We start from the raw sequence: 144,179 nt of genomic DNA, 5'->3' as shown, positions 1-144,179 counted from the left end.
GTAATGAACTGAACCAGCTATGCCCAGAAAAAGAACTCTGGGAGATGACTAAAAACCATTACATTGAATTCCCAATCCCTATATTTATGCCCACCTGCATTTTTGATTTCCTTCACAAGCTAATTGTACAATATTTCAGAGTCTGATTCTTTTTGTACAGCAAAATAACGTTTTGGTCATGTATACTTATTGTGTATCTAATTTATATTTTAATATATTTAACATCTACTGGTCATCCTGCCATCTAGGGGAGGGGGTGGGGGGGTAAGAGGTGAAAAATTGGAACAAGAGGTTTGGCAATTGTTAATGCTGTAAAGTTACCCATGCATATATCCTGTAAATAAAAGGCTATTAAATTAAAAAAAAAATAGAATTGTTGGATCAGTTCACAACTCCACCAACAATGTGTTAGTCTTCCAGTTTTCCCACATCCTCTCCAATATTCATCATTATTTTTTCCTGTCATCTTATCCTATCTGAGATGCATATGGTAGTACCTGAGAGATGTCTTCATTTGTATTTCTCTAATCAATAATGAATTAGAGCCTTTCTATATGATTAGAAATGCTTTTAATTTCTTCATCTGCAAATTGTCTGTTCATATCCTTTGACCATTTGCCAATTGAAGAATGCCTCGTATCCTTATAAATTTGAGTTAATTCTCCATATATTTTAGAAATAAGAACTTTATCTGAAGCTTTGAATGTAAAAAAAAAAAAAAAAAACATTTCCCCAGTTTTCTGCTTCCCTTATAATCTTGGCTGCATTGGTGCTGTTTGTACAAACCCTTTTTAATTTAATATAATCAAAATTATCCATTTTGAATTTCATAATGTTCTCTAGTTCATCTTTAGTCATAAATGTTTTCCTTATCCACAGATCTGAGACGTATATTATCTAACAGGAGATTAGTTAAGAAGGGAAAGGGATTTACATTTTATATTTATCTATACATATAAACATGCATATATATACATGCATATAATATATATATATATATATATATATATATATATATATATATATATATATACATGCATATATATATATATATATATATATATATATATCTTTTTTACTCAGCCTTTTCATGGTATTATTACTCTGGAGCATAGAGTACAGATAGAATGTTAACATCTTTGTATAATTCAAGTTATACATTGTTTCTGGATAACTTAGATATAGAACTTTAGCAAATTGGATTTTTTTCAAATAATATGATTTTGATAGTCACATTTTTAAAAAGCATGAATAAAACATACATACACCTAAATAATCTTTAAAATTTACTCTACAAGGCAAGGATTTAAAGTGTGAGGTAGCATTTCTTAGGGGGGTTTCTTACCTTTGGACTACCTGCCTTTTATTAATGTTCACAGAAATTTAAGTATTCTTCTTACCAATTTTCTTTCTTTTTTCCCTACATTCTCTCTATAATTTCTAATATGGCAGACAAAATCCATTTAAATGAAAATGAATTTTTGTTGATTTAAAATCCCAAGCCAATAGTAAAAATTGTATTGTGGGTAAAGTAAGCAATGTATGCTTAATAAAGGGAGAAATCCTTTGATGTGATTCATTGGCAGAAGAAATAATTATTGTAGGACTTTTAGAACTATCACTTCAAGCCTGATCCTTTGAGAAACCTACTTACTATAGTGATAAGGCTAAGACAGTAAGTTTAGCAAGACATTCCTGAAGGAAGAATGGACAAAAGGAGTGTGTATCCACTGGTTTTTATATTTTTATTCCAAATGACCATTTTCAAGAATTTGAACAAGCCCAACATTCTTAAAATTATAAAATCGGAAGCACTAATGAGACTATCAAGACTAATTCCTTAACTTTATGGATGAAGAAACTGAGACTCAGAGAAATTAAATGATTTGTCTAAGGTAACGCAGTTAGAATTAGGATTCTCTAACTCAGAATTCAATGTTCTTTTCCAATACACTGTTGATCCTATCTGGAGGTCCTCAGTGACACATATGCAAGAGAAAAAGCAAGAATCTCTATCTGAGTAAGAATATAGCTGAGCCTTCTAAATTTGCAGGCAAAAAATGTCAATTGTTTTCCTATAACCCTGGTTGGTCAAAAACATGAACTATAAACACTTTAGTTATTCTTCAGAAAATTGAGGCACAAATTGATTATAATTCAGTTATTGCAGAAAAATTAGTAGCGTTAAAATTTGATTAGAAAATAAATTAGTTGTCATGTTAATCATTGCAAGCAAATATTAAATTCAGTAATCAGCATACAACATAATTAGCTTAATATTCCTAAAAATTAATATCTTCACTGAATTAAAATACAACATAATTCACTTAACTTCATCTATATATATATATATATATATATATATATATATATATACATATATATGTAAAACACATATGTATTCATAAATAGATATAAATATTTTTTTAAATCCAGCTGAAGAATTTTCTGGTTTGGGAAATATAACAAGAGGAGAAATTGGCCAGAAGAAAAAAGAACCAGAAGAATAATGAACAAATGAATGTTGAATTTATTTGGGAATGACTTTTTGAAGAAGGTAGGATTTGAACTAAGACATGAAGGAAACCAGAGGAGCTAAGAAGAAAAGATCAGGAGAGAGAACTATTAAATGATAATATAAAATTCTAGAGTTGTGTTTGGAGGGCAAGGATGGCCAGTGTGGCTGAGTCACAGAGAATGAATAGAAAATTAAAGAAATATAAGAGCACTGGAAAGGAAGGACGAGCTTCCATTCACTAACTGTTAAGAGTTTTAAAGGTAAGAAGACTTTCTATGGGATACTGGAGGTAATCTGGTTACTGGAACTCATTGAGTAGGAGGTGACATAGTCACTTAAAATTTAGGAAGATCATGTCATGGAAAAATTGGAGCAGGAGATTTGAGGTTAATTGACTAGTATAAGGCTTTTTCAAAGGTTTTTGTGAGAAGTAATGAGAACTTGAGCTCTGGTAGTAGCTATGTGAATGGAAAGACAAGGATATAATCAACAGATGCTTTAAAGATAGAAGAAATAAAACTTAAGAAAAGATTACAAGTATTGAATGAGTGTCAAAGATGACACCAAGCTTTAGGCTTGAGTGAGTGAGAAGCTAGCAGTGTTTTGATAGTAATGAGGAAATTTAGAAGAGGGATTTAGGTAAAGTAGGAAAAGATAATTTGTTTTCTTTTGGACTTGTGAGTTTGAAATAGTTATAAAATATTCAATTTGAAATCAAACATTTGAAGTCAAACATTTGGAAATGCTTTTGAACTCAAGAAAACTGGTGGATCATCAAAGGAGATACTATAGAGAAAAATGAGTTATTCTAAAGATTTTGGAGATTATCATAATTCACAAATAATGACCTAGTAATGAATACTGAAGAGTCATAAGACAGATTCAGAGGGGAAAATGTAAAGAAAATCCAGAAATAAAGAGATCAACAGTGTTAAAGGATGCAAGTAGGTCAAACATGTCTCCCTAGGTCTTTAAAATGTTGATTTAATCTATTTCTATTAGGTACCATCCTATATCTTTTTTTTTCCAATTTGGGTAAATTTAACAGTTTACTAGTTAATTTAGCAATTTACTAATTGCCCCCACTTTGTCTCATCTCAATCACTTCCAAACCCTCTAAACCCTCTGAAGCTACCAAATTCATTATCCAACTGAAATTGTCCACCCCAAAATTATCAGCAGTAATTAACAAATGACTTTTACTTAATTCTTATCTTCTTGATCTATCTGTAAAGAAGGTAATGCCTCTGAGGTAAAGGAATTTGTTAAGTACTCCATGATTATTTTTATATCCTCAACCTGACTTCTTGACTATCTAACTCCAAATCCATGCTCCTGTCCCATGCTATTTCTACTGTGTGCTGCCTTCCATTGTGATTATAGCACTTATCTGTATCTTAGCTGATCCACAGTATTTCTTTCTCCAGGCTTTCTAGGGTTTGTAACTGAGGATAGTGAATCAGGGTCAGAAGCAAGGTGAGCTTCCTAGCAAGGAATCTGCCATATTATTGTCTTCCCTGGCAAATAAGAAACCAAAAATTAATAGGTTACAATCATCTTTGATCATCCAATTTTACTGCTTAGTAAACTAGGAACATTCCTACTATTATATTTATTTGAATCAACCTAATTCTCCAAGTCCCATTGGAACTATTCTACTGCATTCAAGTTTTTACTCCTAAGCCTTTTTTCCCCTAGTGCTTTCTAATCCTGTGGTTTACTTGTGCTAAGCAATTTTGCCTGCTCCTTTATTGCTGTTGAACCTGCTCTGTTTGCTCAGTTATTTGGCTGCGTCCCTGCTGAGGCCACAGAAGGATGTGCCACAGCTGAATTAGACAGTGACACTGCACAGGGTCTATAGGATTTCAAGCTCAAACTGTGCAACTCCAATCTATTATTGTCCTTTGCAGTAGTTGACATCAATCTAAAGTAGCAGCAGATGATTCCTTACTGAGCAGAATTTTTTTTTGTCCTACCCTGGTATTGTCAAGATAACACTTGGATATTCCTTTCAAGTTTTATTTTAGAGAATTGATTTTGAAAATTCCTGTTCTAACAACTGAATATGAAGATTTTTGTCAAATTCTATATAGACAAATGAATCAAGATGACATCGTTTAAATGTGTTCTATTCAATATAGCTGGCACCCTTTTTTGGTCATTCTTTAGTAAATTGGTACCTGTTACCATTGATATAACTAAGATTTTTCCATTTTATACAATGAATCTTTGCTATTTAATGTCAGGACCTTACTATTAAACTAAATAAATGGAAGGTCACTTTTTATATCAAGGGCACTGTAATTTTTATCTTTTATATTCACATTTAACAATATTGTAAAATATATTGATATTTTTCCTCACCTGTATTGCCAATGTTGTATTTTCATTCCATGTTTTATTAAAATAATTATCTTTCAAAACATTCAGGTATTCTCAATTGAATATTCACACCTATTCTGAAATCTAAATATTTCTTGAGTTCCCCACTCTATTTTGTAATTTCTCAGAAACTTAATCGCCATAAGAAATTTTTTTAAACAGAAGATATTCACCATAGAAAGCCTGCATGCATATATGTTTTAAGTAAAAAGTATTTTAAAAACTGCTATTTTAATGAACTTCTGATGGATGACTAGCATTTCCTTAGTTATCCAACTACAAATAATTTATAAAGAACTGAAGCAAGAAAATCAGGATTAATACTTTAATCTACAAATTAATGATTGGACTAAGATCTAAATTAATTCCTTAGTAGACATTTAAGCAGACTCTTTTTTTGTTGGCAAAATGACCTAAGAATTATGACCATTTAGGAATTCCAGCGGGACAAATTAGTTTCAACTTAAGGTTCTAGAGGAACTCAATCTTAATTAGATGAGAAAAAATGTACTGATTTTCAGGAATGCAAAAGATTCTCACATAAGTAAAATTTCATTTATTTCAGTCAGCAATAAGTAACAAATCAGCAACACTAGATAAAGTCTTTTGCCTCTGACACTTAACAGCTATAACACTATGGGCAAGTAATTTAACCTTTAAGTGTCCTTAGACACTTACAGAAGAATTAGTCAATACAGAAATTACAGAAGAATGAGTCAATAGAATGAGATTTTTTATTAGCATACCTTTATATTATGGTGATTAAAAGATTTTTCAGTCTCTGTTGACTAAACAATAAGAATGGACAAGCAATTAGTTGGGGAAAATATAACTGCTATTCTGTGTTTTTATTAATTGGTATATCCTTTCCTTTCATACTCAACTATGTGGGAGAATTAAAGTTCAGCATTAGAACCTCAAACACCACAACTGTTAAGTAGCAATGGTGATGGACTTTACATGGATAAATTTTTTTATAGCTTTTTATTTAGAAGTTATATGCATGGGTAATTTTATAGCATTGACAATTGCCAAATCTTTTGTTCCAATTTTTCCCCTCTTTACCCCCACCCTGCCCCAGATGGCAGGTTGACCAATACATGTTAAAAATGTTAAAGAATAAATTAAATACAAAATAAGTATACATGTCCAAACAGTTATTTTGTTATACAAAAAGAATTGGACTCTGAAATAGTGTACAATTAGCCTGTGAAGGAAATCAAAAATGCAGGTGGACATAAATAGAGGGATTGGGAATTCTATGTAATGGTTCTTAGTCATCTCTCAGAGTTTTTTCGCTGAGTGTAGCTGGTTCAATTCATTCCTGCTCCATTGGAACTGATTTAGTTCATGAAGATGGCCAGGTCCATCAGAATTGATCATCATATAGTATGGTTGTTGAAGTATATAATGATCTCCTGGTCCTACTCATTTCACTCAGCATCAGTTCATGTAAGTCTCTCCAGTCCTTTCTGAAATCATCCTATTGGTCATTTCTTACTGAACAATAATATTCCATAATATTCATATACCACAATTTATTCAGTCATTCTCCAATTGATGGGCCTCTACTCAGTTTCCAGTTTCTGGCCACTACAAAGAGACCTGCCACAAACATTCTTGCACATACAGGTCCCTTTCCCTTCTTTAAGATCTCTTTGGGTTATAAGCACAGTAGTAAAGTAGTCCAATTATTTTTAAATTATCTCTACTAGATCTAATTTTCAGATTGGTTGTTTTTACCATGAAGTAATTTTCATTTTCTTCTATTTTTTTCTTCTTTTCTTCTTAGTTTTATTTTGTTTTGTGTGACTGATTCTTGATGTCTCATAAGTCATTAGCTTAGAATTGTGCAATTCTAATTTACAAGGAATTATTTATTAAATTAATTGTTTTATCTTCTTTTTAATTTGGCCAATTCTACTTTTTAAAGAAGATTTTATCTTTAGTGTATTTCCTCCCATTTTGCCATATCTATTTTTAAAGTTTTCTTCAGTTAATTTTTGTTCTCCTTTTTCCAAGCTCTTTTTGTAAAAATCATTTTCCTGAATAGCTGTCATTTATTTTTTTTCCCTGTGAAAGAAATATTTTTATTCTTTTTATAGCAAACTTCTTTCTTTTTTATTTGTTTGTTTATGTGTTTATTTTAACACACATTGCTTTATGAATAATTTGGGAGAGAACAATTAGAGCAAAAGGGAAAAGCCATGGGAGAGATGGGAAAAAAAAAAAAACAGAAAATAGAAGTGAACATAGAATGTGTTGGTTTATATTTAGTCTCCTTAGTTCTTTTTCTGGATGTAGATACCATTTTCTGTCTAAAGTGTATAGGGATTGCTTTGAAGCACTGGCCCACTGAAAAGAAACAAGTCTTTCATAATTGATCATCACACATTGTTGCTGTTATTGTGTACGATGTATTCCTAGTTCTTCTTGTTTTGTTCATCATCAGTCCATGTAAATCTTTCCAGTCTTTCTAAAATCAAATTGTTCATCATTTTTATACAATATAAATATTTCATTACCTTCATATAATACAACTTATTGAGCCATTCCTCAATTGATGGGCGTTGACTCATTTTCCAACTCTTTGCTACACAGAGCTGCTACAAACATTTTTTCATATGTCTTTTTGCTCCTTTATGATTTCCTTGGATACACACCCAGTAATGGCACTGCTGAGTCAAAGGGTATGCACAGTTTTATAGCCATTTGAGCATAATTCCAGATTGCTATCCAGAATGGCTGGATCATTTCTCAGCTCCACTACCAATGCATTAGTGTGCCAGTTTTCCCACAGCCCCTCCAATATTTATCATCTTTTCCTGTCATCTTAGCCAATCTGAGAGGTGTGAGATGGTATCTCAGAGTTGTTTTAATTTGCATTTCTCTCCTAAAAAGTGATTTAGAGCATTTTTCATATGACTATAGATAGTTTTAATTTCTTCATCTGAAAATTGTTTGTTTATATTCTTTAACCATTTATAATTTGTGGAATGACATAGATTTCACACAGTTCTTTATATATTTCAGAAATGAAATTTTTATCAGAAACACAGACTGTAATTATTTTTTCCAAGCTTTGTACTTTCCTTTTAATCTTCCTTCTGTTAGTTTTGTTTGTGCAAAACTTTTTAATTTAATGTACTCAAAGTTGTACATTTTACTTTTCATAATGTTCTCTAGTTATTTAGTCATAAATCCCTCCCTTCTCCAAAGTTCTGATAGGTAAATATACATAGGCTACTATGTTCTCCTAATTTGGTTATGGTATCATCCTTTATATCTAAATCATGTATCCATTTTGATCTTATTTTGGTATGAGGTGTGAGCTGTAGGTCTAGGCTGAGTTTCTGACAGTATTTTCCAGTTTTTCCAACAATTTTTGTCACATAGTGAGTTCTTATACCGGAAGCTGAAGTTTAGGAATTTATCAAATACTAGATTGCTATAGACCTTGATTATTGTGTCATGTATATTTTATTGATTTCAATGATCCACCAATCTATTTCTTAGTATCATATGGTTTTGATGACTTCTACTTTATAATAGAGTTTAGGTTTGCCACCGCTAATCCACCATTCATTGTATTTTTTTTTTTCATTAATTCCCTTGATATTCTTGATCTTTTATTCTTCCAGATGAATTTTGTTATTTTTTTCTAATCCTATAAAATAAGGTTTTGGCAGTTTGAATACTAAAACAGTAAGGCACTGTTTTAGGCAGAATTGTGATTTTTATTATATTAGCTTGGCCTAGCCATAAACAACTGATATTTTTCCAGTTGTTTAGATCTGACTTTATTTATGTAAAAAAGTGTTTTGTAATTGTGTTCATGTAATTCTTGAATTTGTCTTGGCAGGTAGACCCCCAAGTATTTTATTATGTGTACTATAATTTTAAATGGTAATTTTTTCTACCTCTTACTGATGGGCTTTGTCAATATATCCTGCAACTTTGCAAAAGTTAATTTTTCTAGTATATTTTGGATGATTTTCTGTATATCATCATAATATCTGCAAAAACATTTATTTTTTTCCTTTTATTTCCTCATTGCCTATTCTAATTTCTTTCATTTCTTTTTCTTTTCTTATGGCTAAATCCAGCATTTCTAGTACAATGTTGAATAAAATAGTAGTAATAATGAGCATCCTTGGTTCACCCCTGATCTTATTGATAATGCATCCAGCTTCTCTCCATTATAAATAATCCTTGCTTTTGATTTTGAATAGATACTGCTTATTATTTTAAGGAAATCTCCCTTTATCTCTATGCTTTCTAATGTTTTTAATAAGAATGGGTACTGTATTTTGTCAATAATTTTTCTGCATCTGCTGAGACTATAATATAATTTCCGTTGGTTTTGTTATTGATATGGTTGATGATGGTAATAAATTTCCTGATATTGAACCAGCCCTTCATTCTTGGTACAATTTCCACTTGGTGATAGTGTATTGTTCTGCTGACAAATCGCTATTATCTCTTTGCTAATAGTTTATTTAAATTTTTTGCATCAATATTCATTAGGGAGATTGCAATTTTCTTTTTCTGTAATTCTGTAATATTCTTTCTCTGTTTTGACTCTTCCTGGTTTAGGTATCTGTACCATATTTGTGTCATAGAGGGAATTTGGAAGTACTACTTCACCTATTTTTCCAAACAGTTGATATAGTATTTGATTTAATTGTTCTTTAAATGTTTCATAGAATTCACTTGTGAATCCATCTGGCCCTGTAGATTTTTTCTTAGGGAGTTCATTAATGGCCTACTCAATTTCTTTTTCTAAAATGGCACAAGTTAAGTAATTTATTTCCTCCTTTATTACCCTGGGACAATGTAATTTTTGTAAATATCCATCCGTTTCAATTAGATCTTCAGACATCCTGCGATACAGTTGGGCAAAATAGCTCCTAATTGATGTTTTATTTCTTTTTCAGTTGTGGTAAGTTCACTCTTTTCATTTTTGATGCTGATGATTTGGATCTTTTCTTTTCCCTTTCTTGATCAAATTAACCAAAGATTTATCTGTTTTTTTTTTCATAAAACGAACTCTTAGTTTTATTAGTTCAATAGTTTTCTTTGTTTCTATGTTCTTAATCTTTCCTTTGAGTTTCAGAATTTCTGATTTGGTTTTAATTAGGGGTTTTAATTTGTTCTTTTTTTAGCCTTTTTAGTTACATGTCTAGTTCATTGATTTCCTCTTTCCTCTATTTTATTTATGAGCTATTTAGAGATATAAAATTTCTCCTAAGAGAAGTGGTTTGGCTGCATCCCATAGGTTTTGGTATGTTGTTTTATTATTGCCCAGGTGGAAAATACCAGAAAAAGGGAAAAGTGGAGGTAAAATGAGGGAAATTCCAGCTCATGAAGAGGCAAAGGAAACCTGTTACATCTGAGGGAAAGAAGGAAGAGGGATGAACATTGTGTGAATCTTACTCTCGTTGGATTTGGCTGAAAGAGAAAATATTAAGGATATTAGAGTCCATTCACAGTAACACCCTCAGTTCATGTGATGCCCCACTCTGACTGCCCCAGTGATAAATACAGTTCTCTTTTCTTTTTTTCTTTTATTAAAGCTTCACATTTCCAAACTAATGCTTTCAACACTGACCTTTGCAAAACCTTGTGTTTTCAAATTTTGTCCCTCCTCTCCCCACTCCCTCCCCTGGGTGACAAGTAAGCCAATATATGTTAAACATGTTAAAATATATGTTAAATCCAATATATGTATACATATTTAAACAATTATCTTGCTGCACAAGAATGTATATCAGAATTGATCATCACATAATCTTTTTGTTGCCATATACAATGATTTCTTGGTTTTGCTCATTTCACTTAGCATCAGTTCATGTATGACTCTCCAGGCCTCTCTGAAATCATCCTACTGATCATTTCTCATAGAACAAAGATATTCCTTATACTATATATACACCATAACTTATTCAACCATTCTCCACCTGATGAGCAGAATCTACTCATTTTCCATTTGTCTTGCCACTACAAAGAGTTGCCACAAACATTTTTGCACATTTGGTCCCATTCCCTCCTTTATGATCTCTTTGATCATGAAGCACTGTTTCTATTGAATCAAAGGATATACACATTTTGATAGCCCACAGATATAGTTCTCAAGAGTTATAGTTATTGCTTTCCTATCTAGGGATGTAAACCGCTTATCCTTTAAATAATATATATTTTCTACTGTTTACCTTTCTATGCTGCTCTTGAGTCCTGTGATTGTAGATTACATTTTTTGTTTAGCTCTTGTTTTTTCAAAAAAAATGATTGAAAGTGTCTTACTTCATTGAACCTCCATCTCCTTATCCTTCTCCTTAGTTCTTGGTATTCCATCTTCCAGAATAGGATATATCAGGCCCTTTGATCCTTTATTGTAGAAACTGCCAGATTATTAGGCAATCCTGACTGTTGCTTTTTGATATTTGAATTGTTTTTATTTAGCAGCTTGTAGTATTTTTTTCCTTGAGGTTATAATTTTAGAGTTTCTCAACAATGTTCCTTGGGATTTTCCTTTTGGCATCTCTGTCCAGAGGTAATCTATGGATGCTTTCAATGAGCATTTCCCCCTGTTTCTAGAATATTGGAGCAATTTTTCTCAATGATCTCTTATAGAATGCTACTCAGGCTCATTTTTTGGACATGACCTTCAAGTAGGCCAATAATTTTTAAATTATCATCTCTTCTGGATGTATTTTGCTGGTTGGCTGTTTTTCCAATGAGATATTGCACATTTTGTTTTATTTTTTCATTTTTTTTCTTTTTTGATTGATTCTTATTGTCTCATAAGGTCATTAGCATCCATTTGTCCTGTTCTAGTTTTTAATGTGTGATTTTCTTCAATTAGCTTTTGTATATTTTTCCATTTGATTAATTCTACTGTTTAAGGATTTGTTTTCTTCAGAAAATTTTTTTCTTTCCTTTTCCAAGCTGTTGACTTCCTTGTGCATACTTCTCATTTCCTTTCTCATTTTTTCTTCTAACTCACTTATTTGCCTTTTGAAGTCTTTTATGAGCATTTCCAAGAAGCTTTTTTGGGCTTGAGACCGATTTATCTTATTCTTTGAGATATGGATGTTCTGTCCTTGTCTGAATTTGTGTTTTGGTCTGTCCTGTCACCATAGTAGCTTTCTATGGTCAAGGTTTTTTTTTTTTCTATTTCTTCATCATTTTCTTTTCTTTTCTTTTGTTATTTCCTCTTTCTTTACTTTTAAGGTGGATCTCTGCCTTTGAGGTAAAGGGGTTAATCCCAAGCCTCCTGTGCAGCTCTGAGATTTTGCTTTGAGCACAGGATTCCCTGTGTTTTCAGGAGGTAGCTTTCCCTGCTCTGTTCATAAAGCAGCCTAGTTTCCCAGAGTTTGCCCTCTGAAACTGAAAGCTTCCCCAATGATTTGCCAGGACTGAGGGTCTTAGTTCCTGGTTTGCTGTGATTAAGATCCTCTCACTAGCTTTCTCACAATCTATCTGAGCTGAGTTGAATACCCTTTTCACCTCAGTGAGACTGACCTTTCCTGAAGTTTTTTCAGTTTATCTTGAGCTGCAGAATGGTTTCCTTCTCTCAGACTTTGTTGAGAGGCTTAATTTCATGTTGTTTTTGAGGTTTACTTGCAGACTTCATGCAACTTTCTAACTTTGCCATCTTATTTTCACCCAAAAGTTCTAACTTTAATTTCTTCCCCTAGTTTTTCTGTGCATCACATCTTAAGAAGAACATCTACAATTTGGAAAGAAGAGTAACTATTTGATGAAGGGAATAACAATTACTTTTTAAATTCAATAGTTTAACAAAGATTGAAAGAGCTATACTATATACTGTGCATAAGAATGGCAGCTCTACAAGAACTATAAAAACAAAACTGAAATATTTTGTGCCCTTAAGGAACTTACTTTCTAGTCCTGTTATACAATTTTTCCACAGACAAAAAATACTAGTTAGGGGAAATAAAGGTCAAGGAAAAATGAAACAAAATCTGAAAACTTCGGAAAGGCAAAAAAAAGACAATAACTGAAGGGATCAGATAAAGTTGAGGCACCTGTGTGTTAGGAAGGAAGAGAAGTTTTCTGAAAGGTGTAAAGAGATGACATGCCAGATGCCCAAACAACATGATATGGAAAGACAAGTTAAAGGAACCAAATATGCTTATCCTAGAAAAGAAAATAACTCAGTGAAATCTAATAGTTGTCCTTGTGTCCTTGGGAAATGATAAGGGAAACATCTTGCTCTGTTAAGTTCAAAACAAGCAAACACTTCCTGGTTTTAGAGTAGTTCAACTGTAGGCTGGTCTATCTTGAAATGGAGCGAGCTTCTTCCTAGGTGATGGAATCAGAACCTCAGAACTGGGCCTCTCTATGTTTGGCAGACTATTATAGGCAACACAGGCAAGAAAGTTTCTCTAATTTGAAACAACTTGGAATGGTCTTCAATAGATATCTTTGCTGAGTGTTCTTTGATTATGACCAAATTAATCTCTTTTAATTAATTTTTTTAAAAATACCTCATAGTTTGGACAGACAGTAGAGGACAGAGTTTCAAAAATGTTGTTGATCAATCACTTTAAGATTTCTAATGAGTAGAAATCCATAAGGGCTATTCAGCTATTGAACTCTTCCAATTGTTAGGAAATGTTTCCTTATTTCTAATCTAAATCTGTCTCCAAGCAACTTCTACCTAATGTTGCTAGTTTTGCTCTGCTGAAGCATTAACAACCTCTCAAATATTTGAAGCTATCTACCAGACCACTTCTAAATTTTCTATTTTTCCAAATTCAACAGGATGATAACTTCAGTATTTTGGAAAGATCTATTCCTTTCAGAACCTGGTTTGGACTTGATAGACCCTTAAGGACCCTCAAAATTTGAGATTCTTTCACCCTAATATTGTTGCCACAATCACAATCACCATCTTTATATTCACTTTGTATTCATTGATTAATACCTAAGTTTTACTCCTTTTCCTAGCCAGCTTTATGAGTTTAGATATATCACAAAATCTTTCTTTACCTTATTGTTTTCCTTATCTACAAAATGAAAGGGTTCAAACAGGATCTTTCAAAGTAGAATCTCTATGAGTCCTTCCAACTCAAACCTCTGTTAGCCTTTTATAGTGCTAAAACAGATCATGCCAAAGAACCTCATATAATCCTTTAGATATTGAATTGGCAGTATCTCATTAAGAGGCCCCAAGACATTTGTTACTTTGGCCCTAAATTGGATACCAATGAGGTTTTGGGAATTAAAAGTTCAAAAAAGAATTAAAATATATGGTAACCTTTATTTCAGAAATGTAGTAATCTCTCACCAATTTTTAAAGTCCAATTTGTCTAAACTCAAAATTATATATTAAAAAGAGGAATGAAATAAAATAACTCAGTGTTGAAGTGGTTAGAACTTTGGACCTCAAGTCAGGAAGATGTGAGTTCATGATCCTACATTAGAACTTAACCACTTGTATGATCTTGACAAAAATACTGGAGTGGTTCTCCATTTCCTTCTCCAGTTCATTTCATAGATGATGAAATTGCTTTTAACATCTATGAAATGAACTGTCAAGAAAATCTCAAATGAAGCTATGAAGTGTGGAACATGACTAATTGACTAAACAACATTTGCAAAGTGCCCAAGATCATGCAAGTGGTTAAGTTCTGGCCAGTGTCATACAACTAGTAAGTAAATGAGAACAAATTTGAACTTATGTTTTAGTGAATCAGGACTGACGTTCAATCCACTATATAAGTATCAATTATTATTAATAATTATTATGCTGTGAAGTATGTGTGTGTGTGCATAGGAATTTTCTTTAAAAAATTATTCGGGATTATTATGTTCTCCTTGCTTCATCTTTGATTCACCTTATAGAACCTAGGTTCCTACAGAAAGGCTACGATTCTCAAAGTATGGGATCCTATATCCCCCTCTCTCCCCCTACATTGGTACTCCCAACTTGTTTCCTTCACTGAGGGATGGTTCAGCTCCCAGATTAAATTTACAACTCTAAATTTACAAAGTCTAATTAAACCTTCTAGTCTGGCCTTCTCTCATCAGGTCCTTAGTGGTTGGGGTTTAAGTTTGCTGACTACAGCTGGGAATTCCAAGGAATCTAGGTGTGAGATAAAGGTTTAAGCTTTACAGCCTTTAATCTCTCTGTTAATGGTACTTAAGCCACATCTATCTAATTAATGACTGTTCAGATAATTAGAGCTGAAAACTGCTCTTTAAACTCAGTTCAAGTACAACTTGAACTGGAGGGGATGAGCATGATGCCTATTTTTGACAGATAACCCTGGTTTTGGAATTGGCCTTTAGCCAATCTGGAAAAGAGAATTTAAGACAGCAGTATAGCTTACCTCCTCTTATCAATTTTCAGCTTTCAGTCTTACTGCATGACTCCTGCTAGCAGTCCTCTCCCATTCCTACAATTTAGTTTTGAAAATGATTGAACTTGAAATACATTGGCAATTAGTTAATGAAGTTTGAGCCTGACCCTAAATCACTTTCACTCAACTTGATTTATAAGCAGCTAGATGTTTTGTTTTAATCTGACAATTTAAAATAGCTAAGATATAGGGGAACTATGTTTATACACATAGAATTGTAAAGCTTATACCAAAAGTTCATATTCAACCCTGGGTATCTGTAGCTTACTAGTTAGCTGGTCGAGGAGACAGCCTTTTGCTCTGCTGCTCTCTTATTTATCCAGTAACATGGTAAATAACAGCAATGTAGTTTGGTAATATTTTTACCTTGAGATAGCAAGCTATAATAAAGTCAGGGACCTTGTCTTATGTAAATATTGTATCTCTATCCTCTACTTAGAGATTTCTGTACTCAGTTTAATAAATATTTGTTGTTATTCTAGTTCTATCTTCTAGTTTCAAGGCCTTGAGCTTCATTCTAGAGTTTATGAATCTGGAAACTTCTATTCAGTGCATGTATGTGTGTATGTTCCATATTGAATTTGATACAATAGCAACAAAACATCCTGCAAATCTTTATCCAATTTTGAAGTTTCTTACTCTCCTGGGTTTGTTTTAATGTTTTTAAATGTTCTTTCCATTCTTTCTCTTTTTCTTTTTATGTTTCTTTTATCCCTCCTTCTACTTCTTGTTGTCCTCTTCTCCCTCCTTCTCCTATTCTTTTTCTTTTTTGAAAATTATGGGATTAAATTGTATTAACTTTAAGGTCTCTTTCTGCAAATCTGTATAAAGTGAACAAAAAGTAATAATATAGATATTAACTTATACAATATTTAGCAAAAACAAAAGAAAAGCCTGCAAAAAGTGTGATGTCAATAGCTAACATTGCTTTTATTGGTTATTTTATTTTTAATAGCACTTTATTTTTTCCAAATATTTTGGCATTCATTTTTACAAGATTTTGAGATCCATTTTTTTTTCTCCTCCTTCCAATCATTTTCTCCTCTCTTCTAAAGATGTTAGGCAATTTGATATAGGTTATATATGGGCTATCCGGTACAACATTTCCATATAACTCACAGTTGGGGGAAAAAAGAGACAATTCAAAAGAAAATTTTAAAATACATTAAAAAAGAATAAAGTAAGTAAAATAAAAGTTTGATCTGCATTCAGAGTCATTGATTCTTTATCTGAATGTAGATAGCATTTCCTTTATGGGTACTTTGTATTTGTCTTGAATCATTGTCTTACTGAGAAGAGCTGAATGATCCAAGGTTAATCATCACACAATGTTGCTGATATCATTTACAATGACTTCCTGGTTCTATTCATTTTACTTTGCATCAGTTTATACAAGTCTTTCCAGGATTTTTTGAAATTACCCTGTTCATCATTTTTTATTGCACAATAGTATTCTATTATATTCACATACCACAGATTGTTCAGCCCTTCTCCAATTGTTGGCCATCCCCTCAATTTCCAATATTTTGCCACATGCAAAGGGCTGCTATAAATATTTTTGCACATGTAAATCCTTTTCCCTTATACTGCTCTGTTTGGGATATAGACCTAGTAGGTATTGCTAGATCAAAGGATGTGCATAGTTTGGTTGCCCTTTGGGCATAATTATAAATTGCTCTTCAGAATGATTGGATGCATTCACAATTCCATCATCAATGCATTAGTGTCCCAATTTTTGCACATCCTCAAAAAATTTATCATTTTCCTTTTTTTCATATTATCCAGTCTTATAGGTATGAAGTGGTAACTAAGAGTTGTTTTAATTTGCATTTTTCTATCAAAAGTGATTAAAAAATATCTCTTTGTATGCCTAGAAGTAATTTTTATTTCTTTACCTAAAAATTGCCTTTCATAACTTTATCTATTTATTAATTGAGGAATTTTTATAAAATTGGCTCTATATATTTGAAAAATCAGGCCTTTATCAGAGACACTTTCTGTAAAGATTGTTCCCTAGTTTTCTCCCTTTTTTCCCTCTAATCCTGATTGTATTGGTTTTGTTTGTACAAAAGCTTTTTAATTTAATTTGATCAAAATTTTCTCTTTTACATTTTGTAATACTCTCTATCTCTTGTTTGACTATTAAGTCTTTCCTTCTCCCTACATCTGATAGGTAGACTATTCTTTGCTCTTCTAATTTTTTTATGGTGTCATCCTTTGTCTAAATCATGTATCCATTTTGAACTTATCTTGGTATGTGGTGTGACATGGTGGCCTAGACCTAAGTTATGTCCTATTTGTGTTCCAGTTTTCCCAGCAGTTGTTGTCAAACAGTGAATTCTTATCACAAGACAGGGACCTTTGGATTTACCTAACACTAGGTTACTTTGATTATTCATAGATTATTATGCTTTGTATCCTAGTCTATTCCAATGATATACCACACTATTTCTTAGTTAAGTTTAGAGAGTTTTGATGATTACAGTTTTATAATATACTATGAGGTCTAGTATTGCTAGACCACCTTCCTATTATTATTATTATTATCAATTCCCTTGTTATTGTTGACTTCATGTACTTTGGATAATTGTCTTGATTTTTTTTTTAGTTTTATCCAACAATTTTTTGGTAGTTTGATTGGCATGGCCAGAAGTAAATTAGTTTAGGCAGAATTTTCCCTTTTTTTACATTGGCCCAGGCTAAGCATGAGAAATTGATATTTTTCCAACTATTTAAATCTAACTTTATATGAAAAGTGCTTTGTACTTGTGTCCATATAGTTCCTGAATTTGTTTTAGTAGGTAGATTCCCAAGTATTTTATAATGTTTACATTTTTTTTATTTTTTTATTTTTTATTTTTTTTTATTTAATAGCCTTTTATTTACAGGTTATATGCATGAGTAACTTTACAGCATTAACAATTGCCAAAGCTCTTCTTCCAATTTTTCACCTCTTACCCCCCCACCTCCTCCCCCAGATGGCAGGATGACCAGTAGATGTTAAATATATTAAAATATAAATTAGATACACAATAAGTATACATGACCAAACCGTTATTTTGTGCACAAAAAGAATCAAGTATTTACAATTACTTGTAAGGGAAATCAAAATGCGGTGGGCATAAATATAGAATTGGGAGTTCAATATAATGGTTTTTATTCATCACCCAGGTTCTTTCTTGGGTGTTATTCAGTTCTTATACCCATTGGAAAGATTTGGTTGATCCGTTGTGGGATGGCCAGGTCCATCAGAACTGGTCATCATCAATGTTTGTGAAGTATAAAGATCTCCTGGTCCTGCCTTTTCCTCAGCATCAGTTCTTGTAAGTCTCTCAGGCCTTTCTGAAATCATCCTGGGTCATTTCATACAGAACAATAATATTCCAAATATTCATATCCAAAATTTATTCACCATTCTCCAACATGGGCATCCATTCGTTTCCAGTTTCTAGGAACTACAAAGAGGTCGAAACATTCTGCACATACAGGTCCCTTTCCTTTTTTAAACTTTTGGGATATAAAGCCCAGTAGTAACACTGTGGACAAAGGGAACACAGTTTGATAACTTTTTACATAGTTCAAACTACCTCCAGAATGGTTGGCTTTTCAACTCCACCAAAATGCATCAAGTCCCAGTTTTCCAGCATCCTCCCAACAAACATCATTATTTTCCTGTCATCTTAGCAATCACAGGTTATAATGGTATCATAGAGTTGTCTTAATTTTTTCTCTGATTAAAATTGACTTGGAACATCTTTTCATATGATTGAAATAGTTTCAATTTCTTCATCTGAGTTGTCTGTTCATTTCCTTTGACCATTTTCAATTGGAGAATGGCTTGATATTTTATAAATTAGGTTAATTTTTATATATTTTGGAAATGAGGCCTTTATCAGAACCCACTGTAAAAAATATTTTCCCAGTTTATTGCTTCCCTTCTAATCTTGTCTCATTAGTTTTGTTTGTACAAAACTTTCAGTTTTTATAATCAAATTTTCTATTTTGGATCAGTAATGATCTCTAGTTCTTCCTTGGTCAAAAGTCCTTCCCCTTCCACAGGTCCAAGGGTAAACTATCCTGTTTCCTCTAATTTATTTTTTCATTTTTATCCTAGGTCATGAACCCATTTTGACCTTATCTTGGTTTCGGTGAAGTGAGATCAATTAGTTTCCCATATTAGTTTCCAATTTTCCCAAATTTTATAAACATAGTTCTTATCCCAAAGCTGGGGCCTTTGGGTTTAAAGTCTAGGTTGCTATATTTGTTGACAGTTTATCCTTGAACCTAATCTATTCCAATGATCAACTAATGTATTCCTTGAATACCAAATCTTTTTAATGCTGCTCTATAATATAGTTTTAGATCTGGTACAGCTAAGCCACCTTCATTTTATTTTTTTTTCATTAATTCCTTGAAATTTTGACCTTTTGTTTTCCATATAACTTTTTTTATTTTTTCTGGTTTGAAATAATTTTTAGAGTCTGATTGGATAGCCCAAATATAGATTAGTTTAGGAATATTTTCTTTATTATATTTCTCACCCTATCCAAGAGCATTTAATATTTTTCCAATTGGTTAGATCAGACTTAATTTTTGTGAAAAGGGTCTGTAACTCATAAAGTTTTGATTTTCCCTTGGCAGATAGATTCCCAAATATTTTATATTATCAGTATTACTTTAAATGGAATTTCTCTTTGTAACTTGACTGTTGGATTTTTTTAGTGAATATAAGAATTTTGATGACTTATGGGTTTTATTTTATAAAGAACTTTTAAAGTTGTGGATTATTTCTAATCTTTTAGTAGAATCTCTGGGATTCTTAAGTATCATCATATCATCGGCAAAGAGTGTTTTGGTTGCCTCATTGCCCATTCTTATTCCTTTAATCTCTTTCTCAGCTCTTATTGCCAAAGCTAGCATTCCTAATATAATATTAAATAGAAACGGTGATAGTGGGCAACCTTGTTTCACTCCAGATCTTATTGGGAATGGTTGCAGTTTGTCTCCATTACATGTGATTCTTACTGATGGTTTTAAATAGATTTGCTGAATATTTTAAAGGAAGAGTCCATTTATTCCTATACCTGTTTTTTTTAATGGAATGGATGTTGGATTTTGTCAAATGCTTTTTTCATCAATTGAGATGATCATATGGTTTTGTTAATTTGTTATTAATATGGCCAATTATATTGATAGTTTTCTAATATTGAACCAGCCCTGCATTTCCGGTATAAATCCCCTCTTGATCATAGTGTTATCCCAGATGATTTTCAGTCTTTTTGCTAATATCTTATTTAAGATTTTAGCATCAATATTCATTAGGGAGATTGGTCATAATTTTCTTTCTCTGTTTTCCAGCCTACCTGGTTTGGGACAGTACCATGTCTGTTCATAAAAGGAATTTGGTAGGACTCCTTCATTCCCTATTTTATCAAATGATTTATATAGCATTGGGGCCAATTGTTCTTTAAATGTTTGGTAAAATTCACATGTAAATCCATCGGTCCGGGGTTTTTCTTAGGGAGTTGTTTAATTGCCTGTTCTTTTCTTTTCTGAAATGGGACTATTCAAGCAATTTACTTCCTCCTCTGTTAGTCTGGGATGTCTTTTTTTGGAGATAGTCATCCATTTATGGTTATCAAATTTATTGGTATAAAGTTCAGCAAAATAATCCTTATTATTTTCTAATTTCCTCTTCATTGGTGGAAAGTTCTCCCTTTTCATTTTTAAGACTAAATTTCATTTTCCTCCTCCTTTTTCTAATCAGATTTACAAACTTATCTATTTTATTGGCTTTTTTCATAGAACCAACTCTTAGTTTTTATTAATTACGTCAATAGTTTTTTACTTTCAACATTTCAATTTCTCATTTTAATTTTAAATTTCAAATTTAGTATTTGATTGGGGGTTTTAATTTGGTCTTTTTTTAGATTTTTTTTTAGTTGGCCCAATTATTAATCTTTTCTTTTCATTTTATTTAAGTAAGTCTGGATATAAAATTTCTTATTACTGCTTTGGCTGCATCCCACAAATTTTGGTATGATCTCATCATTGTCATTATCTTAGGTGAAATTATTAATGGTATCTATAATTTGCTACTTCCTCAATCATTCTTTAAGATGGATTCTTTGTTTCCAATTACTTTTTGGTCTATTTACCCCTAAAAACTTTTTTTTTTTTTGTTTTTTTAATTTTAGTTTTTTTAATTGGCAATTTTTTCCATGAATCTGAAGAAAAATTTCCCTTTATTTCTTCTTTTGCAAATTTGTTTCTAAATTTCTTTATTTTTAATTTTTTTATTTTTTTGGGTTTTGGTTTTCTAATTCTGAGGGAAGGTTATTCCCCTTTAATTTTTTCATTTCCCAATTTTCTTCCCAAAGGGATTAACCATTTCTAATTTTTCAATTTCTTTTTTTTATTCCCTTTAAATTTTCCTTCCCTTATTTTTTTGTTTTTTTTGCTTTCTGGTAAGGTGGTCTCCCACCTGGTAACATTTTTGTTTTCCTTTCCTTTGATCTTGCTTTAAATGGTTTTTTAAAAAATTTAGGTTTTTTTGTGCTGATTTTCCTTTTAGAGGTTTCCCTTCCTTTTTGATTTTAAACATTTATCCCAAACCCCAATTATCTTTCTTTTTCTTGTCCCCATTTTTCCCCTTTTGAAATTACAAATCCTCATTTTAATCCTCCCTTTAACTTTGTTCCTTCCCTTTTTTTTTTTTTTTCCCTTTTCCCTTTTTTCATAAGGGCAAGGAAATTTTTCTTAAACAAATTTTTTTTTCTTTGAGCCCCTGATGGGAGTAAGATTACCTGTTCCCCCCCTCCTAAATTCCCTCAGATATGATAAGTTTCCTTTGCCTCTTTGTGGGATGTTTTCTTTTATCCTCCTTCCCACCTTATTCTGATCATCCCTTTTCCATATCTACTTCCCTTTTTATGTTATAGCAGTACAATCAAATTATACATGTATTCTTTTATATATCCACAACAAAATACAATTCTCAAGAGTTATTATTACCTTTTCTGCATCTCTTGGTTCTTGGTTGGAATCAAATTTTTTGTTTAGTTCTGGTTTTTCTTCAGAAACAAATGGAATTCATTTGTTTCTTAAATTCCATCTTCTTCCGGAAGAAAATGCTACTAGTGGGTAGTTTATTCTTGGCTGATCCCAAGTTCTTGTGCCTTTTGAATATCATTTTAGCCCTTCGTTCCTTTAATGTGGGGCAAGATCTTGGGTGATCCTTATTGGGCACCTCGGTATTTAAATTGTTTTTTTTTTTTTTTTTTTGGTGCTTGTAAAATTTTTTTCCTTAATCTGATAGTTCTGAAATTTGGCCACAAATTCCTTGGGGTTTGGTTTCTTTCAGAAGGTTTGATGAATTCTTTTTCCAATGCCTATTTTATTCGTTCTATTACATCTGGGCAGTTCTCTTTGATGATTTCTTGTAAAATAGTATCTAGGCTCTTTTTTTTCATCAAGTTTTCAGAAAGTCCAATAATCCTCAGATTATCTCTCCTGATCTATTTTCCAAGTCTGTCGTTTTTTGCAAGTAGATAATTCATGGTTTTTTTCCGGTTTGTCATTTTTTTTGTTGACTGATTCTTGCTGTCTCAATTAATCATTAGTTTCTATTTGTTAGTTCTAATTTTAAAATTATTTTCTTCATTAGCTTTTTTCTTCTTTCTGCGTATATCCAATTGGTTTTTTAAATGTATTTTTTGGTCTGTGGAATTTTTTCCATTTCACTAATTTTTTTAGTGAATTATTTTCTTTCAATTCACAGATCCTACTTTCTTAGTGTTCTTTGTCTTTTCAATTCACAGATCCTACTTTCTTGCGGTTCTTTGTCTTTTCCAATTCACAAATCCTTCTTTCTAGTAATTCTTTTTTTTCAATTCACAATTTTACTTTCCTGGAAATTTTTCCAATTCACCCTTTTTTCCCCTGCCTTCCTGGGAATTTTAACTTTTCTTTGTATTTCAGGAAGTTGTTGCCTCTTTTAAGGCTTTCTTTTCCTTTCCATTTTATCTTCTAACTCTTTTTGAGACTTTTAATGGTCTCTTCTGTAAACATCATGTAAAGGAGGACAACGGCATTTTTGTGTTTTGTGTCTCTTCAGATTTGACCTGCTCTTTTTCTGCATAGAAGCTGTCCATCTTTTTTCATCTTTTTATTTTTTTCATGTTTTAAATTTAGTTTATGTCCTAGGCAGGGGTTACCAGCTTCCTCTCAGAAGGGAGGATGTAAACCATTTCCCGGCTCCGAGGTTTGGGGTGCTCTGGTGAGAGTTTTCCCTTCCCCAACAGGGGTGGTTCAGCACTGGCCAGTATTGAAATGCCCATTTGGGCTGTGTGGGAGTGATTGCCTTGGCAGAGACTAAGGGGTGAAATGTCACTGCCCAGGCTGGACCTCTTGTGGGACTGTGAGTTTGCATGACCGACTGCCGATTCTATCAAACTCTGCCCCAGCATCTCGAACAAATCAACCCTAAAGCTCTACCCCAAGCCAGTCCCCACTGCACAGATTGTAGGCTAACCCGGGCTGTGTCCTCCTGCCGTGCAGGATCACAACTTCCCTAAGGAAAAGCCCTGTACTGTGGGTTGGGGCTGCAAGCTTGCGCTGAGATCTGTGCTTTCACTTTAGGTTTGAGACTCTCCTTGGAACCTAATTTCTCTCCCAGTCTGCGCTGATCTCCCCCCTGGCCCCTGAACCAACCTTTTTTGGTGAGATTGCAGATTTTCTTTGGCTGGTGAGTTGTTCTACTTCTTATCTTTATGAATTGTAGCAGTCAAGTCTATTTTTGAGGCTCAATATAATATTGATAGAGAGGGTAAGAGAAGAGCTTAGAAAGTCGCATGTGCCTTCTCCGCCATCTTGGCTCTGCCCCCCTAGAAATGCTTTTCTTACTGAAGAGCAGCAGCAACATACATTTGACACATAGTAGAGCTATTTTTCATTCCCTGTGGCAAAACTGTCCGTACATATCTTTTTTAAGACTTAGCTAAATTAATGCTGAGCTTTTAAAAGGAAAATCTTTTCATATGCTCCTTATCTAGAAGGATAAAATAAAAACAATCTTTAATGTCTATAACCCATAGGACATTCTCCTAGGCAATGTAGGAGATAGAAGTCCAGGCTGAAGAGTTCCCATAGTTGCCATTTGTTCATTTACTTTTCTTACATCAGTCAACATCCTCCATTTTCCAGATTTCTTTTTTTTTTTTTTCCCCACAACAAATACAGGGGAATTCCAAGGACTTAGAGAAGGTTGTAAGTGTCCTTGGTCAAATTGCTCCTGTACTATACCTAATAAAGCCTGAATTTTTTCACTTGTTAAGGGCCACTGTTCTACCCACACTGGAATATCAGTTTTCCATTGAATGGGAACAGGTGAGAGTGCAGGCAGGCCTTCAACAGCAACCCTGTCTAAAAAGCCGAAGTACTCAATTGTAATCCTAACTTCTGTAAGATGTCTCTTCCCCATAGACTGATGGGGACTTTTTCAATTATAAGAAAAGTAAAAACTTCTGTTTTGCCTTGAAATATCCATTTCATAGGGGCAGCACTAACTACAGCTACTATTGATCTTCCTATGCCAGACATGTAGTTGTCTGCATTAATCTTTGGTCAGTGACTGGGCCAGTTGACACCTCTAATGACTATACAATCTGCACCTGTGTCTACCAACCCTTCCAATGGTATGCCATTTACATAGATAGTGAGTGTAGGACTTCAGCTATAAAAATATGGGCAAATATCATCAGATTGACTATTAGGAATGTGTATCAGTAACCCTGATGCTACTGCTTCTCCTGGGTGAGAAGTTTACCTATATTAGTGACTTGAATATTAGTTACATATTCCCCAGTTTCCCACATCAAATTCTCTAATAACATCTTAACATAAGATGATGTAGACCCATAAAGAGTGCAAGCCTTTTTCAGATCTTTGATAATTTCTAAATTAAATGGAGTGTATTTTCTTTTTTCTTGACTGAAGAGTCAAACTCTTCAAAAATAGGGTATGCTTCTATTTTTAAATCAGATATATCCTCTCCTTCATCTTTAGCTCTTGTAATCGTGTCATAGTGGGTAGACAAAACTGCTGTATGGGTGGTGTGGATAGTGTCACTGCCTTTTCCCTTCCTCCTTTTCTTTCTACCCATGAGGGAGAAATTGAGGGAAGATGGTCAAGAAATGAGGAATGCCCTAATGACATCTGATCAGTTGTAACTGAGTTATAAAAGTGAGCCTTAAATTAATCAGCACAGTCTTATCCAATTCTCCATGCCTTTCAGCTGCTTTGTCATACCATGCCCTCCCTTCCTGTCTCCTCTTCCTTGTCTGGCTGTTCTCCTTAAATTTTTTTCCTTTTTTTAGAAATTATGGGATTTTTAAAAGGCAATTGTATTATATTGTACCTATGGAATGTTTCTTCAGGAACTGAATCAGCACCCATAGCTTCATAATGTTCAATTAGTTGCTCTCCCACTAGTTCCCACATATCTGGCTCTAATTTTTCTTCCTTAGATAGCCAAGGAGACGAGCACTCTACTATATTTATGAGTCCAGTGATTTGCTTCCAAGTTATCAAAAACCTTACATTTTTATTAACCTAACTATGCATTCTGCTTATTTCCCTTGGGTGGAGGGGAGACCCTTTTCTTAATATGTGCCCCATTTCAGCTAAAAATGTGACTATTTTAGCCCTTACCAAAGTTTCCTGCTTGTCTATTTTTATATTCACACTATTTCCAGGTCAAGGGGGCTTCTCCACTGAACTCACAATATTGTCAGTTGAACTGCTGAATGTAGGTCCTTACACCTATGTTTAGGTGCCAAAATGTAATGTCTGGGTTCGCTTTCTGGAAGTCCTCCAGAATGGCCTTGGTCTCAGCCGGATAGACAGCACAAGAATGGACAAGAATAGAGTCCAAAATCTTTATTGCCTCCTACACAGTCTGTATCTGTCATAGTTTGACCCAGTCTCAGTCTGATCCAGTCTCCTCCAGCAGTCTGCCAGTCTGTCAGTCTCAACCAGTCTCAATCAGTCTCCTCTGAGTCTGACTTTGTTCACAGTTTAAATACCCTATTATAATTATATCATTACAGTATACTGAGTATAAGCCAATCTAGAGTGATTATATCATTATATCAAACTAGAGTGATTATATCATTATATCATACTAGATATATGTGAATTAGAAAACCATTATCTCATCAATTCTTCGGAGTTAACACCTTGTTGCAAGTATACTTGTCCAAAATTCTGTCCTCTACAGAAAGAAAATGAGATCATTGCAAGAAGGAATGGAAAAAAAGTATATAATGCTCTTCAAAATAGATATTACAAAGACACCAATTCACTGAAAAACAAAATTCATGAAATGGAAAAAAATTCAACAAACAAAACAATTCAAATGGCCAATTACAAAAGGAGCTAAAAAAAGGTAACTGAAGAAAATAAGACACGAAAAATTAGAATTGAATTAATGGAAATGAATGACTGAATAAAATTTCAAGAATTAGTCAAACAAAAAAAATCAAAACATAGAAGAAAATATGAAATACCTCCTAGGAAAAACAAATTACCTAGAAAATAGATCTAGGAGAGACAATCTAAGAATTATTGGACTTCCTGAAAACATGACGAAAAAAAAAAAAGAATCTAGACATTATCTTACAGGAAATCATAAAGGAAAACTTCCCTGATATCTTAGAATCAGAAGATAAAATAGCTATTGAAAGAATTCAAAGATCACCTCCTGAAAGAGATACAGAGTATCCCCAAGGAATATTGTGACTATATTTCAGAACTATCCCACCTAGGAAAAGATATTTCAAGTAGCCAGAAAGAAACAATTTAAATATTGAGGAGCCATAATTAGGATTACCCAGGACCTAGCAGCTTCCACCTTAAAGGATCAAAGGGCCTGGAATCTGATATTCCAAAAAGCAAAGGAACTGGGATTATAACTAAGAATAAGCTATCCAGCTAAAATGAGCATTATTATTCAGGGAAGTAGATGGACTTTCAATGAGATTGGTGAATTTCACCTATTTCTAATGAAAAGACCAGAACTGAACAAAAAATTTGATCTCCAAACACAGAATGCAAGATACACATAAAAAAGGTAAAAAGAAAAAAACTCTTGAGAACTATATTTCTGTTAAGGGCAAACTTAGAGAGTGTGAGTATAATTTGATTTTATTATGATAATATGAAAAAGGAATTAGAGGTGGAAAGGGGATCATACTGGAAGAAGAGGAATAAGGAGGAAAGTAAGAGAAATTACATTCCACAAAAAGACAAAGAAAATCTATTATAATTGAGGGAAAGAAGGAAGGGGGATAAGCATTGTGTGAATTTTACTCTCATCAGATTTGGTTCTAAGAGAGAATATCAGACACATTTGGTTTCACAGAGAAACTTGTCTCACTTTATAGGGAAGTAGGAGGAAAAGGGGGGAAAGAAAGGGAAAGTCTAATAGAAGAGAAAACAGAAGAATTAGGGGAAAATTGTAAAAAAGTTGGAGGGGCTCTAAAGGGGAAGGACTGTTTGAGAGAGGTCATCAAAAGCAAAATATTTGGGGAGGGAAAGGGAGATAGAAAAGAGAAAAGCATTGGTAGGTAAATAGGGTAAATAAGATGGCAGGTGTAAAGTCTAGACTAGATCTCTGGAGGATTTGGGGATTAGCCCGAGTCCTTGGTCTTAGTGGAAGAGTGAAGGAGGCAGGAAGGCCATGTGGCTGATCAAAGATGGAGTCTGGACTCTGGCATCTACTCTTGTGTCTGCAGCTGAGAGCTGGGCCTGAGAGAGCATTTCCACTTGTCCCAGCCCTTAAGTTCTCCAGTATGATTTCACCACTCCAACACACTGAGCTTGGACAACCATTATATCACCCTAAGTACTAAGTATATACTTAACTATAAATATCTTGATGACCTAGATTTAAGTATACCTTTTCAGAGTTTCAGCCATCTACAGGCAGGAAATACAAAATTAAGTATTTTAATTGTGAATGTGAATGGCATGAACTCCCCCATAAAACATAACATTGAGAAAATAAGATGGCAGAAACTGTAAATGTGAATGGGATAAACTCTCCCATAAAACAGAAGCAGATAGCAGACTGGATTAAAAGACAGAATCCTACAATATATTTTTTAGAAAAAAAGACATTTAAAACCTAGTGAAATACAATGTAGGTAAAGGGCTGGAGCAGAATATATTATGCTTCAGGTGAGAGGAAAAAAAAGCAGGAGTAGCAATCCTGATCTCACATCAAGTAAAAGCAAAGATACCTTTAATTAAATGAGATAAAGAAGGAAACTATATTTTACTAAAGGGTACCATAGATAGTGAAGCAATATCAATACTAAACATTTTGTTTACTTCTTTAACTTCTTTCTTATTTATTTTGTGGTTCTGTTTATCTACTTCTTGAGAGAGGAAGGTTGAGATTCTCCCACTAGTATAGTTTTGCTGTCTATTTTTCTTGCATTCCAACTTCTCCTCTAGGAATTTGGATGCTATGCCATTTGGTAAATGTTAAAAAAGTTAGGTATGATAAATCTTTGCAGAAACCTGAATAGAGACAGAAAGGAGTTTACTTTTTTCTCAGCAGTTCATGGAACTTATACAAAAGTTGACTATATATTAGGGCATAAAAAAACTCAAAATCAAATGTAGAAAGTTAGAAATAGTAAATGTGTTTTTTTTTTCCAGATCATGATGCAATAAAAATCACATGCAATATAAGGCCAGGAGAAAATAGACAAAAAGTTAATTGGAAATTAAATATTCTAATCCTAAAAAATGGATGGGTAAAAACAGCAAATCATATACACAATCAATAATTTCATCCAAGAGAATGATAATAATGAGACAACATATAAAAATCTTTGGGGTGCAGCCAAAATGATTATAATGGGAAATTTTATATCTCTAGATGCTTACTTGCATAAAATAGAGAAAGAGAAGATCAATGAATTGGACTTACAACTAAAAAAGCTAAAAAAAACAAAAAAAAATTAAAACCCTCAATTAAATAATAAATTTGAAATTCTGAAAAATAAAAGGGGAGAGTAATAAAACTGAAAATAAGATAATATTAATTAATAAATAAAACTAAGAGTTGGTTTTATGAAAAATCCCACAAAGGAGATAAACCTTTAGTTAATTTGATTAGAAAAAGGAAAGAAGAAAATCAAATTGTTAGTTTCAAAAATGAAAAGGAAGAACATTCCACCAATGAAAAGGAAATTAGAGCAATAATTATGAGTTATTTTGCCCAACTATCTGCTAATAAATTTGATAATCTAAATGAAATGGAGGAATATCTGCCAAACTATAGATTATGCAGGTTAACAGAAGAGGAATTAATTATTTAAATAATCCCATGTTAGAAAAAAAGAAATTGAACAAGCTATTAATCAACTCCCTAAGGAAAAATCTCCAGGGCTACACAGATTTACATGTGAAGTCTACCAAACATTCAAAGACTAATTATTTCCAATACTATATAAAGTATTTGAAAAAAAATAAGGAAAGAAGGAGTCTTACCAAATTCCTTTTATAATGCAGATATGGTGCTGATAGCTAAATCAGATAGAGTGAAAACAGAGAAAGAAAATTATAGACAATTTCCCTAATGAATATTGATGTAAAAATCTTAAATAAAATATTAACAATGAGGTTACAAGATTACAGAAAGTTATCTCCAGCATAATACAGTATGATCAAGAAGGATTTATACCAGGAATATAGGGTAGGGGCTGGTTCAATATTAGGAAAATTATCTGTATAATCAACTATATCAATAATCAAAATAACAAAAATCATATGATTATCACAATAGATGAAGAAAAACCATTTAATACAATCCAACACCCATTCCTATTAAAAACACTAGAGAGTATAGGAATAAATGAACTTGTCCTTAAAATTATCAATAGCATCTATTTAAAACTATTGACAAACATCATATGTAATGGGACAAACTAGAATCATTCCCAATAAAAAGAGTGAAACAAGGCTGCCCAGTATCACTATTACTATTCAATATTGTATTAGAAATGTTAGCTTTAGCAATAAGAGAAAAAAAAAAGAGATTAAAAGAATAGACCAAGAAAATATAATGAAAATTACAATATTATCTAAATTAATCTACTTATTTAGTGCCATACCAATCAAACTCTAGGAAAAAATAGTAACAAAGTTCATCTGGAAGAACAAAAGGTTAAGAATTTCAAGGGAATTGATGACAATAACTGCTAATGAAGGTGGCCTAGTTGTGCCAGACCTAAAACTATTATAAAACAATGGTCATCAAAACCATTTATTACTGGCTAAGAAATAGAGTATTTGATCAATGGAATGGCTTAGGTTCACAAACAAAATAGTCACTAACTATAGCAATCTAGTATTTGACAGACCCAAAGACCCCAGTTTTGGGGATAACTATTTGACAAACTATTTGACAAGAACTGCTGGGAAAATTGGAAACTAGTGTGGAAGAAATCAGGGCTAACACCTAACACCACATACCAAGATAAGATCTAAATGGGTTCATGATTTAGACATAATGATATTACAAGGAAATTAGAAAAACATAGAAGTTTAACTCTCAGATCTGGGGAGAAGGAAGGAATTTGTGTCCAAAGAAGAACTGAAAGTTATAATTGAACACCAGATAGATAATTTTGATCATAATAAGTTAAAGTTTTTGTACAAACAAAACTAATGCAGACAAGATCAGAAGGGAATATATTATTGGGAAAACATTCTTACATTTCCGAGTTCTTATAAAAGCATCATTTCTAAAATATAAAGAGAATTGACTCAAATTTATAAGAATTCAAGCCATTCTCCAAATGATAAATGGTCAAAGGATATGAACAGATAATTTTCAAATGAAGAAATTAAAACTATTTCTAATCATATGAGATAGTGCTCTGAATCACTATTGATCAGAGAAATCCAATTAAGACAACTCTGAGATCCCACTATATACCTCTCAAATTGGCTAAGATGACAGGAAAAGACAAGGACGTATGTTGGAGGGATTGTGGGAAAACTGGGACACTAATACATTATTGGTGGAACTGTAAATGGTTCCAGGCATTCTGGAGAGTAATTTGGAACTATGTTCAAAAAGTTATCAAACTGTGCATACCCTTTGACCCAGCAGTGTTTCTATTGGGCTTATATCCCAAAGAGATCTTAAAGGAAGAAAAAGGAGCCACATGAGCAGCCATTTTGTAGTGGCAAGAAACTGGAAACTGAGTGGATGCCCATCAGTTGGAGAATGGCTGAATATTTTGTGATATATGAATGTTATGGAATATTATTTTTTTGTAAGAACTGATCAAGAGGATGATCTTGAGTCCTGGAGAGACTTACATGAACTGATGCTAAGTGACATGAGCAGAACCAAGAGCATAAATATTATATGACAATCAATTCTGATGAATGTGACTCTTTCCAACCATGAGATGATTAATGCCAGTTCCAATGATGTTGTGATTAAGAGAGATATCTACACCCAGAGAGAGGACTGTGGGAATTGAATGTGGATCACAACATAACATTCACACTCTTTTTCTTGTTCACTTGCATTTTGTTTTCTTACTCATTTATTTTCTTTTATTGATCTGATTTTTCTTGTACAGCAAGAGAATTGTATAAATATGATTATACATATTGGATTTAACATATGTTTTAATATGTTTAACATATTGGATTGCTTGCCATCTGGTAGGGGGAGGAGGAGAAAATCTGAAACACAAGGCTATGCAAGTGTCAATGTTATCAAATTATCTATGCATATGTCTTGAAAATAAAAAGCTTTCTAAAAATATTTATTTTTGTGGGTTTATATAATAACATGAAACTTTGCTAAAGCTATTATTTCAATTAGTTTTACGTATGTATATATACATTTAGTTCTTCAGGGTCCTTTAGTTATATTATCATATCATCTGTAAAAAGTGATAGTTTTATTTCCTCATTGTCTATTCTAATTCCTTTGATTCTTCTCTTATTCCTACAGCTAACACTTCTAGTATTATATTGAATAATAATAGTGATAATGAACATACTTGTTTCAACTTTAATCTTTCTGGGATGGCCTTTAGCTTATCCCCATTATAGATAATGTTTGTTGATGGTTTTGGATAGCTAATACATATCATATTAAGGAACCCTCTATTACTATGCTCTCTAGTGTTGTTAATAGAAATGGGTGCTGCATTTTGACAAAAGATTTTTCAACATCTGTTGTGATGATCATATGCTTTCTGTTGGTTTTATTATTGATATGGACAATTATGTTAATAATTTTCCTAATAGCAAACCAACCCTGAATTATTAGTATAAATCCCACCTGGTCATAGCATATAATCCTTGTGATATGTGGCTGTAATCACCTTACTAGTATTTTGTTCAAAATTTTTGCATTGATATCCATTAGGGAAATTGATTTATAATTTTATTTCTTTGCTTTGGTTCTTCCTGGCTTAGATATCAGCATCATAAAAGGAGTTTGGTAGGACTGCTTCTTTGCTTGTTTTTCAAAATAGTTTATATACTAAAGTGTTCAGTAGAATTCATTTGTGAGCCCAATTGACCCGAGGGCTTTTTCCTAGAGAATTCATTAATAGTTATATTAAATATATAACTTTAATCAATAAATAAAAAATCAATTTCTTTTTTCTAAATGAGGTTATTTAAAGATTCTTTTTAATTATAAGCAGGCTTATACTTCAGCAAAATATTTCCTAATGATTGCTGTAATTTCCTCTTCATTTAATGGTGATTTCATCCTTTTCATTTTTGATACTGGCTATTTTTTTCTTTCTTTTTTTAAAAAAATTCAGATTAACTAATGACATCTATCTTGTTGTTTTCATAAAATGAGCACATCAATTTATTGATTTGCTCAATAGATTTTTTTTTAATTTGACAATCTTATTAATCTCGACTTTGATTTCCAAGTTTTCAAATTTGGTGTTCATTTGCTGATTTTTAATTTATAATAGTTAGCATTTATTGAAATATCATACATACAATCATCCTAACTCTGACCCTAACGCAAGTTAAAAAATTCCTTCAAATCATTGCTTATAGAGTATAAACCAAAGAAATGCTTGTTTTGTGTCCCATGAAACTTGGCACTTATTTCACTTAATAAAATCCCATGATTTAAAGTTAGAAAGTCCTTGAGAGATCACAGTCTGTCCTCCTTTTATATGTAAAAAAACCAAAGCCCAGAAAAAATTATCCAAATAAATAGAAAAACTAAGGTTCAAAATCAGGTTATTTGGTTAAAAATGTAAGGTTCCTTGTAAAATGTTTAAACTACTTTTGCAATTAGACACAAAAGTCCCATAGATATTAATATTGTTATTATTATATTTTTAAGGTTTCTATGTATCCATATGTATCAAAGAATATTTTACATACAGGGTTTGATCATAAATTGTGATGCTTTGTTTCTCTATAACTTAGACTTGGAATAAATTTAAAATTTCTAAATGTGAAAAAACAGTAAAATAATTTTTTATATAAAATTTTCAAAGTCACATTGTATACACTGATTTTAATGGGGAATTGTGGGAGAAGATAGTATTTTACAAAATTAAAATGTTTAAAAATATATAGAACTTTAGAAAAATGATTAATAGAATGTTGAAGGATAATGATATTAATAAAAGTGAGAGAAAAATAATAATGCAATCTAAAAGAGCTAAAATAGATACTTCCTGGATAAATTTTCTGTACTTAATTTATTATTACATTATTCTAGGATATAAACTCAAGCAATGTCAAAGGATTTCTTCAGCTTTTTTGATTGATAATTTCAGTTACTACTAGTCCCACTGATTCCTAAATATGCAAAAGTGAAAAATTCTAAACTTATAATGAGGCTGACTATAGTTCTCCTAGATTCCACTTTAACATAATCAGGTCAATAATATACTCAAAATCCAGGACTCAATAATACATTTCAGGTAACTAAACTAAATTGCTCATACCAAGATCTTTAATCATCCTCAATATTAAATTTAATAAATGATACCAATACTCTCTCATTTATGCTCTAACCCTTCCCACTACTGAATTCCTAGGTGGTCAAAGACAAAAATATTAGAGAATTTGTGATATGGAACATTTGAATGTCTTTGGGTTTGTTGTTGTTATTGCTGTTGTTTTCCCCGCAAGTACAGCTGCTGCAACCTAGATTTAAACATTAATTCATCCACTATTTGCCCATTCTCACTGCTTTAACTTTTAAAGAGTGCAGAACCATAGCTGACTTCTGTCCTGGTGGCCATATTACCTTCCCTTTGCCTCTTTCTCACTTTCCAAGTTCATAATTGACTATCCCAGACTTATTGGATCTTTTTCTCTTCTCAGTTTCTTTGTTTCTCAGCAAAACAGAGTCCATGGGAAAAACAAATTAAATTATACTTGGGAAAAGTGAATATTTCCAGAATGGTTTGAATGAATTTGTTGGTGGTAATGCTACAGTCGTGCATCATTTGTTCCCAGATAATAATTTCTACAAATGCAACTATATTGATATGAACCAAGGCTAATGGAAGAGGGAGTCAAGTCATCAGAAGGATGGAAATTACAGAGGAAGTCTCAATAGGAAACATTTATTTTATATATGGAGATTCTATTATCTAGTACCTCTTGGGGCTACTTGGGAACTCTTGAAAAGAAAACTGCAAATAAATAAGCTAAACAGAAGAAATATGCAACTTACTTGCAAGAAGAATGTTAAAATCCAAAGGCTGAACATTTAACAGCACTTTTACAGCTCCTCTTTGCAAAGCTTATGAAAACAAAGTAAACATAAAAAAACGACCTTTTATCCTCTGTCTCCTAGGGAGACAGTAATAGAGATAAATGTATGGATGAGAGTCTATGTGTACAAAGGCAAAATGCCATGCACAGTTGGAATAATGGCCTGTAGAGTTTGAGCAAAAACCTGTTGTCAAAAAAGAAAACGGCTTTCTTTTATTGTTTTGTTTTGCTTGTTTTTAAGCCTGCATTATCAGTGTTGACTAGCTGTCAACTGTCCTGTTCACATTTATTAGGTGTTATTTTGTCAGGTAGCAGTAAACATACAGAGGACAAGCAGGACTTCAAGAAAATTGAATTTAATTGCCATGAATATTTGCTCTGGAAATCATTGTCACACTACATATAGAGTATTAAAAAGGAATGAATTCAATATGAGTAAAAACTTACTTTCTATAACATTTGTCCATCCATTATATATATAGATATATGTATGTGTATAGATAGATATAGATATATGTATGTACATATGTGTATATATGTATGTACATATGTGTGTATATACACACATATGTACATACATATATCTATATCTATATATACATGTATATATATATAAATATATAGATATAGATATAACAGACAGCATCTCTTTCTCTTTAGCTAACATCTTTTAGCCAAGAACTATTTTTTCTGATATAACCAAGTATAGAAATCCAGATTAATCTTCTTGAACAATGAAGATAACCAAATAAAAATTATTTCTTTCTTTGCATTTTGATTATGTGAAATCAATAATAATAATATTGTAAGTTTTATAAAATTTTATTTTTATTATTTTAAACTTTAATTTTTAATTTGTTCCTTACAAGCCAGTGATGTGTATTATCTTCATTTTACATATAAAGAAACTGAAGTTCATAGGTATTGTTACTTGTCCAAGGAAGTATAGATAGTAATAATGTCTGTGGCCTAATTAAAACCTGGAAATTCCTGAATTCAAACCCAAAAGTCTTTCCATTATGCCATCTTTCTTTAAGACAGATAACTCTAGAGAAAATAGTTCTATTTTCAAATCATTTTTGGAGGAAAATGTTCACACTATATCTTCATATATGGCATTTGTCCATTCTCTTATCTTTGTTCTATACCTTGAATGGGACCTTTTATGACCCTAAATATGGTGACAGAAGAACATTTTTATCTGAATGTATAATTTGTAGCAGAGACTTGATATGGTTAAAATTAGTAAAGAATGATTGAAGACAGGAAAGCCTTCAGTATATGCTTTTATATTTCTTATAATTCCTCAACTAAATCCAAGTGGAGGAGGTTAAGGCATGACAAAACAACTTCCTATTAACAATAGTTCACAGAATGGATGTTGGGTGTTGAATATGATGTGATGTTGGGAAATTTGACAAGTCTTGCTGGTCACTATACTACAACAATGCAATTTAGGTTGTCCTAAACATGTGACATCTTTTCAGCATGACTGAGTATGTGATGATGCCAATCAGAATTAGATTACTGTTCTCAAATCCATATTTTACTGTCCATTCATTTCTCAACTTTGGCTTACAATTTCATCAACTGAAACTGATATCTTCATAGTTTCTACATGCCAAATTCAATGGTCTTTTAAAAAATCAACTTTTTGATCTATTGAAGAGTTGTCACTTGTTCTTTTGGGACGCTGACAAAGACTTGACAAGAGTTAAAATTCCATGACTCAGAAGTGAACTTCTAGCATTGCAATCAAGAAAATTAGCACGATGCTTTGGCATTGTGTAGTACAATGCCCAGACATAGTTGACATTGGAATTTAGTTTTGAAGTTATTTAGAGAAAAAATTAAGTGCAATTGACAGAAACTATGTTGGGGAGAAAGAGAAACCCCTTTAGGCATTGTACTTTGACATTTAAGGAAAACAAAATAAAACAAACTTGCAAGTGGGAATTTTAGATCTGTCTGCAACAATCATGATTTTTATTTGTTAAAAGCAAGCAACTAGACAAAAAGCTAGCTCTAATTAATATTAAAAATGAATGGAAATTTATTAAAATGTCCAGTTCTATGAAGATTTAAATTTCCTACTTCTTTATGTAGTCTCACCCCATCTCTGCCAACTACTAATGAAAGACTTCCATATTTCTCCAAGTTTTTAAGCTGTTTTTTATTTCTGATATACTTTTATATAAACAATGACAAATTATAACTTCTTAATGATGTACAGCAAAAACAGTATAGGGAACTATAATCTCCAGGCTTGCTCTGTGGAAGTCTTCAGGATCAGTCAGAGTCAGGATCAGTCAGAGTCCTTGGTTTTTAGGAGAAGAAGTGAAGGAGGCAGGCAAGCTGCCACGTGGCTTGTCAAAGATGGATCCTGGACTTTGGAGTCTGGATCCTCAAGTCTTCCCTGCTGAGTGAACTGTATCTCTATCTCAGTCTGCTAATCCTTTCCTAAGATAATCTTTACCACACCACATTCAGCAGGTGCCAATTGTGAGGAGAATGCATCACCATATCATCTAAGTTAGGTTTATAGAACCATTATTTCCCATCAAGTAGGTACTAAACCTTAAGTACTCTGCTGTCTTGGATTTAATTACACCTTTTCAGAGTTTCAGCCTCTACAGGGAACCTATACTGAATATAAACAACAATAGGACAGCACTTTGAATTTCAGTCTAAAATAGCTATTTTCTTTTCACCCTAGGGTTAAGGATTCCTGACATTTTTTAAACTTATAGAAAGCAAAATTCAGCTAGACTATTATTGTTTTCTAACCTTTGAGCTAAAACTTATAGCCAAATGACCATAGCAACTTGATGGAAATGAATATATGTCTTCTTCTCCTCCCCCAAACACTGTTTTTTTTTTTTCCTTTGAGCGTACTCATGTGTGGTAGTGGTGACTTCCCAGTGAAAGGAAGTTATGGTATGTAAAGAAGGGCAACACCTCCCAAAATTTCAAAGGTAGTGGTGAGACAGATATTCTTATTCCTCTCATTTTTATTTTCTGCCTATTCTGTCAATCTTACTCAACAATATACTCAATGGTTATATATTGTTAATTACCCTCTTCTTTTAGATACTCTCTTTTATGGGTTTTCATAATATTCTCTTTTGATTTTCCTGCTCATCTAACTAGGCCCTTTCAATCATTTTTAGTCATTCATTATGTCTTCCAAATGATTTTATACTCAATGACTTTATCCTGTGCCCCCTTTCTTCTCTTTCTATACCCTCTTTCTTGGTAATCTCTTTGGTTCCCTATGGGTTTGATTATCATCTCTAGGCAGATAACTTTGTGTGTGTCTTGTCTCTTTCTCTCTGTCTCTTTCAGTGTCTCTGTGTCTGTCTCTCTGTGTGTCTGTTTCTCTGTATCTCTGTCTCTCCATCTGTGTTTCTCTCTGTCTCTATCTCTGTCTCTCTCCTTTACACACACACATTCACACACATATGTTGTTGCATGCATGACTGTTCAAAGATGATTATGCACTCAAGAGTATAAGGCAGCGCTGCAAAAAAAAGTATGGGTCAATTTTCTGTGCTTGTGCTAATTTTGGCCTAACAACATCCCCCCCCCAAAAAAGTAGAGGTTCTTCATCAGCCAGCATCACATCATTCATATGTGGAACCACTGGTTATATAAAATGGAGAAATTTTGAATGCTGTGAATAAATTCACTTACCTTGGCAACATACTTTCAGGGATGTTCACAAAGATGATGAAGTTAATGCTTGCATTGCCAGAGCTAACTTAGTTTTGGGGAAACTCTGAAGGAAAGTGTGGGAGGGAAGAGGTATTACATTGCCTACCAAACTGCAGTCTGTGGAACAATGTTCTATTGACTTTTATTATAGCTGTATGCTTATAGAACATGGACAATGTTCCAACACCATACCAGGAAACTGAATTCCCTCTGAATTATTTTTTAAAAGATTCTGAAAATTACCTAATAAATGATGTGTGTGGTGTGTGTGTATATACATATCAAGCCCTATTTTTTTTCCTGAGCTCCAGTCCCACATCATCTATTAGAAATTCCAAACTAAATATTCTATAATAAATTCAAACTCAAAATACCAAAAGAATAGGCATTATCTTTCTCACCAAACTCACTCTTCTTTCAAATATCTCTGGCTTGGTTTTTTTTTTTTTTTTTTTTGGTTGTGGTGGTTGTTGATGATGATGGCACCATTTATTCTTCTAGTCACTAAAGGTGACTTCCCTCTTATCTCCTTTCTCCAATTACATAGGCATTCTTACTCAGGCCTTCAATGTCTCTTTCCTGGATTATTATTATTATAGCCTCCCTGCTGAGTTATTTTGTTCTTCATTCTTCAATTAATATTCTACTATATACATGTTACATATAATATCTTCAAACTACTTCTGACCATGGCACTTTTCTGCTCAAGAAAGTCTTAATTTCTTGGAGAATAAAATACAACTTCCTAAGCTTAAGTTTTAAGCTGTTCATTATCTGGATTCATCTTAGCTTTCAAATCTTAATTTTCTTTTATAAATTCTACATTCTAAGCAAATTGGCTACTTGTTGTTTCCCTATTTCACTATTCCATCAACTTTATTCATGTCTTTTCAAGTATCTTTACCCTTCCACTGGAATACTGTTCCTCCTCACCTTTGTATATTAGGATGCTGAGATTCCTTCAAAACTCAGTTCTTTCAGTATTTTGTTACAGAAAATTTCCCTGATCTATTTAGTTTCCAGTGTTTATTCCTTTAACCTTTTCATCAAAATTCCCTCCATATATTTGCTTGTTAATGTTTTATATTCTCCTAAAATGTACTCTTAAAATGAAGGCTATTTGTATAATTTGTATATTATTTAACCAGGATATAGAAACATATAATTTAAAAGTGAAAATATTTTGCTCTTCTCATGAAGTAGTCTTAGTAGTCAAAGTCAGATCCTGAATAAACTGGATTGAGTATTTCTACAGCCTCAGTTCATTATATAATGTCCAAGTCTGAAAAAACTAACCAATCTAAACTGAGATTTGGAAGGTATGTGGAAAAGGAAGACTTTTCAAAATATTTAATCACTTAAAGATATTTGCTTTTGCTGCTCTTGGAGCTTGGAATTATGATAAGAAAAATAATAACATCATTTGTATAGTTTAATATATAATGAAAGATTAGTGATTATACAGTGAAATCTATTCTTTTATGTAACAAAAGAAGATAATTCAGATAGCTAATTTAATTAGAAACATATTTATTGTTGTTTTTCAAACTTAGGAAAACATATATTGTTGTTTTCCAAACAATCATAACAATGCTAGCAGAATTTTTTGTGTCTTGATTGATAAGATTACAGCAGTTACATATTTCTGTCCTAAGACTTGTATATCTTAGTTTTGTGTTCAGAATTATCTGAAAGAAGTACAGTTTACTTACTGATTTCCCCAAATCCCTCCTGGGCCTAAGCTTAGCTATGATATCTTTGACTTCTTAAAGCATTATTATTTCATGGAATCATGAACAATAAATGAATCAAGTTGAATATAAGTCATAACTGGGAGGGCCATGGAGAAGACAGGAAGTATATCTAAGTATGAGTTGAAAAGACAGCTTGAATCAAGAGCATTTGGGGATCAAGGGTTGAATGGAATTAAAAATATAGATAGTGGTTAGGATTCAAGAATGGCTCACCAAAGCTTGCTTAAATCAAAATGTAATTGAAATCTGCTACACAAGTCCTACTCATTTGTATCATCTGAATATGGTGGTGTTAACCAAAAATAATATCAGAAGGCCATGGGATATTGCATTGCAACTAGATTTATTACAAGAGAAATGAAGATGCATGTGGAACCCAAAGCTAAAGCAAAGAGTTCGCAATCAGTGCAGAAGTTTTTATTACAGTACAACAGATGAAGGAGGAGATAAGAGAATTTTTCCCCTAAAGGGAAATGGCATAGGAAAGGAGAAAGAGGTAATAAAAGTAGAAAAAAGGACAAAACCTCTCCTAAAGGGAAGGAACAAGGTGATGGCAAAAGCAGCGTTCTTTTCCCTTGCTGGACCATGCTAGACCATGAAGGTAGGATGGTCTGCTTATCTAAAAGTCCCAGTTACACAAGCAGTTTCTGGTTCAGACTGATTGGCATACATCTTGATTCCCAAGAATACACAGGGAGTCCAGTTTGGGGTGCAAACTAAAAATTATGTCAACTCATAGGAGGCTTCACCCTTGACACATTCAGAGTCTTCTATATACTCTAGGTCCAGTGTTTCTGGAAAATAAGACAATTCAAAAGACAAGTTTAGGGGATCCCTTAACATTCCTTAACAGTGGTGAGTTTCTCAAAAGATATGCAAATAGATCACTGGCTATGGGAGTTTCTACTAACTTGGAAAGGCTTCAATTACTTCTCAGAAGAGGAAGTGGCTTCAGAGCTCATGTAATCTAATTATCATGAGGGAAAAAAGAAATATCTTCTACAGCATAATTGAGTAGTATTTGTCCAGGTCATTTTTGGCTTTTGGTTTCATTGTTTTTTTTTTTTTTTTTAATCTCAAGAAAGGAGAAACTCCCTTCATCCTAATATATATCATTCCATATTGGGAAAAAGTAACTGTTATAGCAATTATATAAGTATGTATAAAATTTTTGTGAATATTTTCTTATCTCAAGCCTCAGTCTTCCTTTTTTATAATATCTACCTATGAGCTCCATTTGACCTCCAAACCAAGGAGAAGTTGGATTCTTCTTTCTCATGACTATCTTTCAAATACTTTAAAAACAAATGTCATGTCTCTAATTCTTTGCTTCAAGCTAAATATCCCCAGAGCTTTCAGCTGTTTCTTGTGCAACTAGACACTAAAAACTCTTTATCATCCTGATCATCCTGATCACCCTCCTTATCTGGCTCCATGGCTTATCAAAATCATTCCTTAAATATGACATCCAGATGTGAAAATAATATATTCTAACCAGATTATGTATCCTAGACATTATACTTTTAGTTAATTAGACCTTAAATTATATCCTTATAATTTATCTTGATAATTCATTAATTGAGTCTCCCTTCTTTGTAGAGGTAAGCAACTATGCTTTTGGAGTAACTGCTGGTAATGTCAGATGTTGTTATGTTTGGTTTTGTGGGGTTTTTTTCCTTTTTAATTCTTTGCTATAAAATCTCTTGGATGGGAGAAGGTAGAACATAGGTAATGCAAAATCAAAAAGATCTCAATAGGGAATAGGCCAGCAGTATTATTGTCATAGGGCACTCCTACCAAATGAAGGTCAGCACCTTCTCTCCAGTTTATAGTCTTGGAGAGTTGAGTAACTCTCTGAGTGGTTAAGTGACTTACCTGGAGTCATAAAACAATTATGAATCAGAGGCAGGATTTTAACCTCTGCAAAGGTAGCCCAGTTTCTTCTCTGAGGCCAGCTTTCACTTTATAATATTTCACTGCTTTTTGGTAACAAGTGTGGGAGAAGATACTACAAAAACTTTGCTGACTGTTGTATCACAGTTGTCAATTAATTATATTAAGTCTTTATAGACTAAAATTCCCAGTTTTTTTTTTCTTTTTCCTCAACAAACTGTTTTGTAGCCGTAATTCTCTTGAAGCTAATTTTTGGACCAAGTATAAACACACTATGCAAGACAGAACCACACATACAGACCAGTGCATTTGCATCATTATGGAGATGCTATATATGTCTCACAGTTAGTTTGTTTGTTTTTCATAGAGGGACACTGATAAAATTTCTGAGATATATTACCAAATATGAAATTGCCCTGCTTCTATCTAAAAGATAATAGAAGCTGTCCTTCCCTGGATATTCCTCCCTATATTCAAGAAACCAAATACACAAAACCATAGATACAATTTGTATTTTGTGATATCTTGGTTTTCTTTTTTTCTTCCTATGATTTGGCCATACAAAATTCTAACAGAGATAAGAGGAATCTGAACTAATTGGGGACTGAATAGAATGATATGGAAACCTTGAACAGAGTTAGAGAAATCATCATAAAACTTATAAGGATAAGTTTTATGATGAAGAGTGAGGTAGCCAATTATGTGGGGAAAGAGAGGGAAAATCAGTGAAACTAAGAGATGCTAAGCAGTTATTATTAATTTTATTATACTAGATAATTCAAAGAACCTGATTCTTTTTAAACCTCCAATGAGGAATAAAACCCCTCACCCTCTTCCTCACTTTTTCATGTCTAACTCTAGTGTGAGAATGGGAATTCATATCCTTTCTGCCCAATCTATTCTACAAACTCCTGAATATATGTGTGTATGTATCTTTGTGTATGTATATTTATGTATGTGTATATATGTGTATATATATATATATATATATATAAATAGATATATAGGTGTATATACAACTATACATATATACATATATGTAAATAGATATGTATATACATACATATCTCTGTCTATCTGTCTATCTGTCTGTCTATCTATCTGATTTCTCTACATCTGTACCAAATGATCTGGGAGGGAAATGGGAGAAAAGTTAGAAGAAGGAATTGGCTAGAGGTTATTGTCCCTATATATTAAAATTAAAAAAATAAAAAAATCTTTTTTCACTTTACTCTTTGTACGATAACCAAAAATATTATCAGCATACTGAATTCTGGATCTACAAATGCATTGGAAAGTGATCTTAGAAAGTAGAATGCACTGGTTTGGGCATCTTGAGTTAGCCATAATTATAAAATTTTATATGCTGAAATTTTGAACAAAATCTCATTCTATGTCTTAATTAAATTGGGAAATGATCAGCAAGGTTTAAATCAGAGCTGCTTGAGCTTCATTGGAGCTAGTTGTTCTTAGAGAGGGAAATGGCCTAAGTATTTCTAGACTGAAAGATCTCTTGTAATCATCAGGAATATGAAACCTCTTGGAAATCATTATCCCTTACATATACAATAACTGAAAATACATCCCTAGCTATTCAAGTAGAAAACTACTTCCCAGAAAAGACAGCTATTGCACTCAACTAGTTGAACTCTTTTGCTGTATACTTAACACAATGGTATGACGTCTTCTTGAAGGTTTAAGGAAAGCTGCACACTGATGTCACACAAGAATAAAGGTACCAAGTCTGGGAGTGGAGGGGAGGGAGGTCCATACTGTATTAAACACCAAAAGATTTATTGCTAAAAATTGATTAGTAAGTTATAAATTATTTGTCATGAGTTACCAGATTGTGTGTGACCTATTGCTTTGAAAATGAAAGGTCTTGGGGCAGCTAATTGGGGCAATGGATAGAGGACCATTCCTGAAGTTTAAGACCTGAGTTCAAATTTGACCTTGGGAACTTAACACACTTACTAGCTATGTGATCCTGGGCAAGTCACTCAAACCCAGTCGCCTAAGGGGGAAAATAGAAGGTCACAGTATTGCTTTTTTTTTTTTTTTAAAGTCAATACTGTAGTTGCCATTTTCATGGAGCAGCCTTTTAAAAGTTTCTGGTAAACACAGCAATTATTGTTTAAGATAGAACAAATGAATAGCTGATGAAAGTTTAAAATATTTTATCACAACATTTTCAAACTCTTATCTGTTTGTGATATAGAACACTGGTAAAAATTCACCTCAGAGGATATGATAAATTTTAAAATGGGCATGGGATCATGTTAAGTAGCAAGTGAATTTAGTTGCCCAAGAAAGGATATTTATATTCAATAAGGATCAAACATCACATTTTGAAAAGTGTTCAGAAAAAGATAATTAAGAGAAAAATTCTAAGAGATAAACAGCAGATGGGCAAAGACTCTGAACATTCTAGTGTAGTCTGGGTAAGTTGCACTCTAACTATTGGCTAAATTATAGCCAATAATTTTCTAAATATTAACAATGATGATTTGAGTTTGAAAACTGTCATAAGAAATATGTTTAAGGGTTTGTAAAACCATAAAAAGGAAAGGGCCAATTATGCTGCAAGAGAAGTAATAACAAAAGTAAAGTTCACAAGCATTAGCCAATAATTGTAGAGAATGGCAATAGCTTTTGGTTAAAAGATAAGGCAAATTTCAAAACTCTTGACTGAGGCTACTGAATTAAGGAAGCTGTATCTTTCTACCTAGGAAAAAGATTGCCAAGCATTGTACCCACACAGAAGACTGATTTTCAAGAGACTCTAAAGACAACATCTTATTTGTGATCTGTAGCTAAGATATTTAGGAAACAAATGAGGATAAAATAAGTAGAACAATTACATTCCTTGTGTCCATATGCCAATAATTGAGTATATAGTAAACAGTTATAGCTTTTCCAAAAGAGATGTCAAACTGAATGCTACAAGCAGCACCAGACATTATATAAAATGCAACGATGTATCTTAACAAAGAGGAAACTGTTGCATTCTGATCTAATATTATTTTCAGGACTAAATAAATAAGCTCTTTTATGCAGTCAAACTGATCAAGAGGTTAAAATAAATCTAAATTTAAAATTCATTATTAGAAAAAAATGAGAAGACAGTATGTGCAAAAATATAGCATCTCTGAGCCAACCTATTTGAAAAAGTTGTTGGTTCTGAAAAATGGAAAATGGATATGATTAAAGACATTGACCTTGATCATTGTCATGATTAAGATGTTTATGTGATGTGAAATTCCTCATAACGGGAAAACAACTGAAAGAGGCTAGAAACTATCTCAGTCAACAAAAAAATATTAACTTTACCAAGAAGAGACAATAACAGAGAAGATAGCAGAATATCTGGTATTGGTTAAAATATTATAGAAAAGAATAGCATATGATCATGATGGAGAGACAGAGACAGACAGAGATAGACAGACACACAGAGATACACAGAGAGACAGAGACAGAGACAGAGACAGAGAGGCAAAAGCAGAGAGAAAGAAAGAGAGAAGATAAGAAACAAGTCTACAGAATATGAAGAGATCTAGCTAGGACTAACCATGCCCAAATATTTACAGATATAATTTCAAGGTTGATAAAAGAGAAGCAATAATGCAAAACTGCTTCCATTTCTATAGCAATTTATTCCCATCACTGATTATTTTGGAGTCACCACATCTGAACTCTATTTAATAAAGTACCCAATGTGTTATTTATGAAGAAATGAATATAATACTTAAGATGATGGCACTGGGAAAACCATCAAAAGGTAGACGTTTTTAATGACACTCAAGAACATGATTCAAAATTTTTCAAAAAGAAGGAAATTAAGAAAAATATCAATGGAGACAACACTAATTGTTCACTTGTGTTTCTATTACTTCATCTATAAAGCCTTTAAAATAATAGCCTCTGTACAAATTGAAGGTACCTTGATAAAAAACATGATAAGAGAACGAGGAGGCTTTCACAAAGAATTTTCAAGAGTAGATCATATCTTGGAGGTAACTGCAGCAATGTTGGTAGGAACAATTTTAGGAGCTTCTCAACCAAGATACAATAAATGGGTTAGACTACTGATTAGAAAGATCAGAAAAATGGTGCTGGATGTATCATCCTGTTGCATTGCTCATATGCAGTTCTAATTTGCAGTTCAAGGGTGAAGAGAAACATACACAGTGGATCAAGGATCCTGGTCAAAGTTACAAGGCAGAAAAGAGTGTTTGCAGTCACTTGTAAGGCAGTAGAAAATCTGGTGTTGGTTCTAAGGCCCAAAGGAATAATGGCATTTGAAGTTTCAGCAGAGCCAAGGACCTTGTCACAATTTCAGAATGAAGAGGAATGTGCTAGCAGGTATAAAAAATTGTCTTTTCTTTGGAAAGAACAAAGTAAAGGCCAAAAGAGTAGTTACCAAAACTCTCCTTAAATAATATTACCTTGAAAACACTGAAAACTTACAGCTCTCCTCCATACAATTAGCTGTGAAAACAACAGCAAAAATATAACTGAAACTTGAGACACCTTCTACAACCCCAGAAGCCTGTTTAATATAAAGTTAAAAGTAAAAAAAAAAAAAATAGGATGGGAAAATAATCAAATAACAACAATGAGTTCTTGAATATAAAAATTATTATGGTGACTAGGAAGATCAAGACACAAAACTCAGAAGACAACACTATCTTTTCCACCCTGGAATTATGAGATGGGTCCCTCCTCCACTGTGGCTGCAAGTTCTAGTGTGCTAGTTTTCTTCCTCAACCTGGAATTGTGACCCAAGACTATAACTTTTATCTGAACACCAGCAAAGCAACAGAGTCCTGCCTCATTGCTAATGAAAAAAAGACCCTTGCAATTTCCTTCTGACCAGTTAGTTGTTCAATCTATTATTCTCTATGGCTCAGACTTCCAGAAGCAGCCACTGCTGATTCAGACTCCCAAGGCCTGCTCCTAGTTTGCTGGAGCCAGGGCTTTACTGCGATGGTTTGTTCTACTCTCACCTTAGTCTGACAAACCTTTCCTGCTCATCTGCTGTCATCTTTGCCATCTGTAGGGCTGAGAGTACAGGAAATTGGCATTGCTGTCACTGATTCAGTCCTCAAGGATTTCTCTTTGTTTGTTGGGACCTGGTTTGCTAGAACCCAATCTGAACTGGCACAACCTTCACTGGACTGCACTCCACTCTCACCCTGGTGCAACAAAACTTTCTTTAAAATCATAGAAAAGATTAATAAAATTGGAAGATAATAATTGAAAAACAAATAAGGAGGAGCTGGTTTTATGAAAAAAAAAATTAAAACATTGTTATTTTTATTTTAAAAAGAAAGAAAGAAGAAAAACAAATTATTTTAAAAATAAAAATGGTGAATTCATCATCAATAAAGTTTAAAAAAGAGCAATTATTAGAAATTATTTTGTCCAATCATATGTCAATAAATCTAACAATTTATCATAAATGGATGAATATTTACAAAAAAATAAAAATCACCTAGGTTAATAGAAGAGGAAACAGAATAGTTAAGTAATCCACTCTAGAAAAAGAAATTGACAAGTAATAAGTAAGTCCCCTAAGAAAGGCTCACCAGGTTTAGAAGGATTAACAAGTAAATTCTATGAAACATTTAAAAAACAATTAATTCCAAATTTATTTGGAAAAATGGACAAAGAAGAAGTTCTACCAAATTACTTTTTTTATGGCACAAATATGGTGCTGATAAGCCAGAAAGAGGCAAAATAAAGAAAAACATTATAGACCAATTTCTCTAAGAGTACTGATGAAAAAAATTTAAATAAAATATTAACAAAGAGATTTACAGTAATGTGTCACATTGTGACCATGTGGGATTTACAACAGGAATGCAGGACTGGTTTAATATTAGAAAAATTATCAGCATAATTCTCCATTATCAATAAAATATCTTATAGAAATCATATGATTATCTCAGTATAAAAAATACACTATTTCCTATTAAAAACACTAGAAAGCATAGTAATAAATGGGAGCTTCCCTTAATATAAGTAATACCTATCTAAAACCATCTGCAAATATTTATAATGAGATAAACTAGAAATCCTCCAAAAAAGATCAAGTGAAACAAGATGTCCATTATCACCAGTGTTCTTCAGTACTGTACTAGACATGCTAGCCATAGCAAAAAGAGAAGAAAAAGAAATGGAAAGATTTAGAATAACCAATGAGGAAATAAAACTATCACTCTTTGCAGATGATATAATGTTATTCTTTTAGAACCTAGAGAATAAAAAAATAATAATTAATATCACTGGGAAAGTTTCAGGATATGAAATACAACCATATAAATCATCAGCATTTCTATATATTACTAACACAGTCCAAGAAAAAGAGATCAAAAAAGATATTCCATTTAAAGTGACTGCAGATAATATATTTAAAAAATTGAGAGTCTACATGTCAAGAATATATGAACACAACTACAAAACATACAAACAAAGTTAGATCTAAATAATTAAAAACACAGCAATTGATCATGGGTAGGTCAAATCAATATAATAAAATGACAAACCTATCTAAATTAATTGATTTATGCAGATTTATTAATTTATTATACCAGATTTCAAACTGTATTACAAAACAATAATCATCAAAACAATTTATTTTTGGTTAATAAATACAGTAATGGATCAGTGAAATAGACTAGGTACACAATATATAGTAGTAAATAACTATAGTTTTCTAGTGTTTGATAAACCCAAAGAATCAAACTTTTGGGACAAAGATTCACTGTTTGAGAAAAATTGCTGGAAAAACCAGAAAGTATTTTGGCAGAAACTACACATCAATGAATATCTCATCTTGTATAACAAGATAAAATCAAAATGGATACCTGATTTATACATAATGATATCCTAAAAAAAAAAATTAGGGAAACATGGCTAAGGAAAGAGTTTATAACCAAACAAGAGATACAGAGCATTACAGGATATAAAATGGACAATTATGATTATATTAAATTAAAAACCAATGCAACCAAGATTAAAAGGAAAAGCAAGAAACTGGTAAAAAAAAAAATATATAGTAAGTTTCTCTGCTAAATGTCTCCTCAAATATAGAGTCAACTTTATAAGAATTTGAGTCATTATCAATTGATAAATGGTCAAAATATATGAAAAAAGTATTTTCAGATAAAGAAATCAAAGCTATCAAAATATATAGAAATCAAAATGTAGACATATGAAAAAATTCTTTAATTCAATACTAATTAAGGAAATGCAGATTGAAACAACTCTAAGGTACCACCTCACTTCTACCATATTGATTAATACAACATTAAAGGAAAATGATAAATGTTGAGGGACTTTGGGGGAAAAAATATGTCACTAATCCTACCATTTTAGAAAACATTTTGGAATTATGCCTAAAGGGCTATAAAAATGGGCATACCGTTTGATTCAATAATGTCTAGTAAAACTATATTCCAGAAAATCAAAGGATAAGGATAAGGACATAATTGTAGGAAAAAGTATTTATAGCAGCTTTTTTTGTAGTGACAACTAATTGGAAATTGAGGGGATGTCCATTAACTGGGGATTGACTGAACACGAGGTGGAATGTGATCATGATTTAATATTATTGTCCTTTAAGAAATGATGAGCATTGTTGTTGTTGTTTTACCTTTCTGGTGGTTTTTTCCCTTTTGATCTGATTTTTTTCTTGTACAATATGACAAATATGGAAACATGTTTGAAAGAACTGCACATGTTTAACCAAAAGAAGAAGGAAGAAGAAGAAAAAGGAGAAAAAGAACAAGAAGAAGAAGAAGGAGGGGGAGGGAGAGGAACAAGAAGAGGAGGAGGAGGAGGAGGAGGAGGAAGAAGAAGATGATGATTTCAGAAAAGCCTGGGAGGACTTATATGAATTGATACCAAATGAAGTGAGCAAAATCAGGATAAAACTATACACATTAATAACAATATTTAGGATGGTCAATTTTCAAATGACTTCGCTATTCTAAGCAAGTCAACATTCTAAGACAATGACAAAAGATCCATTATGAAAAAACTGCTATTTATCTCCAGAGAAAGAAGTCTAAATGAAGATCAAAACATGCTTTTACAACTTTATTTTTCTTGTTTTGTTTGTTTGTTTATATTTTCTTTTGTAACATATCTGATACAGAAGTACGCTTTGCAGAATTTCACATGTATAATGTATATCAAATTGTTTTTCTTCTCTAGGAGGGAGGGAGGAAAGGAGGAGGAAAGGAAGAGGGAGAGAATTTGGAGCTCAATTTTTTTTAATTGTTAATTTATTTTTAATGAGGAGAAAAAAAAGAAATGAGGGAAATAAGAATTAAACCAAATGCATGCATGTAAAACCATAAAAAGAAAATGGACAATTATGGTGTGAGAAGAGTAACAGTCACAAAATTGAACAGGATTGTGTTAGTATCTACAATATATTAAGAAAAACACAAACATCCTCACTATATTAAATAGATACTCAATGAAAATATACTTTTTTTGAGAGACATCAGTAAGAATCCTAGAATTTTGGAACTAGAAAACTAGAATGTTTGTGATCTGCTTCAGTGGTTTTAAAGATAGAATTATAATTAATAATAGTAAACAAGTAAAATCATATTATATTTATAGCATGAAGCTTAAAGCATCATTTATATTATTGTTTATATGTGAAAATGTCTTTAAGAGTTACAAGACTGTGAAAATAAACTGCAAGGGACAGTCAATGCTATTGCAAACTTTGCCTTTCATCCAGCATTTGTGTGGATATTATGGAAAAAAGCAAATAAAACAAAAATCATATATAATACCATATAGGAAATTGCCCAATAAAAATATTATTGATCTAAAAAGAAAACCAAATTTATTAGGTGGGTGACTGCTAGGAAGGTTTTGTGAGTTTAAAAAAAAAGAAAGAAAGAAAAAAGCCTACAAGGAGAAACAAGAGTTGCTACAAAACTATTTAGAGAACAGGAGAGAAAATTTTTTTTAGTAAATTAATACAATAAAAGTAAAGATTTATAATACTATTTATTTTGCCATCAAAAATCAGCACATTCTCATCTTACTCAGATACAAATTATGCTTTGATTTTATTCTTCACTATACTATTATGAAGATTGCTTGTTTTTCAAAGTTTTAAAATGAGACCTAATAATACAAAAATATGAATTTACAACAAAAAGAAAATACACATTTTTATAATTAAAATTCTATTTTCTCTTTTTTATTTTTATTTTTTTAAATTTTATTTTTAAAAATGGAATAAGGAAAAAGAGACAGAAAAGAAATACAAAACAAAATGAAACAGAACAAAATAAACCATTATCATGTGCTCAGTCCATCAGGGAGAATTGAAAATATATAGCAACTTACCAGTTCAAGACTGTGTGTGTGTGTGTGTGTGTGTGTGTGTGTGTGTGTGTTTGTGTATGTGTGTATCAGTAGAAGAAATTATGTTCATGAGTGTCCGTCTTTTCTTTACTTGTAAATTGTTCTTTTGTTCTCTGCTTTACACCTTTTTTATTGTATTATTTTTCCTCTTTCATCTTCTATCCACACTCCCCAAAAGACTATATTTAAGGATATATTTATGTATACATATATAGACATACACACACACACACACACACACACACACACTCACACACTTCCTTACCCTCCATATACACATACATTTCCTAAGCTTACTGACACTCTGCTTTAATTCTGCTCCTTAATTTGCCTTGCTATTACTGAACCTCTCCCTACCCATGAATCCCTCCATTGTCTTATTCCCTCACCCATTGCTTCCCTGTCTACCCATCCATCCTCACTTTTTTCTTTATAAATTTTGGAGGGCCACTATACTTTCATATATATATACTTTTGTCTATTTAATCCATTCCCGAGATGAGTAGCTTTTCCAAACTGGGAGCCCTTCTTCCCTCTCTATGTCTATACATAATTACTATTTTTATTTTAACCTGCCACAATTTTTCTTTTGAGCTACCTTATTGTTGATATCATTCTTAAATATATGGTATACATTTCCCATGTTAAAAAACAAAACAAAATAAAACAAAACAATTTATCCATGTTAGAATTCCTTGAAACTGATCTTTGATTTGGGTTCTTATATGCTAAATTTTCTAATTAAGTTTGGGTTTGGTTGATAGAAAGTCCTGAAAATCTTCAAGTTTACTGAATGTCCATTTTTTCTCATTCAATATTATAATTTTGCTGGATATGATATTTTTAGCCACAAATCTAGTTCTTTTTATTGTAGGTAGTTATAATCCCAGGACCTTAGGTCTTTTATTATGGGTGCTGACATGGATTATCTAACAGATCTGAATTGTTTTCTTATTTCTTGCAAAATTTTCTCTTTGATCTGGGTTTTTGAAGTTTGGCAATAATATTCTTGTGAGATTTCCACAAAGGAACTCATTGAGGTGGCAATGGGTAGATTTTTTTTCTATTTCTACTTTCTTTTTATATTCTACCACTTTAAGACAATTTTCTTGGATTATTTATTGCATTATTGTGTTCCCTTTGGGTCACAACTTTCAGGCCAATTCTTAAATTTTCTTTTCTTGATCTGTCTTCCTGATCTGTCAACTTTCTTATGTTTCACATTCTATTTTTTTATTCTTTATAATCTGTTTTGTTAGTCCTTGGTCTCTTACAGCTTCATATCTTTTTTTTATAATATCTTTTTTCATAATCTTGTTTTTCTTGGATGTTTTTTATTTTTATTTTTGTTAGTATTTCCCTCAATTTCTCTCATTTGATTTTTAAATTCTTTTTTGACTTCTATAAATTCTCTTTAGACAGGGAGATAGTTTACATTAAACTTTGGGGTTAAAGAAGTTCTTTTTTATTTCAGTATCCTCCTCTGAAGATGAACCTCAGTATTACTGTTCCCATAGTAAGTTTTTATGATGGTGTTTTTTCTTTCCCAGTCCATTGTCTTAAAAATAAGAGATTTGAGTGTAAGCACCTCTAATTGTGAGGTGAGGGCATAGTGCCTCTAGCTTCATTTGATCTCTCCCCTCTGACTTGGAACCCCAAACCAAGAGCTCCATTCTCCAGCAAGGGCCCACAGCCAGCAGAATCCCTGCCTCATTTTCTCTGCACTCACAGGCATGCTAGTTCCTTCTTGCCCAGAGCCACATCTCTGCAGCACAGCTGGACCTGGAGTTCCTAATCAGCCTAAATTTCATCAGTCTTCAGGTACTCAAATTCAGACTACATATTCTCTGGGAGGTGAAAATTTCTGTTGTTCCTGCAGAGGGTCCAGACACACTCAGTTTGCCTCAGGTATCCCTTCTTGAGGTTTCTTTAGGGCTAGCCCAGAGGTATTTGCACTTCACAATAATTAATCTCCACCTGGAGTCTGTCTTCAGATTTTCTTAGGTTGCACTTAGAGGACCTCTGTTCTTCCCAAGGTCTTCTTGATTTTAGCCTATGTTCATCCTGAAGGGCAAAATTTTCTACTTTTCTATTTGTGGGGGAAATCTGAGAGCTTGAAATTTACCAATCTATTCTGCCAACCTTCTAGTATATCCCCCCCTCTATTTTCTCTTTAAAACTTTTTTTAAATAAAAGTAATTAGCTGATTTATTTTCTTATTTCAATTTCAATGAATAAATTCTTGTTCTCTCATGATAATAAGAAACTTATCTATATAAAGCTTATATTTAAGAAAATTATATATCACAATACATATACACACAGTGAAAGTATGCTTGTAAGAAAATTACATTATTACTACCTTATAAAATTCTTGATGTCAAAGACTATTTATCATTCTATCTGGTATCATGCCTCAATCTGTATCTTATAAATTAATAGTTATTCAATTCATTTTTGAGTATTTCTAATCTTTAAATTTTACCTTATCCACTCTAAATTGCCTGAGATAAAAATTGAGACAATAAATTTGAAAGAACCTTGTAAAATTGTAAATTCATTAATACATGAGTGTCCAAAGGCAATTCAAGTTAACATCTGTAATAGAAAAGAATTATCAGCAAATTTGTCAAAGCATGTTATGATTCTATTTCTATTGTTACCTATAATTTTGTGTTTGTTGAGATGGAGGATCCTTTGTTTCCACTGCCTGCCAGAGGTAGATAATGTTCTTGAATTCACAGTAAATATGTATGGCTTTCATGCCTCTTAGATTTCTGATCAGGCATCTAAATTAATTTAATATTTTAATGTAATGAGCACTGTAATCAGGACATATGGTCTGTAGCTAACAAATTATTATTCTGCAAATTGGAACTGCAAATTGGACACTGATGAATGTGCTAATTATTCATCCACATTTATGGACATGAACCCCAGTTTCACTGATTATAGTAAACACACATACACACCCACACACATAGTGCCTTATGGTTCCTGTTACTGTTGGTACTTTTTTGGCTTGAACTAAGGGTAGTGACAGTAAACCACAGATAGAAATTTCCAGTAGGATGAAATAACCTTAAGAAAAAAGAGATGGGGAGAAAAAAACACCAAACAGGAAAACCTTGAAAGTTAGCCTTTTGTTTAGTACCTTCTCCTAGCTCAACCCTCACTCTGTTTTTCATATACTCACATAATTGAACATTGTTTTGAAAGTTGGAGGAGGGGGAGAGGTGCTTAATAAGCTGATCTGTCTTAGATAAGAATATGAAAAATCATGTAATAGACCAGCTTTCTTACATAAATTCCCAACCCCTATCTGAAAATGACTTCAGAAAAATCAATGATAAAAGAAACCAAAGGAAAATAAACAGAAATCAAGTCAAGAATAGTGCTAAAAATGAGTGAACAAGGGACAAGACATGCCAGAAATTGAAGAAGAGAGAGGAAGTTCACATGAGCCCCCTCACGTGGATAAGGACCTGTTAAAGAATACAGACTTTCGGAAATAACATGACCAAAATATGGTTACCTAATTCTTTAAAGAAGACTAGAGAGAAGCACAAATTCTAAAACCAAAAATTGGGGCTGAAAATACAAGAAATAGAAAAAAGCACTGCATAAAAAAAGAAATACTGTTACAAAAAGCTCAAGCAAGAAAAAAGAGAATAAATATGCAACATAATTTATCTTTACGGTAAAAAAAAAAAAAGGCTTGACTAAAGACTACAAAATTATCTGGAAGTAATGAATCAATTACTGAATTAATGAAGAAATAAAAAATGAAATTATAATTCAATAAGAATAAATGAGAGTTAATAGTTTAAGACAGAAAGTAGAACATGTTACCTAAGTTATGGAATCTGGGAAGTGGGGAAGGAGGGAGAGAATGGAGTAAACAAAACTCAGTGCCACATGCAATTCTTTTCTCAAAATTGAACAAAACCAAATGTTTTATGTATGGGGCTACCTTCCATCTAGGGGAGGGGTTTTTTGCAAGGGTCAATGTTGAAAAATTATCCATGCATATGTTTTGTATATAAAAAGCTATAATAAAAAAATCAAAATGTTATAAATAGAAAAAAATTCAAAGTAACATTATTAAAAATAACTTCCAGGAATAAGTTCAAGAGATAATTTAAGAATCACAAAGCTTCTTAAAATTGTGATTCAGGAAGTATATTTTCAATAAATAATAGACAAAAACTGCCCAGATTATTAAAAATGAGGGAATAATAAAATATTTTTAAAAATCCAGCAAATTGAAAACTTCCAGCAATGTCATAACCACATAGTGGCAGTAGAGATGAGTATTAGTAATAGTTTTAAGAAAGAGAGAGACAAGAAAGAGGAGAAGAAAATAGAGTAGAGGAAAGGAAAACGGAGGGGAAAGGAGAAAAAATAAAGTAAGGAGAGGAGAGGAGAAAAGAAGAGAAGAGGGGAGCAGAGGAGAGGAGAAGAGAGGAAGAAAAGAAACAGAAGAAAACAAGAGAAGGGAGGTGGACCCAAGAAAATAGAGTAGAAGGAAGAAAATAGCACAGAGAAGATGCCATCATAGAACCCCCCTCCCAATTTTTTCCCCCAAACTGATTTAGAAAATGTACCAGGAAAACCCTGATCTGGAAATCTAGGCCAAAGTCACAGTGAATCCTTTTCTACTCAAACCAAACAGACACAAATGTTTTCTGTCAATAAAGTTAAAGTATGAGAGGGGAAAACTGAAAAAGAAATTAAGAGTTTTGGAAGAAAGAATTTGAAAGGGAATTAACAATTTGGCACAAATGGTACAAAATGCCTAAGCAAAAATCTAGAAAACTAGAATGGACCAATTAGAAGACAATGATTTTATTAGGTTACAAGAAATGGTAAAACAAAGTCAAAAGTTTGAAAAAAAAAAAGAACATATCAAAGTATCTTATACAAAAATTGACTTAGATGACAAATTGGGGAGAAAAATATTAATCATCAGACTACCTGTGTATCATGACAAAAACAAGAACTTAGCCATTGTAATATAAGAATGCCTAAAAAGAAAACCTCCCAGAGATGTTAGAACCAGAAGTAAAAATGGAAATGGAAAGAATCCACTATGAGCAGAGATGTTGTCTGTCATATCTTATTCCAGAAGACAAAAGATATTATTGCCTTATAGTCAAGAATGACTTTAATAGAAAAATTGAATATGACCCTAAAGGGGGGGAAATGGACCTTTAAAAAGACAGAATACTTCCAATAATTTTTGATAAAAAAAAGACCAGAGCTCTATAGAAATTTTGAAGTTTAAACACAGGAATTAAGAGGTGATTAAAAACCCCCCACAAATAACCAACAATAAAGACCTAATCAAGATAACATTTGAACATGGGGAGCTTTCATTGTCAAAGGACATAGAAATCTAAGTAGATAGAAGAACTGAGAGTGGTTCTATTATGTCTTGATGATGTTAAGAGAAGAATGGAAAGAGTGAGAAGGAATACATGGGGGTCATTGTTGCGGGGAGGGAGGCAGGCAGAAAAAGGAAGGTTAGCAAAAATTATCTCACACAACCAGGATGAAGTAGATATCTTCTCCATTCCTCCCCTTTTGTTTCTCTTTCTTTCTTTTCTTCCTCAAAGGCCTGGATTCTATTAAATTCCTGATTTCCATTACTAATTGGATGACCTTTAAGTCATGCTGACCTTTCACTCATCTTTGGTGTCTTTGGACTGAGAGGTCTGGAAACACCAGAACTGCTGCTGATTCAGAGGTCCCAAGGTTCTCCCCCACTGTCCCTCCTTGTTTTGTCAGCTCCCAGTACTGGGCAGCCTGTCCTGGGACTGTGCAATGTACTTCCACCCTGTTGTCACAAACCCTTTTCTGCTGACCTCCTAGTTGTCTTCAGCAGAAAGTTGTTCTACTTTGTCTATTGGTGCATTTAATGCTCTAATATTTGTCTAGAGCCATTACTTAAAAGAATTTGGGGCAGTTTGAGAGCAGTGCTCAGGTTAATCCCTGACTTTATTCGGCCATCTGGAGGCAGTCTCTCTTTAAATGATTTTTACCTCCTTTGTGTCTCAGTTTTCCTATCCACTGACAGACAGACAGATGTATATATGCACATATACATATATAAATGTAATATATATTATGTAAAATTTAGCTTGAATATACCCATAAATTTAGGGTAATATATATATATATATATATATATATATATATATATATATACACACACACCTGTGCATGTATGTGTGTGTGTGTATATATATATATATATACACATATATGTATATATATGTATATATGCATGTACATGCACATGGAGATACACATTTACATGTATATGTACACACACACAATGCTACAATCAGGGTGATAATTGTAAGGATTTAAAGTGGCGCTATATAATGGAAAGTGCAATAAAACTGAATTCAGAGGACCTGTGTTACAGTCCTAGCTTTGCCACTTCCTATTTGTGGAACACATAGGTTATAACTTCACCTTTCTTTGCCTCATTATTCCCAGTGAGGTGAGTTGAATAAATGCCTTACATTTCCAAACTTTATTTACTCAGATAGTTCATAAAACTATGAAGTATTATATATGTAAATTATCATTACTATTAATAGTAGCAATACAAATTATCAGCAATTCCCTATTGTGTGCAAAATATTCTACTCAGTTTTATGGGAAATACAAAAAAGTCCCTAACTTAAGAGTTTGTAAAAACAGGCGACACATGTAGCACCCAATACTTCTGTCCCTTCCCATCTACCTTCCAGACCATGCACATGCATGTGCATGCACACATTCACACACATATAAATTTACACACAAGAAAGAAGATTCCTACCCTAAAGTTTTAGATTCTTTATGTGTCAGGACATACTCAAAATCATTAGCCCTACTGATAAAAGGCTATACTTTTACTAAGTTCATCAGAAAGGATACAACAGATCATAGCAAAAGATATTCAATCAAATTGTAAAACAAATTGACTAACAAGAAAACACTACCTCAAACTAATAATCATAGAAGTTCCATGTCCCTAAAGTTATTATATCATAGGAAGGACATATAGATCAGGGAAACGCATAGAGGGAACACAGGTACATAGCCAGAAAAACTCTCCTTCCTACTCCATTTGTTGTCATTCACTTGTTTCATTCATGTTAAACTCATTGGGACCTTTGTGATCTTGTCAAAGATATAGGAGTATTTTACCATTTCTTTCTCCAATTCATTTTATAGATGAGGAAACTGAAGCAAACAGGGTTAAGTGGTCTAGCTATTAAGTATTTGAGGACAGATTTGAACTTATAAAGATAAATCTTTCTTTTTTCCAGCACTTCATTCATTGAGCCACCTTGCCTCTTCCTACTCTATTTCCCATTCCCATGGACCAAAGAAAAGCAAAAGTGTTATTACAAATATGTAGCATGAGCAAAATAAATTTGCACATTGTCACATCTAAAAGGAAGAGTCTTTTTCTGTGTTCTGACTCCACCTCTCTATCAAAAGCAGATAAACATAGTCCTTAAAGGTCAAACTAATCTAAACAAAAAAATTATTCAAAAAAGAAGATGAGGACTTAAATAGAATTTTATAAATGCTAAATGAATTAGAAATCTGGTGTTTTTATTTAATGGGACTTGAGAGGAGCATACATAGTTCACAATTGTAAATGGCATCTTTCAAAAAATTGACCATATAATAGGATATTAAAATACTATAAATAATGTAGAAAATAAAAAAAATATTAAACATATTTTATAGATCAAAATGCTAACATAGAATTACTGAAAAAATAGCTTGATACTAGATAATGAATTGACTTTACATGGAGGAAAAAATCCCAAAGCTATTGAAATAGCAGAAATACTAAAAATGCTGACTATATGTGCTACTTAAAACAAGTTTTATTAGCAATGAGGGAAGAAATGTACAGTTGGAGTAATCTAATTGCAAACTTCTTAGAACACAGTTTCAGGAGTTCCAGGGCAGAGTCAAGATGGCAGAGGGAAGCCAAAAAGCTGCTCAAGCTTTCCCAGTTTCCCTCAAACCATATGAAAGCAAAACTCTGAATAGAGTCTGATGGAATAAAATTGCTCTTCCACCCAAGACAGATTAGCAGGACTTCAAGAAAGGTCACTTTTATATATTTTGCTCATGCTACATATTTGTAATAGTATTTTTGCTTTACTTTTGTTCATGGATGGAGTGCTGGAAAAAGGAAGATTTATCTTTATAAGTTCAAATCTGTCCTCAAACACTTAGTAGCTGTGTGACCCTCAGCAGGTCACTTAACCCTGTTTGCTTCATCTTCTTCATCTATAAAATGAACTGCAGGAAAAAATGGTAAAACACTCCAACATCTTTGACAAGACAAATAGGGTCACAAAGAGTCTAATATGAATTCAACAAGTGAATGATAGCAAATGGAGTAAGAAAGACAGTTTTTCACACCAGCTCAGACAGTATCTAGGAAAGGCAGAAATAAAGTCTTAATCACAGCAATTCATGAACTGACATCGTCAGCCCTGGCTTAGTAGGAAAGAAAGAACAGTGGGGCAGCCTCCAATCCCAGCACAGAAGGCAAATAAATTGCCAGACTGGGAAACTAGGCTGTTGCTTATTGAGAGCAAGTAGGGCTATTGCATGTTGTGTCTAACACAAGGGACCCTTGTGCTCAAAGCCAGGGCTCAAAGTAGCACAAAGAAAACACAAAGAAAATTGGGACAATAGTTTATGCCAGAGCTGAGCTTAACCTCAAAAGTCACAAAATAAGCAAAAGAAAGAAAGAAAGTGAGCAAGAAATGAAAAAGAATCTTAACCATAGAAAGCCTACTATGTTAATAGGGAAGGCCAAAACACTGACTCAGAAAAAAAAATATGTGCACAGGGGAAATCTCAAAGGTTGATATGAATTGGTCTCAAGATCAAAGAAGCATCTTGGAAGCTCATAAAGAATTTATAAAGGCAAATAAGAGAGGTCGAAGAAAAATTGGGGAAAAAATGAGAGATATGCAAGAGAAAGTTAACAGTTTGGAAAAGAAAGGACAAAAAAAAATGACTGAAGAAGACAATTTCTTTAAAAATACAATTGGTACAATGAAACCAAAAAAAAAAAAAATCCACTGAAGAAAACACCACTTGAAAAGTAGAATTAATCAAATGGAAAAAGAGATATAAAAGCTAATTGAAACAATCATACATTAAAAACTAATACTAGGAATACTAGGCAAATGAAAGCTAATGACTTTATGAAACATTAAGAATCAGTCAAACAAATTAACAAGAATGAAAAAATGAAGGAAAATATAAAATATCTCATTGGAAAAGCAGTTGACCTGGAATAAAAATCCAGGATGGACAATTTAAAAATTATTGGTATGCCTAAAGGCAATGATCACAAAAAGAACCTGGATAACAGAATAGATTAAGAACCAGAATCCTACAATGTGCTATTTACAAGAAACACATTTAAAACAGAGAGATACATAAAGAGTAAGAATAAAAGGGTAGAGCAGAATTTATTATGCTTCAACTAAAGCAAAAGAAGTAGGGGTAGCAAATGAACTCAGATAATGCAAAAGCAAAAACAGATTAATTAAAAGAGATAAAGAAGGAAAAGATTATCATAGACAGTGAAGTATATGCACTAACAGTATCTAAATTCTTAAAGAAGTTAAGCCAGTTACAGGAAGACATAGACAGCACAATTCTATACTAGTGGAGGACTTCTCCTTCCCCCTCTCAGAATTAGATAACCACAAAATAAATAAGAAAGAAACTTAGGGAGGTTAACAGAATCTAATTGTAAATTAAATAATATAATTCCAATCAATGAGTGGGTCAAACAACAAATCATAGAAATGATCTGTAATTTCATACAAGAGAATGACAATAATGAGAATGTACCAAACCCTACAAGATGCAACCAAAGCAGTTCTTAGGAAAAATTTTACATCTCTAAATAGTTATATGGATAAAATAGAGTAAGAGGAGATTAATGAATTTGGTATGCAATTAAAAAAGATTGAAAAGGAACAAGTTAAAAACCCCCAATTAAATACCAATACTAAAAATCAAAGGAGAGATTAATAAAATTGAAACTAAGAAAATGAATGCACTAATTAATAAAACTAAGAGTTGGTTTTCTGGGAAAAAAAACCCTTCAAAATAGAAAAACTTTTGGTTAATTTTATTTAAAAAGGGAAATAAGTAACCAATATCAAAAATTAAAGAGTGAACTTATCACCAATGAAGAAATGAAAGCAGTAATTAGGAGCTATTTTGCCTAACTATATGCAACAAACCTGACAATTTAATTGAAAAGGATGAATATTTACAAAAATACAAATTTCTTAGATTAACAGAATAACTTCATTTCAGAAAATAAAATTGAACAAGGCATCAATGAATCCTAAAAAAGAAATTTCCAGGGACAAATGGATTTAAAAGTGAATTCCACTAAACATTTAAAGAACAATAATTCCAGTACTATTTAAACTATTTGGGGAAATGGACAAAGAAGGGATTCTGCCAAATTCCTTTTGTGACACAAATATAGTGCTGATACCTAAACCAAGAATAGCCAAAAGAAAGAAAATTACAGATCTAGTTCCCTAAGAAATATTGATGCAATTTTTTTCACTTAAGTACACTAGTTTTATGGTTGTTGCTATTGTTGTTATTTTTTTTTAATTTTTAAAAAAATTAATAGCTTTTATTTTCAAAATACATGCAAAGATAGTTTTCAACATTCATCCTTGTAAAACTTTGTGTTCCAAACTTTTCTCCTTTCCCTAGCCAGCAAGTAATCCAATATAGGTTGGATATGCAAATCTTTTAACATATTTTCACATTATCATATTGCATAAGAAAAATCATATCAGAAAGGAAAAAATGAGAGAGAAAATAAAGCAAGCAAAAAATAACAAAAAAGTGAAAATCCTATGTTGTGATCTACATTCAGTTTCTATGGTCCTCCTCCTGGATACAGAAGGTTTTTTCCATCACAAGTCTATTCGAATTGGCCTGAATTATCTCATTGTTGAAAAGAGCCAAATGGATTATAGTTCATCATCGGTTCTACTCCCCTAACTTAGCATTATTTTTTGTCATTCTCTCCAAGTCTTTATAAAATCATCCTGCTGATCATTTCTTATAGAACAATAATATTCTGTAGCATTCATACAGCATAACTTATTCAGCCATTCTCCAACTGATGGGTATCCACTCAGTTTCTAGTTCCTTGCCACTATAAAAAGGAATGCTACAGTTTTGCACATGTGGGTTCTTTTCCCATTCTTATGATCTTTTGGGGATACAGACCCTGTATAGACACTGCTGGATCAAAGAGCAAGCACAGTTTGATAAGCCTTTGGGAATAGTTCCAAATGATGTACAAATTGCAAAATAATATATTGTGATCAAGTGGGATTTATACCAAGAATGCAGGGGTAGGTAATATCAGGAAAACTATTGGCATAATTGACCATATTAATAACAAAACTAACAGAAATCACATGATAATCTCAATAGATGCAGAAAACCTTTTGACAAAATACAACATCACTTCCTATTAAAAATAATAATGAGTACAAGAATAAATGGAGTTTTCTCTTAAAATGATAAGCATCATCTATCTAAAACTATCAGCAAGCATTATCTGTAATAGGGAGAAACTAGACACATTCCCAATAAGATCAAAGGTGAAACAAGGAAGCCCTTATCACTCTTCTTATTAGAATAATTTACTAGAATGTTGGCTGTAGCAATAAAAATAGAAAAATTAATTAAAGGAATTAGTGTAGGCACTGAGGAGATAAAATTTTTACTCTTTGCAGATGATATGATAGTATATTAGAGAATCCTAGAATCCAAAAAACCTACTTGAAACAATCAACAGCTTTGGTAAATTTACAGGATGTAAAATAAACCCACACAAATCATGAACATTTCTATATGTTACTAATGAAACTCAGCAAGAAGAGATAGAAAAAGCAATTCTATTTAAAATAATGAATACACAAAATAAAATATTTGGGTACCAGGAACTATATGCACAGAATTACAAAATGCTTTTCATACAAATGGAGTCTTACCTAAACAACTGTAAAAAATCTATTGCTTATGTATAGGCCAAACAAATATAATAAAAATGATAATCCTACCTAAATAAGTCTACTTGTTTAGTTTCTATACCAATCAAACACCCAAAAATCTTATAGAGCTAGGAAAAAATAATAAAATTCATCTGGAAGAATAAAATGTCAAGAATACCAAGAGAATTAATGGGAAACAAAAAACAATAGTAGCCTAGTATTAGGACTAAAACTCTTATTATAAAGTAGCAGTCATCAAAACCATATGGAAAACTGGAAAATAATGTCAGAAACTCAATACAGACCTAAATCCCAACACTCCATACCAAAATAAGCTCAAAATAGGTCCATGATTTAATTATAAAGGATGATACTATAAGCAAAATAGGAGAACAAGGGATAGTTTACCTATCAGATCTTTGAAGAAGGGAGGAATTTATGACCAAAGAACTAGAGAAGATTATGAAATTCAAAATGGACAACTTCATTACATTAAATTAAAACGTTTTTGCACAAATAAAACCAACACAACCAAGATTAGAAGGGAAAGCACAAAGTTGGTGGGGGAACCTTTTACAGCCAGTGTTTCTGATAGAGGCATTATTTCTAAACTATATAAAGAACTGCATCTAATTTATAATACAAGGCATTCTCCAATTAATAAATTGTCAAAGGATATGAAAAATTTTCAGATGATAAAAATGAAATCCATCTTTAGACATATGAAAAAATACTCTAAATCACTATTCATGAGAGAAATGTAAATTAAAACCTAAGATGACAGGAAAAGATGATAAAAACTGGAGTGGATTTGAGATAAATAGCACATTAATGCCTGGTTGGTGGAATTGTGAAATGATCCAATCATTGTGGAGAGCAATTTAGAACTATGTCCAAACCATGCATACACTTTGATCCAGCAATGCCACTATTGGTTGTATATCCCAAAAAAATCTGAAAAAAGGGAAAAGGACCCATACATGCAAAAATATTTATAGCAGTTCTTTTTGTGTTGGCAAAGGAATGGAAAATGAGTAGATGCCCGCCAATTGGGAATGGCTGAATAAATTATGGTATATAAAAGTAATGTGATATTGTTCTATAAAAAGATCTAGCAAGAGTTACATGAACTAATGCTTAGTGAAAGAAGCAGAATATTGTACATAATCGCAATTATGCAATGATCAGCTATGATATACTTCAGCAGTTCTGTGATCCAAAGCAATCCCAATAAATTTTGGATGGAAAAGACCATTTAAATGCAGAATTTGGAGACTGAATGTACATAAACACATCTATGTTCACTTTTCCCTCCTTTTTTCTTGCTTTTTTTTTCTCTCATGGTTTTCCCTTTTGTTCCTATCTTCCCCTCCAGCATGATTCCATAAGGAAATATGTAAAAAATAAAGAGTATACATGTATAAACAAAAAACAAAATGTTTACAATTAGGCACAGACAAGCCACAAAGTTTTGAAAGCAACATTTATACCTGTATATATATTTAAGGCAATGGATAAGAAACAGAATTTCATAATCATTTTGTTTGTTCTATTGTGCATATTATTTGGATTGAAAAAAACTACAACATGAAATTCTTGACTTAGAATAAAAATGGAAAGAGTGGTTTGGGAGACATAAGGAGAAAATAAAAAGATTAATCTCACTGGGAGCAAGATAACACATAAAATTTTAACATTCATATGAGATATTGTTGGAGAAGAGCCTTCCAGACTGGGTCGTCTATATTTTTTAATCAGCAAACAATCAAAACAAAAAAGTTTTTTTTTAAAGAACATTATAGTTTCATGACTATCTGATATGTGTAGAATCCATCTAGTTCTTACCCTACAAGGTGGTCTATGATCAAAATTTACTAAATGCAGGAGTGAATCTATATAATTCTTTCTTTTTCTCCCCCCTTCTCTCTATCTCCCATTTCATTTCATCCTTCCTTTCATTTTTTCTTTCTTCATTCATTTTTCTCTCCTTCCTTTTATGCTTCATTTCTTCCTACCCTATTGTTCTTGTTTCTATTCCCATTGCAACTCCATAGAATCAACCAGATATGCTCATCTAAAACATTTTTACTCATGAACAGCTTTTTATCATCACCACTATGAATAAATCTTAGTTTAACATTATTTATTTTCTAGCTATTAAACATGTAAATTTTCATTTCTCAATAAGACCCTAAATTATTTTCTCTATTATGCATGTTAAGTCATTATTCTGGGCTTTAGTTCATAAAGATTACTTAAGACCCACTCCTTCCTTTGTGATAATAGGGATATCATATTGATAAATAAGTAAAGCCAAGATAGAATCTAAGCACAAAGGAAATCTCATTCTTCTGAATCCTTTGTAGCAGCTAAAGAAGCAGAAGGATTAGAATATTTCCTAATAACTAGTCACTGAATACAACAGGTAGAGTGAACAGTAAGGAAAAACAAACAAACAAAACATTGCCACTGACATCAAAGAACTTCTGCTGAAATACTATTTCTTATATTCCCTGCATGACTTTGGGCAAATTACTTTATCTCCATAGACTTCAGTTTCTTTATCTTTCAAATCAAGGAGTTAGATTAGATGACTTCTGGGATTTTATGACTGCTTAACTGAGTAATTATAAAATAAAAAAATGTAATACATTAATTTAAATGCATATTTCCATCTTTCTTTCCTGTCAAATGAGGCACACCTATAAACAGAAAGTGAAGCCTACAAGGCCATTCATATGATTTTCTTTGTTTCAAAAACACATAACCAATGATAAAAGGTAGTTTTTGTTTATTTCTATTTCTTTTTTAATCTCAGCTACTAAGCAAGAGACTAAAAAGAACAAACTACAGATGGTTAAATTAATGCTTTGGAGCATATGGATTTCCAAGGTACTTTACACATTTTTCATCTTAACCTCTTAACAGATTTATAAAATAGTCACCTCAGTAATCCATTCAGGTTTCCTTAATAAATCAAATGGTTAACATTACCACAATGTTTTTTCCAGAATATTCATATAAAGCTAAAGAACTTTTTGATTTTGCTTTACTGTAAATCTATAACTTTAATACAGATGAGGAATCATATCTTACCATACCCCCCAAAACAATTATACAATAGTTAGTATCATCTAAAACTAAAATATAAAAAAATTAAGTTTAAATAAATTCATAATACTCCATTAAGAACAAAACTACAGGAAGCATTTAAGTAAATGACCCTAAGTAGAATGAAGATATATCATCAGATCAGTAAATATAAACTGGATCGATGAAACCTATGAAAGATAAATTTATATCTACTCCACCATGTTGTTGATGGTGAACTATGTCGATATCAGAAATTCTTAATCTGGAGATTATGAATTTAAAAATAATAATTATCTACAAATGGTATGGCACTTTAAGGTTTACAGAACAAATAGTTATCCTCACAACAGCTCAGAAAGGTTGTGCTATGTTTGTATTTCAACATAATAGATTTCCTTTATGATCTATGAATTTAATTTTATGCACTTAAAAAACTTTTTTTTTCCTAAGAAGAGATCTAGATGCTTCATCAGATTAAAAAGAAATGTTGCATGTTAAACAAAAAAGGTTAAGAACCTTTGTTCTCTTTGTATATACTCACATAAAAACAAGACACATTTTGTTGTATAGGAAATTTCCCTTTTATATAAATTGTTTTCAAACATCAATTGGAAAGAAAAAAGTACCACAATGAAAAAAAAAACACTCATTCAAAATAGAGATGATTTTTTTTCTAATTAACAATTAGGCCCCTTTTTGTGGTAGCAAAGAATTGGAAAAGGAGTGGATGCCCATCAATTGGGGAATGGTTGAATAAGTTGTGGTATATGAAAATAATGAAATTTTAGTGGTCTATAAAAAGTAATGAACAAGATGATTTTTAGGAAAGCCTGGAAAGATTTACAGGAACTGATGCTGAGTAAAACAAGCAGGAATATATTTTACACAATAACAGCAAAAATGTGCAATGATCAACTGTGAAAGATTTGGTTCTTCTCAGTGGTGTAGTTACCCAAAGCAAAATCAATAGACTTTGGAAATGTCATTTACATCCAGAAAGACATATATAGATTGATGTAAATCAACACATGCTATGTTCACTTCTTTTTTCTGTTTGTTTTTTCTCTCCCATGGCTTTTCCCTTGTGCTCTTGATTTTTTTTTTTTTTTTTTTTTTTGCGCTGAGGCAATTGGGGTTAAGTGACTTGCTCAAGGTCACAGAGCTAGGAGGTGTTAAGTGTCTGAGACCAGATCTGAACTCAGATCTTCCTGACTTCAGGGCTGGTACTCTATCCACTTTTCCACCTAGAGCCCCTAAAAGTAAATTTTTAAAAAGATTTTAAAAAGTAAAAAAGGAAGAAACTTGAAGACAGGGATTCCATTGCTATTAGCCCCCTATGTAATATTCATGATTTCTGTGACTTTTTGCAGAATAGTTTGGTTGCTCAAAAATTAAAAAGATCATTAGATCTAGACTTTGAAGAGAATTAAGGGATCATTAAAAAAGAAAAAGAAAAAGAGCTAAGCCCTATTTTGTAATTTTATGAGAAAACATCTGAGAATAAGAGTCTTCCCTATATGAGACTGATACTCATCTCTTACATTGAGATGATCTCATTCAATTCTATAATTCTACTGGTTAGGAAACCCAGGAAGTCTAAATATGTACAAAGCTAATTAGCAGAAAACTAGATTTTAGAGTTCAGTCACTTGACTTGTACTTACTTCAGTGTTGGAATATACTGATCAGAACAAACTGTTCACAGACAATGTAATAAGATTGCTTTTTATCCAAAATAATAATGATTCAGCAACTAATAAATAAAAACATTGGTCATGGTATTGATATTTTATTTTAAATTGATAATTGTTAGAATTTTCTTATATTAATGTTCTATTCTTCCCTCTAAATATATATATGTATATGTGGATGTGTGTGTGTGTGTGTGTGTGTGTGTGTGTGTGTGTGATGAGATAAAAGATAAACATTTTCTCTAAGGAGAATAAACATCAAATAGTCCCAACAACATTTGGCGTATATAAATCTTCATCCAAAAGCCACTAATAAATGAGATTCATTCTTGTTTAACATAGTCTATCATTTAAGTCTCCTGCTCTATTCTCCTTATTGTCCTTTGAATTAAAATGGTGATGTTTATCTGCAAGGGGATAATTGGAATCTGGTAGATGTTATCTAAGAATCAAAAGGGAATAAGGACTAGAATTTCTTGTTTCAATATCTTATTTAAAGGATATCCTATTATAAGTCTGTTTGATATGGCATCCCAGCTACAGGCACAAGGGCCTTGAACTCTAATAGTCTTTGGAAAGTCATACTGCTCTGACAATTCTCTGACTGTGATGGTTAAAGCAGCTGTAGGTTTATAAAGACTACTTTGGAGTTAATATTACTAATAATTTTGTTCAAGTGTGAACAATTTAAAAGAAATGAGGGAAGACATAATAGGGAAAAATAGTCTACTTAGCTCATACTCTTATACTTAAGTAAATCAACCTGTTCCTTTATTACTATGTAGGGACAGGGAGAAATTAGGGATCAAGGATTAGATTTTGCTTCCTATAGCAGAAACTCAAAGCCAAGAGTCCAATGAAAGAAATGAAAAGAGTTGTCAGCAAAAGGGCTTATAAATCCAGTACCTAGAGCTAGATTCTCAATTAGGATAAGATATTTCTTTGAGTCTTGATGCCTGGATGTGACTTCTGGTTCCTTTGAAATGTATTACTCTAGGCAAGTTTGTAAGAAACCTGAAGTAGAGACTAAGGTTCAGCCAAGGAACAGATTCATGAGGTCCAGAGGAACAACTCACCAAAAAGAATCAGTGGGAGGATACAGCAAGCAGACATGATGGAGAGGCTTGAAGTGCTACAAGACTATGTTACCTTGGCCACATGAGATATCTATATATATGCCTAGCCACATATGAACTTTTTTTTGTTTGATTTTATTTTTAATTTGTAGAATGTAACAATATTTCCTATAATATAGTGTAATAAAAAGTTGCACATGAAATTGCAAATTTATTATGCGTAAACAGCTATTCCTTTTAAATATATAAAAGTTTATGTAATTTTCTCCTCTCTCCCATCCCTAGAGATAGTTATTGTTAGATACAAATAGATCTATAAATGTAAAATTATCCTACATATACTTCTATTTATTAGTTTTTTTCTAGATGCAAATGGCATCTTTCTTCATATGTCCATTGCATGTGTACTCTTCTCAAAATTGTAGGTGAATATAACCCAACTTTATGATCCAAATATTTTATTACTGCTCTTGATGTGGAATTTAAATACACATCTTTACTTTTGGAAATTGTATCCTCTGGATGATGTTAGAAAAGTCAAATATGACAGTAAAGAGTCAAAAAATATAACTTTAGGAGTATGTTTATTTTAACCTTGATGTTTTTGACTTCTGAATGTAATCTGTGGCTGAGTCCCACTAGGTAGAGGTGTAAACCCCTAGTTATTATTGCAAATTTTAATTAAAGAAATTGTTGGAAAATACTTTAAGAGACTACTAAGATAGTGTAGTAAGCATCTTCTACCAGAATACCAGAAATGATGATAAACTAAATTAGATTTATTTAATGCTTTTAAGGTTTACAAAATATTTTAGAAATATCATCTCATTTTGACTTCTGGGGATGGAGCCAAGATGGCAGAAAGCAGACAGGACTTTCTGTGACTTCCTCTGACTTTCTCTCAAACCAACAGCAGATTAAGCCTCTAAACTAGTTTTGAAATAAAAGAATCTACAAATATTTGGTGTACAACACATTCCCAGAGAAAAATACTTTGGAAGAACTTCAGAACCAATATGTTTCAAACCGACAGGGGGATAGTCTGCCAATCTCAGACCACAACATAGGGAGCCATGGACAAAGAGCTGGGGCTGGGAGTCAGAGAATTGTATACTCTACACACCCAGGAATCTTCTGTGAGCCTCTTAGACAACTCTGTCCTGGTTGTAAGCAGATGGTTTGGCATATTTACCTTTTGTAAAAGACAAATTGTAAACCACTAAGCCCTAGAAGAACCCCAGACCAAGGCATCATTACCCAGCACTAGCAATCGCTCCTTTGCATTGAACAGACCTCCAGCCTTAAGAAAAAAAAAACTTTAAAAAACAAAAACTCTCACCATAGACAGCTTTTATGGAGAGAGAGAGAGAGAGAAGAACAGACTTTACATCCTGAGGTTCCTAAAAGCAAAGCAACTCCAGAAGGAACCCCAAAAGAGACACATGAGTTGGCCACCATTTCAAAAACTTTCTTTGAAGATAACATAAAGAATCTTAAAAGAGAGGGAAAAAATGGGGAAATAAAATTAGATCATTGCAAGAAGAAATGGAAAAAATGGAAAAATAATGCAATAAAGAAAAAAAAATTAATTGGCCAATTGCAAAAGGAGCTAAAAATGTAGCTGAAGAAAATAATACACTAAAAATTAGAATTGAACAAATGAAAGTGAATGATTCAATAAGACTTCATGAATCAATCAAAACAAAAACAAAAAAATGAAATAAAATAGAAGAAAATATGAAATTCCTTTTAAGAAAAACAACTGACCTGGAAAATAGATCTAGGAGAGACAATCTAAGGATTATTGGATTTTCTGAAACCCATGATGAAAAACAAACAAAGAAAAACCTAGACATTATCTTACAGGAAATCATAAAAGAAGACTGCCTGGATATCTTAGAATAAGACAGTAACAAAGCCATTGAAAGAATTCTCAGATCACCTCTTAAAAGAGACACCAAAAATAAATCCCCAAGGAATATCATGGCTAAATTTCAGAACTCTCACAACAAGGAAAAGACATTTCAAGCAGTAAGAAAGAAAGAATTTAAGTACTGAAGAACCATAATTAGCATTACCCAGAACCTAGCAGCCTTTATCTTAAAGGATTGAAGGGTCTGGAATCTGATATTCTGACAGGCAAAGGAACTTTGATTCCAGCCAAGAATAAGTTATCCAGCTAAAATGAGCATTATCTTTCAAGGAAGAAGGTGGACATTCAATGATATAGGTGAATTTCACCTTTTTCTAATGAAAAGACCAGAACTGAAGAAAAAACTCTGGTCTCCAAACACAGAACTCAAGAGAAACATAAAAAAGGAAAACTTTTGAGAACTATATTTCTATTATGGCTATACTTAGTAAGTGTGAGTATAATTTGATTTTATTATAATAATATGAAAAAGAATCTAGAGGTGGAAAGGGGGTCTTACTGGAAAAAAAGGGAAAAGAAGGTAAAATAAGAGAAATTACAACTCATGAAGAGGCAAAGAAAACCCATTATAATTGAGGGAAAGAAGGGAGAAGGATGAGCATTGTATGAATCTTAGTATCATCAGATTTGGTTCTAAGAGAGAGTATCAGATATATTTGGTTTTACAGAGAAACTTGTCTCACCTTGTAGGGAAGTAGGAGGGAAAGCAGAAAAAGAAAGAGAAAAGCTAATAAAAGGGAAAACAGAAGAATTTAGGGAAAAGGTGTAAAAAAGATGGAGGGCTCTAAAGGGGGAGGACTGTTTGAGGGAGGTGGTCATCAAATGCAAAACATGGGGGAGGAGGGAATGGGGATAGGAAAGAGAAAAGCATAACCTAGAGTAAATAAGATGGCAGGAAATACAGAATTAGTTATTTTAACTGTGAATGTGAATAGGATGAACTCCCCCATAATTCAAAAGCAAATAGCAGACTAGATTAAAAGCCAGAATCCTACAATATGTTGTTTACAAGAAAGACATTTAAAGCATAGTGATACATACAGAGTGAAGGTAAAGGGCTGGAGCAGAATATATTATGCTTCAGGTGAGGAAAAAAAAAAAAAGCAGGGGTAGCAATACTGATCTCAGATCAAGTTAACCCAAAGATAGATCTAATTAAAAGAGATAAGGAAGGAAACTCTATTTTACTATAAAGGATACCATAGATAATGAAGTTATATCAATACTAAACATATATGCACCAAATGTTATGGCATGGAAATTCCTAGAGGAGAACTTGAAATATGCCAGCAAAACTATATTAGTGGGGCATCTCAGCCTTGATATCTTAGCACTAGATAAATCAAACCATAAACTAAATAAGAAAGAAGTTAAGGCAAAATGTTAGACAAGTTATGATATATCTTTGGAGAAAATTGAATGGAGACAGAAAAAGTTTATTTTTTTTCTCAGAGGTTCATGGAACTTATGCAAAAATTGACCATGTGTTAGGGCATAAAAACCTCAAAGTCAAATGCAGAAATGCACAATAAGTAAATGCATTTTTTTCAGATAATGATGCAATAAAAATCACATGCGATATAAGGCCAGGAGAAAATAGACCAAAAAGTAATTAGAAACTAAATAAACTCCTCCTAAAGAATGAATGGGTGAAACAGCAAATCATAGACACAATAATTTCATCCAAGAAAATGATAATCTTGAGACAATATACCAAAACTTGTGGGATGCAGCCAAAGTGTTAATAAGGGGAAATTTTATATCTCTAAATGCTTACTTACATAAAATAGAGAAAGAAAATATCAATGAATTGGGCTTGCAACTAAAAAAGCTAGAAAAAGAACAAATTAAAACCCCTCAATCAAATACCAAACTTGAAGTTCTAAAAATAAAAGGAGAGATTAATAAAATTGAAAGTAAAAAAAAAACTATTGAATTAATAAATCAAACTAAGAATTGGTTCTATGAAAAAAAAAACAAAAAAAGATAAACCTTTAGTTAATTTGATTAGAAAAAGGAAAGAGGAAAATCAAATTGTTAGTGTTAAAAATGAAAATGGAGAGCTTTCCACCAATGAAGAGGAAATTAGAGCAATAATTAGGAATTACTTTGCCCAACTTTGTGCCAATAAATTTGATAAACTAAGTGAAATGGAGGAATACCTACAAAAATATAGATTGCCCAGATTAACAGAAGATGAAATAAATTATTTAAATAGTCCCATTTTAGAAAAAGAAATAGAACAAGCTATTAATAAACTCCCCAAGATCAGATGGATTTACATGTGAATTCTACCAAACATTTAAAGAACAATTAACTCCAATACTATATAAACTATTTGAAATAATAGGGAATGAAGGACACCTACCAAATTCTTTTTATGACACAGACATGGTACTTATACCTAAACCAGGTAGGACAAAAACAGAAAAAGAAAATTATAGAACAAACTCCCTAATGAATATTGATGCAAAAATTTTAAATAAAAGAGGTTATAGAAAATTGTCCCCAGGATAATACACCATGAACAAGTAGGATTTATGCCAGGAATTAGGGCTGGTTCAATATTAAGAAAACTATTAGCACAATTGACTATATAAATAATCAAGTCAACAAAAACATTATCTCAAGAGATGCAGAAAAAGCATTTGATAAAATCCAACACCCATTCCTATTAAAACCCTAGAGAGTATAGGAATAAATAGACTTTTCCTTAAAATAATCAGTAGCACCTATTTAAAAATATCAGCAAGCATCATATGTAATGGGGATAAACTAGAACCATTCCCAATAAGATCAGGGGTGAAATAAAATTTCCCACTATCACTATTACTATTCAATACTGTTATTAGAAATGCTAGCTTTGGCAGTAAGAGAAGAAAAAGAGATTAAAGGAATTAAAATAGGTAATGAGGAAACCAAATTATCATTCTTTGCAGATGATATGATGGTGTAATTAGAGAACTCTAGAGAATCAACTAAATAACTATTAAAAATAATCCACTTCAGCAAAGTTGCAGGATACAAAATAAATCCACATAAATCAGCAGCATTTTTATATATCACTAACAAAATCCAATAGCAAGAGATACAAAGAGAAATTCCATTTTAAATAACTGTCGATAATATAAAATATTTGGGACTCTATCTGCCAAGGGAAAATCAGGAAGTATATAAACAAAACTACAAAACACTTTCCACACAAATGAAGACAGATCTAAACAAATGGAAAAAAATCAAGTGTTCTTGGATAGGTCGAGTGAATATAATAAAGATGACAATACTATCTAATCTATTTATTTATTGCTATACCAATCAAACTCCCATGAAACTATTTTACTGGCCTAGGAAAAAAAAAATTCATCAGGAAGAACAAAAGATCAAGAATTTCAATGGAATTAATGAAAAAAAAAGAGCAAATGAAGCTGCACCAGATATAAAACTATATTTTAAAAGCAGTGGTTACCAAAACCATTTGGTACTGGCAAAGAAACAGAGTAGTTGATCAATGGAATAGGTTAGGTTCACAGGACAAAAAGTCAGTGACTATAGTAATCTAGTGTTTAACAAACCCAAAGACCTCAGCTTTTGGAATAATAATTTATTCAGCCAATCTCTAATTGATGGGCAGGTATCCATTCAATTTCCAGTTTCTAGCCACTACAAAAAGGGCTGCCACAAACATTTTTGTAGAGGTAAGAAACTGGAAACTGAATGGATGCCCATCAATTGGAGAATGCTTAATAAATTATGGAATATTAATGTTATGGAATATTATTGTTCTGTAAGAAATGACCAATAGGATAATTTTAGAGAGGCTTGGAGAGACTTATATGAACTGATGCTAAGGGAAATGAGCAGCACCAAGAGATTATTATACACAGCAATAACACGACTATATAATGATGAATTCTGATGAATGCAGCTCTCTTCAACAATAACTGTATAACTATGTATACATATATTAGATTTAACATATATTTTAACATATTTAAAATATATTGGACTACCTGCCATCTAAGGGAGAGGGTGGAAGGAAGTAGGGAAAAATTTTGAACAGAAAGTTTTGTAAGGGTCAATGTTGAAAAATTACCCATGCATATGTTTTGCAAATAAAAAGATTTAAAAAAAGAAACATCTCATTTTATTCTCACAATTTTTAGAGCTAGTTATTATCCTCATTTTATAGGTGAAGAAACTTGAGACAGAGGTTAAACTGACATAATCAGGGTTAAACAGCTAGTGTTCTAAGGCAGAATTTGAACTCAGTTATATACTGTCTTCAAATTTATTGCTTTTACTTCCTGTGCTACTCAATGTCTGTGAATACCAGAGAAGAGTCTGAAGGTAGAAAACTAATGATTAACAAAAAAATAAACCACCAATTTTTATAGAAAAAAATTTATACATACGTGGCTTAAGAAGCCATTATTTCTTGCATCCTGTCTCTTATATCTTACACATAAGGCCGTGCCATTTGACCCTCATAACTTTCATGATTTTAGGTGCATGTTTTCAGAATTACACTGAGTATATTAGAGGCACTTTGCTCCCAGATCAGGTTGAGGTCCTTAAATTGGACCCTCTCCAAAACATGAAATGAAGAAAAGCTCATTAAAGGGTCTTGTGGAGATCAGGAGACAAAGAAACTGAAAGAGAGGAAAAGAGAAATGTCATGCTAGTTATACCTATTTAATTTTCAGAAAAAAAAAAAACTGGAAGCCCAGTGGAAGGAAAGAAATAATGGTAGACCTCTATGTACAAAAGCTTCCCAAAGCACCTCTCTCAGAAGTGCCCAAGGATACTCTACCCTAATACTTCCATGACAATTCCTGAGGTCTAGGGACTACTGAACAAATATATTTATATACCAATCAGACTTCCAAGAAAATATTTTAATGATCTAGAAAAAAATAACAAAATTCATATGGAATAATAAAAGGTCAAGAATCTCAAAAGAATTAATGAAAAAAAAAAATCAAATGAAGGTGGCCTAGCTGTACCTGATCTAAAACTATATTATAAAGCAGCAGTCACCAAAACCATTTGGTATTGCCTAAGAAATAGATTAGTTGTTCAGTGGAACATGTTAGGTTCACAATACAGAATAGTCAACTATAGCAATTTAGTGTTTGACAAACCCAAAGATCCTAACTTTTGGGATAAGAATTCATTATTTGACAAAAACTGCTGGGATAACTGGAAATTAGTATGGCAGAAATTAGGCATGGACCCACACTTAACACCGTATACCAAGATAAGATCAAAATGGGTCCATGATTTAGACATAAAGAACGAGATTATAAACAAATTGGAGGAACATAGGATAGTTTATCTCTCAGACTTGTGGAGGAGGAAGAAATTTGTGACTAAAGACGAACTAGAGACCATTATTGATCACAAAATAGAAAATTTTAATTACATCAAATTAAAAAGCTTCTGTACAAACAAAACTAATGTAAACAAGATTAGAAGGGAAGCAACAAACTGGGAAAACATCTTCATAGTTAAAGGTTCTGATGAAGGCCTCATTTCCAAAATATATAAAGAACTGACTCTAATTTATAAGACACCAAGCCATTCTCCAATTGAAAAATAGTCAAAGGATATGAACAGACAATTTTCAGATGATGAAATTGAAATTATTACCACTCATATGAAAGTGTTCCAAATCATTATTAATCAGAGAAATGCAAATTAAGACAACTCTGAGATACCACTACACACCTGTCAGATTGGCTAAGATGACAGGAAAAAATAATGATGATTGTTGGAGGGGATGCTGGAAAACTGGGACACTATACATTGTTGGTGGAGCTGTGAACGAATCCAACCATTCTGGAGAGCAATCTGGAATTATGCCCCAAAAGTTATCAAACTGTGCATACCCTTTGATCCAGCAGTGTTTCTACTGGGCTTATACCCCAAGGAGATACTAAAGAAGGGAAAGGGACCAGTATGTGCCAAAATGTTTGTGGCAGCCCTGTTTGTAGTGGCTAGAAGCTGGAAACTGAGTGGATGCCCATCAATTGGAGAATGGTTGGGTAAATTGTGGTATATGAATGTTATGGAATATTATTGTTCTGTAAGAAATGACCAGCAGGATGAATACAGAGAGGCTTGGAGAGAATTACATGAACTGATGCTAAGTGAAATGAGCAGAACCAAGAGATCATTATATACGTCAACAACGATACTGTATGAAGATGTAATCTGATGGAAGTGGATTTCTTTGACAAAGAGACCTAATTTGGTTTCAATTGATCAATGATGTACAGAAGCAGCTACACCCAAAGAAAAAACACTGGGAAATGAATGTAAACTGTTTGCATTTTTGTTTTTCTTCCCGGGTTATTTTTACCTTCTGAATCCAATTCTCTCTGTCAAACAAAAAAACTGTTTGGATCTGCACACATACATTGTATCTAGGATATACTAGGACATATTCAACATATATAGGACTCCTTGCCATGTAGGGGAGGGGGTGGAGGGTGGGAGGGAAAAATCGGAACAGAAGTGAGTGCAAGGGATAATGTTGTAAAAAAATTACCCTGGCATGGATTCTGTCAATAAAAAGTTACTATAATAAAAAAAATGTATTTATAGAGAATAGGGTAAATTTTCCTCCCCAAAAGTAGAAGTGGTAAAGGATAGAAAGAATCTCATCTTTTTTTTTTCTCTAGGATATTTTACTATGGCATATCCATATAATTTTCTCTATAATGCCATAGAAAATTCTTGCTAATTCTCTGAATTATCCACATTAGTAGTATCCTACTTCCTATGTTTTTTACTTCTGATTGAGTGATTCCTTCACGAGCCTCCAATTTAAGCCAACCATGTCTTCATTCTTCTGATTGCATTACTGATTTAATCCTCATAGTAGAATTATTCTACTATGCTCTCATTCTGGATACATTCACCACTAACACCAAGCCAATCTCAATTTTCTTCCTTTTTTAACTCCCTTTGCACAACATTTTCTCCCATTGGAATGGTAGTTCCTTGAGGGCAAAAATTTTCTCTCTGCTTATATCCCTATTGTTTAGCACAGTATGTGACAAGTTGCTTAATAAATGGTTGTAGACTTGATTTGAAATACTATGGTCATTCAGAGTCTCCCTGAAGCATAGTGTAAACAAGGGTTTCCTGACTCAATGAGGGCTGAAGATTTTTTCCCACCTCCAATGAAGTAAAATAAAAGAATGACTAAAATAAAGTAAATAGGCAGTAAGAACTGAGGAAGAACACAACCCTGGGAGGTAGGTGCTATTATTAAGCTCATTTTACAGTTGAGGAAATTCATACAAACTGAAGTTAAAGTGACTTGCACAGCTCTAGAAAGCTACAAAACTAGTTAATGTCTGAGGCAAAATTTGAACTCAGTTGTGTCTGACTCTACATGTATACAACAGAGTTGCATGTGTACATATGTATCCACTCTGTATCCATATATCACATCAGAGTAAGCAATGAAAATAAAAATTAAAGAGGATGAATGAATAATCACTTGAAAAGAAAAATCATTTCAGTGGCTAAGTATTTTGCAATTAAGCAAAAAGGAGGTGAAGAAATATAACAAACTATACCAGGCCCTTGTAACAGAAATAGTACAACTCTTAAGATTAATTTCCAGAATGATACGGAACAATCAAGGAATAAAATAAAAACATCAAAAAAGAAAGGACAGAAATTATAGCTATCAAGAAAGAAATCAGCAAATCTAATTAGAGACTAAAAAGTTTAGAGCAAAAGACAAGCACTTTCCATAACAATAATTTTTTTTTTGCAAGAGAGATTTAAAATCTATATGAAAAAAATAATTTTAAAAGGCAGTAAGAGTAGAAATCTACATGAATGAAAGATATACAAAGTAACAGTGAAATGTGGAAATAATCTAAGCATTATAAATCTCCAAGTCTGTTGCCCTGAAATTATGAAACCTTAATGTCCTTTTCCCAAATCACCCATTTACCTGGGGCTGATGGGGGAGGGTTTTTCTGGGAGAATGCAAAAGATTTTTGAGAATCTTACTTCAAGAGGTTAGAATTATATGTTCACCACAGTGGTGGTGAATCAATATCAATAAAAAAGGCCTCAAAAAGATATCATCTAAGATGGAGTGGAGAAAAATAAGCTAGTTGTGATGTGATTAAAAAGAGGATGTTCTCTTGTTCTCTGAATTTCCCTCAGACCATCCTAGTTGCTATGACAATTAAAAATAGCATCTTTGGCAATTTTATATTAACTTTGCTTTGGATTATAAATTCAGAAAGGGAAGTGTGTTGGAAAGCTTAAGTGACTTATCCATGGTTTCACAAGAAGTAGCACATCCAGGATAAGAAAACCCAGACTTCATTTCAGATCCACTGTACCTTGCAAGCTCTCATTGGATCTGCAATGCACGAAGATTAAAATCATCCTTGAGACAGGGCAAACTCAGTGACAACAGTAACTTAGTGGATATAAAGTGGGAACAGTTCCTTAAAAGTCTATCATATATGCATCTTGATTCTCTGGATTTTGAGTCATCCTTCATGGTGATTACTTAAGGGATAAAGTACACCTCTTTTTAGAATATATTCTATAATATGGTAACACAACAGCATGAGATTAGAATACAAAAGATACCTTATAATACTAAGGTTGTGACTAAGACAGAATCTAAAGGGGAAAATTTTCCTTTTCCCCAAAATGATTCTCTGTATTTTCAGGGGGATAGATTTTCCATGCCTTTGATAGCATTAAAAAAAAGGAAAATGGGTCAGATATATACCAATTTGTCATGGAGAAAAAGCATGTTCAAAACCCATTTAAAAATTTTTTTTGAGGGAAATATTTCTTTCATGCAAAGCATATGGATTGTTCTTTTAAATAAAATGTAATTAAAATAGATCATTTGTTATATAACTATCACTGGAAATTTCACCAAATAGAAATATTTAAAATGTCAGAAATACATTCTCTTGACAAAAAAATTGCCTAGTTTAATTCCTGAACATGTCATAGATTTACAGATAGAAATAATCTTGTCTAATTTCTTTACTTTATAGAGGCCCAAGACAGCAAATTTCCTTAAAAAGTTCATACTTTGAACAGTCTTTCTCTAGAGAAACAAAATAGGGAGTAACACAAGGAGATTATGGAACTATTTTGCTCTTCACCTTTATTGTACCCAAAAGTACCATTCTACATAATGGTTTTCACTTCTCTAATAGAACTTAGGGCCAGACTGTTAGACCTTAGACACCCCACATCTTTCAAATGAGGTAATGATCCTTAGAATTCATAAGCCATTTTACATTATTGACTGGAGTAGACTTTGTTCAGATTTTAAAGCTGGACAGATATTTTCCTATTTCATCTTCATAATATATCAAAGTGTCACATCATATTGCAAAGAATTCAATTAAAACAATATTTTTAAAGGAAATTTCATGCTCTCAACTATTAGACTATATTAGTCCCAATATAGGTTTTCATTGCTTTTCCTCAAAATGTGGTTTGTAGAAAGCCTAAATGTGTCCTATAATCCTGTTTTATCAGTAAAGTGAAAGATAATGAAAATAACACAATAGGAATGTTGAATAAAATGTCAATAAAAGTAACAAAAATGTTATTTTAAAATTCAATGAAATATCTTCAAAAGAAAATGGGCATTGAAAAAAAATTTAAAGTAAACGTTTATATACAGTTTCTTTTATTGATTTTGTTCTTAGTAATTATTTTCCATGTTTATTTTCCTAGAAGAATAGTACACTGTCTAGAGTACTGGACTTTAAGTCAGGAAGACAAAGGTTTAAATATTTAAATAAATATTAATTTTAATTAATTAATGAATTGATTTAAATAAATATTTAAATCTTTAATACTTGTGTAATAATAGATAAATTACTTAAGTTCCCTTAGCCTCAAGCAAACACTCATTTTTCTACTCATTTACAAACAGGTTGTTTTAGTTGAATAGATAGTTGAAGTTAGGGAGAAAATCTCCTAAGCAGAAGAAATTTTAAATCCTTTCTGTATTTTCAGGTCATACTATTATAGTTTTCATCAAAGAGATAATTTTGAGGGAACAGCATTTATTGATACTAATATATTAATATCCTAAGAAGACTTCTTGATGTTTTAGAAATGATTTAATTTTTGCTTCTGAACATGTATTAAAAAACATGAACATTATAAGCCATCTATATAGAGGCTGTGCCTCTTTAAAACTATTAAACAGAAAAGTAACTTGTAAAAGAAGTGCCTTGAAAAATATTGTAATGTATGTTTACATTCTAAATCTAGTCAACTGTATGGCTGGAAGGAAAAATTTTTGGATTGGGTGCAAAGGCATTCAGAGGCCTAGTCACTAGAGCCTCAATTTTTTTTTTTCTCTTTGGCTCTTTTCTCCTAGTGGATCCCTTTAATTCATTCACTGACAGTCCCCAGGGATATTGCTTCTGTGAAAATGAGCAGCTGCTCTTTTCTTGCTTTGGCTTTTCATTTTTCTGTTAGAAGAGCAGGGACTGTAAAATTGTGAATTTCAAAATGTCTAGAAAACGGAGTGTCTGAATGTGCCAGCATCCAAGTTTTTTAGCCAGTACAGCACTGAAACCCTGAGTTAACAAGAACTGACCTTCAAGAATGACTTTCACTGGGAATTAAGATGTCATAAAGGCAGGAACTCACCTAAACTCTACCCCAAACCTTTCCTACTCTCTAAACAAATTCTAGAGCAGCAGAATCCATAAAAAGATGGAGTGAAACAATTTTCCATCCCAAGACAATTTAGATCTGCAGTACAAGAGTAACAGAGCAGCATAATCCTGCATAAGCCTTGCCAGTGAAGACCCAGCTCCAGCAAAAGGGGGTAGGCCTCAGGCCTACTGAATCAGTAGTAGCCACAAATGGTAAAGGGGTTTGGACAATGGGTCCAAAGGGGTCCATTTGTTAGCACCTGGAGCAGGACTTTATTGCATCATCTATATTTGGATCTGGGTTTCAATCCTATGTCTTATTCCCAGTGGGAACAGCAGCCTAGTGCAGCAGAATTTGTGGCAATTGGGGAGCAAGGACCCTGGTCACAGTTTTAGGATTGAAAAGAACACTTGTGGCCACCATAAACCAATGCACTATACAGCAAATAAGTACACCTTTCCCTAGATCATACCACCTTGGAATAGCCAAAAACTTATAGATCCCCAGAATTACCTTTGAAAACTGCAACAACAACAACAACAAAAAAAAATATCTGATAGTTTGAGACTGTCCCCTCTACTTAGGAAGAAGACCTGTCCTTTAGCATAGTTCCAAATTTCTCTCCTGAATGGTTGAATAAAAATACACCAGTAATACATTGTTTTAATTTTCACTTATCCCCTCCCAACATTTTCCTTTTCTGTATGTTAGCCAATCTGGCAGGTATGAGGCAGCAGTTCACAGTTTTTTAATTTGCATTTCTTTTATCAATACTGATTTAGATCATTTTGTTATGTGACTATAATTTTGATTACTTGGAAAATACTTCATATTTTTTGACCACTTAATTTTATTCAATTTTTCTTTTTTGCTTTTGTGTTTTCTTTCATAGAATGACTCACGTGAAAATGTGTTTTGCATGATTACACATGTATAATCTATATCAAATTGCTTGCCTTCTCAATGAGGGGGAGGAAAAAGGAGATAATTAGGAACTCGAAATTTGAAAAAAAAAGTTATAATTTTTTGAACTTGTAATTGGAGACAAATGAAATGTTAAATAAGACCTCTCCTCCTCCCCCTAAAAACATTTCAAGACCAGACCAATCCCATGTAGGAATTGAAATAATTTGGAGTCCTTTCTCCCCAGAGACAGAGATGGTATAGCAAAGAATTTTCCTCCATGGTGGTGACAAGAAATATTTCTGCTTTTGTCATTTCTATATCTTTAAAGCAAATACTCTCCTGTAAATGCTAATTGATGTTGAGTGGTTAAATGGAATTTGAGGGTTGGTTGCTAGCAACTACTATAGCTAACTGTGTGGGGAAACAAAAGTAATGTGATCTTAAGCAAATGGCATTAGGAGATATCCAATACACTCAGGGTTCCTCTGGGTGTTATAGCCAACCTTACTGTGAAAGTAATGCCTGATTATACTTATGGGAAAGAAATTGGAAAGAGGCAATGGACAAAGCACTATCTCCTATAGCAATTCTAGCTTGTTACCCTCTGCCACTCAACAATTAACTATGTGTTCATTTGTTTAGGAAAAAATAGGGTCTATATTTTTTTTTGCTTTTGGAAGCTATAAAATATGAATAATTCTAATGTGCTCATTTCTCAGTACTCATGTCAAGACATTTCTCAGGTATTATAAAACTCTGTGTGTATGTGTGTCTGTGTGTGTATGTATGTGTATGTGTTTGTGTGTTTGTAGCTCTCTCAGTAACAATGCCACCTGCCTGCCAGGACTTTGTGTCCTTTCACCTATCTGAAGTGCTCATGTCCAGATCAAGTTCTCAAATATAAGCATTTAAGTTCATGGTTTCTGTACTTTTCCCTCAAATGTGAGAGCCAACTTGTTCATTCCAGTCTAGATGTATCAGTCTAGTATTGGGTTAATTCTCTAACAATTAAGGAGGAAATCTTTAAGGAATATTTAATCTGACTAGCTAGAATCCATCTCTACTTTGCACATCTCCTTGGTGACATGAAAAGACACTTCATATCCTGCCTCTGTTATATGGTTCTGACTCTCAACCTAGGCCCACCAGGATGGGTATCCATGATGAGACATACCTTAGGAAAGAGTCATATGGCATACCTCTACAAGGAATATACAAGAAATCATAACAGTACAGATTTATAGATTTAGACTTAGAAAAGTTCTCTAAAAAAATCTATTTTAAAAATCTATTTAAAACATAAATGCAAAATAAATAGAAAAAAGTCAGATGCCCAACAGAAGTGTAAGGAAGATTCAAAATATGTAACAAATTTCCATTTCAAGAAAGCATATATCTTAAGATACTGTATCCATAACTGTCCATCTTATCTTTGCTTTTTTGTGGGTTTTCTTTTATTCTCTGATGTGCACTTTACTTTTATACTTTTCTTTCCTTTTCCTTTCCCATCCCCTCACCCAAAGCAGGCTACAGTAAAGCGCAGATGTGTGTATAATACACACATATACACATACACACCCACATGTATGCACATATGCATATAAATATACATACATATGTATATACCCACTTATATATATATATATACACATACACATATAGTTAACATATGTATATTTCTCTAAAATTGAATCTTTTAAGTTTGACTTTCAGATCAATTACTTTTGATTGATATATACTTCTTATTTCCTATTCCTGCCAATTCTAATTTACTTTTATTTGATTTACCTTACTATTACCCTCCCAGCTCCCCGCTCCTCACCCCACCATGGATTCCTTCTCTCCAGTCCCTTTTTTTCCCTCATTATCCTTTTTCTATTGATCGATATTCTTAACCCACTCCCATTGATTTATATACATTCTATAACCCACCTTATTCTATCCATAAATTATATTGTTCCCTGTTTAATCTACCTCCATGTAAGTAGGTTTTCAGAACTACCAGCCTTTCTCCATCTAATTATTCTTTTGTTAATTCTTGATATACCACCTCATTGGTATAACAATGACTATTTTTACCTTTTCCTAGATAATTTTACATTATAGAGTCACTTTCTAGTTAGCTGTACCCCAAACTTTTTGATCCAATTCATTTTAGGCATATGGTTTACATTTTCACATGTAAAAGAATTTGTCCTTGTTGAACCCTTGTTGAGATTATTCTTTAATGTTGGCTCATTTTCTATTGTGTTCAGGTTTGAGAAAAAAAGCCTGATAGTGTGACAGTTCATTAAATGTCCATTTTTTTGAATTCAATATTAATTTTGCTGGATATATTTTTGGCCCCAACCCTAGTTCTTTTAATTGTCAATATATATTATTCCAGGACATGCAATCTTTTATTGTAGCTGCTAATAAATCCTGTACAAGTCTTATAGTTCCAGCATATTTTTGTTGTTTCCTATAAAATATTTTATTTGGGCATTTTAAAATTTAGTAATGATATTTCTATGTGTTTCCTTGCAGGATCTCTTTGAAGTAGTGATGGATTTTCTTTTTTTTTTTTTATTTCTACTTTATCCTCTTGTTCTTTCACTTCAGGAAAATTTTCTGTAATTACTTTTGTATTGGTGTATCAAGATTCTTTTGGTCATAACTTTCGGTAGTCCAATTTTTCTTAAGTTTTCTTTTCTTGTTCTGATCTCCGGATCTGTTTTCTTTAAAGATGTTTGATATTCTCTTCTATTTTTTCATTATATTTTATTCCTTGGTCTCTTGTAAGCTTCTCCTTGCCCAATTCTTATTTTCAAAGAGTCATTTTCTTAAGATCCTGGATCTCCTTTTCTAGTTGATTTTTATTGGATTTTTCTCATCTTTTTTTTCCCCTTAATCTTATTTGATTTCTAAATTTTGGGGGCAGATAGTCATTTAACATTATTCATTGAGGTGGAGGAACTTTTATTTCAGTTTCCTCTCAAAATGAACCCTGGTAACTTTCTATGGTTGTGATGTGGTACAACTCTTAGGAATGATATAATAAACTCAAGGCTATCTAACTTTAGGATTGATGTCGCTAGGAACAATGTATTTATTGCCTTAGTCTATTTTGTGTTAGTTTATTTTATAAGGCCAAGATGCTGAGTCCAGATAACCTATTGGTCAGGGATAACAGGCTTTGAAGCCAGTAAGCCTCAATAATGAGGTATTTAAAGCCAAGAGTTATTGGCACAAAATTAGATGTCTGCCACTTGATCTAGAGACATTTCAGTCCTCAAAACACACCTCTGGAAGGTTCCCCCTCCCCCAACTCTCTCCAGGGAATTATGGATAGAGGGCATCTGCCCACATAATAAGAACCTGCCACTACTCAACTTCACCTCTAAGCTATAATTAGCACATCAATAACATGAAGTACATTGTTTCTCTCAATTTTCCCTATAAATTTACCTTCTGGCTGTTTTTTTTTTTGGGGGGGGAATTTAATTGGTATTACAATTATAAACTTTGTCCCTTGATTTGGAAATAAGTTTTAACCCTGCAAATTCTTTTAAGATACTTTGCAACATCAGTCTGGAATCTCAACATTTTTGGTTGTCCTTAAACCTCTAAAAGATGTTCTCCTTTGGCTACTCTTTTTTTTTTTTTTTTAAGAATTTAATAGTGTAATCACCTATAATTTTGGGTGGGGGAAGGGACCTGGTTTCATGTCTTGAGCTCTCCCCTCTGACCTAGAACCCCAAACCCAGAACTCCACCCTCCTATAAGTGCCCACAGCTATCAATTTCCCTGCCCCATTGCTTCTGTACTCACAATGTGCGCTGGTTCCTTCTCGTCCAGGACCATGTTTCAGCAGCACAGCTGGGCCTGATGTTCCTAACCAGCAGAGGTTCCATCAGTCTTTCCGGAGTCAGACCCCGACACCCCACACTGTACGGGAGGTGAAAGTTCCTGTAGTTCCTGCTGAAGTGCCACCATACCCAGCTAGCCCCAGACATCCCCACTTACTGTTTTCATCAGAGCTAGTCTGGAGATGTTTATACTTCACAGCACTTAATCCTCCATCCTTGGGTCAGTCTTCTGGGCTTCTCCCATTGTCCAAGGAGGACCCCTGTTGTACCCCAAGTCTTATTTTTCACTGGTCTACATTTTCCCTGAGGCACAATTTTGTTTTGTTTGTGGGAGAAATATGGAGAGTTTGGAATTTTCTGACCTATTCCATCATCTTCCCATAATCCTGGCCCCCCTCAATTTATTGATGAACAAACTGAGGCCCAGGAGTTTTAGTGATTTGCCAATGTCACACAGAGAAGTATGCTTCAAAAGTAGGATTGGAATTCAGATACTCTAACACCAGAACCAGTATTCACTTTATTCCTACTTTTAAATACACTTGCTCTTGACTTCCATGACTTCCATGTCTCTCTCTCAAAAAAAAAAGGGGGGGGTGAGGTCTAAAGGGGATGAGGACATGAGAAACCTGCAATCCTGACCTATTCCTTATATTTTCTTTAAATACTATTTCTGAGATAGTAATTCTGTTCTAGGCTATGATCTCAAATGTCCTTGGACTTAACCTAGCTACTCTACATTTATGGGTCTTTTTAATCATCTTTGAAGAATAAAGTTATTTCATGGACAAAATAGATTTGTAAGTATTCTAATAAAATTATTTGTGCTCAAATATTAAAGACTTTTTACTTAGGGCTATTAGCATTTTACTAAGGGGATATATTTAAAATATTGTGAGGAATAGATTTATAAGCCTAAATAACTTCCAAGAATCCTTCAGGTCTTAAAAATATGAAATTTTGTCTATTTAACCTATATATAACATGACCTATCAATTATTGTAACTATGCTTGACAAAATTTCTCTACTATTAGGTTACATAATTATAATAAATTGAGTCATTTTTCAGTTATGTCCAACTTTGTGATCCTGATTTCTTAGCAACAATACTGGAGTGGTTTGCCTTTTTTTTTCCTCTGCTCATTTTTCAGATGAGAAATTAAAGCAAACAAGTGACTTGCCCAGTCTCACAAAGTCTCTGAGAAAGGATTCGAACTGATGAAAAGTTTTCTTTACTGCAAACTCAGAGGTTTTTCCATTGTGCCACCTAACTGCCCTTAAAATTATGATAGCTAACATTACTGTATGGCTCACTACATGCCAGATACTGTGCTAAGCACTTAACAATATCTCATCTGATCTTTATAAGCATTGTTGGGAGGTAGATGCTATTTTTAGTCTACATTTATCTACATTTTGTAAATGAAGAAAGCTAGGTAAATAGGAGTGAATTGACTTTTCTAGGGTCATACTACTACTGAGGTCAGACTTGAACTCAGATCTTCCTAATTCCAGACCCAGTGCTCTATGCACTGCATCAAATAGCTACCTACGATACTTTTCCCTCCTAAAACTTATTTCTGCAAACAATCTTGCTATAATTGTTATTCATCACAATAGACTAAAATAATGGCTGAATATATTTGGATAGCATTTCTTCTGATCAAATTCTACTTGTGGTCACACACACTCCTATTTATCTTTCACTCAAACATTTCTTTGATATTTTATATCCAATCTAGATAACTTAAAAATTAAAAATGGCAGGCTTAGTACTAGTAAAACTGCATCTCTTGATATGTATGTCAGGTAGGTGATTGTGATGTAGCTGTTAGAAGAAGTAGATTTAATATATAACTAAGGTTCATATAGCACAGTTACATAATCTATTAGGCTGAGAGGCCTTATGGAAAAATTACCAAAATACTATAACTAGAATCACTGGTTCTAGGGACACATCCTGAATATTAAATAGCTACTTGATGATGGCCATATCTATATATCATATGGGTAAAATAATGCTTTACTTATGAAGCAGTTATAAGGAAAAGACTTTGCAGACTTTAAAGCTCCACAAACATGACAGTTACTACCAAAGAATCTCAATACCCTTCTCAGTATTTGGAGAGTCTGCAAAAGAGCAGCACTATTTTTCTTTTGAGTTTTTTGCTTTTTAACACTTGCTATTTCATATTATTATTGAATAGTGCACAGATAAGGTTAAAAAAAAAGTTAAGCATAATTTTCAGGTTCAGAAGGTGGGTTTGAATGTAAGGTATAGCTAGTATTGCTTTACCTAAGATCTTTGAATTTAAGGCTGCTCCCTTCTTCCCAGCATACTGATTCTGCTTTTTAGCACAGAATTGACTTATTTCTTTATGAATGCATTCATATTAAAGCTGAACTACTTGACATGATCGTTAGAATTAAATACTAAAAAAACATAAGAAAATGAAAAGGTTTCTATTTATAATTGAGGTTCTGAGGTTATTTGCAGAAGTTTCTGGTTTGTTTATGTTGTTTAAAGCTAAGAAAATAATTTCACTTAACTATATTATAATATTTAAAACATATTTAATTTGGGAGCCTGTCAAATTTAAGAGATCGGTCAATTATTTGCTATCATTTATTAGGTACTTACCAGAACAAATAGGTGGTGATGATGATGATGGTGGTGGTTTTGGAGATGATGATGATGATAGCTAGTATTATATTACCCTGCAACATTTGCAAAGTGCTTTGTACATGCTATTGCACTGGATCCTCACAACTCAATAAAGTGCTATTATTACCCCTATATTACAGATGAACAAATTGAAGCTGAAAGCGGTTAAGTGACCTGCCCAGAACACCAAGCTAAGAAAGAAGATGAGTCAGGATATTTACATTATGACTAAGAGAAAATTATATTGTAGCTGGTATTCTTTCCCAAATTATAAAATAATCATTTTATTTAAAAAATACATTCACAGCTCAAGAAATGCCATAGATGCTGAGAGTCAAAACATGAAGAAAAAGGGAATAATGAAAATTTTCAAGCACCCTATAACAAGTCTAAGGCAATAAATTTACCAATTGCTTGGATAATTTTAATAGAGAAGAAATATTAAATTGACAGTGAAACAGTGGATCAGAACAAATCAATTATCTTTTTTTCTTGTTCCCTTCTGCAAGATATGAATAGGAATGAAGAAGGATAATGGAAGTAATTCAAACTAGGTTTTGCAGGTAGTTACTGGTTATAGGACAAGAGATCTGAGTATAGAGAAGAGTGAAATTTAACCAGGTTCACCAGAGGGTCAATACAGTGAAAAGAGAATTTAAACAATGTAAGGATGGTGGTCCAGGAGAGAACTGAAGATGGAAAAAAGTGAGGACAAAGAGTAGATATTATGATGTAAGAAATGAAAAGATGGAGTTTTAAAAGATTATGACTAGATAATGGAATTTAAAAATTCATGATCATAACAGTAGAACACTTGCTAATAAAGGCAAGATTAAGAGTACAGCTATGGGGCAGCTAGGTGGCCTAGTGGATAGAGCACCAGCTCTGCAGTCAGGAGGACCTGAATTCAGATCTGGTCTCAGACACTTGGCATTTACGAATTTTGTGTGTGTGTGTATGAGAGAGAGAATGATTAGTTCAAATTCCACCCTTTATAGGAGCCTCTCCCTACCCTCAATCTCTTTTCTATAAGATGATCTTCTATTTACAATATATGCATCTTATATGTGCATAGTTATAGCAAAAAGTCTCTCCCAATACAATGAAACTTTTTGCTATCAAGGATTCATTTTTTGTTTTTCTATAGATTACCAGAAATTAGTGGCTTGTCTGGATAAGCATCAGCTCTTAATGCATGCTTTTTGGTTAAGTAATTTGTTAGAACTTTTTTTTCTACCCATTGAATGGTACAGATTTTTTTTGATAAATGAGGAAACTCAGACCCTAAGAGGTTAAGAGATTTGTCATACAAGTAGCTAATAACAGAGTATACGTTTTTCCTAGGACCTGATACCACTTCTTTCCCTGTTGTGGCAAAATGTCCCTAAATTTGGATTAAGCCAATTGATTCATAAAGAAGGTTTGCCAAAAGCCAGATTGTTTGCTTGTTTCTATATTTTTCATCTTTTGTTCATTAAGTGTCAATAAAAAACAACAACAACAACAACAAATCTCAAATGGATGGCTGATTCTAATATTTAGCAGGAAGAGGGAGATCTATTTCAAGAAATTGTTACGTGAAACAGGCTGATGACCTATTCAAGAAATATAATGTAGAAAATATGTAAGCAATTGTTAAATTGCTGAATTGTATATTTTTGAAAAATTAATTTTTTCAGGATTCTGACAGATAGGAAAAGATTTTAGTGACAGTTATGTCCTACATAAACTGCTATAAAGGGAGGTATAATAATACTGTAATGGATTATAGTGTGAATCTGACATGGCATTTAATTTCTTGGTATCATTGTAATCATGACCTAGAATTCCATGTGGGTCATAAACACAAGTATGATAATTATAAAAGTATAAAAAACATAAAAGTTTAAATTCTTTTATCATGGTTGAACACATTGGATTCATCATTTTCCTGGTATTAATCTTTTTTAAAATACTTTTTAATTAATTTTAGATGCCATCTATTAGATGTCCAATTCTTGTATTTTACAAATAAGAAAAATAGGTTTATGGAAAAAAAAAACTTGTTCAAGATCATCCAGAACTAGTTAGTGGTAAAAGAAGTGGTAAAAAAAATGGTTAAAAGAAAAAGTGGTAAAAGTGGCTAAAACCATTACACACAGGAGGCAACTTGCTATAGAAAAGAGAAAAGGGACAAACAATTAATCCCCTACTATGTGCCAGACACTTCAATATGCCAATTTATATGCCTATAAATATTTTCTCTGTTTCTCAAAAAACAACCTTGTAAGCTAAGTGCTATTATTATCCTCATAGTAAAATAAATATTTTTCTGGCTCTTCAATAGACATACATTTTAATCCTCTCTTCAACACTTACTATATGACCTTAGGCAAGTCAGTTACCATATCTGTGTCCTTAAATAATGAAGTTGAACTAGTTATCTTTTGAGGTCCCTAACAAGTTTGTATTTGTGTTGGATAGCTTAAAAAATGTAATGGTAGAAAAAGGAATGGAGTTTAGGAGTAATACTGACACATGTAGCATGCGACAGTGCTATTACTGAAAATAACACTACTGTGATCAGGAATTGGCATATGAATTCACATCTTGAATCAACCAGTTTCCACCTACACGATCTTGGTCAATCTACTCCATTTTTCTAAGCTTCAACTATTTGCCAATAAAATGAGAGAGACTGTTATCAGTGCTGCCTATATTTTGATTGTTCAATCATATCTGACTCTTTGTGAACCCATGTCTGTCTATGGGGTTTTCTTAGCAAAGATACTAGAGTGATCTGTTATTTCTTTCTCCAATAGATCAAGGTGGGTCACACAACTTGTAAATGTTTGAGGTCAAATCTGAATTTAAGTTTTGACTCCAGGTTCAGTGCTCAATCTACGGAATCATCTGTCTATCACATGGTTGTTCTTAATGTAATATTAAAGTGTAATGTTAGACTTCAATGAGGTATACTTGGAGAGCCACTCACCAAAGTAATTCTAACAACTATCCTTCACATAGGTATATACTTAGTCTCTCTATTGAGAGAAGGGGAGGTTAAAGATTAAAGTTCTATTACAAATCCAATGTGTATCATGTCCCAATTCTCCCTATTCCTCTGCTCTTAGGTCAAGCCTTTCGAAGCACAGAGAAGTACCATATTGCTATTACTGAAGACTGAATAATGTCTGCCCTTTTGTAGTTTGGATATCTGGTAAGGGGTAGAGATCTGACACTTGATTTCTTCTGCAAATATAAAGCCTTACTGTTTAGAATATAGTGGGCATAGGGAAAATGGGTGCCTTGTAAGTGCTTTAGAGGTTAAGAATTATTGGCCTTCTCTGTCATTGAATTTTTGTCTTGTGTTCCAGGTGCCTTGGATTGTGGAAATAGTTGGAAATTATATCTGGTACATAATTCCTATTTTGAAGAGGTTTAGAAATCATGATTAATTGGAGAAAGTATCTTAACCCTCATCTTTTTTTGTTGTTTCTATGACTCCATCTTTAGTTTCTTACCCAGAACTTCATCATTCTTCTCAATGCTTTCTACTGTCCTTACAGAGGTATTATGTCTACCACATGAATAATAAAGGCAGTGGACCATCCATTACTTCTAGCAAGTTTTGCATAGCTCTCTATAATGTTCCCAGTAAATTTCACAAGAGGACAGAAACAGATCAGATTGACAAATATCCTCGCTAGTAACCATCTTTAGGAAATCAAACTCTCCTAGAACAATATCATACATTTGGACCTATGAACCCCATCATCTTTTCTTGGAGCAGAAGCAGCTATTTCTTGTAAGATAGCCCAGATTCTCCCCCTATGAGAACAGGATTATACTTATTAGTTATGCATAGAAAAACTATTCTGTTTTCTTCCTTCTCTGTATCACACTTTTCTCCCTTCTAACTTCCTAACATAGATATGCAATCTTTACTGCTTCCTCAAATCATCATTCTTTGTTTCTTCCTTAAAAGCATTTCCTCCATTTTTAAAGAAGTCTTCATTCTCTGATAACCTAAAGATTAGAGATTCCTCCAATACTTTCTTCTTTTACTCTAACATGGAGAAAAATATGCATTATGTACAAACAGATATTATTTGATACTGGCAGAAACAAAAACATAACTCACTTGAAGTGGAGTATGCCTTCCTTTGCCATTCCTCTGGGAAGTGCCTTTCACTGACTTACATTTCAAAAGATAGTTTTCCATGGCTGTTCACTGTACTACTGTTCAATCATTGATGACCTATAAACATAGTTTTCTTTATTTGTGGTGAGATGCTCACATTTTCTTGCCCTATGATATAGCTATCTTGCCTGGCTGGCTTTATCAGTTACAGATTAGCGCCAAGACCTATAATGCAAAAAGCAGCTTGTTTTAAGCTATACTCAGTAAAGGAGTCTTAAGCATAAATTTGCTAACCATCTGAGTTCTAAATAATTAAATCCAATTATGCATCACTTTTTTACTCTTTCATTCCAGGCTTGTATGTCTTCTTGAGCTTCTCTGGACACTATGCTCTCTGCATCTGAAGGGTATAATGATTTAATCATTTATAGCATTAAAATGTAAACTCCTTGAGGGTAAAGGCTGTTTTTGTTTCTCCTTTTTATTCCCAGAGGTTAGTTCAGTGACTGAAACAATCAGTGCTTAATAAATGTTTGTTGTTCAATCCAATGCTCATTTTGTCTTCCAAAATCTTTTGTTGTTTTGTGAGTTGATACTCCTGGTGAAGTTTCACTCTCTTCCTCTGTAATATTTTGCAAAGTATTTTTTTGACTCTAAGTCACCATTGATGTTCTTCAATGACATGTCTTTTAAGTGTTATGGTCTGAGATAATCTCTGAGGTCTTTTTGTCTCTTCATTGTATAACTATTTAATATCAATTAAATTACCTTAAGAATGGTAACAATTAGAGTCAATGTCTTTACTTTTAATCAATTTCCCATATTTTATTGATTTTTGTTTCAAGAAAGACTACATGCTCACCAAAGCTATTTACCCCTGTCCTAGACAAGATCCAGTGAAGAATTTGTTTTGAAGAATTATTTCACTCCCATCAATAGTCTTACTGATACTCTTAAATTTTAGATTCCACTGTGCTAATTACCCCAAAAAGGAGATAATGCAGAGTATCCTTAAGATTCCTACTTACTCAAAAGAGTTTGACCTACTTATTCTCAGAAGGGAAAAAAACAAAACAAGTAGATGGAGACTACTTATTGTTTAGAAAGTGTACTTAGTTTGGGATCATGAACTTTTAAAATATTTTTTCGAATTTCAATATAATTGGTTTCCTTTGTAACTTGATATATTTTATCTTATATGTTTAAAAACATTGTTCTGAAAAGAGGCCCATATATGTTACCAGATTGCCAAAGGAATTTAACATCATCTGATCCTGACTATCTTAAATTTAATTAAGTTACATAACTTATTCATATATATCGCCACGCATGGATTTATGTCTATAATTAGAAGCAGTACCTATCATTTCACTGGAAGAGTAGATACTTTTGTATATTCATTTCTCATCTAACTACACTGCATTGGATTTCATCATATCCCAAGAAACTTCATTATCCTATAAGATTATACTAACCACAAGCCTCCTCAGGGTCCCCTGCCCCTAAGGCTCTCTTTTCCTGGAGAGTGGAAGGTAAGACCTTTTCACAATCTTCATTATTAAGGAGAGTACCCAGACCACCCATTTTTCATTTCCAATGTAGTTGTGTTCCTCTTAGCTTTATCATATTTTCCCACCTTCCTCTCCATCTCCTCCCCATTCAGCTTCCTTTTTTTCTTTTGTCTATCCCTGTTAAATTATAAGCTCTGAGAGAGCAGGAATTGTCTTTTGCTTTTGTTTTCCTGACTTAGCACAATATACAGCACATAGTAGGTATTTAAGAAATATTTATTGCCTAACTGAATGGGGAACTGATGAAAAAAAGTTTTGTCAACATATGTTTTAAGAATTGTAGTGGAGGGCAAAAAAATTGGAAATTGAGGGAATGCCCATCAATTGAGGAATGGCTCAATAAACTGTGGAATGTGCTTGTAATGGAATATAATAGTATTGTTCTATGGGAAAAGATTGAGCAGAGTGCTCTCAAGAGAAAAAAAAAAAAACCTGGAAAAGTTCTCCATGAACTCAAGCAAAGTGAAATGTATTGAATAAAAAGTAATATCAATGTTCTGGGATAACCACCTGTAAATGATATTGCTGTTCTCGGTAGTATCATACACAACTACTTTGAAGGACTTAAGATAAAAAAAAAATCCTATCCATACTCAGAGAAATTGTGTCTGAATACACCTTGAAGCATTCTTTGTTTTTAACTTAACTTTTTGAGGGGTTTTATTTTAATAAATAATTTATTTGAGGGTATTTTATTTGAGGGTGGGAAATCTATGTTTTCTTTCACAACTTGCAAATATTTTGCATAACTTTACATGTGATTTCATTATTGTGGGTGGGAATAAGGGAAAGAATCTAGAACCCCCAAATTTTAAAAACAAATGTAAAAAAATTGTTTTGAATGTAACTGGAGAAAAATGTTAAATTAAAAAAAAAATCTGAGATGTTCAAATAAAGAGACCAAAAATCATTATTGACTAAATATTTGGGAAATATCTAGAAACAAGCTTGATGTTGTTTTGGGGAAAAAACAGTTACAGTTTTTTGTTTTTTTTTTTAAGCACATTGTTCAGTAAATAGACTTTTTTTCTCTATTAACGTTTTAAAGTATTAAGATGAACTGAGAATAGTCAAGAAACTTAAGTCTATTTTGCATCATTTAGTATAAAGAGCTTAATTATTTTCATTTGTAAAGGTATCTTATTTCCAACTGAAATATTCAATTAATAAATTCTAAAAATAAAAATAAAAAATTATTGGACCTTGAGAAATCAAATGACTTGCCCATAGTCAGGATTTTTCATTCAGGACATGAACCCAGAGACAGGGACAGAAACAGAGAGAAACAAATGTCTGCAATAAAAGGCAGAGAAAAACAGAGAAAGGGAAATATGGAGGAGGGGGGAAAAGAGAGAAAGACAGAGATACATAAGAGAGTGACAAAGGAAGGGAGAGACAGCACAGAGAAGCAGAGAAAGTCAAATAAGACAGAGACATAGACAAGAAAGAGAGGGAGAGAGGAAGAGTGAGAGGGAAATAATGCAGGAAACAAGAAACAAGGAAAAAAAAAAAAGGGCAAGACAAGGAAAAGTTTCAGACACCCAAAGACTTAAGGAGACTGAGGAGAGGCAAAAGAGAAAGGAAGGAGTGAGTACATCATGAGAGCAGACAACAAAAATCAACTAGTAGAAGTGTGGAGGAAGAAATTTTACAAGGGCTATCATTGAAAGCTACTTTCTCATTCTTATCCATAACCCCATCAAAAAGAAATTAGATGAATTAGAGAGCATGAGAACATTGCCTGATGGGATTGCTGGGAGTATTACACTAGAGCTGGATAAAGTCAGGGAGTGCCATGGTTTTTAGCAAAGACAAGGGAACACAAGAAATTTCCCCCATACCTTGGAAAAGAAGTGTCATATGTGTGACATAGAACTCCTGAGTTCTCAATGTAAGTGGAGAGCAAAGGGAAGAAACAAAAATCTTTTGAGAATGGCTGATATGATTTCTGACACTAAGATGAGCAAATAAAGGAGTCACAAGATTTTTCTTCATAACCAACAATGACCATTGCTACCTATTAAAAGGTTGAAGACTTGAGTCACATTATGCTGACATTCAGAGGAACCTTGAAGAAAAATCCTGGAAATATGAAAGACCTCAGTACAAAATATAGTCTGAAAAATCACATAACAGAGGAACAGACATATTATTTTCTATGTGAACCGTGTGTGTGCTTCATTTCCTATGACATCTGATAGGAGTACTAGTGGTTTTTCCCTTGCCCAAAAATAAAGTTTCATATTTTGAGGCTTGTGAGCCTATGTAATTATAAAGGGAATTGATAATGACATAGCTGGATAACAGAAGATGTTTGCAAGGAACTGTTGTTTTCATTTTCAGTTCACTTGAATATGAGTCACAAAGGTAAGAGAAGTGGAAGCTCCACAAAATGTATCTAGACCCTGTGTATCAAGTAAGAGCCTAGTTCTTCAAGGTTACAAACTAATTTTCCTGGAAGTTATTCACCATTTTATGGTTACATATCATACCACCTCCACCTTTGGCAATCTGATGAAGCCTATGGATCCCTTCAGAGATTCAAAGAATGAGTATTTTTAAATGTAAAAAATATATAGGATTACAAAGTAAACAAATTACATTGAAATACACTATGTGTGTGTGTATATATATGTGCATTATATATGTATTTGTGTGAATACACAATGTAATACCTCTAATCTAATATATACATATTATAGTGTTATAAAAACTCTGTATATATGTTACAACTGATAACATTAATATAAAAATAATGTTCTGCAGTGACAACATTCTGTAATATAGGGGTTCTAAACATCAGGTGTCTCTATATATTTATATATTAATTTATATCACATGTTATTTTGTACTATCTAGAATATATTATCTATTCATTATATAGCTATGTGAATATATAAACTCAAGTTATATGTCATAGAGTTATCTATATTTACCTTATGCCTATATTTATATATTAACATTTATGTTTATATCACACATGACAATGTTACTTTGCAAATAATATTTTGCACTGATGACATTTTTAGTGGTGTAGTTCTAAATATTGGATATGAGAAACGGGAAATGTATCATTTATATAAACATATGAATATATTTATATATTCTATAAACTTGAGCTTATATAAAAATAGTCATAATTATATATTAATAAATATGTAGATAGTATAACTGTCTAAATCTAAGTTTATATATGATTATATATAAGGATTATATATTACACATATAGATGTATACATATACATACATGTCCATACCATATATCTACATGCATGCATATATTTGATAGTTACATATATACATCATACACACACTCACACACATACATGTGTATCTAATGTTTAAAACCCCTACACTACAGGATGTTGTAATACATCACTTATGTAGTAGCACTGTCAATTGTGATATGCAGATTAAATTATTTCTATCTCTAAATAAGCCCTAATTAAAAGTGAAATATTACTCCCAGAATGTTGAAAATATGCAACAAGTCTGAAGGTCATGAACTATTTTGTCTTTCTTCTTTAAATTATATTAAAAAAACAAAGTCAAAGCAAACATTTGCAAAAGCATCTTGACAAAAAATCCAGTCATAGAAAATACAGTGTGCACAATGTTTCTCTATCTGCTCAAGATCATGAAAATAATTGGCAGAGATGTTTTTATTCTTTTCACTTTGCTCTTTTTCAAAAAATGATATATCTATTTTCATACTGATGGACTAGAAGATAGACTTGGTTTCCCTGTCTCATATTTCTTTTCAGACTATTATCTCAGGCTTATTTTTAAAATGAAATTTGTACAATGCAACTCCTGGGGAACTTAATACTATTGTCTCTCTAAGAAGTAGAATATGATTTAATATGTTCAAATTATGGTGGCCTTGTGTGTCATGAAAACTATCCTCTGCAGAACTTTCCCCCCAAACTTATAGATATTTTCAAGTAAGAGGAATGAAAATCTATTATACATATAACTTTACTTCACCAACAAAGGTAAGCACAGCATAACATCTGGATTTGTAAGCAAACCTCATTCTAAGTGTTACATTTTTTTTCTCCTAGATCATTTTGACAAAAAACCAAGCAAATATTGAATAGATCCAGTCCTTTTGACCACTGTCCTCTGGCCTCTCCTCATAATAAAAGAAACAAAAGTCTTTAAAATCCGTTTCCCTTTCTAAACCTGATTTGTCTATATAATGAAAGTAGACTTGGAACATTCCTGTTTTTTCTGATGGTGGAAAGAAGATAAGTGGACTCAGAGATCATCTAAAGCCAGTCCCTACTTTTACAGATAACTATCATTTCTGCTTTTTTTTTTTTAATTCCTTTTATCCACAGCTATTTTCTGTCCATAAACTTAGTTGATCAGCCTGCCTGATCTAATGGGAAAGACTCTTCTTCCATTTCTATGCTAATCCAATGGATTAACTCTACCCCCATCCTCTCTTATAATTCTCAGGCTTAGAGCCTGAGAATCCCCTTCTCCATCCCATTAGAATGGGCATCTGTTCATCTAAACAATGCCTCAACCCAGCCTTCTATTCCTGAACAAACACAACTCCCAACTTACCGAGCTTGGCCTTATCAAGGGATAGGCCCTGTGTGTTAACCTTGCTACATTATGATCTACTGATGCAGTAGAAGTGTTGTTTATAAAGCATATTATCTAATTATGAACGATTATCTGAAATTCTGTCATAGTATCTCAAAATATCTACCATAGTAAATTTCTATCAATAACATCATTATGTATATTTAAGTCTGTGCTTTTGTGGGTAGATATGTCCCACAAGGATCCAGTACAACCAATAATGTTGAAGCAACCAGTCAGTTTTTACTTTATTGAAATTGACATGACTAAAAAAAGGAAATCTAATTTTCGCTTTACAATTGTATGATAGTCCCTTTTTTTTTCCCTGATACCAAAGGTACCACTTTAAGCAAGAAGCACAACTGTACCCCACAGGCAAGGGACACTAAGTAAACATATCCATGTTAAGGATAGAGAGATTCAGAGATTTAGAGTACTTCATATAGCAAAGCCTATCCTTCCTTATGAATGCAGCCATTGCATTATCACTGTCTACTAAGGACTAACACGTTTTGCAGACACTTCTACCTTCAACAGAAATCCCTAATGTACAAACACCCCCCCCCACCAAACAAAAAAACAAATGGGAAGATGAACCTCACTGTTGCCCCTTTGGTCAAATGAACATTGTTACTGTAAGCTGCCTTCAGTGAATTTCTGCCCTTTGGCATTCAATGAGGAATGAGCCGTCTACTCCCAAAGCCCAATGCAGACCATGTCTCTGGCCCCAGTTCCTGACTGGAATCCTATAAGATATCATCAATAACTATTGCTCTTTTAAGAATATACCTTACAAATTAAGCTAGATCAACAGATTTCTCCAGTGACTTGCAAACAAGTGTATGTGGTCTGACTTTTCATTTTGATCAAGGTCAAAAATGGTAATTCATTCTTTCTCCCTAGATAGTCCAAGAATATTTTGCATAAGCTATATGCCTGATACTCTAAAGAGGAAAATGAATATGTTCCTTGGATTCAAAAGGCAAATATTTGAATTTCAGAAAGTTGTTTCCAAATACTGTGGAAATTGGATGCTTAGTATGAAGTCATGACTTTTTCAGTCACATTTTGTTCAAAGATATATATATATATATATATATATATATATATATATATCCCATTGTTTATGCAAAGTGTGATAATAAAGCTCCTAAATAGTTTGTGAAGGAGCAACACACAATGGAACTTGGGAATAAGCAGCAACTATAATTTAAAAGGGGGGGGGCACAATATAATCACTGACAGCAGGATCTGCATTTGGTATATGTCAGCAGTCCATTGTACAGGAGTGATAAGGCACCAATCTGGGATATTTTTTTATTGTTGTGTTGTGAAATTTTTTTATGTGTGTGTTTTTTTTAAGTATTTGTTAGGCCTCACGTCCCACCTTACTGTTCTTCTTCACTGAGCTCTTCCAAATCCTTAAAATAGGGCAGCCGCCTTAAATTGACTTCTTCTTCACTAGGTACAACCTCCAAGTTCTCATTCCTCCCTTTTTGCAGACCTTGTCGTTCAAAGTTGTTGAGATAATCATCAAGGCATTTCCTTGGGAGCCAAAGATCACCTTCATCCAAAACCTCAAAGCTATCTTCACTGGGAACTTCATCTAATTCCTCATCAGGCTCTGGATCTTCACCTGTCATGTCCTCATACCCTCCAAATTTGTTTGACAATTTGCTGAAGAAATTCATAACCTTTAAGTTGTTCTTATACCTGCCCATGGTTTCTGGATGCCGGGCCACATCCTGGAATGCGTGCATGACTTCTGGATCTTGCATGGCTGTAAGAATTTCTGGGTCACCAAGAATTTCATTGAGCACTGATGTACCAGGAATGGTCCGCATTCTCCTCCTCATTCTAGGGAGTTCTCCTAGAAAAAATTGGAAAGGGGCAAAGTGAGCTGCCTTTTTCCTATCTTCTTCCTCTTGTTTAGCTTTATCATACTCCTCTCTAGCCTTCCTCATTTTTTCTAACCTTTCTCTGTACTTTTGCTCCTCACATCTCTGCTCACGTTTCTTCTGGCGTAGCTCTTTTTTTCTCCGGTGTTCTTGAATCCTCTGGAGCCTTGGTTGAACATCCTTAAGCACAGCATTAGCATCTTCATCAAAGTCTAGTTTACAAGACAAGGACAGATCTTGGCTTGCCTCCTCCCAGTGTCCCAGAAGTCTGTGTGCTTTCCCTCTCCATTTGTAAGGTTCAGCTGTGTGGGGGTTAAGGTCAATTGCTTTGCTACAATCTCTGATTGCAGCATTTGGCTTTTGCAATTCAATAAAGATACTGGCTCTTAGGGTATATAAAATGGCCAACCAAGGATTCAATTTGATGGCCTCTGTGAATAGTTCAAGGGCTTTCTGGAATTCACCATTATGCAGGGCATCGAGGCCCTTCACCTTCATCTCGTTGGCCTGATCAATCATCTCATCTGTTACCTCTGCAGTTGCATCTCCCATTTCCTGGGGGCCGTCCATATCGTCTTCAATCACTCCTGAATTATCAAGTTCTAGGTCACTTTCCTCAGTTTCAACCTCTTCTTTCTTGTTGGTTTCATCCCATAACTTTCTTTCCTCCCCTCCCTTGAATCTTTCTTCAGATCTTATTCTTCTTGGAGGAGGAGGTATCCTCCCACCCAAGCTCTCCACCCACTCCCTCAAGAAGCTCAGCTCCTCGTTGTGTAGTCGGGCAGGATCTTGTTGACATAATTTCACAAAAGCCCGGAGCTTGCTGGTGTCCATGTTTGGGGGAGTTGGTGGGGAGGGGAGAGGGACGCGGAGGCGCTGGCTTTGACTTTGGCGTTGGCGTTGGCGTTGGCTGGGCAAAGAGGGGGCGGGGGCGGGGGCTGCAAAGGCCCTCGCGCCCGGGTTCCGAAGCGCCGCGGGGGTGGCCCTTGACCTCCGGCGCGTCTGGGGTCTTCGGCTGCGGCGCCTGCACAGACTGACGCCGGCAGGAAGGGCCGAAGGAGAGCTGCGGACTTCCTCAAACATTGCAATTTGCTGGGCCTGAGAGCTTCAGCTTTGTGAGGGACGGGGGAGAGTCTCTCCTACAGAAGCCGCTTAGGAACCAGTGAGATCTGAGTGTGAGTTCTGCCTCAGGGAACATACTTACCCTGCATCAGAGAAGGATGGAGTTCCATCCTTGGATGAAATCACAAATCCAGTCCAGACCAAAATACAAAACAAAATAAAACAAACACAACAAATAACTAAGAGAAACAAAAATGGGAAAGTAATCTGTGTATCAAATATATGTATATATGTAGATTGTATATATAGATATATACTATATATATATATATATTATTATATAATATATATATTATATATATATATATATATTATATATATATATTTTATATAATATATATATATATATATTATATATTATAAATATATATTATAATATATATATATAGTATAATATATATGTATAGTGTGTATATGTATGTATAGTATATATATATATATATATATATATATATGTATAGTATATATATATATATAATTTTTAAAAATATATATATTTATATAATATTATTATTATTATAGTATATATAATTTTATATATATATAGTATATATATAATTATTTTGTGTATAATATTTTATATATTTATTATTAATAATGTATAATAATATTAATTATATATATTGTATATTTTATATATATGTTGTTATATATATATATTTTATATATATTATATATATATAATATATATATTATATATGTATATATAGTATATATTATGTATGTATATATATATATATATATATAATATATATATATATAAATATATATATATATATAGATATTGTATATTATATATTTGTATATATTATATATGTATAAATATTTATATTTAAAATTATAGTATATATATTGGTACAATATATATATATATAATTATATATATATATATATATGTATATTTAATGTTATATATATATATATTAATATATATATTATATATATGTATTATATTATAATAATATATAGTATTTAGGTATAATTATGTTAGTATATATATATAAAAAAAATATATATATATATATTATATTATAATTATTATATATGTATATATTATATTATATATATAAATTTATTTATAATTTAAATAATATATATATAGTATTTATGTGTAATATATTATATTATAATTTATATTTATATTAAAAAAAAAATATATTATTATATATAATTATATATGTATATTATATATTATATATATTATAATATATATTATTTATTTATATTATTATATTATATATGTATAGTTATATATAGTATATATGTTGTGTATATATATATATATATTATATATAGTATATATTATTATTATAATATATATTTTATATATATTATAATATAATATATTTGTATATATGTTGGTTTATATTTTTATATATTTTATAATATATATAATATATATTTAATATTATGTATATTATATATATATTAAATTTATATAATATATATAATATTATATTATATTAATAATATGTATATTATATTGTATATATATTATATGTATAGTATTATATATTTTAAAAACATATATAATATATATAAATGTTATATTTGTTTGTATATATTTTTTATATATTGTTTATATATATATATTATTATATATTAATATATATATGTATATATATGTAATATATATATTTATAATTATAATAATATAATTATATATATATATTATATAATATTATATATAGTGTATATATATATATAATTATTATGTATTTATTTGTATAATTATATATAGTAATATATATATATATAAATATAATAATATATATATTTATTTATATATATTTAAGTATTTGTATAGTATATATATATATATATATATATATATATAAATACCTTATATATTAATATATAATTTATAGTATTTGTATATAATAATAAATATATATTGTATAATTATTTGGTATAGTATATATATTATAGTATATAATTATATATATATAAATATTATAATATATATAATATATATTTGGGTATTTATATTAATTTATATGTATAGTTATATATATATATATATATGTATATATAATATTATATATATAATTATTATGTGATATATATTTTATATATATATTATAAATAGTATTTATATATATATATAAAATGTATATATATATATATATTATGTATGTATATATATTATATATTATAATTAATATATATATATATATTATAAATATTTATAAATATTATTATAATTAGATATATTGAAGTATATATATTTATAAGTTATATTATAATTTATTTAGTTATAATTTATATATATATATTTGTTTATATTTATATATATAGTATTATGTGTATATATTTTGTATATATATTATATTGTTATAGTATATTATATATATTATAGTATATTATATATATATAATATATATATATATATATATTATATATGTATATATAAGTATGAAATTATATATTTTTATATATATTATATAAAATGTATATATATATGTTTATATTTGTGTGTATAATTATATATATTATATATATATATTTAATATATATATATATATATTATGGGTTATTATATAAATAATATATTTATGGATATATGTTAAATATATATAATTATATTATATATTATATTATTTAATTATGTATATATATATATATATTTATTATTATGTTATATATAAGTATTTATTGATATATATATTATATATATATATACTATACATATATATACTATATATACTATATAGATATATAGATAGTATATATCCATATATATATATATATATATATATATAGTATGTGTCCATTTATCTATCTATATATAGTCCTATAGAAGATATTGACTGAATTCTACTTTTATATCGGCACAAATTACAAAGAAAACAGGAAAAGTACAAACTATTGTCTACATAATGGATATACAGCAAGAATGACGTCTTCTTTGGCCTCCTAAATTGAAAAAGTCATGGAGTCTATGACTTCCTGATAAGTAAGAGAATAATAGAATGTCAGAAGTTGAAGTGACCTCACAGAGTATCTATTGCCACCATAACCTGAACAAGAATCCTCTCCACTTCCCCAAGTAAGTGATCATCTAGATATTCTTTGATTCAAAGTCTCCTATATAGGAACATAAACTACCTCCCAAGGCTAAAGAAACTGAAATAGCCTTTCATCCTGGAAAGAAAAAGTAGACCACAAAAATGCATATGTCCCAGAATTTCACTTGCAATACGGAGCCCACTAGATTAATCATGTTGCATATAGTGTTACTGAGCCTGTTTCAAAAATCTCTGAAAGTAGAGATAACGCAAAAATTTGCCTCTATTTTCTTAAAAGGGAAAATAATGGAGTCTACTGCACATCAATGAACCTGGTTTTGGTTCCTGGGGGAAAAAGAATTAGGGCATAGTAAATGACATTAAATTTTAGAAAAGAGAGCAGTTATCAAAGAGTATACTTTTATCAAGAAATATTTCTAAATTAAGCTTATTTTGGAAAAATCATTTGATGATATCTCTCCTGGAGTTATTTTAAAAATTAAATCTTATATTTTGCTTTAAAAATACCATAATTTCTCCTTAAACTATACTATACCACCCAGTGATTAGATCATTTCTTTAAAAAAAAAAGACATCACATTTAAATTTATATTTGTTAAATTGATATTATTAAATCACAGATCTGATGGGGTCAAGAGTTTCCAGTGGCTTCCAATTGCTTCAAGACTAAAATTAAAAACTCCTCCATTTGGCATCTAAATCTTTTTACCATCTGCTCTTTCTATACGATCTCTTCCATCTACTTGCTGTTTTCCTTACCCATTATTTCACCACCCTTTTCCATAAATACATTTCTCTTCCCATTTTTACCCCACAGAATATACAGCTTCCTGCATATGTTTTATTTCCCATATAAAGCCTTAACCTAGTCATTTCTGCTATTCAATCAACCTTGTTAATTCTGTTCTCCAGATTAATTTGAACATTTTCTGTTTATATTTAAATAAGTTTATTTATTCCTACAGTGTTACCCTCATTCAATAAAAAGTAAACTACTTTATGACAGAAAAGATTGTTTTGTTTTTGTCTTTGTATCTATTATACCTATTACAATCTCTGACCTAGTATAAATTCTGAATATTTGTTGAAAGAATAAGTGAAGGAATGAATAAATCATTTTTCCTGTGATAGTATATAGTATATTTCCAAACCATAGCCCTTTGACTCTATCCTGAGAGAAGAAAGGTATTTCCTCATTGTTTCTCCTAGAGCAAGAATAATGTCTTAAATTAATCACAGTATTCATTGTTCTTTTTAGTTCTGCTTATTTCACTCTTCATCTCTTCATGTGTTTCCTCAAATTGAACATCTCTATGCTACAATAATGCTTCAATATATTCATATAACACAATTTAGTCAATCATTCTGCAATCATTAGATAGTGAATTTGTTTTTTTGTTTGTTTGTTTTCCAGACACACACACACACACACACACACACAAAATTATGCTATGAATATTTTGATATGTAATTTCCCTCCATGTTATACCTCCTTGAAGTATGTTTCCAATTGTAATAGATGAAACAATGGTTAATAAGATTTAGTTTCTTTTACTACATTTTACTACATATTCCTAAATTATACATTCAAAACAATTTAAAAGGCAATAAATATCAGTTGATGGATTTGAAATTCTTCTTTGGAAATTTGTTCCTTTCCTTTGACTGCTTATCTATTTCAGAATGACTTTGTTCTTGTATAGTTGTTTTTATTCACTCTATTATGTGTATTGTTGTTCAGTCATTCAATCATATCCAACTTTTCATGACTCTATGGACCGTACTGGCCATGGAATTTTCTTGGCAAAGGTACTGGTGTGGTAATTTCTTTGTTCAGTAGTTTGAGACAAATAGAAGTTAAATGTTGCCCAGAATCACATAACTAGCAAGTGTCTTAGATTGAATTTAGGTCTTTCTGAATTTAAGCCCAGCACTCTATTCACTAAACCATTTAAATGTCCCCTTGTATCTTCTGTTGCATACTTTTATCAATTGTCTCTTAATTTATCTTCAATGATTTTATCTGCAAAGCTTTTTAAAAAATTCTACATAATCAAATCACAACAAGTTTGTGAGCTCATTTATTTGAGCATGAATATCCTCATTTTAACAGTGAGAAAGCTGAAGTTCTGGCAGTTAACTTGTTCATAATCACAAATTTTTTAAGTATCCAGGGCAAAATTCAAACTTTGTTTCCTGGTTTTAAGTCCAGTGTTCTATCTGGTATATTGTGCTACTCTAAGAGGTAAAAGCTTCAAAACTTAAAATGGATTATATTATATTGTAAAATACTACAAAAATAATGAATATAGATATGTTATAAAGCTGAAAATTCCATTAGATGCAAATGACAAGAGCAAATCATGGGTCCATTCAAGATCATACCTGAGATTCCAGCCATGAATTATTTGAAACCAGGGCAAAGAGACTTTTTCTGAATATTGAAAAAATCCATAATAAATTCAAAACACTTTGTTCTAAAGGAGAGAAATAGAGGCTCTAAAGTTCTTTGGCTCTGCCTAAGCATTTGTGGTAAAAATAAGGCAATAAATAAGAAACAGCAAGGCACTGTGTTAAATAGTTTGATGTGACTGCTGTTTACAAAGAGAGGAGACTGACACAGAGGTCAGTGAAACAAAATATCCATGGCCACTAAGAGGATAATTGTGTTAAAACACTATCAAGTAATTGATATTAATAAGTCACCTAAGTCATTGGGCAACTAGCATGCCAACTTTTTTTTTTAATTATGATTAAAGAAATGTTTCAGTAATCTGAGTAATTCATCCTTGTAGAATGATTCATTCCCAAACAAGACTGAGGAAATAAGATAGCATCCTGCATATATGTAGAACTGACAAAAACATATATTTTATATATATATGAGAAAAATGTATAATCATGTAACTGTTAACACATGCTGACAGGGAATGGGACAGTTAGGTGGTACAGTGGATAGAGTGCCAAATCTGAGGGCAGGAAGACTCATTTTCAAGAGTTCAGATATGGCCTCAGATACTTACTATGTGACCCATGGCAAGTCACTATTACCCTGTTTTCCTTAGTTACTACATCTCTAAAATAAGCTGGAAAAGGAAATGACAAAAGTATTCCAACATCTCTGCCAAAAAAACTCCAAATGGTGTTATAAATTAATGGACATGACTGAAAAACAACAGAACAGCAAAACAGTGAGTGGTAGCAGTAGGGATAATAGAATGAAACCCAGAATATGAAAATAATTTACACTAGAAGACACATTTGAATTAGTTTCACATTTGAATTTAGATATGTCTGGCAGACTGAAAATTCAGCAACTTCAAATCAAATAACGAAAACACACTGATGACCTGACGGAAACGTGTGGGAAGAGGCTCTGTATTATTACATATTGGAAGGAAGTAGACAGATCTTGTGGTTGGCAGTTGACATGCAAATCAGAATTTCATAGAATAATAATGACTCTGGAGTCAAGAGAATCTGAGTTTAAATGTGACCTCAGACATTTAATTTTTATCAGCTGTGTAATCCTAGGAAAATTACTTAATCCCAATTGCCTTGCCAAAAAAGCAAACCAAACAAATAAACAAATGAACAAAACAACCATAAATAATAAAAGTTAACATTTATCTAACAATTGTTGTCTCATGTGATCCTTAAAAGAAGGTTGTTAGCTAGGTGCAATTATTGTAAATTTTTATAATTAAAGAAACTGAGGCTGAGATGATAAATGCTTTGCCCAAGTTACACAGATAGTGTCCACGGCACGATTTGAATTTTTTTCTTCTTCCCTTCAAATTTCCTATTTTATTCGCCATGCCATTTAGCTACTACAGACATCCAAGTATTTAAAGAGTTAGAACTCTGTTGTCTTGGCTGGAATTCTGCCTTCTCAGACCTACCTTAGGATAGCTAATGACTAAAGACAAGGTAAGGGTCCATATAAAAGATGGCCCAATTTACCAACACAAAGATATCAATATGGGAGGAGAAGGCCTTCAGTGTTTCTGTGATTTCATCCCTGTCCTGCACTAGTGGGGTAAAATGTTACCTTCAGTTGACTTAGAATTTAGAGAGCTGTCTTTGAGTAATGCCTCTAATATTTACTCACTATGTATCATATACATATCATTTATCTTACAGAATCTCAATTTACTTTCTATAAAATGGATATAATAATACTTATATTATCTGACTCACAAGATCTGTAGTGAAGAAAACACTTCACAAACCATTACATTTATATTGCAATAAGAATTTCTATGCAAATAATTTATTAAAAGCACAATGATTATATGATATTATTTATATTAATTATAATTATATTACTGCATGTTATAATTATAAGTAATTATATAATTAATATTACTTATAATTATAACATGCAGTAATATAACATATAATTTCCTTATATAATTAATAAGGAAAAATATATTTGCCATCATGTTACATATATCCATCATGTACTCTATTAACATAAATATGATCTAAGTCAAAGAGGTAGCATGGTGAAATCAGGAATCTTTTATTTAATTTAAAGACTTTGGTGGATTTAGCATTTTTTAAATGTTTACTGTGTCAGGCCTCTGCTAAGCTAGGGGATTCTGATGTCCTACTTTTCAGTCTGTTCTAGGCATTGTATTAAGTGCTGGCTGAACATATAAAAAGTAAAAATATAGTCTTTGCCCTCAAGGAGTTTACATTTTAATGGAGAAGAAAACTAACTAACAAATATGTACAAACAAATCATGTTAGTACAATGGTCTAGAAAAGATGGCCTTTCAAGATAGCTGATCATCCTAGCCTTGCAAGATCTGCTGCTAGACCCTAGATGACAGGTAGTCCAATACATGTTAAATATGTTAAAATATGTTAAATTCAATATATGTATACATATTTATACATTTATCTTGCTGTACAAGAAAAATCAAATCAAGTAGAAAAAAAAAGTGAGAAAATAAAATGCAAGCAAACATCAACAGAAAGAGTGAAAATGCTATGTTGTTGTCCATACTTGGTTCCCACAACCCTCTTTTTGGGTGTGTACGGCTCTCTTCATCACTGAACAATTAGTACTGGTTTGAATCATCTCATTGTTGAAGAGAGCCATGTCCATCAGAATTGATCATCATATACTTTTCTTGTAGCCATGTACAATGATCTCCTGGTTCTGATCATTTCACTTAGCATCATGTAAGTCTCTTCAGGCCTCTCTGAAATCATCCTATTGGTCATTTCTTACAGAACAATAATATTCCATAACATTCATAGACCATAATTTACTCAACTATTCTCCAATTGATGGTCATTCATTCAGTTTCCAGTTTCATGTCACTACAAAAAGGGCTGCCACAAACATTTTTGCATATGAGGGTAGCTTTCCCTTTTTTAAGATCTCTGTAGGATATAAGCCCAGTAAAAACAGTGCTGGTTCAAAGGGTATGCAGTTTGATAACTTTTTAAGCATAGTTTCAAATTGCTCTCCAGAATGGTTGGATCCATTCACAGTTCCACCAGCAATGTATCAGTGTCATACTTTTTCCACATCTCCTCCAACATTCATCATTATCTTTTCCTGTCATCTTAGCCAATCTGAGAGGTGTGTAGTGGTATCTCAAAGTTGTCTTAATTTACATTTCTCTGATCAATAGTGATTTGGAGCACCTTTTCATCTTACTACAAACAGTTTCAATTTCTTCATCTGAAAATTGTTCATATCCTTTGATCATTTATCAATTGAAAAATGGCTTGAATTCTTAGAAATTTAAGTTAATTATGTATTTTAGAAATGAAGCCTTTATTAGAACATTTGAATGTAAAAATGTTTTCCCAGTTTATTGCTACCCTTCTAATCTTGTCTGCATTAGTTTTGTTTGTGCAAAAACTTTTTAACTTAATATAATCAAAATTATCTGTTTTGTGATCATTAATGATCTCTAGTTCTTCTTTGGTAACAAATTCCTTCCTCCTCCACACATCTAAGAGGATTTAATCTAATTTGTTTATAATATAAATCTATCTGTCTAGATCATGAGCTCATTTCAACCTTCTCTTGGTATATACGGGTATTAAGTATGAGTCAATGCCTAGTTTCTGCCATAATAGAAACTACTTTCCAATTTTCCCTGCAGTTTTTGCAGAATAGTGAGGTTTTTTTAATAACTTTTTATTGACAGAACCCATACCTGGGTAATTTTTTTACAATATTATCCCTTGCACTCACTTCTGTTCTGACTTTTTCCTTCCCTTCCTCCACCCCTTCCCCCAGATGGCAAGCAGTCCTATACATGTTGAATATGCCACCATATAGCCTAGATATAATATATGTGTGCAGAACCGAACAGTTCTCTTGTTGCACAGGAAGAATTGGATTCAGAAGGTAAAAAATAAACTGGGAAGAAAAACAAAAATGCAAATCATTTACACTCATTTCCCAGTGTTCTTTCTTTGAGTGTAGCTGCTTCTGTTCATCCTTGATCAATTGAAGCCGAGTTAGATCTATTTGTCAAAGAAATCCACTTCCATCAGAATACATCGTCATACAGTATTATTGTTGAGGTATATCATGATCTCCTGGTTCTGCTCAGAATAGTGAGTTTTTATACCAAAAGCTGGAATCTTTGGATTTGTCAAACACTATGTTCCTATAGTCATTGATTATTTTGTCCTGTGAACCTAACCTATTCCCCTGATCTATTTCTTAGCCAATACCAAATAATTTTGATATTGCTGCTTTGTAATATAGTTTTCAGTCTGGGATAGTTAGGCCTCCTTCATTTGCATTTTCTTTTTCATTAATTCCCTTGAAATTCATGATCTTTTATTCTTCCAGATTCATTTTGTTGCTATTTTTTCTAGGTCAGTAAAGTAGTTTCTTGGGAAGTTGATTGGTGTAGCACTAAATAAATAGAATAGTTTAAGTAGTATTGGCATTTTTATTATATTTGCTCAACCTTCCCAGGAGCACTTGATATTTTTCCAATTGTTTAGATCTGATTTTATTTGCGTGGAAAGTTCTTTGTAGTTTTGCTCATATTATTCCAGACTTTCCTTTGGCAGATAAATTCCCAAATATTTTATATTATCAACAATTATTTTAAATAGAACATCTCTTTGTATCTCTCGCTGCTGGATTTTCTTAGTGATGTATAAAAATGCAGATGATTTATGTGAATTTATTTTGTATCCTGCAATTTTGCTAAAGTTGTGATTTCTAATAGTTTTTTAGTTGATCATCTGTAAAGAGTGATAATTTGGTTTCCTCATTACCTACTCTAATTCCTTTAATCTCTTTTTCTTTTCTAACTGCCAAAGTTAGCATTTCTAATATAATATTGAATACTAATGGTGATGGTGAGCAAACTTGTTTCACCCCTGATCTTATTGGGAATGGTTGCAGATTATCCCCATTACATATGGTGCTTGTTGATGATTTTATAGATGCTGCTGACTATTTTAAGGAAAAGCCCATTTACTCCTATATTTTCTGGTGTTTTTAATAGAATGGATGTTAGAGTTTATCATGCTTTTTCTGCATCTATTGAGATAATAATGTTTTTGTGAATTTAGTTATTAATATAGTCAATTATGCTAATAGTTTTCCTAATATTGAACTAGTCATGTATTCCTTGTATAAATCCTACTTGGTCATGGTGTATTATTCTGGGGATGATTTTCTGTAATCTTTTGGCTAAATTTAAGATTTTTGCATCAATATTTATTAGTGACATTGGTCTATAAATTTTTTCTCTGTTTTCATCCTACTTGGTTTAGGTATCAGTACCATGTCTGTGTCATAAAAAGAATTTGGTAGGTGTCCTTCATTCCCTATTATTTCAAATATAGTTGTTGGAGTTAATTGTTCTTTAAATGTTTGGTAGAATTCACATGAAAATCTATCTGGTCCTGGAGATTTTTTCTTAGGGAGTTGATTAAATAGCTTGTTCTATTTCTTTTTCTCAAATGAGATTAAGTAATTTATTTCCTCTTCTGTTAACCTGGGCAATCTATATTTTTGTATGTATTTCTCCATTTCACTTAGGTTATCAAATTTATTGGCATAAAATTGGGCAAGGTAATTCCTAATTATTGCTCTAATTTCCTCTTCATTGGTGGAGAGTTCTCCCTTTTCATTTTTGAGACTAACAATTTGATTTTCCTCTTTCCTTTTTTTAATTAAATTAATTAAAGGTTTATCTATTTTGTTGGTTTTTTCATAAAACATGCTCTTAGTTTTATTTATTCAAATTTTTTTTACTTTCAATTTTATTAATTTCTCCTGTTATTTTTAGAATTTCAAGTTTGGCATTTGTTTGGAGGTTTTAATTTGTTCATTTTTTAGTTTCTTTATTTGAAAGCCCAATTTATTGATCTTTCTCTATTTTATGCAAGTAAGCATTTGGAGATATAAAATTTCCCCTTATTACCACTTTGACTGCATCCCATAAATTTTGGTAAATTTTCTCATTATTGTCTTTCTCTTGGATGAAATGATTGTATCTATGATTTGTTGTTTCACTCATTCATTCGTTAGTATGATATTATTTAGTTTCCAATTACTTTTTGCTCTGTTTTTTCCTGGCCTTATATTGCATGTAATTTTTATTGCATCATTATCTGAAAGAAAATGCATTTACTTATTGTGCATTTCTGCATTTGATTTTGAGGTTTTTATGCCCTAACACATGGTCAATTTTTGCATAAGTTCCATGAGCCTCTGAGAAAAAAACAAACTCTTTCTGTCTCCATTCAATTTTCTTCAAAGATATATCATAACTTGTCTAACATTTTGTTTGCCTCCTTAACTTCTTTCTTATTTGTTTTGTGCTTTATTTATCTAGTACTAAGAGGGCAAGGTTGAGATCCCCCACTAGTATAGTTTTGTTGGCATCTCTCAAATTCTCTTCTAGGAATTTCCATGCTATACCACTTGGTGCATATATGATTAGTATTGATATTGCTTCATTAGCACCCTTTAGTAAAATAGAGTTTCCTTCCTTATCTCTTTTAATTAGATCTATCTTTGCTTTAATTTGATCTGAGATCAGGATTTCTACCCCTGCTTTTTTTTTCCTCACCTGAAGCATAATATATTCTACTGCAGCCCTTTACCTTCACTCTGCATGTATCATCATGCTTTAAATGTATTTCTTGTAAACAACATATTATAGGATTCTGGCTTTTACTCCAGTCTGCTATCCACTTCTTGTTTTATGGGATAGTTCATCCCATTCACATTTACAGTTAAAATAACTAATTCTGTATTTCTTGCCATCTTATTTACTCAATGTTATGATTTTCTCTTTCCTTTCCCGCTTCCCTGCTCTCCAGTATTTTGCTTTTGATGACCACCTCCCTCACAGTCTTCCCCCTTTAGAGCCCTTTCCCCTTTTTTACACCTTTCCCCTTATTCTTCTGTTTTCCCTTCTATTAGTCTTTCCCTTTCTTTTCCCCCTTTCCTTCCTACTTCCCTATAAGGTGAAAAAAATTACTCTGGGAATGTGTTGTACTCCAAATATTTGTGCATTCTTTGACTCCAAAACCAGTTTAAAGGCTTAATCTGCTGTTGGTTGGAGAGGTCACAGAGAGTTGTATCTGCTCTCTGCTATCTTGAATAGCAAATTTCTTTAATCAAAAAGTTTCAAAATTAAAACATTACATCAATTAAATAATAGATTGATATTGGACTTTTCTTTTTATACTAGGATGCAAGTATGAACACCTTATAATTTTAGCCTATATTTATGATCAAATTATAACAAAATGATTAAATCCTTCAAAGGAGAGAATGATTAAACAAAGTAATATGAAAGTTTTCTGATTTTCTCTAAGAAGTGTGTAAAGACTGATTATTTTAAAAATTTGAGAAACAGGCCATAAAGAGCTTCAAGAGTCTCAGTACGTTCTAGCCATCATGACACTGGATAACAGGATTTCCCTATTAGTTTCTTAACTCCCATCTTGGTGTTTGTACTTTTGTCAACACCTCCTATTGCTTGTACAGTAATAACATCCCAAAGGTTGAAATCTACACCAATAAAATTTTAAAGAAGGCTGGGTAAATGTGCAAGATTCCTACCAATCTTCATTCTTCTGTCTCCCTTAGGTGGAGCTCATGACTTCTTTGTCTACTAGCTCCACTTCTAATCATTTTCCTCTTGGTTGTTTTTCCATGCTTGCTTAACTTTCTCTCTAGATTGTTTCCTCTGGACTCCACCCAATTCATTTTTAAATGATGACCAACAATGGATACCATGCTATTTCTGATCCTGAGACTTAGCACCTGCTTGCTGTTGCTTTGACCAACTTCTGGGCCTTTTAGCTTACATCCCTTTAAATGGAACCTGTAAAGTCTAAACATGTCTATGCCCACTCCCAGCAGAAAGTAGCTCCAGAAAATGAATTCTTTGTTTCTTTGCCCCAAATGATTTTGGGTTCCAGTTGTTTGAGAGATAAATGATAGGGTCTGGGAATAGATCCAGGAAGTGATGTCTCAGTTTATCTTGCAAGATTAGAATGACTATTTTGTCAGGTGAGAATGTATGACAAGATGCCAATGAATGACAAAAAGAACAATCATAGTAATGCAGGCATAGTGATCACAACTTGACTCTGATGTTGCAGACTGAAAAACACCCCTTCCAGAAACCTGATTTTCTTATTTAAAAAAAAACATGTTGACATCCTGTCAGGCTGCAGGTTCCTCAAAGGAGCCTAAGTCTGCTTTATGACAACATAATAAAAAATTTCCACCTTGAATTGGAGATTGTATGGACTTACAAATCCTTTCAAGATATCTTGCAATACTTAGCATGAAGATCATCATTTCTACATAGATATGTATGTGAAGAAATTAAATGTCCCTGAATTTCTGTTGTATATCCTTTCTTTATGTCAAAATAAACCTCATTTTGTTAACTCTTTAATGATATATGATGACTTCATTTCATCCCAACTTCAGACCGACATAGGATACTGAAATTGAATCTACTCCTAACAGTTACTAAACTAAAAAATTGTGTGTGTGTGTGTGTGTGTGTGTGTGTGTGTGTGTGTATGTAAGTAAAAATCTAACAATTGGGGCTAATAAATTTTAGGAAACTATAAAATGGCATGAAAAAAACAACTCTACTTGAAACAAATATATGTTGAGGCTTAAAGGAATAACAGTGGTTTTATTAACATGAGGAAAGAGACCTTTAAGAATTTTTAATGGAATCTAGAAAAGTAGTTGAATGAATTTGGAGACTAACAGTGTAATAGTAGTGTGAAAGGAAAAGGGAAAAAGTTTACAGAAAGATAGGGCTGTGAAAGCTGTGTGGGCTAGGTTTTGAAAGTTGTTCATATTTGTGTCCAGTAATCTGAGAAAATGTATTGGACCCAGTCTGCTGAAAGTGTGTAAGCTACTTTCCATGTGACTTTCTGGAGGATGTGGAAATATAAGAGAATGAGTTGGGCTGAGTAGAGCATTATGTTGTCAATGAGTATTTTGAGTCCGAGATTGTATATATTGGGTTTTAATGCCAATCTCTATGGTATGATTTTTGGAATACACATCATTAATTTTTTTAAAAAATCTTGAAAGTCATTATAAGTACACATATGTGATTGGGACTATTTCTTTTTTCCCCTTCAGTTTTTTTTTATTTTATTAAGTTTTTCTCAATTATATGTAAAAAATTAATAATTTTTTTTTATAATTTTGAGTTTCAAATTCTCCTCCATTTTCCCTCCTAAAAAAGGCAAATTTGATATGAATTATATATCTAAGTTCAATGACTTTTAAGGATATGTAGTCTAATGCACTTGATTTATGAATTGATTCAACAGAAATACCTAGGTTCTGTTCAAAACTAATTCCTACCTCTGATTTATTCAAAAGAAATTTTCTCAACACACCCAGGTTGGGTAGAAATGATTAAAGTGATTGGTTATTTCAAGTGAAATAAAATAATGGTAAATGTGTAATATCTTGTTGTTAGAATTCTGTATACCTAATGGCCAGATTATATGGATTGTAGAGTGTGGGAGAAACAGTAATGTCCATTTAGGCTGGAAAAATATGTTGAGGCTTTAAAAGTTAAACAAATAATTTTATGTTTTATCCTATAGAAAAATAGATAAAGTGGTGGAGAGATAAGTCACATTATCAGTTCCATGGTTAAAATATTTTGGCAGTATTGAATAGAGTAGACTGGAATGGTGAGTAATTTGAGGTAAAGATATCAGCTTAGGATGCTCTTGCAATAATCTAGGGGTGAGGTGATCTGAGCTTTACCTGAGCAATGTCAATGTGAATGAAAAGAAAGGATCAAATTAAGAGATGCTGTGAAGGTAGAAAAAGCTAAATTTGGCCACTGACTAGATATGTAAGGTAGGTTAGAGATGATTACAGGATGATGCTAAGGTTAAAAACCTAAGACTATAAAGGTGATTGTTCCTTCAAGTAGAAATAAAGAAGTTTAACAGGGGAGAGGCATGTGAGTCCGATAATTAGTTCAGTTTTAGATATGCTGAATTTAAAATGTTTCTGAGACATTCACTTTGAAATGTCCAATAGGCAATTGATGATCTGAGCCTGAAGTCATAGTTATTGATTGATATGCCTTTTCTAGGAAATATAGTATTGATCTGATTACTGTTATCAGAACAAGAGTTCAAAAGTGAGTTGGGGTGGTAATGATATAACTTCCCCCCCCCCCCAATTTTTTTTTCAAATTAACTACTTCTGACAGTATTGCTAATGTGAACATTTATTGATCTATGCAGTGGAACTGAAGGGATGTAAAAACCAGCATGTGGTATATTTTGATTAGAAGCAGAAGAGCTTCTAGTGTTTTACTCTTGATTCTTGCCAGTTATCTTAGTTATCTGTTGGCACACAAACAGTACAACCAGAAATAAATACCACTTCTACACCTTTCTCCTTCCACAATAAAAACAATTTCTCATCTTTTCTCAAAACTCTTCTTTCCCTCTAGATTTAGTAAAGGAACAAAGGCTCAACTCCGTTTCTGAAATACTGCTTTCCTGATGTTCTTTGCCTTTTCTCTCTTTCTGTCTCTCAACAGGAGAGTCCTTTTGGATAGGTAGGTAGGTATGTATGCACATATATATAAGTGCATGAATATACATTCAATATGAATATTGGGTATAAGTATATACATACATATAGGCATATATTTGAGTCATTTTTGGTATCTGTGACATTTGGGGTTTCCTTGGCAAAAATACTTTGACATTTTCTTCATTTTATAGATGAGAAAACTGAGGCAAATAGGATTAAGTGACTGGCCCAGGGACAGACAGATAGGAAATGTCTTAAGATATTAATATATGTGTGTATGTGTGTATGTATGTGCATATATATACATACTATATACATATAAACACATAATCAAATACATCTATCAAGTCAAATGTGTGTGTGTATGTGTGTGTATAAAATCTGACCACTTATTGGCTGTATGACCCTTGGCAAGTCACTTAATCTTTTTTGCCTCAGTTTCCTAACTGTAAAATTATCTGGAGGAAGAAATGACACACAGTTCCGGTATTTTTGCTAATGAATCAGAAAATGATTCAACAACTCTCTCCCCCTCCACTTCTGTTTTAGAAGATAGGGAAAGGAATTATGGTTATGAGGATCTAGAAAAGGTATCCTAAAGGAATTGGGTGCTTTTGTTGAGTATTGGAACAAACAAACTAGGGCTTCAAAGAGTCCAAAGTGAGGAGGGAGAACAGTCTAAACCTAAGAGACAACCAGTGAAAGTTATATGGAAAAAAGGTAGAACCATATATGGTCAACAGCAAGAAGGTCAGAGTGCTTGAGTGTGTTAAGGAAAGTATAGGTTAAAAGACTAAAAATATAAGTCAAGTTCAGGTTACAAAGAGATTTAAAGGACAAGGCAAATTTTTGTTGGATTCCATATGGGACAGAGAAACTGTTTTTTTTTTTATTTGGAGGGAAAAGGGAAAGGTGATGGTGGCAGTTACTTTGACAGCTATGTGAAAGATGGATTTTCTAGTGGGAAAAAAACTTGAGGAATGTCTATTATAATGGTTCAATGATGGGAAGTGTCAGAACTAAGGTGATAGCTGTTCATAGAAGGGCATATACAAATATATGTATATATAAGAAATGTTGTAAAGAAAGAAATTTTAAGTTAAGGAAACTAAAGATGTGTATTGTGGGAGAGAGAATAGTTTGGGGTGACAATAATGTTGCATAAAATTGACTGACTCAACAGTCAGTTGAGAAAAAGAGAGGGTTTTGTGAGGAAAAGGGAGCTGTTTTATACATAGGGAGTTTGAGATGCCTAGTGGACATATGGTTTGAAAAATCCGATAGACAGTAATATATAATGCTAAATGAAGAGAAGTATTAAGGCTGGATAGATACAACTGTGAATTATTTTCTTGGAGGTGATAATTGAACCCATGGATATCAGTGATAATACCACTTACATATAGACAGAAAAGAGAATAAGAATTAGGCCAGAGTATGGGTGGACACCAACAATTAATGGGCAAGTCTCATATTACGGAGCAGTCAGACAAATAGGGGGAGAAACAATACAAAAATAGAGTAACAAAAATTTGTAGTGAAGAGAGTAACAACAGTGGCCATAGTGAAGTCAAAATGTATGTGGATTGAAAAGCAATCCACATTGAACAAAATGTATATTTTATATATTTGGATTACTATTGATAATTCTATTTTTATTATATAGAAACCATTGGATTTATATATTGTTGAATTTATGATTCTCCTGCAGTTTTACTAAGTAGCTTAATTTTTAATAGATTGATGTGTTGCTACTATCCTTAGAATTCTCCTGTAGTTTATATTGTGATGTTTTCTATTAAAAACATCATTTTTAGTTATTTTGGAGAATACCTTTGCAGGCATTCTAATAATAATGATAAAAAATCCTAGAAATAGTGTCATCCCAATAGAATTGAGGATGCAGCTGGATTGTTGTGTGTGTGTGTGTGTGTGTTTGTATCTTTCTTTTTCCAATCTCTATAAACATTCTATGTAGCAGATTATTGTTTGGTTTATTATAAGTTGTGTCTCATTCTTTGTGACCACATTTGGGGTTTTCTTGGCATAGATACTGGAGTGGTTTTGCATTTCCCACAGATTTTACAGATGAGGAAACTGAGGCAAACAAGTTTAAATAATTTGTTCAGTCTTACAGCTGCACTTATAAGTATCTGAAGCCAGATTAGGAAGATGTGTTTTCCAGACTTCAGGTCTAGCATTCTATCCACTGCTCTATCCTCTATGTAGCAAATATAGTGTAAGATATATCATTAAGGCTCTTCTTCCTAGTATAGTTCCAACATCCTATTATGTGCATCTTATCCACTATTGGGATAGAATTAGAAGAAAAGTCTCCTTATTTAAGATATACTTGTTTACTAATGCAGACAAGATGGAATTAGTTCCATTAAGAGTAATGGAGTGAAACTGCCTATGAGCAATGCACAGAACATTAAGCACTAGCAAATATGACCAATGTGGGCAATAGCAAAGCTGTAGAATATTGTTAGCTTTAAAATGAACAGAAGTTTGTGCGGGATTTGAAATTCAAACATGCTCCTTAACGCAATAGTAAACCTGAGAAGTTTATGTTCGACAGAAAAGTACATGTGTGCTTACTTTCCTCTTGGGGGGGGAGGGGGTCGCACTGATTCTCTATGATTAGGATGATTGTTCTGCAGTTTCCAATCCATTTTCAACTTGCAACTTGCTGTAGCAATGTTTTTCCCCTTTCATTAAAAACATTTTAATATTCTTTTCTTTTTTTTTAGATTTGAGTTCTAGATTCTTTTCCTCTCTCACACACCTTCCCCACCCATGGAGAAAGCAGACAATGTGAACTTCTTTTTTATTTAATTTTTTATTATAGCATTTTATATACAAAACATATCCATGGTTAATTTTTCAGCATTGACCCTTGCAAAACCTTCTGTTCCAACATTTCCCCCCTTCCCCCAACCCCTCCCCTAGATGTTAAAGTATATGTTAAATACAATATATGTATACATATTTATACAATTATCTTGTTACACAGGAAAGATCGGATTTAGAAAGAAGGTAAAAATAACCTGAGAAGAAAAAAACAAAAATGCAAGCAAACATTAACAGAAAAAGGGGAAATGTTATGTTGTGGTCCATACTCATTTTCCAGTGTTCTTTCTCTGAGTGTAGCTGGTTCTCTTCGTTACAGATCAATTGGAACTGATTTGGATTCTCTCATTGTTGAAGACAGCCACATCCATCAGAACTGATCATAATGTAGTATTGTTGGTGAAGTGTATAATGATCTCCTGGTTCTGCTCATTTCACTTGGCATCAGTTCATATATGTGTCTACAAATCTCTCTGTATTCATCTTTCTGGTCATTTCTTGTAGAAAATAATATTCCATAACATTCATATACCATAATTTATTCAGCCATACTACAACTGATGGTCATCCCTTCAATTTCCAGTTTCTAGCCACTATAAAAAGGGCTGCCACAAACATTTTTGCACATACGGGTCCCTTTCCCTTCTTTAATATCTCTTTGGGATATAAACCCAGTAGTAACATTGCTGGATCAAAGGGTATGCACAGTTTGATAACTTTTTGAGTATAGTTCCAAATTGCACTTCAGAATGGTTGGATCTGTTCGCACAGATCAGTGTCCCACAGATCAGTGTCCCACATCCCCTCCAATGTTCATCATAATCTTTTCCTGTCACCTTTATTCCTCCTGTAACAATTGGCCTTGTTAGCTCATTTGAAATGTTTGTCATCTCTTCAACTATACTTGAAAACAGGGATCATACTTTGTACATCTTTTTGGAACTGAGAATTCTGACACCTGGGCAGCTACATTTGTGAAAAAGAGAATAGGGAAGATCAAAAATCCACTGGTTCTATGTCATCAAGAACCATTCTCTTCTCTGTATTTTTGTTATTTAAAATTATAGACTATGTCAGAGAAAACTTTTTTTTTGTTTTGCTATAACTCCAGTCTCTCATTCCCGTCTAACTCAGCTCTGTCTCTCCAAGACTCTTTTTTTCTTTTTCTTTGCTCTTTCCTTTCCTCAGAAGCATCCATTCTGTCATAATTTCCAGTCATGTCAAACTCTTCATGACCCCATTTGTAATTTTATTGGTAAAGATACTAGATTGGTTTGCCATTTGTTATTAAATTCATTTTATACATGGGGAATTGAGGTAAACAGGGTACACACAGAGGGTTTTTCCAAGGTCACACATCTAGTAAATGTCTGAGGCCAGATTTTTGAGTTCAGGAAGATGAGTCTTCTTGACTTTGGTCCTGGCACTTTTTCTATGTCACCTATGTGCTGACCTGCCATAGTAGGTATTTGATAAATGCTACATGGCTATCTTCCTGACTGCCTCCACCAGCAACAGGAATAGAAATAATAATGATACTCCTTGCTTCTTAGTACAACTCTATAACTATATATGGAGAGGTTTTCTCTCTCCATTTATAAAAGACCTAAACTACAGATATTTACCCGGCCCTATGGATTTTCCCTTCTTTAATACTACCTATATCACAATCTTCCTTTCCACCTCAAATTCTGCCCTCATACTTGGGGATTTCAATCACTTTGTTATGTCCCTTCAGACAACTTTATCTCACCTTGAAGTGGGCTGCCTCTTGCTTATTGGATATATCTGTATCCACAGTTTCAACCAGTTATTCCTTTCTTGCTTTTGGCTCTGCTTAAGATATCTAGCTGTCCAGAGCTCTGAAGGAAGAAAAGTTCTCTGGGATGGGGAAGCAAAATCATGGTATAAAATGTTGCCTCACTTCTCTGGACTTTCCTCACCTGAATTTTCCTCTTTTTAGGACATATTTGTCATGGGCCAGAACTTGAAACAAGGATTCTTACAAGGTGCTAACTCAGTGGAATTGATAATATAATGGTTATCTAGGATAGTTCTCCAGTTCAGTATGATTGATTTAATCTTACCACAGATAATGGTTCCCTAGTGATGTGATTGGTTTATACTCAGTATACGTAAATTATCTAATTATAATAGAGTATATAAGTTGTGACAAACTCAGACAGGGTCAGATTCAGAGATAGCTTCATTCCATTGTATGCCTTTGTGGTGGCTGGAGGTTGGAGCACAAGCTCTTAGACTCAGAGAGATTCACTCCATTTCACACCACCATGGTGGCAGGCCTGTCCTCCTGCATTTCCTCCACTGAGCCTAAGCTAGCCTGGGTTACAGGCAAGGAGACAATAAAGAATTTGGACTTTGACATCTGGCTATTCTCATGGTGATTACTTTACTGAAATGAAAGCTGATCCAAAGACCTCCAGAAAACCAACAAGAACACTACACATATTGGTCTCTAAAGTATACTACACCCTCCTCCCAAAACTCATAGGAAAAGGCCAATCATCATCTACCTCTTGTTGATTGATGCTCAGGAACTGAGTAGCACTTCATTAAAGGGATACTTTCTACTTCCCACAGAAGTATAAACTTATTGCTATTGGTATTACCTCTTCAGTTTCCCATGATTCTACTACAAGGACTCCCTTTCCATGCCTTCTAGAGTATTCTTCTCTTCCTGATATTCACAGAGGGGTAGAGAGCCTTAAGACATGTTATGTGATGGCAGGAATACTACAGTGCTTTGAAAGCAGAATCCCCTTGAAGGAAAAAAATATTCTCCAAAGTACATCAAAGTCCCAGTTGCTCCACCCTGGTTATGACTGCATCTTTGTATCCCACAGTTCACCAACTACAATGGTTTGCACATAATCTGTGCTTAAAAATTATGTGTTGGCTGATGTCTTCTTAATTAAAAACTGGTATGAGATGACTTCTACTTTGAAAACAAAAAGATAGATTCTAGAAGAGAGAAGTTCAGTTAGTGTAGCTACAGAAAAAGAATAGTATGGATAAGTTTGAGGAATTAACTAGTGAATTGTGATTTTCATCAATAGTGGGAGTTTTTTTTCACTTGTTTGTAATTATGCCTTCCAGATTTAAATTCAAGACACTGAGTCTTCCTTCCAGGCAAGGCACTCTATCCTCTATACCACCTTTCTGGGCCTGTCTAATGTGACAACAGTAGGTGTAAGGCAGTCACATTAGAGAACTGGGATGATTATAAAAGGCTATTTAAAAAAAAAAAAAAGGGAGAGAACTGGGATGATTGTTACCAGCTCCTCTGATCCAGTTGGATAGATGTTGTTTAAGAAAGCATTCACATAAGACTGTGATAAATGTCTTGTTGTTTGGCCCTTTACCAAAAAGGTAAAGAAAGAAATATTCTGGATCATTTCTCCCTAAAAGTTTTACTTTGTAGCTATAGTCAGTCCCAATAAGTCAAATGATAAGATTAATTCATTAAGTGTCCATATTGTGCTGAGTACTGTGCTAAATCCTGGGAATACAAAGAAAGGTAATAAACAATTACTGCCCTTAAGGAAAAATTCTCATTCTAATGGGGGATGCAGTATGCAAACAACTATACAAACAGGCTATATACAGGATAAATTAAAGACGATCAAGAGAGGAAAGAATTAAGAAAAGCTTCTCCAAGAAGATGAGAACCAGGTCACAGAAAGGGGGAGGGAAAGTATCTAGGTTAGCTAGTAATACTTACAGTATTAGTAATACTAATCGTAATTAGTAGTGCAGTAATGACTAGTAAGAATGTTTGGAATCTGGAAATAGAATGTCTCCTTGTAAGAAACAGCAAGGTAACCATTATCACAGAATCACAGAATCAAAACATAGAATATATGTAGTAAGGAGGATGTTATTTACTTTTTTTTTTTTTTTTTTTTGCTGTTTGGATATGGGAATTAGATTCTCTTGCTGTGCCACAGTTCCCTTTTATTGTCCTGACTTGGTTTCCCTTAATTGTTCTGCCTCAGTTTCCCTTAATTGTTCTACCTCAATCCCCTTAGTTGCAAACCACCCCCCACCTCCCACTCCTGTTTCATTAGGAATGATATAACTCAGGGCTAGTTAATATAAGGTTATAAACTGTAAATGTGTAAACTCAAGATAAGGGGGAGTTCAGACTTTCTGTTTCCTAAGTCCTCCTAAGTCACCAAGAATTTATGGTCCTATGCCCAACCTGTCAGAACTGGATTGATGGTCCCTGCCTGGAGATTCCCATTCACCAGAGTTTGGATTCCCCTCCCTTTGTTTAGCTAACTGAGCTTGGAGCTAAGGATATATATATATATATATATATATATATATATATATATATGTCATTGGGAACTCACATTGGCTGCTGGATGCCTTTGGATATCAGCCCTGGGAGCAACATGTCCCAGCACAGAAATCCAAATAAAATATTAAACACTCTCTAATCTCTATCTTGCCTTAGTTTCTCTGGCATTATATTATGTTATAAGTCTTTTGTTAAAAAAGATTTTTTTTTTGTAAAACAAAACTATCTTCTACTGATAAATCATATGAATCATTGTCCTTTCATTCATTTCTAGGAGGAAAAGGAAGAAAATTCATTAGGATACACATATTTTGTAATGCCGAAGAAACTAAGACAAGATAGAGATTAGAGAGTGTCTTTAATATTTTATTTGGATTTCTGAGAGGGAGAGATTGTAATGGGGACATGTTGCCTCCAGGGCTGATGTCCAAAGTATCCAGCATTGAATGTGAGTTCTCAGTGACATATATATATATATATATACATACGTAGCTCCAAGCTGGGATAGCTAAACAAAGGTGTGTATGTGTGGGGGAGTCCAAACTGGGGTAAGTGAGAATCTCCAGGCAGGGACCACCAATCTGGTTCTTACAAGTTAAGGGTAGGACCATAAATTCTAACAAATTGGGAGGATTTAGGAGGTATCCAACTAGAGCCAGGAAGTCTGAAACTTAGAGTTATAAACAATGCCAATTAGTTATCTGAGATAGGACATCTGGAGTCTTATCTTCTGGAACATCAGATCTCCACCTCCTTAGTTATCTCAGTTCTTATGAGCAGAAAAGGGGGGTTGCAACCAGGGAAACTGAGGCAGAACAATTCAGGGAAACTGAGGCAGGACAATAAAAGGGAACCGTGGCACAACAATTTAACCTATATCAGTTTGCTAGTTATCTTGGGGAGGGAGGGAGGTGAGGGAGAAAAATTTAGAATAAAAAGTCTTACAAAAATAAATCTTTAAAACTATCCTTACATATATTTGGAAAAATCAAATACTTAAAAAAAAAAAAGAAATTTGTGACGATCCCATCTACAGTATAAAGTCAAATTTTTAAATACCTTAACAAATCCAGAGCCTCATTTACATGAGCATTCCATGAAATGGCACAGATGTCAAAGCAACCATGCTTTCTGAGTTCATTCAATTTTTATTGAGACAACCTGATATATCCCCCATGGAGAATCTACTCCATGTACTGAATTACTCTATAAAGATCTTTCAGCATTTCTTGGCTGTTGATTAAGTACTATGGTTATCTGTTAGTCCTCATTTTAAATACATTACTATTTTGACTCTTTTCCCCATCATTTCCTAGCTGTAATTCATTTGTTGTGTATCTTTAACACAATTTTTAATGAATTAATTAATTAAATAGATTCACCATATTGCTCCATTAATTTTTGAATCTATCATAGTTTTTATGTTCAGTGCCTAGAGTTCTCTATGATTCAAACATATAGCATGTTTGGATTTTTAAAAGCATTGCAAAATTTCCTAAATAGAAACCAGTTAAATGACAACATTTGAAAATTTAACATCCCCTTTTCTCTCAAAAGAAGAGATAAATAAAACTCTTATTCTGTTTTTTAAATTCCATTTTAATCATGTAGTGAAAAGAAAGCACAGGCCAAGAGGAAAAAAAAAAGTAAACATAAATAAATAAAAGCATACCTTTAATCTGCATTCTTTTCCTGGAGAGTTTTTTTTTTTTTCCCCAAATTAAATCTTTTTTAATTGTCTTGAATCACCTTATCACTGAGCTAAGTCATTTGCAATTGATCATTTTAATGGGCTGAAGCTGAGCAGATGCACTGAGTTCCAGTCTGAGCACTTATGGCTAATTACCAATTGAACAATACTCTATTAATATATGCTAGGAGAAAGAATGGCCCTGCCCACTCTCTGTGCAAGTTTGATGTGTTGTATAGGAGATTGGTGGAGGATTTGGTGGGTGGAGTGTGAGAGCCAGAGGCACTGCTGCCCAGATTCATGTTGCAATTGCATTCCATTTTGCCATTCCCCTTCACCTCCACAAAGAATAAAGATCAAGGACTTTCGCTTATTCAGACTCTGGCTGATTTTAAAATACCCTGGGTGCTAAACGTGGTCATCACAGATCGTTGTACAGTGTGGCTGTTAGTAGGTACAGTGTTCTCCTGATTCTGCACATTTCACTTTGCTTAAGTTTGTGTAAAGTTTTTCTAGGTTTTCCTGGGAGCATTCTTGCTTATCCTTTTATATTTCAGTTTCTAATTCTTTTGCACTACAAAAAAGAGCTACTATTAAGTATTTTTGTACATATAGATGCTTTTATTGAATAAATGGGTATTTATAGTTTTACAGTTCTTTGGGCATTCTTTCAAATGGTTCACTAGAATAGTTGAATCAGTTCATAATTCCAACAACTGTGCATTGGTGCTCAATTTTAGCATATCCCCTCCAAATTGGTCATTTTCATTTTCTCTTATATTAGCAAACCTAATAAGTGTGGGGTAGTACTTCAATGTTGTTTTAATTTATATTATTGAGCTCTTATCCTATTGAGCTATCTTAACCTATCCTATTAGGAGTGTAATTTTCTAAGTTTTCCAACTTGACTACATTATACTACTAGATTTTTATTGAACAGAAATTTCTAGATTCCTGAGATCTTATTTTTAATGAGGAAAAAATTGAGAGTCTAACACTCATTTTACTTCTGATCTTTGATTCAAAATATCTGAAGATGAAAAAATAATATCTACCATTTTCACCATCTACTTCCATCACATTAAAATTTATCCTGGAAGTTGATTTTTTAAAAATGATGCACAACTTTTATTGATTTGCTCTAATACTTACATATATTAAAGGCAGTAAGAATTTTGCACACACAGAAAAGAAGTCAAGTGCAAAACAAAAAGAAATCAAATGGACAGACTGAAAAGACTATTTCTGAAATATGTTATACTAACAAAAAAATAAAAATAATGACTGTGTCTACTGACTACACAGAGGCATTAGAGATATTGAATTAGTTAAGCATCCTTTTATCCCCTAAGGCCACAAAATAAATAAATGAAATAATAATGGGTCAAAAGACCATGAGCTGGTTCAATATGAAGGTAGAATAAAATGAATTAGATCTTAAATTACATTAGATTTGTATTTCCTTCTTAACTCCCTCAAAACCTCAGTAGGATATTAGATTAAGGCAAAGCTCTCTTGATTGACCCTTAAAAATAAATAAAAAGAATGAAAGAAAAGAAATAGGTTTTTGGACTCATGATCACATCATATACTTTAGAACTGGAGTGGAATTAACAAAGACAACAATGTCTTTAGAAAAATGTATAGTCTTGAAGTCAGAAAACATTGGAAAAATCGACTCCAATTATTACTAGTTTTGTGTCCCCAAACAAGTCATTTATCTTGGGCTAGACAGCATCTCAGTAAAATGAAGCTAATTCTCACACTACAAACTTAACAAGGTGACTACATATAAGACAATTTTGATGTTTTATTATATTATTAGGTCGTCTGTTTCATTTTATACATGAAGAAACTGAAGAACAAAAAAGTTATATGCAAGAATTTTTAAAAAATAAAAGAGATGGCAAAAATCAATACATGTCTCATTGCTATTTAAGAATCTTCCTATGCTGTTATCCCATAGTTGTTTATACAGAGGCAGCAGAAAGTGGAAAGTCGAGGAAATCATAGAGAATGATGAAGTTAAATACAATGAAATAATATCTAACAAATTTTTAGAAAATCTGAACTAAAGGTCACTTGTTCGTTCATTGTGTTCATTGAAGCAAAGGTACCATGTTTCATGTAGGTGATTTGGAGTAACTTTGACCCTCAAGTAACTTTCCTTTAAAATAAAATGATCATTATATAGTAGAGCTATGCCAAGAAAATACATAGAACATCATAGAATCTTCATATACAGACTTCTATCAGTTGAAATTTGAAAGGATTTGGATTATTACATTCTGAGACTTCAAATTACTAGTTGCTGCAGTAGGCATAAAGGCATCAATGATGTTCACAATGAATGCATTAACTTTGTCCAAAGATCACATAGAAATTGAATTATATAATATTACTGGTAATTGCTTTCACAGAGTGACACTTGGGAATAATTCTGTATATCTGAGCTTATGTAAGTGAATCTAAAGATTATACATGCATATCTCCACAGAACTGCCAAAATAAAATTCCTCTACCATAGGTCTAAGTTTGTTTTTTTTTTTAACAGTACATATCAAAATTCAGCACTTCATATGCAATTTTTCTATTCATATGGAAATGCTTATGCTTTTCCATATTTGTCAGGGTCTCACCATGTCAATAAGATATAATATAAAATATTATTTACTCTGACATTTAAAACCTTACATAGCTCCATCCTATCGTTTTGGATTTATGATCCATTTATTCTCCTAAGTGTAATTTTTATTCTAGCAAAATGCCCCACTTTTAGTTCCACTTATAGAATATTCCATTTGTCCATATTTCCTTTCTCAATGTCTTCATATCCTCATCAACTCTACTACTGAAAATATCCAACTTCCTTCAAAGATTAGCTCTAATACTACCTCTATGCATGACTGCCCTTTTAAAAAATTATGAAATTGACAAACATCACAAAGCATAAATATTTTATATGCAAAGAAGAGAAGAAATTGCATATGAAGTGCTGAATCTCAACACAGTACTAATTGTTTAAAAATTGTTTTGAAATTAACATAGTCGTTCCAATAGTGCTTTGTTAATGTGTACCCGCTACTATTTATTTTTTAATGATTCATTGATATAAATCAATGATTAAGCATCTTTGTGGCTCTTCTGTATTACTATTACTACCACTTCTCTAATTTCCCTCTTTCTTCCTCTCAACTAGTCTTTTTTTTTTAACAAATAAGCAAAATTATGCAAAAGAAATTCACACGTTGACCATTTCTGAAAATTTATGTCTTAGTCTGTACCTCTAATTCATCATCTCTCTGTCAAGAGGCAGGAAGGATAATAAATCACTATTATTTTGGAATTTTGATTGGCTATTACATTGATCATATTTCTTAAGCATTTTCCACTAAGTTTTTTCCCCTTACAATGTTGTAATCATTGAATAAATTGTTTTCCTGAGTCACTGAACATTGGTTCATTCATTACTTTCTAGGTCCTCTTTGCCAATCTAATGAGTGTGAAGTAAAACCTCACGAGTTTTAAAATTTTTGTTTATCTTAATGTTATTTTGGAACATGTTTTCACATGAAAATCGATTGTTAATTGATACATATTTGATAGTTGGTATTTGTTATTTTAATATTATTAGTTCATAAAGACCTATTTCTAAAATATATAAAGAATTGATTCAAATTTATAAGAATACAAGCCATTCTTCAATTGATAAATGGTCAAAGGATATGAACAGACAATTTTCACATGAAGAAATTAAAACCATTTCTAGTCATATAAAAATGCTCTAAATCATTATTGATCACAGAGATGCAAATTAAGACAACTCTGATGTACCACTCTCAGATTGGCTAAGATGACAAGAAAAGATACTGATAAATATTGGGGAGATGTGGGAAAACTGGAACACTAATGCATGGTTGGTGAAATTGTGAGATGATCCAATTATTCTGAAGAGCAATTTGGAACTATGCTCAAAGAGCTATCAAATTGTATATACCCTGTGATCCAGCAGTGTGTCTACTGGACTTTTATCTCAAAGAGAACATAAAAAAGGAAAGAAACCCACATGTTCAAAAATGATTGTAGCAGTCCTTTTTGTGGTGTGAAGGAACTGAAAATTAAATGGATGTCCATCACTTGAGAAATAGCTGAATTAATTATGGTATATGAATGTTATGGAATACTACTGTGATCAGAATTATCAGGATGATGATTTCAGAAAGACTTGAAGAAACTTATAGGAACTGATACTAAGCAAAGTGAGTAGAACATTGTGCATAGCAACAACAAAATTATATGATGATCAACTAGGATGGATGTGGCTCTTTTCAACAATGAGATTATTCAGGCCAATTCTAATAGACTTGTGATATGGAGAGCCATATACATCCAGAGAGAATGTGGATCACAACATGGTATTTTCACCTTTGTTGTTGTTTACGTGCTGGTTTTTTCTTTTTCATTTTTCCCCTTTTAGATCTAATTTTTCTTATGCAGCATGATAGATGTGGAAATATGTTTGCATATGTTCTGAAAATTAAAAAAGCTATTGAAAAAAGGGAGAAAGGGAGAGAAGAAGGAAGGAAGAAAGGGAGGAAGGAAGGAAGGAAGGAAGGAAGGAAGGAAGGAAGGAAGGAAGGAAGGGAGGGAGGGAGGGAAGGAGAAGGGAAAGAGGGAAGGAGAAGGGAAAAAGGGAGAGAGCATGAGATGAAGGGAAGATCAGTTCATATCCTTTTTGTCACTTGTGCCTTGGGAAATGGATCTTGTTCATATATGTTGGTGCAATAGTAACTATCCTGGCACCCACAGCTTGATGCCTGATATGTTTCAATTCTCTCCCAGTGTTGCAGTGGTTTGTTGTTGTTGTTGTTGTTGTTGTTGTTATTGTTGTTGTTGTTGTTATTGTTGTTGTTGTTGTTGTTTGTTTGTTTTTTTATTGAACAGCTAAGTGGCACAGTAATTAGAGCACTGGCTTTATAGACATAAAGATCTTAAGTTCAAATGTGGCTTCAGTCACCAAATAGCCGTGTATTCCTGGACAAATCAGTTACCCTCTGTTTGCCTCCCTTTTATTGTAAAATAAGTAATATAAAAGGACCTACCTCCCAGGATTGTTATTCGAATCAAATGAGATAATAATTGTCAAGCACTTAGTACAATGTACAGGAAATAAGTGTTATATAAATGTTAGTTATTATTTTCTTGTTCTAATTGTTCTAGACTGTTTTCTTTTTTATTTATCAAAATACAATGTTCAGATTTTCTGTTTGCTCATTTTTTTTCAGACTATACTTTTCACTCTGGACCTTCTCTACCATGACACAGAAAGTTCCCTCTACCCCTGGACTTCACACATTAGAAGTCCCCTCCTCCACTAAAGCTTCTTGCTCTGATAGGCTGATTCCTCACATTTCCATTCTAAGCCGGATGACCAGGCTAACCATGTCTTCAGTTCTCTCTGAATTGTATTCCTGATTTTATGAATTTTCCCTATCCTGTTGCTGAGCTGGGTACCTTCATCTTTGCCTCATCACTACCCCTTCAACAATTCACAAACCTAATCAACTTATGTGCTATCTTCTGTATTAGGATTTAACTTAAACAGAAGAGAGGGTATATATCTTTCTTTCTGTTTATGCTTATATATTTGCTTTGTCCTGATGTTTCTTGTCACAGTGGAATAGTTCAGTTTTATTTACTCTAGTCTGTTTTTCAGAGAGACCACTTAGGTTGAATTTTCTACCTTTCTGTCCTAAGGATTAATTTTCTTTTTAATTTTTCCCTCCTAAATTCACATTTTGTATCTAATTCTATTTATTGTCTGTTACCTTATTTCTTCAACCCACTCATAGAGATTTTGTAAACAAGACATTACCTTGACCCTCTTTCCATCCTCACCCTACAATGTTTTGGGATTCCTGTCTTGTTCTATTTCTGGAAGTTCTCTCAGTATACATACACACATATGTACACATGCATATGCATACACACATATTTTGTTTTGTTGTTTTCTTCTTTTTGCTCATTTTCAACTTCTTAGATTGAGATACTGTGTTTGAGCCAATCCCCTCTGGCACTCTCAGATGGGTTCAGTAGACCTTGTTTGTCTCTTTTTCTTCTGTATTCTGTATGTCATTGGCACTCACTAATGATTTGAATAGGATCATTTGTATAATACAATGCCTTGCCATCTGTCCTAATTACTGGCTTCTGTCTCAGTCACCTGGTGATGGTCTACTCTGGATTCTGGCTTTTATGAGTCTTCTTCTCCTGGCATGATTCTTAGTTGGAACTATTTTCTGTTCCTCGGTCTGACCCTGTCAGGGTTCATTTAGCTATTGGAGATCACGATGGTCTCCAGGCTGCCGCAGAGGCTCTTCATGTTGGCATGCAGGTGCTGTCTCCTACAAGGCTAGTGTTTGCTGAGAAATGTGTGGCTCCATGTTTATTTGAGTTCTTTCTGGCTTCTTTGTTATGGCACATACTCCTACTGCTTTTCCTAGTCTTTTGTTTCAGTTCACATCTAGGATGAAGGATATCATTTCTGATTCTTGGTTTTTTTTTTCCTTGATCTTTAGTATTCTAAGATCTACTCAAGATACTTGCTAGAGTTTACATGGGTTTTGGAACTGGGCTTTCTAGAACCATCCATGTTCATCTTAGCTTTAAATGTCCAGTGCTAACTTTTTATTAAATGCATGTTGAATTGAGTTTAACCCACTCATTTTATATAGATGATGAAAATTTGATGTAGAGGTGACATCCCTTTCCCAAAGATATTCTTATAGTAAGTAGACTAAAACTACAATCACGATCCAAGTCCAGTGCTTTTTTTCTGAGATGCAAAAAGTGCTATATATATATTTAATATTTAAGGTGGTCTAGGCAGTTTAGGGAGATGGAGGAAGCAGAGAATTTAAAATTAGAAGATTTTGATTTGATGCCTATTTATGTGATCTGGAGCAAGTTAATTCATATGTTTGGATTGTTTCTCCTACTTATCAAAAATGATATCATTGAAATAGATGATTTCTACACCTCTTCTGTCTCTTCTGATCCTTAAGTAAAAGTAAAATGCAGAACATTTTAGTAAGAATTGAAGATATTAGAAAAATATTTGGGAAATTAGAGAATTTTAGTAATGAAGATATTCACTCATATTACTTGTATGATAATATAATGAACTAAACTTGCAAATGATCATCATTGAACAAAATACGACATTATGCAAGTTAGATAGGAAGCAATTCCAATGTTATTACATCCCTCTTTTCTGGGAAAGCTGAAGCCAGTGAAAAATGTTGGGAAACTTGTTCTTCAAAACCATATTTTAAAATATTTGATTGTATGATATATATATTTTACCAAAAGTTTTATGTTTCCAATTGAATAGTTTTAAAATTTTTCTGCATATTTTTTTTTCTTAAGGGACAATTACAATGACTCAAATTCTAAGTTCTTTCAGTTTCTTTGTCTGTTCTCTCTCTCTCTCTCTCTCTCTCTCTCTCTCTCTCTCTCTCTGTCTCCCTCTCTCTCTCCCTCTCCCTCTCTCTCTCTCTCTCTCTCTCTCTCTCTCTCTCTCTCTCTCTCTCTTTCTTTCTCTCTCTCTCTCTCTCCCCCTCTCCCTCTGTTTCTCTCCTTCTGTCTCTCTCTCTGTGGGACTCAGTTTCTTCACCTATGAATTGAAGACATTGAACTAAATGGCCTCTGAGGGCCTGGTAAGGTCTAGATTTATGATCCTATAAATGCATCTTAACATAGGGACAAATGCAGACAATCCTGGATTTATTCAAATATTTCTATTATTAATAATTTCATCAGTGTGGATTCACATGGATCATTGCTCCTCAATATAGCTGTCATTGTTTCCATGAGTTGCTCTGATCAGAAAAGAATGGACAGTAAGTAGTCTGGTGATGAGCTGCTCAACTGAGGAAAATTAGTCCATTTCTCAGAATGAACTCTAAATTTCTACAAGGTGTCAGAAATTGCCAGAGATTATGCTCCATAGGCATGGTCTTTAGGAATTCAGGGTTACCTCCACATAGTGATGTGAAAGACTTTAGTGGTGATCCATTCTAGTGCTGAATCCACTTACAATAATAACAAAAAGTAAATCTTTCTGAATCATTAAACAACAACTATAATAATTGTTTGAAATCAAGATGATGTTGAGAGGTAGTTGTTGTTATTTGTCCTTTGTGTTTGAAGAGTACCATGACATCACAAAGGTGATGTTGTCATGACATGCAAGAGAATTGGATTAGTGAGGGTGGGCTGGGCAAATCACCCAACTTCAGTTTCTCCTCCAGAGCCATCTGGGTCCTACTGGACAAGATATAGATCAGGACAGCAGATGACATTAATATTTAAGAACATTTTTATGGTGATTTTTAAGTTTAGGACTAGTGTATAAGCATTTAGAAAAATCTGCCTATATAGACAAGCTTTTTTGTTTGTCTTTTCTTTAAAAAAAATTAATCTTTGAACTCATGACTTACAATATGTAATGAAATTATAGGTAACATTTTGACATATAAAAGTGAAAAAACAAACATATTTTGTTTAGTCTTATGTTATAAATCTGCCTTTGACTAAAATTATCATTTTCTTCTTACACTAGGGAGGATTATTTTTGCCTTTCTATTACCAATGGAAAAGAAAAACATCAATAATGCTTGCTCATAATCACTGGCATTTACATAGTTCTTCCAAGTTTACAAAGGATTTTGACTACAAAGTGAATCTTTTATTGAGAAGAACTACAATTGTGGTTACATGATAGAGATAAGATCATGGATATTGTAAAAATAGACTAAAACTTGAATTATTATTATTCTTTGTGTAATATGATGCCTTACCATCTGTCCTAATCACTAACTTCTGTTTCTATCACCTGGTGATCGTCTGTTCTGCATTTTGGCCTTGCCCAGACTCTGTCTTTCCCTTCTGGCATGATTCTTAATTGATAATGGATTCTCCTGCTCTGACCTTGCCAGGCTCTATTAAGACGCTGGAGATCACACTGGTCCTACTTCCCACAATGCCTCTTCATGCTGACACATAGGCCTTGCCTTCTCCAGTGGCTACTTGCTTCTCTGAGGTGTGTGTGACTTCTACATCACGTGAGCTCCTTTGGGATTCCTTGTTATGACATCCTTTCACTGCTTTCCCAGCCTTTTGGTTGGGATGAGATTTCTCATCTAGAAGATTACTTTTGTTTCTTGCTTGTTTTCTTGATCATTAGTGTGAAAGTGATTGTTATTTGCTGGTTTGGTGGCATTGGTTAAGTCACTTGCCTTCTTTTAAATCCAACTTTCCTATCTATATAATGTTCAGGTCAAAAGTATGCCTAGGGTCACATGACTAGAAAATGTCTGAGGCTGAATTTGAACTTAGGTTCTCTAGAGTTCAGGCTCATGCTTTATCTAATATGTCACCAGCTACCTCTATGATATAAGTAAAATAGCAACAAAAAGATTCTGTGAAATCGATTGTAATGGGATTGGCTCTTTTCAACAATGAGGTGATTCAGATCAATTCCAATAGACTTGTGATGGAAAGAGATATCTGTATCCAGAGAGATGACTATTGGGATTGAATGTGGATCAGAACATTTTGCTTTCGCTTTTTGTTGTTGTAAGGGTGATAGTTAAAAAGTATCTTTTCTTGTATTTTGAAAAATAAAAAGCTACTTTTATTATTTAAAAATAATATAAAAATAAGATATAAGCAAATGCAAAATATTTCTAAAACAGATAAAAAGTAACTTCATATAAAGTGAGATCTAACATCTTGAGGTTCAGAATAGGCCTGAAGTTAGAGGCGATACTTTAACTGAACCTTGAAAGAAATTTTTAATTCAAAAGTTTGAGTAGAGAAAGAAGAGCATTTTTAGGCAGTGGGAGCAATTTTTGTAAAGGCATGAAGACAGAAGACACATTGCTATATATAAGGTATGCTGTTCAGATATGCCTGACTCTTCATGACCATATTTTGGTTTTCTGGAGTGTTTTTTTTTTTCTCCACCTCATTTTGTAGGTGACTGGGACAAACAGGGTTAAGTGAACTTGCCCAGGATCATATAGCTAGTGTCTAAGGCCAAATTTGAAGCTGAGTCTTCTTGACTCCAGGCTTAGCACTCTGTGAACTGTGTCACCTCATTTCATTAGCAAATAAATCTATTTGACTAAATGTAGTATTAAGGTTGATAATTCTAAAGAAAGATAGAAAGATATGTTAAAGCTAGACTATGAAGGGCTTGAGATGGAGAATAGAGAACATTTTATACTGGTGGCCAGAGAGGATTCACTGAAATTCCATCAACATAGAAGTGACACAGTCTGAACTATACTTTAGAAACATCAGTTTGAAAACTCCATGATTTATGGGTTGGAGAAAGGAGAGAATAGAGACAGAATAGTTAGTAACATGACAGTAAGCCATGTAGCCTTGGAAGCCATCTAGTGTAATACTTATCTGAAACAAGAATACCCTTGCTAATAAAGCTGACAAGTAGTCATCTACTTGAAGACAGGTAAAGCTTGTTATCCTCAAAGAAAATTAATTCCACTTTGGGACAGTTATCATTACTAGAAAACTCAAAGCATCAAACCTAAATATATCTTTCATTACCTATTATTCTTTACAATGTACTGACTCATTATTTGTCACCTTTTCAGACACAGTGACACTGAATAGATGATTTAAAGGCCCAGAGACATATTGGCATTCTTGCCACTATTACTTTGGTATTTGAATTCTGTCTGGATCATTGAAACCAAAATAATATTTCATCTGAAATTTCTATTTTTTTGGTCTGAATTACCAGAGAATTATTTTAGCTCTCCACGTCATTGTATATATGTGTGCATGCACACATACATGTGTATGTGTGTGTGTGTCTGAGCATAGCCTTAGATGAATCCTCTAAATGATTCTATGATTAGATGAAGTAATTTCATTTTTATTCAGCTGGAATTTTTCCAGATGGTAGAATATTTAAGTACAGTACTTAAAGTACACATTTTTATTCTCTCAATTGGTGATACCCAAAGCAGGAGTTGTCCCAAGTACAGATACTCTCTTTGCTTTATTCATCTATGCCCAAACAAAAACCATATCTCAGATAGTACAGAATTTAGCCTTTGATTTATATTGCTTAGTGACATCATCAGTATTTCTTGAAGTTAATCATTAAATTGAAACTCATTATTTTTTAACAAGTTTTTCAAATTTAAAGACTGATTTTTACCAGTTAGGGATACCTTTATGATTTTTTTTTTACAGCTAATATACAGATTCCATAACATTTTTAGGGGAAAACAAAAATCCTTATTGAATGAGTTAAATAGATTAGTGAGCAAATAAATGAATTTGCTTTAAATTCTGCATAATTACTTAGACTTAAATAGTATTCTTATCACTAATTTTGTCTCTTCCCTGCTTTGAAAGCAATGACACATGAGGATGGCATTGTCATTCAATCCAGCATTGCTACCAACATATCCTCAGCCACTGACCAAACACTGCTCTTCCATAAGGCCAAATTCTTTGCCTGAATTTGTATTGTGCTAGTTCCTGATCTGCCCTGACTCTTTGGATAACCCTCAAATGCTACTTCCTCAGTTATTTAGGTGACTGCAAATTCTACATTAATACCTCGGTCCTCTTGTTCTTCTACAATTCTCTTTCTGCTTCTTTCTATCTTCTGGTCTGATTACTGTTCCCTTTATACATAAACTATTTAGTAACATAGCATTTAGGATCAGTCATTCATATTAACTATAATATTTTCTTATATATTTACTACTTTATGTCATAGCAATTAAATAAAATTCCCAATATATAACTTCAAAATAGATTTAGCCAGGCAGAATGTAGTTATAATATGCTGAAACTGATTCCACAAGTCATTCTAAAAATGAATATCATTATTTTACTTGTATATTATACTGATGTAGGCTTTTTAAAGATGTTTTTCTGATATCAAATTATTATTTTGGCAAGGTGGTGCAGAGCTATATCTGTATTATAATTGTAGGAAATTTTTGGTTAGGATTTTTACTTTATTATTCTCTATCTAAAATTTGTTAATACCTTATTGATCTTAATGCCACATGGAAGGCATTCTGTCTTAAGTGATTTACTCAAGATCACACAGCTAGTCTTTATCAAAAGTATTACTTGAACCTTCACTCATAGGCAGAGCCCCTCTCCACTATGTTATATCATCTTTCTAACATTTGAATAATGAGGAAAAAAACCCTCTTTTTCCTAATAAAAATAGCTTTGTATTTTCAAAATACATGGAAAAATAGTTTTCAATATTCACCCTTGCAAAACCTTGTGTTTGAAATTTTTCTCCCTCCCTTTCCCCCATCCTCTCCTAGACAGCAAGTAATTCAGTATAGGCAAAACATGTACAATTCTTCTAAATATATTTCTACATTTATCATGCTGCACAAAAATAAAAATCAGATCAAAAATGGAAAAAAATGAGAAAGGGAAAAAAAAGCCAGCAAAAGATGACAAAATGGTGATCCATATTCAGTCACATAGTCCTCTTTCTGAACATAGATGGCTCTCTCCATCACAAATCTAATGGATATGGCCTGAATCATCTCATTGTTAAAGAGTCAGGTCCATCCACAGTTGATCATCATCACATAGTGTTTTGTTGCTATGTACCATGTTCTCTTGGTTCTACTCACTGCACTTAGCATTAGTTCATGTAAGTCTCTCCAGACCTAGGAGGGGCGGAAATCTTTTTAAAAATATGTTGAAATTTTCCCTTAACTTTTAAAGGAAACAAAAATAAAATCTATAGTATTCAGTCCTAGAAACCTTAGGCTCTAGTCTCACCAGTATTCAAAGGATTAATTTATTATTGTTGATAGTATGTAGCCATGTGAATTTTAGAAGTCTGAGAAATCAGCTTCTGCTCTAGGCCTTGTATCAAAATCCATAAACCTCTAGAAGCATCCTTCTGCTACAGACTGCCGCCAGTCTCATTCCCCACCCCTTCTTCCAGGTTATGTGGAGTGCTGGTTATCCCAAATCACTGGGCTTTCCAGATGATACTAGTTTGAACCTGATCTTATTAAAGTATATTTCATAACACATTTTAAAAAGAATTCTGTTAATAACATTATGGAAACTGTTTTCCTGATCTTTGAACAGATAATAATCCTACAGTGGTAAAGATTTAATAAATTAAAGTCAAATATCTTACCTTCGAGATTGCTGGACATGGGGAGGACAAACTTGAAAGGGATTATCCAAATTTATTTTCTACTAAAGAATTAAAAACAAAAACTAAAACTAAATTATTCCACTATACAATTCAGTATATATTCTAATAATAATCTTTGCAGTTTTTATTGTAAGGATAATTCTTAATTAGTAAGTCATTTTCCAATCCCACACTGCCTTGTTATGACAGAAGAACCCCTATAAAAAATCTTTACCTTGTAGAAGAAAATACCCGTGGAGGAAGAAACCTCTAGAGAAGCATTACCAGCAAGGAGACCAGGATGATTAATGGTTATAGGGAGTTTGCTGACACAATAAAATGGTGGCAGTACTTTGCTTCGAGAAAAGTTCTGAGAAGGAGAAAGGTCTCTGAAGTAGATTAGTTACAGAGACAAGGTCTGGAAACAAAATCGGACAAGAAGTTCAGTTATCAAGGAGTTTGTGAAAATGCTTTGTTAAACTCAACAAAGAGAATGATTATTTTGTTGCTTTTGGAAAGAACCAAGGGAAAGATTAGAGTTTAACTGCAAGATAATTTGTATTTCCCAGTGGAAGCTGCCAAAATAGAATTTAGAGATGAAAAGCCACCAGTATACATACTGGGGTAGCAGGGGTCCTTGAAGTAAAGTTATTCACATATAGCCCTCAGTACAAATAATAGACATCTGTCTTTTCCTTCCCCTGCCTAACATGGCTTAAAGAGGACATCTTACTTAGATGGTGAAAAGGGTAATGTGCTAAATGGCATACAAGAATGACAGAAAAATCAATGATCCAAGAATCAGAAGATCCTAGTTGTTATTCTGGCTCTAGATCTCTTAGCACTGGTTTTGGAATCAGAAAGATCTGAGTTCTAATCTTTTTTTTAGACATTTATCATGTAAAAATCTGATAAATCCCATAATTTTCCTCAGCCTCAATTTCCTCCTTTAGTGATGATAATAATAGTGCATATTCACTTTTCTGCTTTGTATATCAAATGAAAAAAATTTATATAAAGTGATTTTCAAGCAATAGTTTTTCATAAATGTCAAGTATCTCTGTCTCTATCTCTGCTTTCTCTTCCATCTCTGTCTCTTTCTCTCTCCTGTCTCTCTTCCTCTTCCTTTTCTTTCTTTCTCCTTTATCACTCCCCTCTCTCTATTTATTAATATGTATTTGTATTTTGACAGAACAGAGTATAAGGAGCTTCTGAGGAAAAGACTGCCTTTCCAATGCAGAGTGGCTTTTGTTATGAAAATTATCATTTGAGAGAGAGATAGTTACTTCAGAATGCTAACATATATTATTTTATTACTTCTGTGTCTTTGGGGAAATCACAACTCAGATTTTGTTTATCTATAAAATGGGGATAATTGAATTGACTGTGTCTGTTTGCCAGGATTGTCGTGGAGATGTCAGTACTCTCTTGGAAAGAACTTCTAATTCCATTAAAAAAAAAAGGTTACTTATGAAAGGTTCTTAGAATAGCTATTCAAAATATATTCACATAGAAAGCAAGGAGTGTAAGAAACAGTTTATTAGCAGTAGCAACAGAGAATATCATTGCTGTCACAGCTGTGTCTCAGAGCCTCAATCAGTGACCACTGTGAGGCCCATATGTCAAAAAAGTTTAGGTTTTCTAACTAAACCAAGTGAAGTAATGTATGTAGTCCTCCAGAAGGAATTTTGAGGCAGCCTTTACCAGAGCACATCATTGAGAATGCTAGTGTCTGATTGCCAGTCTTGTTGATTGTAATGCTGGTCTGGCATCGAATTTTGTGTTAATCGACAGTCTGAGTAAACGAACCAAAAAATGTTCTATGATTGCTGTTAACCTCAGCAAAGACAGAAGCGGCCTCCGCCACAGCAACTGCCTCATATGGATGTCAAGGGAATTGGTGAGCTGCCTGCATTCCCTTCTAGCAGCAGACAGCTGTTAAGCCATTTCTGGTGCATTTGTTTGTTTTGCTCAGGATAACTTTAGACTTTTTGGTGGGAAAATGATGGGGGGGAGGCAGATTACCTATTAAATTTAAATAGGTAGAATGAGTTTGAGGTTACAATGTTAATAATTAGCCTTCAAATCCATCTTAAATTATTTGGAAGGACATGTTATGATAAGAAGTGGATTTTAACTGTTGTAATTACATAAGGTTCAAATGGGACAAGACCCATCTCATTTAAGATAGCGTTTTATTTTTGAAAAAGAAGGGAATTATGCTTTGATTTTCCATGAAGATTTTGAACAGACAGTGAATACAGCTGTTTGGATAACTGTTTTTAAAGTTCCATTCATATTTCTTTTAAGGACTATTGACTTCCTGCTGAATTGAGCATTTGTTTACTTCTCTTCTTATTTTTAATTATGCCACCAAGATTCATGTTTTCTTTTGAGATCAGTTTACATGTAATTAAGCTCAAGAAGTCTTATCGAATTGGTGCACTTCAGAATTCGGTTTTAAACATTCTTGGATAAGAAAGGTCAAAAAGTCAGTTTTTCTAACCAAAAAGATACTCAGAATGGTATCTTTATTATACAAAAAGTATAGTTTGTGTTACAACTATAACTGTATATACATACACACACATGCACGTGCAAATATATGTATCTCATACTAACTAAATTTGCCAAAATAGTTCAAATTTTTTTTTAATTTAATTCTACTTTAATTGTTTATCACTCCGTTTGGGAGAATATTTATTGCCTAGTTGTTATATTTGCTAATAATTCTGTCCTCAGAGGAAAGATATGGACAACTGGAAGGCTGAGTTTATATTACTTCAAAATCATCAGTTGAATTTTAAACAAGTAACACC

At 32.7% G+C, this 144,179-nt stretch overlaps 1 protein-coding gene across 2 annotated transcripts; it reads right to left on the bottom strand.

The window, feature by feature from the left end:
• Positions 1–40,895: 40,895 nt before the first annotated feature.
• Positions 40,896–102,998, bottom strand: LOC100934578 (putative protein FAM10A4). Of its 2 annotated transcripts, XR_004234011.1 has the most exons (3): positions 101,532–102,998; positions 87,151–87,267; positions 40,896–41,365 (listed from the first exon to the last, which is right to left on the bottom strand). XR_004234011.1 is itself a non-coding variant. In XM_003759862.3 (2 exons), exon 1 carries the CDS (start codon positions 102,874–102,876, stop codon positions 101,533–101,535), a length of 1,344 nt encoding a protein of 447 aa, XP_003759910.1. In that variant the 5' UTR covers positions 102,877–102,998; the 3' UTR covers positions 40,896–41,365; position 101,532. The 2 variants fall into 2 exon arrangements, 1 of the variants encoding a protein (XP_003759910.1); XM_003759862.3 differs by lacking the exon at positions 87,151–87,267.
• Positions 102,999–144,179: the final 41,181 nt, after the last annotated feature.

Source organism: Sarcophilus harrisii, chromosome 1, assembly GCF_902635505.1.
Source record: "Sarcophilus harrisii chromosome 1, mSarHar1.11, whole genome shotgun sequence".
NCBI lineage: Eukaryota > Metazoa > Chordata > Mammalia > Dasyuromorphia > Dasyuridae > Sarcophilus > Sarcophilus harrisii.
Note: the sequence above shows the minus strand (reverse complement) of the source record. Positions and strands in the feature narration are given on the sequence as shown.

Excerpts from the sequence above, each read along its gene's own strand:
- LOC100934578 (XM_003759862.3), bottom strand. The coding sequence starts at position 102,876 with ATGGACACCAGCAAGCTCCGGGCTTTTGTGAAATTATGTCAACAAGAT.